At 38.3% G+C, this 144179-nt stretch overlaps 1 long non-coding RNA gene across 1 annotated transcript; it reads right to left on the reverse strand.

Annotated features, from left to right (window-relative positions):
- Positions 1–5394: 5394 nt before the first annotated feature.
- On the reverse strand, positions 5395–75424 carry LOC121012195 (uncharacterized). Its single transcript, XR_005782012.1, has 2 exons — positions 75320–75424; positions 5395–5928 (listed from the first exon to the last, which is right to left on the reverse strand). It is a non-coding gene; the product is annotated as an uncharacterized LOC121012195 (long non-coding RNA).
- Between the last annotated feature and the right edge of the window lie 68755 nt (positions 75425–144179).

Below are 144179 nucleotides of genomic sequence, written 5' to 3' on the forward strand. Positions count from 1 at the left end.
CTCTTATGTGGATCCTGAGAAACTTAACAAGAACCCATGGGGGAGGGGAAGGAAAAAAAAAAAAAAGAGGTTAGAGTGGAAGAGAGCCAAAGCATAAGAGACTGTTGAGAACTGAGAGCAAACTGAGGGTTGATGGGGGGTGGGAGGGAGGAGAGGGTGGGTGATGGGTATTGAGGAGGGCACCTTTTGGGATGAGCACTGGGTGTTGTATGGAAACCAATTTGACAATAAATTTCATATATAAATAAAAAAAATAAAAATAAATAAATAAACTACATGGCAGTGTATAGTAATAAAAATGTTAACCCTATATTGCTGTTGTAGGATCAAATAAGGTGTAATAATGTGTTTATTTCAGTGCCGGTCATAAAATGGGTTCTTAATAAAAGTCTCTTTGAAACTGGAAAAAAAAAAATAAATAAAATAAAATAAAATAAAATAAAATAAAATAAAATAAAATAAAATAAAATAAATGTAAAAAAAAAAAAAGAACTGGGGACGTGTTATGCTCCTTGTACTTTTTATATGCGAATCCTATGGACATAAAGCATCTGGGAATTCTTTATTGATACAACCAGACCAACAACCAGAATAGGACTGCAGAGTCTGTCCCTCACACCCATCCCCCAGACTTCTCAATGAGAGCCATGGAATCTTTTAACTTAGGTGTGTGGGGCAGGGGCAGAGAATAATGGATTTTCTCCATTTACACACAGGAAAGAAGCTGCCACCTCTATGTCCTTCCCCAAATAAAAGATGAAAAGAAAGAAATTTAAAAACTTCTGATCCTTTGAGAATGGAAAGGATGCTGGGTTCTCACTCTATTTGGATTGTAAATAAAATCTCTCCAGGAGTCAAAAAGCCTGGTGTGTTCCAACCTAGAGAGGTCCTGGTTTTTCATCTCTTTTTATACATAAATTCCTAGGAGCTCATCTAAGTGCCTATCTCAGGATGTTTGGATTTGGAGGAGATAAGAGAAGTTGTATTATCCTTTCAGATCAGAACAATTAGCTACATCATTAGAAAAACAAATGGCTACAGATCTAATCCTTATGGCATGTGAAAATGCATCCAGGGGAAGTGAAAGCCAGTATTCTCTATCTTTGTATCTTTCACATTTCTCTGTCTCAGGCGACTGGAGCTTTTTGCAGGAGCACTGAGGAATCCAGAGAAGTTTCATTTCCCCACAATGATATAACAGCGGTTTCCTGACATATAGAATGTTATAAAAACACTTGCTAGTCTAGGGGTACAAGTGGAAGTTGAAAAGTCACACATATTTAGAAGTGGCAAGACTAGGATATATATGGTGTCCAAGTTGATCATTTTTATTGCTTTTAGCTACAAGTACAAGTGACATAATCACAATGACTTACGTAAGTAGGGGATTATTTTTCCCCTCTAACAAGAAGTTTGAAGGTAAGTAATTCATCAACCTTCCAGACTTCTGCTGGCATCCGATTGCCATGTTAGCCTATGGCTGGTCAGTTACAAGGTGAGTACTCTACCTCCTGTCATCATGGATGCACTTCAATAATTAAGAAGGAGAAAAGTCAAAGGTACATATCAGCTTTTTAAGTTTTTTTAAGTCCTAGAAACAATACCTTCGGAGAGGCCTATCCAGTTATATCCATTTATATCTTTTTTCCCCATTTATACCTTATTGCCCATCCCTAGTGAAAGGGAACTTGAAAAGGTGAATATTGACACTAACCACATTGGTATCCTGAACAAAACTGGGTTTCTTTTAGCAAGAAAGACAAGATGAAAAGCTATCAGAACAGCAACAAGCAATGTTTCCCATCCCCTGGGCCTCAGGCTAAGGAAGGAACATAAGACTACAAAAATCCCCGGTAACTTGGGAGTAGGCTGAACATAGAGAAGGTTTCTACTCCACTTGCTGTCTGGATCTGTGAAAGGAGACTTCCTCTCAATGTGCTGGCATTGTCACAGGGTGGATGGAGTGGAGTAGGAAGGCAGGGGTGGTATCTTTAAGCAGGGAAACAACCTAAGAACAATATGGTGGTTATCCAGAAGTTCATGCATCCTTTATATGGCACTGAGAAGGGCCAGAAGGGACAGAGGAATAAAAGAAGTCCCAGTCAGGGGCATCTGGGTGGCTCAGTCAGTTGAGCGTCCAACTTCAGGTCAGGTCATGATCTCACAGCTCCTGGGTTCGAGCCCCACATCAGGCTCTGTGCTGACAGCCTGCTTCGGATTCTGTGTCTCCCTCTGTCTCTGTCCCTCCCATGCTTGTGCTCTCTCTCTGTGTCTCAAAAATGAATAAATGTAAAAAAAAAAAAAAAAATTTTAAAAGAAGTCCCAGTCAGGGTGAGAAGGATGCAGAAGACATGGATCCCCTCACCAGAGGCTCTGGCAGGGACAATAAACATCAGAATCATATTTCTGTCCAAGATCCCCAACCAGATACATCAGCAACAGATAGAGTGCTTCAGAGGTAGATCCCTAAAAAGCCAATGGCAGCTGCTGAAGAGCTGAGGCTGGCCCGTAGACCAGACATGCTACCCCGACATAACAGTACAGACTGGAGAATGGAAGGAAAGGTTACAAACTTTGAATTGTGTGCCTCTAAATCCTGAATTGAATATAATTAACTGAGAGGCTAAATTTTCAACTGAATGTGACTAAATTACGTCCAATCTGCAAAATCAAGATCATCCATCTTTCCCTCTACAGTGAGTGGGGATAGCATAGAGTCCCGAGTTAGTTTAATTAAATCATGGAAATGTAAAAAAGTTGCACTTATAAAAGTTACACTTAAGTTACACTTACGTCATATATAAATTTAAAATCTATGGTCATAGGTAGAGTTATGATTATGGTATAAAAATTACTGAAAATTAGAAATTGTGTTTGGCCATTTCTGATAGCAAAGTGTAATTGATTAAGCTAATTCCTGTATTCAAGGCACAAACAATAACTGAGTCTTCTTTGAAGAGATGTAGTGCTTCATGCTGGTGGCTTGATTTTAACCACCACAGTGGAGGCACAGACTGTCTCTGGGGCTCTCTGAGCATGAGACAGGAGGCTCTGCAAAGGTGAGTGAAGCAATATTCAGGTTCTGAGTAGGCAGTCCCTTGTGGGGTGTGAGTCAGGCTGAGGAAATCTCAGCAGTTTGGGGTAAGTTTGGGAGATAGTCCACCCGAAGACAAAAGAAGAAATAGAATGTTTCTCAGAGCTTGGTCATCACTGGGGAATTTGTAAGAAATTCTCAGAAGGAAGTATTAGGAGAGGGAGATGATAAGATAATAATAGTAGTAATAATAATCACAAATACTTATAACCGCTATTATTGGCTATGAATTTCTACTCTTTGGGAAACATGAAAAATAGTTATCTTCAATTCTCACAACAATTCTTGCAAGGTAAGTATTTTTATCCCCAATTTTGCATATAAGGAAACAGACTCAGAGAGATCAAGGCACTTTCCTAGGATTACACAGTCAGTAATAGGGTTGAAACCCAGGTCAGCAGCCCAACACCAAAGCACTGCTCTTTTCACTGTGTTGTGCCTACTGCACACAACCAGGGAAACAGTCTTTGGCCATTTACCTAAACCCTCCCATTCTGAAAATGGGGAGAGGTTGTTCAAGACAAGCAGTGGGGTTTTGCCCCTTGTCCTGAGATATCCTACCTCCCATTCCTGCCAAAAAGGGAGCGGCTGAAGGTCCCCATGCTTACATCTGAGTTTCAAATCAACAAAATCTGGGTGTGTAAGTAGGAGGAATAGGATCTTCAACAGTTTCATGTTCAACAAAAGACTCCTGATTCCTAAAAGATGCAGTCTTCCAGGGTAAACACAGTGAACTTTCTGGAATTCATAACCAATTACATATGAATTTGGGATTTTTCCATTACATTCTTTGAGCTACTCCCTCTTAACTTCATAACAAGTGATGTCACCCCTGGGGGGCCACCAGGAAGCAGAGGGATTTCATGTGTCTTAAATGTGTATCTAGACTGCAATGGTGTAACTAAGTCACATTACAGTATTTGCAAATATTCAACTCATTGTTTTCTTTGGATCACTGAAGCACAGCATTAAAATAATCCAAATTTCATTTTTTGGTTTATTTCCCAGAATAGAACTCATTATGTCCAGAGCCTTATGGGTTTCTTTAGGAAGACAAGGGCAGATCTCATTCTCCTCACCACAAAAGAAAACAACAATTGAAGATAACCTGTGGCTTGCATCTCTTATATCTAACTTCTTCCTTTGGTCCAAATTTCTAAGGGTTCCCTAGGGTGAAAAGATAGGGGAGCTTGGACGAAAAGGAGAGAATGACAGTTCAGGATGAGAAAGTTTGTCACTAGTTGACCCTATGCAAGAGGATCCAATGCTTGTGAACTGATCTTCCAAATATTCTATGCTTTTCATATAGAATGAAAATAGAAAATATGTGATATTTATTGACATGTTTCAGCAATTAAATTTAAAACTTTGTGTCAAGAGGCTCTTAACTCAAGTTATATATAACTTAGCCCACACTTACATGTCCAATGACATGGATTTATGATGGGATAATGTCATCTCTTGTGTTGCCCACAAGATCCTTAAAGGTGATCCTGCAAGAAGTGGGGACTAAGCCCAAAATGTCAGAATCAAGGTTGGGCATGATTTCACAATAGGACAAGGTACAGAGTTTTAGGGGGTGAGCACACCTGGCCTTGATCTGAATTGGATCTGGCAGATGAGGTTTACAGAAAGAATTTCTGGAGGAGACTAAGGCAAATTAGGCTTGCTAGGCCAAGATCCTAGCCAAGTGTTGGAATACAGCATGGGGTGGCCACAAGGAACAGATTCCACTCCCCTGGAAAAGAGAATGAAAATAACTAGGTGGGGCTTGGGTTAGGGTTCTCGTACAGTAGGACAGAATACATTCAGAAACCAAAGCAAAAGCCAAGGTATAAATTATATAAGCACACTATCAGGTGACATCTGTAGCTGGGTAAGTCCAAGAATGCCTGGAGGTTTCCCCTAGGTACCACAGGTCATGCCACAGGCAGGAAGGGGGCATTTAATAGGTTCATGAAGTTGATTCATGGATGGTGAACAACAAGGCTGCCTCATTCCACAACTTTCATGGGGCATGTGAAGGGCCTCGCCTGGCTAACTATCCAGTGGCCAGGACTCAAAGACAGTACAAATGGTATCCACTGGAGTGTTCCATGCAGTGGCCGAGTGTCAAATATTTACTCTGCACATTTATGGTCTTTAGAACTGTTAGCATGGTATACAGAGAGAACAGAAGATACTGACCACAAATTTCTATTTACTTGTGCATATCTTAGACTGATTTAGAAATAATTCTAAAATATCTTGCTCTAAGTTGAACAGAGCATATTGCTGAATGTGAAGAGCCAGAGAAACAATTCAGTTGAAGCAAAATTTACTGGTTAGAGGTAAGGACCAAAGATTTTTTGAACCACAGATTTTTGAATACCAAAGTGCTTTGACTATGATAGTTAGATTTATTTGTACAAGTTGCTCACATGAATCTTTTAACAAGGGAGAAATTTTTAACAAGGGAGATGAACAAGAGCTAAGCTGTGAAGCTAAGGAGGCTGAAATTTGAACCCACAACATTTCCTTGTCAGAGACCACAACATCTGGCTAGTGGAGCACATTTATATCCCTCCATTGCTGTGTCTTCAGGGTATGCCTGTCCATAACTCCACTCTACATTTTTTTATGTTTTATTTTTTTATGTGAGTTCAAACTCACCCCCACTCAGACTAGAATATGATAAATGACAACCTGAAGAATTGTAAAGATATGCCCCAAAAATAATTCTCACTCAGATTTTTTTCTGGCATCTTGTTTGGTCCAGTGTCTGAAGCTGTGATTGATGAAAGCTGGGCGCAATGGCACAAAGCTGGAGTCGTGACCACTCAATGTTCCTTCACCTGAGAAAATAAATCAAGAGGAATAGCACCATGTAGCAGGGAAGTGAGGTATCCTAGAGCTATTTCTGTGGCAGGCGGGGGGAACAAGTCATAGTCTCCCACAGAGCTTGAGTCTCTCAACTTCATTTCCATAATCAGGTTAGCTACTTTTCAAAGATGCACTATGACACTCATATGGAGGGAAAGCTCATGTTTCTTGGCTCAGCCTAATATGCTGACAGTGAAAAGGTGAGGAAGGCACTTCCCCTCTTTTTTTCCCTTAGTGAATTGAAAGGCACTTTGAAAATATATTTAGTGTCTCTGAACATTTCTGGGCTCACTGCTGGTAGCATTTACAGAAGCCACCTGGTGATACAGAAGCCTCACTCTCAAAAGCAAGCTTGAGATGAGTGAAAATAATGATCTAAATATTCTCTCCTAACTTGGGTGAGAAGGGAGCTGAGATGACAGGGGATCCCAGTTACCTAGCACTCCTTCTGATGCCTTCCTCTCCCTCTGTACCCTTCCAATCTATCACCTAGCCCTACCGAGGTTTCCTTCTAAATATCTCTTGAACCCATCTGTTATTTCCATCTCCACCACTAATACCTGGTCTTCAGTTCTTATCGGGACACACACACACACACACACACACACACACACACACACACACTGCACTAATCTATGGTCTCCTTCCTCCAGTTTTGTGCTCTCACAGTCCATTCCCCACACGGTAACCAGAGGTGTTATTACAACATCAATCACTTATGCCACTCTCCTGAATCAAACTCTTTTATTGGCTTCCTTTCACACTCCAAATAAAATCCAAGTTCCTCTAACCACAGTTTTAGGCCCTCAGTTATTTGACTTCTGCATCTTTCTCCATTTTCATTTCCTACAACTTTCTCATCATTCATAGTGCTCCAAACACACTGACCTTCATCCAGTTCCTCCTACCTTGCACTTTCTTCTTACTCTTTCTAGAATGTGCTTCCTCCTGATCTTGGTTCTTCGGTACCACTTGGATAATCAGATTAAACATGGATGCTATACAGAGTTATTTCTGACAACTAATAGATTTTCACTCCCTGCCAAATCTGTAATGTTTTGTAGGTTACTGAATCATTTACCCATTTATTGTTAACCTCCAACAGACTATAGGATCCATGAGAACAGGTATCTCACCCTTGCACCTAGTAGTAACTGGCAGGTGGTTACACACTCAATAAGTATTTATTAAGTGGAATGGACTGAATAAATGAAGGAATGACATTCTGGCTGTAACCCCTAACTCCCAGTTGCTGAGTCATTGTTCCAGCTAATTGGCTGGCCTGCTGCCCAATATTATATTATCTTGCTTTCCTCTGGTTTATAGGCACCCCAAGAGACACTTTGATATATCAGTCACCTTTTGACCAATTGTGCTTTGACTGATTCTGCTTGTCTCAGTGAGCTATGCCTATGTATGGGCTCTGACAATGAATACCAATGACCCTAATGTAGTTTCACTAGCTAACAGGGATAAAGGATGGTATGATGGATTAAAGATTGGCACAAATTCACTGACCTTCCTCCCTGGTATATGTTCAGGAATGTATGTCTACTCCCCTTGAATCTGGTGTGTTCTGTGACTGCTTTGACTGATAGGATGGGTTGGAAGTGGTGCCGTGCCAGTATGGGGTCCAGGCCTTATGAGACTGGTAGCTCATACTTCCTGACTCTAGGAACACACTCTCTTAGGGTCTTGAGTCACCATGTAAGAAGTTCAATTACCCTGTAGAGAAACCATGTAGACAGCCCTCAAACTATAAAAAAAGGGAGAGGGGCCTGGCTGAGCCCAGACATCAGTCAATACAAATAAGGCAACAGACACATGAATTAATCCTTCTTGGACTTTCCAAATCTAAACAACCACTAGCTGAATACAACTGAGTGACCCTAATCAGGGCTCCATGAGGCAGAAGAGTTGCTTACCTGAACACTGTCCAAATTCCTAGACTACAGATTTTGAACTTAATGAAATGACTATTGTTACAAGGCATCATAGGTTTTTTTTTTTTGGTTTATTTATTTATTTGAGAAAGAGAGAGAGAGAGAGAGAGTATGTGTATGTGAGCAGGGGAGGGGCAGAGAGAGAGGGAGAGAGAGAAATCCCAAGCAGGCTCCGCACCGTCAGCCCAGAGCCTAATGCCAGACTTGATCTCACAAATCATGAGTTCATGACCTGAGACGAAATCAAGAGTAGGACTCTCAACTGACTGAGCCACCCAGGCACCCCTATTGTAAGGCATCATGTTTTAGGTGGTTTATTAAGTGAGAGGATGGGTGACAGGACAAGCAAGTAGACTGAGTTTTATCCTTCAAAGAAGGCATGATCCTCTACTCCTTTGAAAAAGATGCTTGTTATCAGTCAGTAATATGGAACAAATTAATCATAATCAATATTTGGGAGGGAGTGTGATGTGTGATGACTTCTCAGGTTCAGAAGAAGATTCCTGTGTGTTTTCTAGGATGCAAATCTAAACCACAGCAATATCAAGACTATCTTATCAGGACAACTGATAAATGAAAAAAAAAACTCATAATATTCAATTTAATTCTAACTCAATTTTCCTCCAGGCCTATCTGATGAGTCTACCCAAATAGGATGTGATATAGTAATTATAGGTGCACTTTAGCATATTCTGACACAGGATTTGATTGCAATTTCTAGATTGAGGATATACAGCACTCTCAGAAATGAATCTAAAAACCTTCCAGCACTCTCTACCAACTATCTACTAACCCCATTAACAGCAGATAAGAGAGTATATCCAACAATTTTTCTTGCAGATTCCAGACTTTCTTAAGATTGTCTGAATCTGATATGCACTAGATTACAGTTTCTGTCTGTTTTAATCACTGATGTATCTCCAGCATGTAAAACAGGGACTGAGACATTGTAGGAGTTCAATAAATACTATTAATAAAATAAATCATTGAATTAGAAAAAAAATCAAAGAGGCAATTCTGAGCTGAGGTGGTCACTCCATAAAAGTATCAGATTGGGACACCTGGGTAGTTCAGTTGGTTAAGCATCCAACTCTGTTTTGGTTCAGGTCATGATTTCATGGTTCGTGAGTTCAAGCTCCACATGGGGCTCTGTGCTGACAGTGTGGAGCCTGCTTCGAATTGTCTCTATCCGCTTCTCTCTCTCTCTCAAAATAAATAAATAAACTTAAAAAAAATTTAATAATAAAAAAATAAATAAAAGTATCAGATCACCAGCATTTCTTTAGGACCTCAAGCATGCCCAAGTGCTATTCAGAAGATTATGACACCAAAATATTTCATTATAAAAGCTTTACAGTATATTTTATAATATTTAAGACAGAAAAAAGAGGAATGAAGAATAACATAACTGAAATTCATGTACTACTCCCACCCAGCTTTAGAGACAATTATATTATCAAAATTGTTCCAATTCACCTAGGATGGCCCTTTGTAGGTGCCTTCTCCACCCTGCCCTGCAATATTACCACTATACTTAATTTGGTGTTCATCAAACTCTTTATACATGTATATATGTACACAGAATCTAAAGCAGGCTCCAGGCTCTGAGCCATCAGCACAGAGCCTGATGCAGGGCTCGAACTTACGAACCACAAGATCATGACGTGAACCAAAGTCATACGCTTAACTGACTGAGCCACCCAGGCACCCCTCTTTTTACATATTTTATACATAGGCACACACACATATGTAATATATATACATATGTGTGTATATATATATACATATATATGTAATATACATACGTATATATATACATATATATTACATATATATAATCTCTCATATATATAATCTCTTTATAATAATGGTATTATGTAGATAAGTATCTTTAAGTGCTAATAGATAGTATTGTTCCATGTCTTAAATTGTGTTACCTAACTATATGAATCCTTCTGCAATTTGTGTAAGTCTATGTTTAAGAGTTCATCCTTCTAGAAGTTCTGCACATTTACATAGCACAGATACAGACAGACATACCATATATGCTACTTTGTGACCTTGTTTTTTTCTTTATGGTCTTTCATTCTAAAATAATTCACAAAACAAAAATATAACAAACTGAGGTGGCCATACCCCAAGAGGTAAAAAACACTGCACATATACTAGAAGTGTCCTTTTTTCAGTGCATTCGCTTCCTTCACTCTCCCTCTTATCCTCCTCCCACAGGCAGAATTTGGTCTTTATATTTATATCTCCCTCCCCCAAATATCTAATACAAGTTTTTATTTTTAAAAACTTTATCTATCATCCTCTTCTAGAAAGAAAAAGAGAAATACTGACTTTTTGAGGGTCTGGACTTCATGTAGGTGTGTGAGTTCCAGCTCCCCACGTGGAAAGGGTCCTGTGCCTAGTCTTAGATCCCCACACAGCCTCTCCTCTCTTGATTTTTCAAGACTTGAGATGCCCCAGGGTGGCCTGTGGACATCACTACCCAGGGGCTTCTCTCTCTCCATTTTTGACACTTGTAGATTTCTACTGTTTTATTGTGAGCTCATGTATACAGTTTAAAGATGTATATTTGACCTTATGCAGCATTTCAAGGTGCTTATAGCAGGAGAGTTTTTCAGAACATCGAATCTGCCAAATTTCTGGAAGTAAAAGTTATGAAAGTAATTCCTCAATATTCTAAATATATTGTAGGCAGCACAAGCATACAGTCATTTCCCATAAGACTGTCACAATTTAAATAGCTGACAAATATTTACAAAACACATGCTAGATTTTTAAAGTTTATTTATTTATTTTGCAAGAGAGGGAGACAGAGAGAGAGAGAATGAGAGCGTGCATGCACATGAGTGAGCAGGGGAGGGGTAGAGAGAGGGAGGGAGAGAGAGAATCCCAAGCAGATTCTGTACTGTCAGTGTGGAGCCCAAAGTGGGGCTCAATCCCATGAACTATGAGATCAAATTGGACACTTAGCTGACTTAGCCACCCAGGTTCCCCACTTACTAGATTTTTTAAAGACATGTATCAATTTCATCTAAATAACTCACTTTGTTTCAATGTGAATATCTTATATGATCATTTTTGTTTACAAAAACATATTTTTATTTTTCTTAAATAGAAAATAACTACACATGCCTAATAGGTTAAAAAAAACTAACCAATTTTTCCTTCATTAGTATAAAAACAAAGGGAAATATTTCAGAGGCAATAAGTAGTTAAAAAGCAAAAGAAGAGAAGAATCTCCAAAGTGGTTAGGCCAGGCTTAGTGAGAGGGAACATTCGTGAACTGGGTCGACTAACACAGATAGAAGGAGGGGTCCGATGCCTGGAAAGGGGGGGGTTAGTGACGACAACATAAGCAAGTGTAACTCTTAGTCAATGCTAATGGAAAAAAGAACTCTGCAATACCTGGGAAGTCTTGTTCTGGAACTGCATATAGCACATCAAGTAGACTATTATTCTATCCGAAGTTATGATTATGATTGCTTTTTATTGGTTGTATAAGGTGGTTTTTATTTTGCTTTGATACTCTTTCTGTATTTAAAAATTCTTCCTGAGTTGGTAAATATCCTAGCTATCTTCCATTTGTCCCTTTGTCATTATCTAGCCTTCTCTGCCCTGTTCTGGAGGGTCCCTGGAGGCTGATGCATGGTCACAATGATCTCTTTTGGGCCCTTGACTTTCGGTTGAGTTTAACCAATGAGAGGCACCAGGACGGGGCTAGAGGGTAGAAAGAGAATGAGTCACATTACTTGCTCCACCAGCACGTTCCCTGACAGGTAGTCATGGATTATCTGTCTCCTTCTAACCAAAGCCACATATTTCTACACAGTTACTATCTCCTTATAACGGTGACTCTTCCCCTACCTGCCCCATCAGACATCAGGTGGTCCCAGTATCATTACTACTAGCCCCATGAGCCATTAACACTGCCTATAACTTTATTAACCTCTCTTCAAATTATCCAACTTGATTTTATCATCTAATTTATGAAGGAACTTTGCATGATATCCAGGGATAATTTTGGTGTGACGTGAGACTGAAGAGATAGGTAGGGAAACTAATATGATCAGATTTTTTTTTTGAAAGATTTCTCTGGGAGAAGGCTGGGAAGATGGTGGAGTAGTAGGGCCCTAAACTTACCTCATACCACAGATATAACTAGATAACACTCACATCACCATAAATAACCCCAAAAATGACCCAAAGATTGGCAGAACCAACTCTACAACTAAAAAAAGGAGAGAAGAGGCCACATTAAAGAATGTAGTAAAAGGCAGAGATGTGGCTTGAGAGCTAAACAGACTATCTGTGGTCAGGAGGGAGTTGGTGGCGCAGAGAAGGGTGAGAAAATTTTAACTCATCATTTCCCCATTTTATCATTCAGTCTTTTTGTGGTAGCATTGTTTAGATATAATATGCCACAGAGTATTTTTGGGGAAAGACACTATAATTTTTAAAGAGGAAAACATTTTTTTCCTTAGCCTTTTTGAGGTAAATGGGTGTTAAAGGGATAAAATGACTATCACACCAGCAAGCCCACAAAGAGAAGACAGATTCCCATAACACTTTATTTTGAAAGTGAGAGAGACCGAATTTCATGAGTTCTTAAAACCAGTGGGACCTAGACCCTGGAATTTTAAAAATCAGTGGCCCAACTCTTGGAGAGCCCAGAGGATGTTAGGAAGCTGATAAACCAGATGGGTGGTTCTTTAAAATTTTTTTTCATGCACATTACAATATGATGAGGCACATATTCATTCCTTCATTCATTCCTTCATTCCACAAATGCTTATGATTAATATTTATGATCATCCACTATATGGCAGGCAGAGCTCTAGATAGTGGAGATATAAGCAAGAGTAGAGAAAACCTTGCCCTCGTGGAAGTATCATTCTAGTGTGAGAATGTAGCATTGAACTTGAGCTTTTAACACATCTTGAAAGGTGTTTGTAAAATAAACCTCCAGATGTGAGTTATAAGCTCCTACCAGTGTATGTTAACTCTTGACCTCATGGACTTGGTTTTGAATCCCCAGCTCTGTAAGCCCTTCCTTCCACTCTTTTCTCAATGTACTTGAACCTTAGCTTTCCGCCATGGAATTATCACTCTGGATGTCAACATTTTGAGGTAGCTTTAGCAGAGCAATCTGCTGTAGCTCTTGACTGACAGCACCTATCTCTGACATCTCAGATGGATGCACCCTAGATCTTCAGAGGGCAGGGTGGGGGTGAGCTGGTAGTGCTGAAGCAAGTATTCAGAAAGAATGAGTCCTACACAGCAGCAACAGTTAACAGCACATTGTGAGGATCTAAAAAATATTCATTGTATTAGTGTTATCAGCTACTTCCAACAAAATAAAGACATTAAATTGTTAATTGAGGGGTTGGATCAGCTGCAAAGGATGAGGGGACCCTGGCAAACTAGGGTCAGTGGAGAGGAAGGAGTAAGCTGGGAACACACAGAGGTTGTGCTTGCTTGCCTGACAACCAAGAATGGTCTCCCAGCTCTACAACTTATTGAAGTTACCTCTCTAAAATTTCTCATACATAAAACAGACATGATAATGGCACCTAACTTATAGTGTTGTTGTGAAGATTAGCATAAATACATATAAAGCACTTAGAATAGCACCCTGGCATACAGTAAAAACTCAATAAACATTAGCTATAATTATTTTTTAAGTCATAGGCTGTGTTGAAGAGGGAGTGTACTACAGTTGTAGTTTGGTCAGAAGTACAAGCATCACCAAGTGATGGCAGATGACTCTCCATATTGTTACTGCCTCCTACTGGAATGGATTCCAAATGGGGTGGAACTGCATGTAAGGACAATTGTTTGAAGTAACTCATGGGAGAGAAGAAAAACAAACAAGGAAATGAGTTACTGCCTGAAAAAGATAATTTGATACCTTTCCCAATAATTAATCCTAAAATTGTTATGATGCCATAGTTTAATATTTCTCTGGCTAATTCTCCATGTGGTATTAATAACTGTCTTCCAACTTGTCTTAAATTATCCTTGGAAGCTATATTGCTTCTAGAAACTGCACTAGGCATTACAACCATCTGGAGTAATTATAAAACACACTGATGCCTAGGAGTTGGTTCAGTTATTTTCTCATAGGATCTGGACATCTGCATTTTTTTTTTTAAGTGGCTCAGACGATTTCAGTGTGCAGCTAGGGCTAAGAACTTCTATCTTAGAAGATAGTTCCAGAATCAAACCAGTGGTTATCAAAAACTTTTTTCTCACAACTGCTAGCTCTGAGCACTTCAGCATGATGAATAATTACTGGGACTGGCCCTTTTTCTAACATTCTACTAATTTCTAATTTCCCTTTCTTCCACTGAACAAAAGGAGAAAGGAAAAAGAAAAACTTCATTCAACCAAAGTTTGTATCTTCATTCAACCAATATTTATTGGGCATTTGCTACAGAACAAGCATTTGTTGGGTTCTAAGGATCTAGTGATGAATAGTGTAGATTTCACAGACTGGTAAAGGACTGTGTGGTCAAGTACATTGCTTAGCCAATAGCCTCACATCTTACGTATGTGAAGTTCAAAGTGCAACCCTTATCTTGTTAAAATTAATCTGGGAATTCTTCATATAGATTTATATATTAAAAAAAGATTTTTTTAATCCTTATTTATTTTTGAGAGAGAGAGAATGAGCAGGAGAGGGGAAGAGATGGTGACACAGAATCCACAACAAGCTCCAGGCTCTGAGCCCTCAGCACAGAGCCCGACGCAGGGCTTGAACTCACAGACCATGAGATCCTGACCTGAGCTGAAGTCAGATGCTTAACTGACTGAGCCACCCAGTCACCCCTATGAATCTTTTTTCTTTAATTTTTTATTGTGGTAAAATACACATATCATAAAATGCTACCATCATAACCATTTTTAAGGGCACGATTCAGTAGTATTAAGTATTATAATATTAATAGTGTCATATTGCCGCGTACCCATCACCACCATCCATATCCGACTCTTTCAATCTTGCAAAATTGAAACTCAATCCCCATTAAACAATAACTTCCTAACTTTCATCCCTCTAGCTGCTCACAACCACCATTCTACTTTCTGTCTCTGTGATTACGGCCATCTGATACCTCATATAAGTGGGTTCATATGGTATTTGTCTTTTTGTGACTGCCTTATTTCACTTAGCATAATGTCTTCAAGTTCCATTCATATTATAGCACATCAGAATCTCCTTCCTTTTTAAGGTTGAATAATATTCCATTATATGTGTATTCCACATTTTGCTTCTCTACTGATCTGTCAATGAACACGTGGGTTTCTTCCATGTCTTAGCTATTGTGAATAATGTTTCTAGGAACACAGATATACAAATGTCTCTTTGAGATCCTACTTACAATTATTTTTTGTATACACCCAGATGTGGGATTGCTGGATTGTATGGCAATTCTATCTTTAATTTCTAGAGGAACCACTTTACTGCTTTCCACAGTGGTTGCATTGTTTTACATTCCCACCAACAGTGTGCAAGTGTTCCAATTTCTCCGCATTCTCACCAACACTGTTATTTTAAGGTTTTGTTTTGTTTGTTATAGTAGTCATCCCAGTAACAGATGTGAAGTGGTATCTCAGTGTAGTCTTGATTTGCATTTCCCTGATGATTAGTGATATTAAGGATCTTTTCATGGGCTTCTTGCCCACTCCTATATCTTTTGTGGAGAAATGTCTATTCAAGGCCTTTTTAAAATCTGATTGTTTGTTCTTTGTTGCTGTTGTTGAGCTTTAGGAGTTCTCCATATATTCTCAATACTGATCCCTTATCAGATGCATGATGTGCAAATATTTTGTTTCATTCAGCAGGTTGCTTTCCACTCTGTTGATCGTGTCCAATGATGTACAGGTTTTTAATTTTGATGAAGTGCAACCTATTTTTTCTTTTGGGGCCTATACCTTTGGTGTCATATCCAAGACCTCATTGCCAAATCCAGTGTCGTGAAGATTTTTCCCCATGTTTTTTTTTCCTAAGAGTTTTATAGTTTTAGCTTTTACATTTAGGCTTTTGGTCCATTTAAAATTAATTTTTGCATATGCTGTAAGGCAAGGGTCCAACTTCATTGTTTTGCATGTGGATATCCAGTTTTCCCAGCACCATTTGTTGAAAAGACTACTGAATAAATAGTCTTGCCATTCCTGTCAAAAATAATTGGATTATATTTGCAAAAATTTATTTCTGAGCTTTATATTCTATTCCATTGGTCTATAAGTCTGTCTTTATGCCTGTTCTTCAGATGAAATTTTAATAAGGGAAAGATAACGATACTTTCTGTAAAAAATCAAAGGAGGCATCAGAGCTATAGAAATATGGGCCAATATTTTATTTTTAGCCTGGCAACACTCAAGCCAGATATACCTATTATAACCCAGCTTCTAGCCACCTCCAGCCAACCTTGTGTTGGTTTCTTTAGAAGGAACAGAAGCAACAGAAATAGCAGCATATAACCTTTGATGATCTCTTCTCATTGTCCCTCTTCCTGCATGCTTATGTGGTCCCTGCTTTGCTCTGTCTTCCCCCAATTCCAACAGACAGGCTGAGATGAAGGACAGACTTTTATTTCCAGGTTTTGAACTTACTTTATGTGAAGTAAATTAACAAACCTGGTTGTCAGTCATTTATACTTCAGTGTAAAATACAGAATGCTGATACTCTGGGATACTTAGAGACCAATGAAATGTAGAAACATCTTAGCTGACATGTACTTCATTGTAGAGTCAGAACTATAAAACCTAGATATCCATTTAGTGTTTTCTTCACCCTTGCCTCTTCATGGTGGAGACAAGAGTGGGTGTTTTTGTAGAAGTGGGGTCAAGGATCCTCAATGATTTAGGCTGAGTTCTGAATACTAACAGTGTGGGTACAAACAAGGAAGACAGGGATGAAAAGCATTGCCTGCTTTTGTACTGTGCTGAGATCTAGCTCTTGATCAAATTTGACTAAGAGATATTTTAGTCAAATTTTGGATATTTTGAAATACTGAACTCGCCTCAAAAAAAGCTGATGTGTGCCCCTTCCTAGTGAAGTTTTGCAAGATACTCTAAGCTCTTCAAAGCACATATACAGAGCACATATCTGAATATCCACAGTGAGGATAATACTAATCTTGTCCTGGGGTTGAAAAGAGGATTTCTCGCTCATGATATCACATTCTGCTTGTTACAAAAAAAGAGAGGTGAAATTGTCTCACAGCTGGCAAAGCTCTTTCCTAATCTATAAAAATTCTTCTATGCATTATGGCTTCTAGCTATTCTCTTAATCTCTGTAGCCTTGATTTTCTGATTTCTTCATTTTTACAGGGAAGTCTTATTATACAAAGGACATCACCCATGATGGGAGTTTAAAATATTGCTATGCAAGAAAGGAGTCTTTGGTGTGTTTGATATGTAAAGCAAGCAAGAAAAAAAAAAAAACCTAAATTTACAAAGTTGATACATTTTCTCCATGATTCCCCAGGGGCTCAGCCAAAGCCAAAAATCAAAATGATCAAATTTAGTCTGGAACACACTGTACTGCTACAGATTACTTGTACTTCCTGCGGTTGGAGCTTTTCTGTTCCTCATTTGCGATTTTCATGGGCTACCAAGCTGATATAAATTTGGGCATTTCTAAAATCCGATTGGGTGTGAAGATTTCTTATTAAAAATTAAGTTAAAATGGGAAGACAAAACATAATTGAACCAATCTGAGATTATGGTTGGATTGTATTTGTTCAAAGAGTTCGGTTATCAGTCTTAACAGCCATTAGTAATGGTTTGAGGTCAAACTTCATGCATGCCTTTTAAAATCAAGATATTTTAAAGAGGCCTTTTTGACGCTGTGTGTTCAGCCTTGAAATTATTTGCTTGGATGTTGCTGCCACAGGCTCTCAGTGATGTACTTGAAGAGAAGTTTCAATGGACAATCATTTAGAACATTTAGAATACTCAGAGGAAATGAGCATTTGAATGAATCATTGACCCAAACAAGAAAAGCTTCTATGTTATTTAAAATGCTTCAGAAATCCTAAAATAATTAGTAGCAAATCTGAGTACAGTGGAACATCCCTAAATCTTGCTCCAAGAGCAAGTGATGAATCACTCTTCTGGGGCCCATCTAAAATTAATATTCTTCAAGCCAATCTCTATTGTACTTACTGTAGGGATGTTTTACTTAATCAGAAAAGAATATGAGTAGGCTGGTATTAAAATGTGCAATGTAGCCAGAAAAAAAATCATTATTCCTCACAATTTTCTGTTTTATAAAATACACCATGTTGATAACACTATCCAAACAATTCCACTAAATAATGAAAATTAAAATGTTAATTGTCGATAGTCTCTAATCTGTCCAAAATGGTTTATCTGTTTGACTTATTTTGGCATTTTTTCTTGGAATTAACATGTCCATGAATGCTGAAAATGTTGTATTTCTTGATCTGGATGGTAGGTACATGAGTATCTTCACTTTTCTTTTAAAAAATCACTACTTTAAGTATGTTTTGTGTGTGTGCTATACCTCAATAAATTGTTTAATACTTGCTGTAAAAACGTCTACAGTAATACACTTGGAAAAAATATTCTCAGTTTATATCAAAGACCAAGGGTTAATTTTCCTAATTATATATAAACCTTCTAAAATAAAAAAAAAAAGGAGGGGCACCTGGGTGGCTCAGTGGGTTAAGCGCCTGACTTCGGCTCAGATCATGACCTTACTGTTTGTGGGTGTGAGCCCTGGGTGGGGCTGTGTACTGATAGTTTGGAGCCCGGAGCCTGCTTTGGATTCTGCATCTCCCTCTCTCTCTGCCCCCGCCCCCCCCCCTTCTCACTCTGTCTTTCTATCTCTCAAAATTGAATAAACATTTAAAAAATAAAAAAATAAAATAAAATAAAATAAAATAAAATAGGGAAAGATCCAAAACCCAAGGAAAAAGGTTGTGCAAAGGATATGAACTTAGTGTTCACAGAAAAAAAAGAAATACAAGTGGATCTTAAACATATAAGATAATGTTAAATCTCATTTAGAACAAGAGAAATGCAAATAAGACTTTATTGAAACAGCACTTTGTGTTTACTAGCTTGTCAAAAGTCAGAAAAGGCTGGGGTGCCTGGGTGGATCAGTTGGTTAAGCATCCAAATTTGGCTCAGGTCATGATCTCACAGTTCGTGAGCTGGAGACCAGCTTCAGGCTCCACACTGACAGTGCAAAGCCTGCGTGGGATTCTCTCTCTCTTTCTCTCTCTCTGCCCCTTGCTCACATGTGACTCTAAGAAAGGAAAGGAGGAAGGGAAGGAGAGAGTGAGGGAGAGAAAAAGAGAGAGAGAGAGAGAAAAAGAAAGAAAGAAAGAAAGAAAGAAAGAAAGAAAGAAAGAGAAAGAAAGAAAGAAAGGAAGAGTTATCCTAAAAATGAAAAAAAAAAAAAGGTTGATCACACTATGTGGTAAGATCAAGGAGATCAACAGACATACTTCTCTACTGTAGAGAAATGCAAACTGGTAACATTTTCATAGAGGACAATTTGATGGTATCTGTCATATTTACAAATGGATTTTTTTGCCATAGCAACTCCACTTCTAAATATTTAACCTACAGTTCTGTTTAAGCATGTGCAAAGTGACACATATACAAGAATATTAATGGCAGCATTGCTTACAAGAGCAGAAGATGGAAAGCAACCTAAACGTCTCTCAGTAGACTGGAGGTACAGTCACACAATGAAATACTCTCAACCCCAGAAAAGAATGGGAATGTTCTTTGTGAGTTGATATAGAAGGATCTCCAAGAACTACTGTGGGTAAAATAAAAAGTTGTGGATAGTGTGTACAGTACACTATCATTCACCCACGAGAGAGACAGTATGTATTAATATTTTCATGTATATTCACAAAATATGCTTGGAAAGATATACAAGAAAGTCCCACCATTGCTCAGAGAGGGGAACTGGGTGGTTTGGGAACAGAAACTCAAGGAGGACATTCACTACATGGCCTTTTACATCTTCCGAACATTGAACTAAGTGAACGTATTGTTTCAAAAATACATTTTTTATTTTAAACAAGGATACATTTTTTAAAAATATGCCCATGAATTTCTTCCTTTAAGCATTACTAAATGCCTTAAAGATTGGAATAGATAAGAAGCACTATAGGTGCACAAACTGATCTCATCCTGCTTTAAAGGATCAGTGGGAGATGTAATTAATGTATGGGGCACAATTATGTGAAAATTCCAGAGATTCTGTTTTGTTTTGTACTGTATGCTGATTTTTAGAGACTGTTCAGACTTCTAATGAGGTGTTTCTCATCAGTCAAATTACCAAAAGACTACTAAATAGGTAAAAATTGTGGTAGGGAATTATGTAGTCTCTTTCAATATTAGTTTCATTAGTCTAAGAAATCCGAGAAATCAGTTAAAGAATGTAGATGCTCTAATTCAATATTCTAACTCAATCCAGTATTATTCTAATTTGAATTCTAATTTGAATTCTAATTGAATATTCTAATTCAATCTTATATTTATTAAAATATTGCGTATCTTTCTGAAGAATGCCCTTTACAGAATGCCCTAAATAGAAGCCATAAGACACAAGAAAAGACAGTCTTGGCATTAAGACAACCAGCTTGCTGGGTTAGTGTCGTGCCTTATTTTGTGTTCAGCAGGTATCTAACACTCTGAAAATAATCAAAACTGGTTTTGGAAGTTAACTATCAAATGGTGGGGCTATACAGTCGATCTGAGTGACTGTGCCAACATCATTTATTAAAGTAGTTAGAAAAAAATCAAAGCACATGTTGCAATGGCCTTGACTGCTCTATGGTGGTAAGATAAATGCTTAGCAAAATTATTTAAATTTTTCATACCATTAGGGTAGAGAGATCACTTTATAGTGACTATATTTGGTTTTCTACATGGAAAAAAAAAACTAAACAGATAATTATCAGTTGGTGTTCCTGCTGTCGAAGACGAGGCATTTATTGAAGGCCTCTCTGCACCAGGCACTTAAGTTTGGATGAGTAATTTTTATAGCTACATGAGGTAGGTTTAGTTATCTACCTTTTGAGACAAGGAAGCAAAGACACAGAGATTGTACATTTAGGAGTGATGGACCTAGCATTAAAACCAATCTCTGGCCAACAGGATGGACCAATATTCTTCTACCACAGTACTTTTATGTAAAAACTACTTACTGCCCATATTTCAATTTTGCCAGCTGACCTGTATAGCACTTTCCCTTTCTCTAGCACAGGACTGAGTCTAGAGCTGGGAAACTGCATGTAATCACCATGCCTCTTTAGCCTCTTTTAATCTAAAACATCTCCACAGCCTTTCTCTCGTTTACAACATTGACATTTTTATTTTTAAAAATTTTAAACGTTTATTTATTTTTGAGATGGAGAGACACAGGGTGTGAGCAGGGGAGGGGTAGAGAGAGAGGGAGAAACAGAATCTGAAGCAGGATCCAGGCTCCAAGCTGTCAGCACAGAGCCTGATGCAGGGCTCAAACTCACAAACCGTGAGATCATGACCCGAGCTGATATTGGACTTAATTGGCTGAGCCACCCAGGCACCCCAACAGCATTGGCATATTTAAAGAATACTGTTGCTCTGTATACTTTTCTTTTTACATAGAAAGTTTCTCTTTCTGTGTTTGTCTGATGTTCCCTATTGATCAGATTAAGGTTTTGTACTCTTGGGTGGAGTACTACACAGGACAGCGATGTTGTATTCTTAGAGCATATCACTGGGATGCACACAATGTGCATCTGTCCCTCACTGATTATCTTAATTTGATCACCTGGTCAAGGTGTTGTCCAATTTTCCCACTCTGTAATTACTGGATTTTTTCCTCAGTTGCAACCAATAAGTGGTCTGTGGGGAGATACTTTAAGACTATGCAAATATCCTGCTTTTCACTAAACTTTCCTCCTAAGTTTAACATGCATTGATGATTCTTATATGATTTAGTCTTTACCATTATGGTTGCAAGTGATAATTTCCTAAATCCAACATTCAGTCTACATTTACCAGTAAGGCCCAGTCATTCTACTTGAAGTAAGAGAAGTCATCTATCTACCTACCTATCAATCATCAGTAAGAATTCATAAGTTCATATTTTTTCAGTCATTGATGACTTATTTTACTTAATTATATGTTCAAATGGTCACAGATTCCGTGGTAGATCCTTGTGACATTTCCCTATCATGTGTTTTAGTATTTCTTTACTTTCTGGAGTAACAAAAGATGTTCTTGTATCATCTTGTACCTACTTGCTCCAATTCCAGAATCAGCTATTTATCTAAGAAGCTCTAGTTGTTTTTATTGACAATAATGTTAGAGACCAAAATCTGGATGCTAGGTATGCTGACTGCTACTGGCATGCCTTTACTTCTTAGCTCCTTCAGTAGACAGAGCTAGGAAATATATGTATGTGTATTCACATATACATACACATACATACAAACAAATAGACATACAGATATATACACATATTTTATGATACCCAGCTTCCAAGATGGCCCCCAACAATCCCTATCTCTAAGTTTCGTGAGAAGTTTGGTCTGAGTGACCAACAGGACATGGCAGAATTGATGATATGTCACTTCTGAGATCAGGTTATTAAAGACACTGTGGCTTCCATTTTGATTTTCCTCTCTCCCTCTTCCTCTCTTTACTGTCTCTGAGAAAAGTCTGATGCACTGTAAGCAGCATATGGAGAAGCCCACAGAGTGAACAACTGAAGCTTTCTGCCAACAATCCTATGAGTAGGCCTGGAAGTGGATCCCCTAGCCTTAATCAGCCTTGAAGAGGACTGCAGCCTCATGAAAGACAATGAGTCAGAACCACCCAGGTAAGTTATTCCTGCATTCCTAACCCACAGAAACTATAAACAATGATTGTTGTCTTAAGCTGCTAAACTTTAGGATAGTTGTAGGGCTATAGATTAATATATGCATACACACATACACACATACATATCATGAGTATATACGGGTATTTCCAATTCCAATCCCTTCTCACATTCCACAGTTGTGTGTCCCTTCTTCCTCATCAAGAACTCTTGCTTCTGCAATCCCTATCAAAATAACACCAGCATTATTCACAGAGCTAGAACAAACATCCTAAAATTTGTATAGAACCACAAAAGACCCTGAATAGCCAAAGCAATCTTGAAAAAGAAAACCAAAGCAGGAGGCATCACAATCCTGGACTTCAAGCTGTATTACAAAGCTGTAATCATAAACACAGTATGGCACTGGTGCAAAAACAGACACTCAAATCAATGGAAGGAATAGAAAACCCAGAAATGGATCCACAAACGTATGGCCAACTGATCTTTGACAAAGCAGGAAAGAATATCCAATGGAATAAAGACAGTCTCTTCAGCAAATGGTGCTGGGAAAACTGGACAGCGACATGCAGAAAAACAAACCTGGACAACTTTCTTACACCCTACACAAAAATAAACTCAAAATGGATGAAACACCTAAATGTGAGACAGGAAGCCATCAAAATCCTCAAGGAGAAAGCAGGCAAAAACCTTTTGAACCTCAGCTGCAGTAACTTCTTACTCAACACGTCCGCAGAGGCAAGGGAAACAAAAGCAAAAATGAACTATTGGGACCTCATCAAAATAAAAACCTTCTGCACAGCGAAGGAAACAATTAGCAAAACTAAAAGGCCACAGACGGAATGGGAGAAGATACTTGCAAATGACATATCAGATAAAGGATTACTATCCCAAATCTATAAAGAACTTACCAAACTCAATACCCAAAAAACAAATAATCCAGTGAAGAAATGGGCAAAAGACATGAATAGACTCTTTTCCAAAGAAGACATTCAGATGACCAACAGACACATGAAAAGATGCTCAACATCAGTCATCATGAGGGAAATATAAATCAAAACCACAATGAGATACCACCTTACACCTGTCAGAGTGGCTAACATTAGCAACTCAGGAAACAACAGATGCTGGTGAGGATGCAGAGAAAGAGGCACTCTTTTGCACTGCTGGTAGGAATGCAAACTGGTGGAGCCACTCTGGAAAAACAATATGCAGTTTCCTCAAAAAATTAAAAATAGAACTACCCTACAACTCAGCAACTGCATTACTAGGTATTTATCCTTGGGATACAGGCATGCTGTTTTGAAGGGGCACATGCACCCCCATGTTTATAGCAGCACTATCAACAATAGCCAAAGTATGGAAAGAGCCCAAATGTCCATTGACAGATGAATGGACAAATACACACACACACACACACACACACACACACACACACACAATGGAGTATTACTCAGCAATCAAAAAGAATGAAATCTTGCCATTTGCAACTATGTGGATGGAACAAGAGGGTATTATGCTAAGCAAAATTAGTCAGAGAAAGACAAATATATGACTTCACTCATATCAGGACTTTAAGATACAAAACAGATGAACATAAGGGAAGGACGCAAAAATAATATACAAACAGGGAGGGGCACAAAACATAAGAGACTCTTAGATATAGGGAACAAATAGAGGGTTGCTGGAGGGATCGTGGGAGGGGGGATGGGCTAAATGGGTAAGTGGCATTAAGGAATCTACTCCTGAAACCATTGTTGCACTATATGCTAACTTGGATGTAAATTAAAAAATTAAAAATTAAAAAATTAAAAAAAGAACTCTTGCTTCCAACATCAACATATTTACTCATTAGCTTAATCCTATTAGGCATCCAAAGTCCTCTCAGAACTTTTTGCCATACCATGACATAAATACACCTACTTTTTTTTTTTTATTAAAAATTTTTTTTTCAACGTTTATTTATTTTGGGGACAGAGAGAGACAGAGCATGAACGGGGGAGGGGCAGAGAGAGAGGGAGACACAGAATTGGAAACAGGCTCCAGGCTCTGAGCCATCAGCCCAGAGCCCGATGCGGGGCTCGAACTCAAGGACCGCGAGATCGTGACCTGGCTGAAGTCGGACGCTTAACCGACTGCGCCACCCAGGCGCCCCTAAATACACCTACTTAAAAGTGATCATAGGGGTGCCTGGATGGCTCTGTCAGAAGAACACGTGACTCCTGATTTTGCAGCTGTGAGTTGAGCCCCACGTTGGGTGTAAACATTCATTACTTAAAAATAAAAAGTCTTAAAAAAAGAAGTGATCATGGCCTGTTTGCAATTCTTCCCCTTTTCCAGCCTTTCCCTACTCCAAACTGAGGGTATACAGGGAAATTCCATGTGCATAAGTTATTTGTATCACTTCTTTTTTGATTTCTTTGTTTTCTCTTCCTGAGTATGGTTCTGGTATTTATTTGAGGTAAAATCAGAATAAGTTCTTTCAGTTTTAAGGTTTTGTCCCTGTTCTCATACTTACTGATTTAGTTTTACTTTTGAATATATAAGATATTAACATGTCTTGGAAAGCCAAAACTATATAAAAAGTTACACTCAGAGAAGTATTACTCTCACATGTATCCTTTCCACACTGTGCCCCCACACCCGCACCTTATGGGTCACCATTAAAAAAAATTGGTTTCTTGTTTATCATTTCTGATCTTTGTTACTTTGTAATAACAAGATGCAAGTATGATTTTTTATTGTCTTTTCTTTTGCACATACCTATATAATTTCATAGAGATTGTTCTCATTCTTTTTACAGTTGTATAGTGCCCCCATTTTATGTACCATAGTTTGTGTTGGAATATTTAGGCAGTTTCCAATATTGTGTAATTATAAATAATGTTGAAGTAAATAACCTATGCATACATATTTTTATTTATTTATTTATTTATTTATTTTATTATTTTTTTTTTAATTTTTTTTTCAACGTTTATTTTTTATTTTTGGGACAGAGAGAGACAGAGCATGAACAGGGGAGGGGCAGAGAGAGAGGAAGACACAGAATCGGAAACAGGCTCCAGGCTCTGAGCCATCAGCCCAGAGCCTGAAGCGGGGCTCGAACTCACGGACCGCCAGATCGTGACCTGGCTGAAGTCGGACGCTCAACCGACTGCGCCACCCAGGCGCCCCAATATTTTTATTTTTTAATTTAAATATAATTTATTGTCAAGTTAGCTAACATATAGGGTATATAGTGTGTGTGCTTTTGGCTGCAGGAGTAGATTCTCATGATTCATTGCTTGCATACAACACCCAGTGCTTATCCCAACAAGTGCCCTCCTCAATGCCCATCACCCATTTTCCCCTCTCTCCCACCACCCCACCCCCATCAATCCTCAGCTTGTTCTCTGTATTTAAGAGTCTCTTATGGTTTGCCTCCCTCTCTGAAACTATTTTTTTCTCCTTCCCTTCCCTCATAGTCTTCTGTTAAGTTTCTCAAATTCCACATGAGTGAAAACATAGTCTTTTCTGACTGACTTATATCACTTAGCATAATACTCTCCAGTTCCATCCACATTTTTGCAAATGACAAGATTTCATTTCTCATTGCAAAGTACTATTTCATTGTATATATAAACCACATCTTTATCCATTCATCAGTTGATGGACATTTGGGCTCTTCCCATAATTTGGCTATTGTTGAAAGTGCTGCTATAAACATTGGGGTACATGTGCCCCTGTGAATCAGCACTTCTGTATCCTTTGGATAAATTCCTACTAGTGCTATTCTTCAGTCGTAGAGCAATTCTATTCTTAATTTTTTGAGGAACCTCCACACTGTTTTCCAGAGTGCCTGCACCAGTTTGCATTCCCACCAACAGTGCTACAGGGTTCCTGTTTCTCCACATCCTCACCAACATCTGTTGTTTCCTGAGTTGTTAATGTTGTAGTGACACCTGTCACTCCGACAGGTGTGAGGTGGTATCTCAATGTGGTTTTGATTTGTATTTCCCTGATGATGACTGATGTTGAGAATATTTTTATGTGTCTGTTGGCCATCTGGATGTCTTCTCTGGAAAAGTGTCTTTTCATGTATTTTGCCCATTTCGTCACTGGAATTTGTTTTTCAGGAGTTGAGTTTGGTAAGTTCTTTATAGATTTGGGATAGTAATCCTTTATTTGATATGTCATTTGCAAGTATCTTCTTCCATTCTGTCTATTGTCTTTTAGTTTTGTTGATTGTTTCCTCTGCTGTGCAGAAGCTTTTTATCTTGATGAGGTCCCAAAAGTTCATTTTTGCTTTTGCTTCCCTTACCTCCGGAATTGTGTTGAGTAAGAAGTTGCTGCAGCTGAGCTCAAAGTGGTTGTTGCCTATTTTCTCCTCTATGGTTTTGATGGTTTCCTGTCTCACATTCAGGTGTTTCATCCATTTTGAGTTTGTTTTTGTGTAGCATTTAAGAAAGTGGTCCAGTTTCATTTTTCTGCATGTTGCTATCCAGTTCTCCCAGCACCATTTGCTAAAGAGAATGTCTTTTTTCCATTGGATATTATTTCCTGCTTTGTCAAAGATTAGTTGGCCATACATTTGTGGGTCCAATTCTTGGTTCTCTATTCTATTCCACTGGTCTATGTGTCTGTTTTTGTGCCAGTACCATACCGTCTTGATGATTACATCTTTGTAGTAGAGGCAAAAGTCCAGGATTGTGATGCCTCCTGCTTTGGTTTTCTTTTTCAGGATTTCTTTGGCTATTCGGGGTCTTTTGTGGTTCCATACAAATTTTAGGGTGGTTTGTTCTAGTTCTGAGAAGAATGCCAGTGCAATTTTGATTGGGATTGCATTGAATGTATAGACTGCTTTGGGTAGTATTGACATTTTAACAATATTTGTCCTTCCAATCCATGAGCATGGTATGTTTTTCCATTCTTTTCTGTCTTCTTCAATTGCTTTCATAAGTTTTCTATAGTTTTCAGCATAGAGATTTTTTACATCTTTTTTTTTTAATTTTTTTTTTCAACGTTTATTTATTTTTGGGACAGAGAGAGACAGAGCATGAACGGGGGAGGGGCAGAGAGAGAGGGAGACACAGAATTGGAAACAGGCTCCAGGCTCTGAGCCATCAGCCCAGAGCCTGACGCGGGGCTCGAACTCACGGACCGCGAGATCGTGACCTGGCTGAAGTCGGAGGCTCAACCGACTGCGCCACCCAGGCGTCCCTTTACATCTTTAGTTAGGTTTATTCCTAGGTATTTTATGGTTCTTGGTGCAATTGTAAATGGGATCGGTTTCTCGATTTCTTTTCCTGTTGCTTCATTATTGGTGTATAGAAATGCAACTGATTTCTGTACATTAATTTTATAGCCTGTGACTGTAGCTGAATTCATGTATCAGTTCCAGCAGCTTTTGGCTGCAGTCTTTCAGGTTTTCTTTTTCTTTTTTTTTTTTTAACGTTTTATTTATTTTTTTGAGACAGGGAGAGACAGAGCATGAACAGGGGAGGGTCAGAGAAAGAGGGAGACACAGAATCTGAAACAGGCTCCAGGCTCTGAACTGTCAGCACAGAGCCCGACGCAGGCTCGAACTCAAGGACCTCGAGATCATGACCTGAGCCGAAGTCGGCAGCTTAACCGACTGAGCCACCCAGGCGCCCCAGTCTTTTAGGTTTTCCATGTAGAGTATCATGTTATCTGCAAAAAGTGAAAGTTTAACTTCTTTGCCAATTTGGATGTCTTTTTATTTCATTTTGTCGTCTGACTGCTAAGACTAGTACTTCCAACAGTATGTTAAACAACAGTGGTGACGGTGGACATCCCTGTCATGTTCCTGATCTCAGGGGGAAAGCTCTCAGTTTTTTCTCATTGAGGATGATATTAAATGTGGGCTTTTCATATATGGCTTTAATGATATTAAGGTATGTTCCTTCTATCCCAACTTTCTTGAAGGTTTTCATTAATAAAGTATGCTATATTTTGTCAAATGCTTTTTCTGATCTATTGACAGGATCATATGGTTCTTATCCTTTCTCCTATTAATGTGATGTATCACACTGATTAATTTGTGAATATTGAACCAGCCCTGCATCCCAGGAATGAATCCCACTTGATCATGGTGAATAATTCTTTTAATATACTGTTGAAGTCGATTTGCCAGTATCTTGTTGAGAATTTGTGCATCCATGTTCATCAGGGATATTGGCCTGTAATTCTTTTTTGTGGGATCTCTGTCTTGTTTAGGAATCAAGGTAATGCTGGCTTCATAGAATGAGTCTGAAGCTTTCCTTCCATCTCTATTTTCTGGAATAGCTTGAGAAGGATAGATACTTACTCTGCTTTAAATGTCTGGTAGAATTCCCCTGGAAAGCCATCTGGCCCAGGACCCTTATTTGTCAGGAGATTTTTGATAACTGATACAATTTCTTCACTGGTTATGGGTCTATTCAAATTTTTTATTTCTTCCCCTTTGAGGTTTGATAGTGTGTGGGTGTCTAGGAATTTGTCCCATTCTACCAGGTTGTCCAGTTGGCATATAATTTTTCATAGTATTCTCTAATACTTGTTTGTATTTCTGTGGTGTTGGTTGTGATCTCTCCTCTTTCATTCGTGATTTTATCTATTTGGGTTCTCTCTCTTTTCTCTTTAAAAAGTCTGGTTAGGGGTTTATCATTTTTGGTTATTCTTTCAAAAAACGAGCTCTTATATTCATTGATCTCTTTTACTGTTTTTTTTTTTTTTAATTCTGTAGTGTTTATTTCTGCTCTAATCCTTATTATTTCTCTTCTCCTGCTGGCTTTGGGGTTTCTTGCTGTTCTGCTTCTACTTTCTTTAGGTGTGAGGTTAGGTTTTGTATTTGGGATTTTTCTTGTTTCTTGAGATAGGCCTGGATTGCAAAGTATTTTCCTCTTAGGACTGCCTTTGTTGCATCCCAAAGGGTCTGGACTGTCATATTTTCATTTTCATTTGCTCTCAAATATTTTTTAATTTTTCTTTTGTTTAATTGCCTGGTTGACCCATTCATTCTTTAGTAGGATGCTCTTTAACCTCCATGCATTTGGAGGCTTTCCAAATATTTTCTTATGGTTGATTTCAAGTTTCATAGTGTTGTGATCTGAAAATTATGCATACATATTTTTAAATTGTTGGAGGTGTATCTTTAGGAGAGATTCCTAGAAGTGAGATTTCTAGTCCAAGGATAAATGAATACGTGATTTTGTTTGACATTGCCAAACTCACTTCCATTTTGAATTCCAATCACAAATATATGAAAGTGCCTATTTTCCCACAGACTTATCAACAGAAAGTACCATCCAACTTTTGAATTTTAGCCATTCTGTTGAGAAATGCTGTCTCAGTGTAGCTTTATTTTGTATTTATCTGATTATGAGTGATTTGAACATCTTTATAAATATTAAAGAGCCAGTTTTATATCTATCTTTATAAATTGTCTGTTTACTTTTTTTTTTAATTTTTTAAGTGTTTATTTTTGAGAGAGATAGAGAGAGACAGAGTTTGAGCTGGGGAAGAGGCAAAGAGAGGGAGACACAGAATCCAAAGCAGGCTCCAGACTCTGATCTGCCAGCACAGAGTCTAACACAAGGCTTGAACTCACAAGCCTTGAGATCATGACCTGAGCCAAAGTCTGATGCCTAACTGACTGAGTCACCCAGACACCCCATGAATTGTCTGTTTACTTCTTTTGCTCAATTTTATCTATCAAGTCCTTTATCTTTTTTTCTTAATTTTTAAAAGTTCTTTATATATTAAGGATATTAGCCCTTCACCTGTGGTATATATTGCAATTTTTTCCCCACAATTTGATAACTGTCTTTTGAATTTGCTTATAGTGTGTTTTGCCATGCAGTTTTTAAATTTTATGTCATCCAGTCTATCAATGTTTTCTTTTTATTGCCTCTGGACTTAAATTCCACTTAACTTTCCTCCACAGAGCAATTCACCTTTTGTTTTAATACCTGTATTATTTTTTTACATTCACATCTCTGATCTATTTTTTTTTATTTATTTTTGAAGGAGAGAGAGACAGAGCATGAGTGGGGGAGGAGCAGAGAGAGAGGGAGACACAGAATTTGAAGTAGGCTCCAGGCTCTAAGCTGTCAGCACACAGCCTGATTCAGGACTCGAACTCACGAACTATGAGATCATGACCTGAGCCAAAGTCGGACGCTTAATCGACTGAGACACCCAGGCACCCCAGATCTCTGATCTATTTAAAAGTTTATATATATATATATATATATATATATATATATATATATATATATATATATGTTTGACTCAGTGATCTGAGATACCACCTTAATCATACACTATTATTTTTATATATTTGGTTCTATTTCTGGACTTTTTATCTACCCCACTGACCTCTTTATCCTTGTACCAATACCACACTGTTTTGATTATAAAAGCTTTTGGAGTATGTTTTAATTGCTGGTAGTGCTTGTCCCCTCTCAGAAATGTTATTTTCAGTATTTTTCAAACTATTCTTTTGTGTTCATTTTTCCACATAAATCTTGCAACAAACTTATTTGGCTTCACTTAAAAAAAAAAAACTTGCTGGATCATGATGGGCTCTGTGCTGACAGCATGGAGCTTGCTTGGATTATCTCTCTCTACTTCTCACTCTGCCCCTTCCGTGCACATTCTCTCTCTCTCTCTCTGTCTCAAAATAAATAAATAAACTTAAAAAAACTTGCTGGAATTTTTGTTGGGGTAATACAACACATATATGTTAATTTAGTGGAGAACTGATATCTTGATAATGTTTAGAAGTTCTAACCAAGAACAAGGGATTTTTTTTTAATGTTCACATCTACTTTTTGTTTCTCAGCAGTGTTTTATAATTTTTTTCATGTAAGTTGCAGTAGGCATAAAAACGGCCTCCCAAAGATGCCTACATCCTAATCTTCAGAACTTGTGAAGATTTTACATTAAATGACAAAAGGAGAATTAAGATAGCATATGAAATTAAGGTTACTAATCAGCTGATCTTAAAATAGGGAGATTATCCTGAATTATCTGGATGGGCACAACATAATCACACCAGAGGGAGAAAGAGAGAGGGAGGGAGGGAAGGAAAGAGGGAGAGATTCTGAAGTGCACAAATGTGGAAGGGAGAGGCAGAAGGGTCAATGTCAGAGTGACATGGTATGAAAAAGAATCAACCAATGGCTGGCTTTGAAGGTGGAAGTTGGCTATGAGCCAAGGTATGCAAGCAGCATCAAAAACTTAAAAAAGGCAAGAATCGGGGCGCCTGGGTGGCTCTGTCAGTTAAGCGGCCGACTTCGGCTCAGGTCATGATCTCATGGTCCGTGAGTTCGAGCCCCACATCAGGCTCTGTGCTGACAGCTCAGAGCCTGGAGCCTGTTTCAGATTCTGTGTCTCCCTCTCTCTGACCCTCCCCCATTCATGCTCTGTCTCTCTCTGTCTCAAAAATAAATAAACGTTAAAAAAAATTAAAAAACAAAAAAAAAAGGCAAGAACCATTCTCCCAAAGCCTCTCCAGAAATCAATTCAGCTCTGTAGATACCTTGATTATAGTCCATTTCTCACTGTTTTGGACTCTGAACTTACAGATCTGTGAAATAATAAATATGTAATTCTTACACCACTTAATTTATTATAATTTGCCACGGCAGCAATAGGAAACTAATACATAAATTCTTAACATTTCTTGTTAGGTTTACTCCTAAATATTGTCTATTTTTTGCTATTATTGTGGATAAGGCTTTTCTGATTTATCCTGTAACTTCTTATGCCTGTTTATAAGTTCTATTTATTTTTGCATGTTAATTGTATATGTCACTTCCTTTTCATGCTCTTTGTTTGTTGGTTTCATCATGAATCTCAAGAATTTTTCAGGTATACTACCATGTAACCTGAAAACAGAGATAGTTTTCTTTTTCTTTTTGTACTTATACCTCTAATTATTTTCTCCGGTCTAATTATATTGGCTAATGCCTCCAGAATAATGCTAAATAGTGCAGTGTTATACACGGAATGTTTGTGTCCCTCTAAAATTCGCATGTTGAAACTCTAAACCCCAAATATAATGACATTTGGAGATGGGGCTTTAGGAAGGTAATTAGAATTAAATGAGGTCATGAGAGTGGACCCCCCCCCCATGAATGGGATTAGTGCCCTTATGAGAATCATGAATCATAACGTTGAACCTTTGAAAAGTAAATATGTAGTTAAGACAAACTCTTGTTTAAAAACTCAGGATGGGGGCACCTGGTTGGCTCAGTCAGAAGAGCATCTGACTCTTGATCTTGGGGTCAAGAGTCTCAGCCCACGTTGGGTATAGAGATTACTTAAATAAATAAAACTTCAAAAAATAAAATAAGTAGTACATAAATATAAATAAATAAAAATAAAAACTCAGGATTTTTAATCTCTCAGATCCTCATCTTAAGTCACTATGTTCTCTTTTTACCTTTTTACATCTTTTTTGTCTTTTTATCTTACAGTAAAATTGAACTTTTATTCATGTGGTATATAGTTCTATGGCTTCTAACTTATGGATAGATTTGGGTAACCACCATCATTATCAGAATATAGAGCAGTTTCATCACCCAAAAAACTCTTTGATGCTAACCCTTTATACTCATTACTTTCTATTTATTTATTTATTTTTATTTATTTATTTTTTTTCTAAAGTAATCTCTATGTTCAATGTGGGACTTAAACTCTTGAGCCTAAGATCAAGAGTCACTTGCTCTTCTTGACTGAGCCAGCCAGGCACCCAATTACTTTCTTTTTAAATGAAATAAATATCTACATAAAGATTCAATTTTTTACCCTATACCTTCATTTACAAATATGTATCCTTTTAATTATTCCTTCATAGATAATATATCAGTGTTCTATTGCTACATAACAAAATACCACAAAAATTAATAATTTAAAGCAATAGCCTTTTATTATCTCAGTTTCTTTGGAGCTGGACTCTGGGTATGAATTACCTAGATTTTCTACTCAGGGTCTCACCAGAATGAAATTAAGATGTCAGCAAGAGGGGCGCCTGGGTGGCGCAGTCGGTTAAGCGTCCGACTTCAGCCAGGTCACGATCTCTGGGCTGATGGCTCGGAGCCTGGAGCCTGTTTCCGATGCTGTGTCTCCCTCTCTCTCTGCCCCTCCCCCGTTCATGCTCTGTTTCTCTCTGTCCCAAAAATAAATAAAAAACATTGAAAAAAAAATTAAAAAAAAAAAAGATGTCAGCAAGAAATGGGGTCTCATGTAATGTCTGGGTCCTCTTCCCAACGTCATTCAGGTTGATAGCAGAATTAAGTTTCTTGCAGCTGTGGGATCAAGGACCTCAGCTACTAGAAGACCACCTTTCACTATGGGCAGTTGACAACATGACTGTTTTCTTCTTCCTTGAGATTAACAGCAAGGAATCTGCTGTTGCTTCTTGTCTCTTTCAGGGCCCACTTGACTAGGTCTGGCCCACCTATGATAATCTCCCTTTTGATTAAGTCACAGTCAAACTTTAAGGAACTTAATTGCATCTATAATATCTCTTTTGCCAGATAACATAATCACAACAGTGACATCTATCATTTTTACAGGTTCAGACCACACTCAAGAGAGAAAATTATACAGAGTTTGCTCACCAGGGTGTAGGAATCTTAAGGTCATCTTAGAATTCTACCATAGATACCACAGATATATATATATATATATATATATATATATATAGATATAGATATAGATATAGATATAGATATATATATATTTTTTTAACTTAAAATAGTCTATTTTTCTGTTGTTGTAGTACACTGAAGTGACTACAGAAGCTGGGAAGGTGACATAAATGAGTAACCTGTTATGATGTTTCAAAGGGACACATGCACCCCAATGTTTATAGCAGCACTATCAACAATAGCCAAATATGGAAGGAGCCCAAATGTCCATCAATGGATAAATGGATAAAGAAGATGTGGTATATATAAACAATGGAGTATTACTCGGCAATTAAAAGAATGAAATCTTGCCATTTGCAACTACGTGGATGGAACTAGAGGGTATTATGCTAAGCAAAATTAGTCAGAGAAAGACAAATATCATATGACTTCATTCATATGACTTTAAGAGACAAAACAGATGAACATAATGGAAGGGAAGCAAAAATAATTTAAAAACAGGGAGGGGCATGAAACATAAGAGACTCTTAAATATGGAGAAAAAACAGAGGGTTACTGGAGGGGTTGTGGGAGGGGAGATGGACTAAATGGGTAACGGGCATTAACGAATCTACTCCTGAAATCATTGTTGCACTATATGATAACTTGAATGTAAATTAAAAAAATAATAATAAAAAAAAAACGAGTAACCTGTTATGACAAATGATACAGCCATGCTCTGCTGAGCTGGGGGTGGAAAGGGAGGGAGTAGGTAGCTATTTACTCCCAAGCAAATGTCAGTCAAGCACATAGATAACTACTGCCAGATCACCTTTTTCAAGAGATGTCACAAATTTGAATTTGTACACATGATCTGCCATTTTAAAAAATTTAGGACACTAGATCAAATTTTAAAAGAAATATTGTGTGGGATGAACAACTCCTAATTAGGAATGCATTCAGACTATTAGTTTATAGAACTATGTTATAGTGACTTCATGATCATATAAGTAAAATAACTGAGGTTAAGAGACCTGCCCAAACATCACTAAAGTACTTAATGTCAGGGTTTAAATTAGAACTCAATTCTTGTGGGCCCTAGCACTCCCTTTATCTTAAGTAATCATTGAACTTGTTCCACTGTTATGTATTCAAATAACCCACTTGAAATTCACAGTGCTTTGAAGAGGCTGATCACTTCTCAAGACATTCACCTTTCAAACTAAACATTTCTAATAATTTTCCTTTCCTTTTATCTCAAAATCAAATACCAAAAGGAAGATTTTTATTCATGGTTCCTCTATTAAGACAAGGTATAATTTATCAAGTATTTGTAACACTTTGAGTATTGCTTTTGGAAAAAACATCTGCCAAGAGATAAATGATGTGATATCTGGATAAACAGTTGCCTGCAACTTGAGAAGCAAAGATTCTTCTCAATTAATTTATATCACATTAGACATTTGTGTCAAGTGGGTGCTTCATGGAATTTGACATCAGGACAAATATTATTAATAATAAATCTATCTTTCAGGTATATTGTAAAGTATAATTAGCTACTATCTAAAGAGTACTTTGTATGCAGAAATTGCTTTATAAATCCCAGGTATGGTTTCTCATTAATAACCTTGAATGCATTTAACATTAGTCAAATGTGAATTAATTTGACATGGAAATTGCCTATGACCCATGAGTGGTTATAAATGATATAATTATACAATACAGTATTATTAACTACCATTGCCATGCTGTAAACATGCTAAAAGAGTAAATCTTAAAAGTTCTTATCACAGGAAAAAACAAATCTGTAATGACATACAGTAATGGATATTAACTAGACTTATTGTGGTGATCATTTCATAATATATACAAATATCGAATTATTATGTTGTATCTCTGAAACTAATATAATGATGTGCATCAATTATACCTCAATAAAAAATTTAAAAAATAAATGACATATTGTGAAACTCAATAATTCTAACCAAGTAAGAAAGAATAAATAGTGGAAATAAATATAAGTTTTTGGGAAATAGCTAAACACTATACCAAAAACAATTTTGAAAACTCAAGGAAAATTGTTGCACAGAACAATAAAAAAAATTGTGGGGGGAAACAGTAACATTTAGCTATTTGACTATTACTTTTGATTAAAATGAGATTCTCTTCTTTTTTAGAATTAATCATTTGACTTCATGTGAAAACCCCAAAGGAATCAAAGACTCATAAAAACATCCCAGGTATTACAGACAGGCATTTTTTATTACTGGGCTGAAGAAGAGCTCCTTTCTGAACCATTGCCCAGTAGCTATGAATTGAAATTACTGCTGTTAGAATTTATATGACTCAATAATAAAAAGATAAATAAGCCAATTTAAAAATGGGCAAAAGATCTACATAGACATTTCTCCAAAGGAGACATTCTGGTGGCCAATAAGCACACGAAAAGATGATCAATATCATTAAGTCATTAAGGAAATGCAAAATTTTTTCAATTTTTTTTTTTTTTAAGTAATCTCTACAACCCAACGTGGGGCTTAAACCCACAACCTCACTATCAAGAGCTGCATGCTTCACTGAGTGAGCCAGCCAGGTGCCCCCAAGGAAATGCAAATTTAAATCACAATGAGATACCCACTAGGATGGCTAGAATCAAATCATCAGGTAATAACAAGTGTTGGCAAGATATGGAGAAATTGAAACCTTCATACACTGCTGGTGGGAATGTAAACTGATGTAGCCACTTTGGAAAATAGTCTGATGTTTTCCCCAAAAGTTAGATATAGAACACACTTCATACCTACTAGGATGGCTATAATTTTTTAAATGATAATAACAGGTGTGGGTGAAGGGTAATCATAAATCACAGACAGGAATATAAAATGGTACAGCCACTATGGAAAACAGGTTGGTGATTCTTCAAAAAGTTAGACATAAAATTATCGTATGAACCAGTAACTTCACTCCCAGATGTTTACTCAAAAGCATTGAAAGGGACACCTGGGTGGCTCAGTCAGTTAAGTGGCCAACTTGGTTTCAGCTCAGGTCATGATCTCATGGTTTCTTGTGTTTGAGCTCCGTGTTGGGCTTTGAGCTGACAGCACCGAGTCTGCTCGGGATTCTCTCTCCCCATCTCTCTGCCCCTCTCCCATTTGCACTGTCTCTGTCTCTCTCAAAATAAATAAACATCTTTTTAAGCACTGAAAGAAGGAACTCAAATACTCATGTACCGATTTAAAAAAAATTTTTTTAATGTTTATTACTCTTTGACAGAGACAGAGACAGAGTCCGAGTGGGGAAGGTCAGAGAGAGAGGGACCTACAGACTCTGAACCAGGCTCCAGACTCAGAGCTGTCAGCACAGAACCTGACATGGGGCTCAAACTCCCAAACCGGGAGATCATGACCTGAGCCAAGGTCACACCTTTAACCTACTGACCCACCCAGGCAGCCCTCCTACCAATGTTTATTGCAGCATTGTTCACAATAGCCAAAGGTGGGAATGACCCAAGTATCCATCAGCAGATGAACTGATAAGCAAAATGAGGTATGTATACTCACAATAAAATATTAGTCAGTTATAAAAATGAAGTTCTGATATATGCTTCAACATTAATAAATTTTGAACACATTATCTAAGCCAGGCATACAAAGACAAATACTATATGATTCCAAATATATGAGGTACCTAGAATAGGCAAATTCATAGAGACAGAAATTAGAATAGAGGTTATCAGGGGATGGGGAGGGGAACTGGGAATTATTACTTAACAGAGTTTCAATTTAAGGTGATGAAAAGTTCTTGTGGTGATGGTTGCCTAACACTGTATTAATGTATGAATGTAATTATGTCACTGAATCCTATAAAAATCATTAAAATGGCAAATTTTATGGTTTACATATGTATATTATGGTGTGTGTGTGTGTGTATGTATGTATATATATATATATATGACCACAATTTTTAAAAATTGATAATGTAACATACCAAAAACTTGGCTTGTATATTTTAAATGGATGAATTTGTGTCATATGAATAATATTCCAACAAATCTATTTTTAAAACCTATTGCTGGGGCACCTGGGTGCCTCAGTCGGTTAAGTGGCCATCTTGGTTTTGACTCAGGTCATGATCTCATGGTTAATGGGTTCAAGCCCTACATAGGGCTCTGTGCTGACAGCTCAGAGCCTGAAGCCTGCTTCGGATTCTGGGTCTCCCTCTCTGCTTCTCCCCTGCTCATGCTTTGTCTCCCTCTCTCAGAAATAAATAATTTTTTTAAAAGTAAAACTGCTTAAGCCCCAAATACTCCTCAAATATCATTTACACACATGCACCCCAAAAAATATATTTGCATATTGTACCCATGATCCCAAGCAAGCTTTCCTGAACACTGTTTGTCCATTCAGAGTTAATTCCATGCTTTTCCTTCATAGTGCTTATCACAGTTGACATTTGTTCCACTACTAGATTCCTAGCTCCATGAGAGTAGGGATCAAGTTTGTTTGCAATTCACTACTGCTTTATAGTGGCTAACACATAATTGGTGTTGAAAAAATGAATGACTGGGTTTGCATGAATAGCTGTGGGTCTTATCAGTTGATAAAGTAACCTTGCAAAATCTATGAGTTGACAGCACACAAAAAAAGTTTATATAAGGCAGTGAATAGCACATTTCTTCAAAACTGCCTTAGGAGTGCACCCCAAGACACCTATCTACAAGCACACTAAAAACATGTGCGTCTAGTAAAGGAAGGTTTACCCAACTGTGATTTGAAAGGTGGTGCAAGGGTTTCACTACCAAATGGTTAGGGTTCTGTTTTATATTTGGATAAAAGATTCATTTATACATTTATGTGAAAACTGAATTTGGCAGATCGAATATTAAGAGAAACTTTAAATTCTAGAAATAAACAAAAACAGTTGCTAGTATGAGAAGAAAGCTACCAAAAAGAAGTCAAGAGATCTGATTTATTTAGATTAAAGAAATGACATTTCAGGTAGCAAAACACTTAAAAAGAGGGACTTGAGAGGAAAACAGACTTTAGAGTGAAGAGGTCTGAAGAACAGTAAAGCAAGAGCAAAGGGCAGACTCAAACTGAAATTGGGAAAATATTCCTGGAGCTAATTATGGTCAGAAAGTAGAACCATTTTCCTAAAGAGGTAATTATAGCAAACCCAATAGCAACATTCAAATGGAAATTAAATGTTTATGGAAAATGTGGTATTCATTTTTCTGATACAAGAAGTTCTACTAGCTGACTCATGAATTCATTACCCTCTTCCATATTCTTTCATGCTTTTGCTTCCTAAGAAGTTTTCCATTTTATCTGAGCTTGGGTCTGATGAGTGTTTTACAATTGTGTGCTTAGTCAGCATTTTATATTTTACAGGAGGTACTTCTCGGAATGCCATATTTTAAATTTCATCTAAAGGCTAGGCCAGTGAAGTTCATACAGTATGATTTTCTCAGCTTGGGTTCAGTGCAAGAAGCTCTATTTTAGGCCAAAATCTCTCAATCTAAGTGACATTGTCAATGAGTAAAACACTTAAATCTCTTATTCAAACATTTAACATTCTATAGAAATATGATACACGGGGCGCCTGGGTGGTGCAGTCGGTTAAGCGTCCGACTTCAGCCAGGTCACGATCTCGCGGTCCGTGAGTTCGAGCCCCGCGTCGGGCTCTGGGCTGATGGCTCAGAGCCTGGAGCCTGTTTCCGATTCTGTGTCTCCCTCTCTCTCTCTGCCCCTCCCCCGTTCATGCTCTGTCTCTCTCTGTCCCAAAAATAAATAAATGTTGAAAAAAAAATTAAAAAAAAAAAGAAATATGATACACATATATTTCAAGATACAAATTGGGATTTCCTGTTCAATAGCAAATTTAGAACAAGTGCTTTTCTCCTCTCTTTCCCTAGACCCCAATAATATAGTAAAGGAATAAACCTAGTGAAAGATGATAACTACACTTATTATGGTAAGCACTACACAATGTATGGAATTGTCAGATCACTATGTTGAACATAATATAACAATGTATGCCAACTATACTTCACTTTTTAAAAAGGAAGAAATCCCTATCACATCAAGGGAGGAGAGATTTTGAGAAATTTCTGGAAGATAAAAAGAGGGACACAGATAATATGGGAAGGTAGGAACCAAAAAGAGAGGGGTTGATAGACCAGCTCTCTCCTGAACAGCTCCACCTGGCAGTCTCCTTCCCCTGCTCTCCACCTTTCTGTCCAGGTTACTCAGAAGTTATTCCCAGGCAAAATCACGGGGACCTTCTCTTAAGAATTTAGTGAACTGCCTGAGGAGAATTAGAGTTATTAGGGTAGCTTAATAACTGCAGCCATTACTTTTTTGACATTTGGGGCCAACACGGCCTTATGGCCAGCTCCCTCCTAGCCTCTACCCACCATGTCTACACAACTCCCGGTCAGCCATTCTGATGAGGCTACAGAACAGATGGAAAAACAGCACAGGCACTCTAAGCCAGTTATCTGGAACAATCAACACAGTCAAACATCACAGACATAGGAAGAAAACCATCAGCATGGAGGATATAGAAAAAAGAAACTGTATAAACAAAACAAAAATCCTATGAAAATGGAACCAACCATTACAAGAAATGTCTTTGAGCAAAACTGAACAGACTCAAGACAGTAAACAGCAAAAGGGGAAGAGACGATGTTTGTGACATGATAAAAAAAAAAAGTTTCCTCCTTCAAGAAGAAAAAATTATAAACTTCAAAAAAAAAACAAACTATAAAATTCATGGTCCAAATAAGCAAACTAAATTATGGCTAGATTTAATGTAAAATATTAAAAGAGAATTCATGTAGGAATATTTTTTACAGGAATATTAGTCTTTGAGTGACCCAGAGGTCATGACATTAGGACCCAGCACACTCCTTTTCTATTCAATGGACCATATTTTACACAATGAAAAATGTAAATATTCTCATCTAATATAGTAGGAGTCAAGAAAAACTTTATTTTTAAAAAGTTTTTAAGAAAAATTTTAAATAAATATTCTAAAAGAAACACAGGGGGAAATATTTAAATAAATATTTAAATATTCAAATGTAACCAAAAGAACTAAAGTAATAATTATCAAAAATTGGAATAAGTAGAAAATAAGCTAAGGAAAAGAACTTATCTAAGTCCTTATCTTTCAAGGCAGGCAGTACAGACAATCATGTAACTGACAAATAAGAATGAGTATTATGGGTATATTTAGTGGCATGGAAACAATTACGGAGTTGGGGGCAGAGAGAGGACATTTAATTGGTTGCTTCTTTGGAAACAAATAGGCTTAGGTATCGTTACTTTTCATTATAAACCTTTATACAACTTTTCTTTTTTGGTGTTCTCGTTGCTACTGCTTAGATAAAAATTAAACCTGAGGGGAGGGGCCAAGATGGTGGAAGAGCATGGAAGTTTTTTGTGTGTCTTATGTCCATGAAATATAGCCAGACCAACACTAAACCATCCTGCACACCCAGAAAACTGATCTGAGGATTAACACAACAATCTGCACAACCCGAACCACAGAATTTAGCAGGTATGTGGTGCAGAGAGGTGAACTGGGGGAGAGAGAAGCCACGGAGGCCAGGGAGCGACTTTTGCATGCAGAGAGAGGGCGGGGACGGGGGGGGGGGGGGGGGAGAATACGGAAAGGCACCCCCCTCAAGAGCAGCTGGAGAGAAAGTGGAAAAGTGGAAACAGCCCCAGGGACTGAACTAAAAAGGGAGATAGGAGAAAGGAGAAAGGAGAGGGTTTAAATTCCATTAAGACTATAAAAAGGGTGAGCACAGAGTCTGAAACTCTGCAGCTCAATACCTGGCGGTGCTCTGGTGGGAAGGGCGAATCCCCAGGAGCAGAGTGGAGTCTGGGGTTCTTCAGGCCACATGGAGACAGGCAGTTCCCCTGCTGGAGGACACCTGGTAGAGGCTGTGTGGGTGCCCCAAAGGCAAGGCCCCAGTGGACCCGGGAGAACAACCACATTTACTGGTGCTGGAACAAGGTTGTTAAGGGTGAAACCTGGTTCCAGATATGTGTTGTGATTTTCCATATTCCTGAAACACTTTGCTACACTATCTCGCGAACTTTTTCTGGGGTGGGCTAGCACCCAGCTGCAGTCTCTAGGCATCAGCAGCAGCACAGTCCCGCAAACGTTCCTGGGTGCAGCCAGCACCTGGACATTGCTCAGTGAGACCCTCCTGCAGGGGAGGGCAGAATGGGTAAAAGCTGCGGTCCCTCAGCAGTGGGGGTCGGGAAGAACAGCCTCGTCTGGGACAGAACTCAGGAGGGAGGTGCTGCCTGGGTTATGGTCACGGATTGTGTAAAAGCAGGGAGTGGATGGAGGTTAAAGACAAAGGATGGGTGCGCAATTGCTGACCGGGGAGAACAGAGTTCTGATTAACTAGAGACTGGGAAGCTGGGTGATGCCATTTTCACTGCTCCTGCACATGTGCAAATGCACCTATGAGGGCCACAGCAATCAACCCCAGGAAGCTAAGCAGTGCCATCTAGTGGAGAATGGAGCCATTACACTAAGCCCTGCCCAAATGGGCCAACTTCGCTCTTCAGGAACACAAGTCTCTCCGCTTGGTTAGTTTATGGACTACAAAGTGCTTCATAGTTTGACTTCAGGGTAAAACGAAGTAATTTCAGTCATATTTCAGTCTGTTCACAGGTCCATCTTTTCAATTTTCTTTCTTTTCCTTTTTCCTTTTCTCTTTTTTCTCTTTTTCATTTCTTTTTCTTCAATACAGAAAGAGAAAAAATTCATTTTTTTAAATTTTATTAAAAATATTCTTTAATTTTTTTCTACTATATTTTTTATTTTTGTGTAAATTTTTTCAAATTCTATTTTACTTCCATCATTTCATTTTAGTCTACCTCAGTGTATTCATGTTTTCAAATTTTCAAACTATTTCCTTTTTTTTTTTCTTTTCCCTTTTTTCTCTAATCTATCAATCCCCTTTCAACATCCAGACCAAAACATACCTGGGATCTAACATCATTTATTCAATTTTTTTGGTATGTGTTTGTTTTTAATTTTTTCATTTTAATATTTTTTAATTTTATTTTTTTACTTTAATTTTTTTACCTCATTAATTCCTTTTCTCCCTTCAAAATGAGGAAACGAAGGAATTCACCCCAAAAGAAAGAACAGGAAGAAATGACAGCCAGGGACTTAACCAACACAGATACAAGCAAGATGTTTGAACCAGAATTTAGAATCACCATAATAAGAATATTAGCTGGAGTCAAAAATAGATTAGAATCCATTTCTGTGGAGATAAAAGAAGTAAAGGCTCCTCAGGATGAAATGAAAAATGCTATAACTGAGCTGCAACCTCAAATGGATGCCACAGCAGCAAGGATGGATAAGGCACAGAGAATCAACGATATAGAGGACAAACTTATGGAGAATAATGAAGCAGAAAAAAGAGGGAGATTAAGGCAAAAAATAATTTAAGAATTAGAGAAATCAGTGACTCACTAAAAAGGAACAACATCAGAATCATAGGGGTCCCAGAAGAGGAAGAGAGAGAAATAGGGGTAGAAGGGTTATGTGAGCAAATCATAGAGGAAAATTTTCTTAACCTGGGGAAAAACACAAGCATCAAAATTCAGGAAGCACAAAAAAAGGACTCGCATTAGATTCAACAAAAACTGACCATCAACAAAGCATATCATAGTCAAATTCACAAAATACTCAGACAAGGAGAGAATCATGAAAGCGGCAAGGGAAAAAAAGTCCTTAACCTGCAAGGGAAGACAGATCACATTTGCAGCAGACCTATCCACAGCAACTTGGCAGGCCAGCAGTGGTAGGATATATTCAATGTACTGAATCAGAAACATATGCAGCCAAGAATTCTTTATCCAGCAAGGCTGTAATTCAAAATAGAAGGACAGATAAAAAGTTTCCCAAACAAAAATTAAAGGAGTTTGTGACCACTAAACCAGCCCTGCAAGAAATTTTAAGGGGGACTCTCTGAGGGGAGAAGAGATGAAAAAAAACAACACAACAACAGGAAATAAATAAAGACCAAAAGCAGCAAAGACTAGAAAGGACCAGAGAACACCACCAGAAACTCCATTCTACAAGCAACATAATGGCAATAAATCCATATCTTTCAGTACTCACTCTAAACATCACTGGACTAAATACTCCAATCAAAAGACATAGGGTAACAGAACGCATAAGAAAACAAGATCCGTCTATATGCTGTTTACAAGAGACCCACTTTAGACCTAAAGACACCTTCAGATTGAAAGTAAGGGGATGGAAAACCATCTATCATGCTAATGGTCAACAAAAGAAAGCTGGAGTAGCCATACTTATATCAGACAATCTAGACATTAAAATAAAGACTGTATCAAGAGATGAAGAAGGACATTATATCATAATTAAAGGGTCTATCCACCAAGAAGACCGAACAATTGTAAACATTTATGCACCAAATGTGAGAGCATCCAAATATATAAATCAATTAATCACAAGCATAAAGAAAGTCCTTGGTAGTAATACCATAATAGTAGGAGACTTCAACACCCCACTCACAACAATGGACAGATAATGTAATCAAAAAATCAACAAGGAAACAATGGCTTTGAATGACACATTGGACCAGATGGACTTAACAGATATATTCAGAACATTTCATCCTAAAGCATTAGAATATACATTCTTCTCCAGTGCACATGAAACGTTCTCCAGAATAGACCACATACTGGGACACAAATATGTCCTGAACAAGTACAAAAAGATCAAGATCATACCATGCATATTTTCAGACCATAACACTATGAAACTCAAAATCAACCACAAGAAAAAGTTGGGAAAGGTAACAGTTACTTGGAGACTAAAGAACATCCTACTAAAGAATGAATGGGCTAACCAAGAAGTTAAAGAGGAAATTAAAAAGTTCATGGAAGCCTATGAAAATGATAACAACACAACCCAAAACCTCTGGGATGCAGGAAAGGCGGTGATAAGAGATATCTAGAAATCCAGGCCTTCCTACAGAAGGAAGAAAGATCTCAGATACACAACCTAACCTTACGCCTTAAAGAGCTGGAAAAAGAACAGCAAATAAAACCCAAAACCAGCAGAAGACAGGAAATAATAAAGATTAGAACAGAAATTAGTGCTATTGAAACCAAAAAAAACCAGTAGAACAGATCAATGAAAACAGATGCTAGTTCTTTGAAAGAATTAACAAAATTGGTAAACCACTAGCCAGTTTGATCAAAAAGAAAAAGGAAAGGACCTAAATAAATAAAATAAAAAATGAAAGAGGAGAGATCACAACCAACACAGCAGAAATTACAAACAATAATAAGAGAATATTATGAGCAATTATATGCCAACAAAATGGGCAATCTGGAAGAAATGGACAAATTCCTAGAAACATATACACCAACAAAACTGAAACAGGAAGAAATAGAAACTTTGAACAGACCCATAACCAGTAAGGAAATTGAATTAGTAATCAAAAATCTGCCAAAAAACAAGAGTCCAGGGCCAGATGGCTTTCCAGGGGAATTCTATCAAATATTTAAGGAAGAGTTAACACCTACTCTCTTGAAGCTGTCCCAAAACATAGAAATGGAAGGAAAACTTCCAAACTCTTTCTATGAAGCCAGCATTACCTTGATTCCAAAACCAGACAGAGAGCCCACTAAAAAGGAGAACTACAGACCAAGTTCCCTGATGAACATGGATGCAAAAATCCTCAACAAGATATTAGCCAACCGCATCCAACAATACATTAAAAAAATTATTCACCACGACCAAGTGGGATTTATACTTGGGATGCAGGGCTGGGTCAACATCTGCAAAACAATCAATGTGATTCATCACATCAATAAAGGAAAGGACAAGAACCATATGATCCTCTCCATAGATGCAGAGAAAACACTTGACAAAATACAGCATCTTTTCTTCATAAAAACCCTCAATAAAGTAGGGATAGAAGGATCATACCTTGAGATCATAAAAGCCATATACAAAAGACCCAACGCTAATATCTTCCTCAATGGGGAAAACTGAGAGCTTTCGCCCTAAGGTTAGGAACAAGACAGGGGTGTTCACTCTCGCCACTGTTATTCAACATAGTATTGGAAGTCTTAGCCTCTGCAATCAGACAACACAAAGAAATAAAAGGCATCCAAATCAGCCAGGAGGAGGTCAAACTTTCACTCTTCGCAGATTAACATGATACTCTATATGGAAAACCCTAAAGATTCCACCAAAAAACTGCTAGAACTGATTCATGAATTCAGCCAAGTTGCAGGATATAAAATTGACACACAGAAATCGATTGCATTCCTATACACCAACAATGAAGCAGCAGAAAGAGAAACCAAGGAATCGATTCCATTTACAAGTGCACCAAAACCATAAAATACCTAGGAATAAATCTAACCAAAGAGGTGAAAAATCTAGACACTGAAAACTATAGAAAGCTTATGAAAAAAAGTTGAGGATGACACACAATAAAGGAAAAAGATTCTATGCTCCTGGATAGGAAGAACAAATATTGTTAAAATGTTGATACTACCCAAAGCAATCTACATATTCAATGCAATCCCTATCAAAATAACACCAGCATTCTTCACAGAGCTAGAACAAATAATCCTAAAATTTGTATGGAACCAGAAAAGACCCCAAATCGCCAAAGCAATCTTGAAAAAGAAAACCAAAGGAGGTATCACAATCCCGGACTTTAAGCCATACTACAAACCTGTAATCATTAAAACAGTATGGTACTGGCACAAGAACAGACAGATCAATGGAACAGAACAGAAAACCCAGAAATGGACCCACAAACGTATGGCCAATGAATCTTTGACAAAGCAGGAAAGAATATCCAATGGAATAAGGACAGTCTCTTCAGCAAGTGGTGCTGGGAAAACTGGACAGCGACATGCAGAAGAATGACCCTGGACCACTTTCTTACACCATACACAAACATAAACTCAAAATGGATGAAAGACCTAAATGTAAGACAGGAAGCCATCAAAACCTCGAGGAGAAAGCAGGCAAAAACCTCTTTGATCTTGTCCGCAGCAACTTCTTACTCAACACGTCTCTGGAGGCAAGGGAAACAAAAGCAAAAATGAACTACTGGGATCTCATCAAAATAAAAAGCTTCTGCACAGAGAAGGAAACAATCAGCAGAACTAAAAGGCAACCAGAAGAATGGGAGAAGATATTTGCAAACGACATATCAGATAAAGGGTTAATATCCAAAATCTATAAAGAACTTATCAAACTCAACACCCCAAAAACAAATGATCGAATGAAGAAATGGGGAAAAGAGATGAACAGACACTTCTCCAAAGAAGACATCCAGATGGCCAACCAACACGTGAAAAGATGCTCAAGTTCACTCATCATCAGGGAAATACAAATCAAAACCACAATGAGATACCCTCTTACACCTGTCAGAATGGCTAACATTAACAACTCAGGCAACAACAGATGTTGGCGAGGATGCAAAAAAAGAGGATCTCTTTTGCACTGTTGGTAGGAATGCAAACTGGTGCAGCCACTCTGGAAAACAGTGTGGAGGTTCCTCAATAAATTAAAAATAGAGCTACCCTATGACCCAGCAATTGCCCTACTAAGTATTTATCCAAGGGATACAGGTATGCTATTTCGAAGGGGCATATGCACCCCCATGTTTATAGCAGCACTATCAATAATAATCAAAGTATGGAAAGAGCCCAAATGTCCACCGATGGATGAATGGATAAAGAAAATGTGGTATATATACACAATGGAGTATTATTCAGCAATGAAAAACAATGAAATCTTGCCATTTGCAACTATGTGGATGGAACTAGAGGGTATTATGCTAAGCAAAATCAGTTAGAGAAAGACAAATATCATATGACTTCACTCATATGAGGACTTTAAGATACAGAACAGATAAACATAAGGGAAGGGAAGCAAAAGTAATATAAAAACAGGGAGGGGGGCAAAACATAAGAGACTTTTATTATGGAGAACAAACAGAGGGTACTGGAGGGGTTGTGGGAGGGGAGATGGGCTAAATGGTAAGGGGCATTAAGGAATCTACTCCTGAAATCATTGTTGCACTATACGCTAATTTGGATGTAAATTAAAAAAAATAAAATTAAAACAAATAGCAAAAGGTTGTTGACCAAAATGGAAAAAAAAATAAATCCGAAATTGTTTTTCTGAAATTCAGGAAGGAAATAGATTTGAACCATCATGTTCTTATTCATGGCAATGTTAAGTGTTCCAGTTACCTGGGGAAAATGAAATAACCTAACACATTTATTAGGGCTTTCTAGGGTTAACCCTTAGAAAGATCAAACATGTCCTTAGTACTTGAAAAAATGTTAAAAAACAACCAAAGAAAATCATCCCAGGACAACTATGATATCTGGAAAAAGATATAGCTACTGCTTCAGTACAAGATGAGGCCACTGCTAGAGCAGAAGAAACCTGGGAAGGTAATGGCCATTGTGGATGGAAGGGATACCAGGAAACCATCAGGTGGGATTGTCTATCCTAAGGCAACAGAGGCCAGAGAAGGCAGGGACCTCACACTGTATAACAAAGAGCAATGGGACTGCTCTTTTACACAACTTGATCAGGAAGCTCCCTCACATAAGTTAACATTTGAACAAAGACCTGATCAAAATGAGGGAGCAAGTCATAAAGATACCTAAAGGAAGGAGGTTTCAGACAGGGAAATCAGCAAGGGTAAAGGCCCTGGGTTGGAAATCTCATTTAATGCAAAACTTCTCCTTCAATATCTCAAAGGTGTTTCTAACTTAGTATATTCCAAACTAGACTACTTTTTCCCTCAAACTAGTCCTCTTCCTGCACTTGAAACCTTGGTAAACAGCACAAACATATAGCCACTAGTGCAAAACAGGAACCTAGCAAACATCACAGATAAGGGTTTCTTCCTGTCCACAACATCTAATACATCTAGTGCATCTGGTGGACAACCTTGCTAGTCCACAGCATTCTCACCATTAGCAAGGACTCTTGCAGCAGCTTCCCCATGGTCTCCATCCTGTGTGATCTGACTCTGGTGACCTCTCCATTTGCATCTAGCACATCCTCACCTTTGCTCTCTGCACTCCATTCACAATGGCTTTCTTTCAGATCTGGGAACACTATTTCTTCTGCCTCAGGTCTTTGGCATCGGTTAACTACCACCTCCTGTGGCCATCCCTTCAGTGACCTGTATTTTATCAAATCTTTAGATTTTATTTCAAATGTCACTTCCTCAAGAAGAACTTTCCTGATTGGGTCAGGCCCTGATTCTATCAATTCTTATGCTTTTCCTTCCTCATCAATCTCTTAAATTCTCCGATGGAAGGAAGAGTGTTTATTTTGCTTATATCCTCAGCACTTACAATAGTGCCTGGCATATAAGAGGTCTTTGGTAAAGTTGACCTTTCTTTTTCAAGCCCCTGGCTCTACATCACTTCCTGGCACTTCCCTCGGAACCTCTAACTTCCTCTTAAACCAAAGGGACAGGACAGGCCACACCAGACTTCTCCCTAGTCAGTGAGAAGGTCACCATTTCTAAAATGGAGGTAAAGGGCAGAAACATGTTTGCCTCCCCTGTGTCAGCCAAACAGGATCTTGCACTGCCCACCCATTCTTTGATCACCCTCTGCACCACTGTTCTGCAGACCCGAGGTGGTAAGCATGGGCCAAAGAGAAGACAGTTCTCTCTGGTAAGCAAACCCCAAACAATGGTGCCTGACAGCCCTGGTTCACTGATAGAAGACCACTACTGAGGCAAAACTTTCAGCTCCAAAGACAAAGCTCCCATGCCCTGTAGAATTGGGGATAACAGGTACAAGAGGCCATTCAGAAGTTTTTTAAATAACTGCAACAATACTTAATATTTATTGGGCATTTGGCATGAGATAGGCACTGAGATAAGCATTTTAAACATATTACCTTATTTAATCCTGTCAACAGCCTAGGAGCTAGGAACTACTATTTTAACCATTTTACAAATTAGAAACACACTGAGTAAAGTCCAGCAATTTGCCTTAATCTCACAGCTAAACAATTGGTGGAACCAACTTTCCAGGAAAAACAACTGTGTTATACAGCATGGTTAGCAACATGGACCTTCTAATGGTAAAAGTGGTGTAAACGACTACAATTTGCCAAAGCCTGGATGTTAACTAGGCAGTCAAGAGAAACTATTAGGCAATTTTCTAGCAAACATAGTCTCATGCTACCTTCTTTTTAAGTCACAAACTCAGTATCTTTGCCTTAGATATATTTGTGGTTGTATTTATTCCAAAATTACATATATGATCATAATATACATGATTTTATACATGCTAGAGGCTTCTGTAAGAATTATTCCATGTCACAGAAGCTGTAAATGTGTTAGAGAGGACATGGATTCTAATACGTTCCATTACTGAAGAGTTTCTGTCTTACAGTCTTCAGGTCAACTAGCCCTACAGTTGCATCAATACTGGACCATTTTGATTGGGTTGGTTTCAAGCATCGTATCCGTGTACTACAATTGCTAAAATTCCCAACTGTGGGTGTGTGCAACATGGTGGAAAATGTCTCCCTACCCCCCAACTATGAAATGGCCCCATAGCTAGTCCCTGCCACTCAGAGGTTTCAGTAGTTTTCAGTCAATGTGGTCCTGGGCAGCACAGAGAAGTAGAAGAGTCCCCACAGGGGATTCTACAGAACAGAATTTAACCTTTCGCTTCTCTATTTTTTTCTAGTTTTGTGTTCCATATATGCTCTACCTTCAAGTAACAAGGGAGGTCTGCCCCGTGCCTTTAACTTTATAATAGACGGTGCCCTCTCCTGGCTGCCAAGGGTATGACATATAGAGCTAAATCACTTCTTAACTCTACCCCCAAAATGCCCAAAGGATTTAGAGAACTAGCTGACAAATCAATAGAATTACAGTTGGCCCATGAACAACACAGCATTTGGGGCACTAACATGCCCCCTCCTTGTGCAGACAAAAATCCATTTTGACTTCTCCCAAATTGACTTACCTGCTAATAGCCTACTGTTGACACAAAGCCTTACCAAAAGCATAACTGATTAACACATATTTTGTATGTTATATGTAATATATACTGTATTCTTACAATAAAGTAAGCTAAAAAAAAAAAAAGAAAATATTATTAAGAAAACCATGGGGGGGTGCCTGGGTGGCTCAGTTGGTTAAGTGTCCTATTCTTGATTTTGGCTCAGGTCATGGTCTCAGTTCCAGAGTTTAAGCCCTGTGTTGGGCTCTGTGCTGTCAGCAAAGAGCCTGCTTGGGATACTCCTCCCTCTAACTCTGCTCCTCCCCCATGCACATTTGTGCATACATGTGCACATTGTCCCTCAAAATAAATAAACTTTTTTTAAAAAGCTTCCTTAAAAGAAAGGAAATCATAGGAAAATAAATTTATAGTGATGTACTGTATTTATCAAAAAAATCCATATGTAAGTGGATCCACACAGTTCATAAAGGGTCAACTGTATTTACTGGTTGCAAGGAATTACACTAGGATTGGCATACCATACAATGCAATAAAAATACTTTTAAAAAATCTGAAAGCTTCCTGCCACGTGGTTTGTGAGTACAAACTATTATTGTGAAAATAGTTCACCTTTGCTCTATAAATGAGAGAGTAAAAACTCCAAACCATTTGTATCAAACAAGGATCTGACAATTAAGTCTTTGTCAGACCAAAAAAATGAAAATGCATTTCATAGGCTCTGGAGCCAGCCAGCAGGTTGGGGTCTGAACCTGGCTCTGTCATTTATCATCTGAGTGACTTTGGGCAAGTTACTTTACCTGTATGAGGTTCAAATTCCATAGGGATCACATACACTACCTACCTACCTCACAGAGTTTATTGTACAGGTTAGATTTAAGAACATAGTGACATAAAGGACTTAATACAGTCCCTAGCACTTATTAAATGCTCAACAAATGGCAGCAATTATTATGATATTGACAATGATATAAAGCAATGATCTCCAAATATCTTTGATTATTCACTTCTATCAGAAAAAAAAGTTTGAATAGTATATCTCCAACATATATATATATATATATATATATCTTTATAAATTATATCCACATACACCAATGTGTTAAAATAGAACTGTCTGAAGGATGCAACACAGTATTTCTATTTATAGACACAATTATAAATAAAAGTTCTATTTTCTTTCCACATCCCAGTGAACTGTGTTGTGACACTCCTAGTGTGTGTGCACCCTACTGGAGACTACTGATCTAAAGGCCCAAAATAAAAGGCTTTTCCCAGAGCATCTAGGTCCAAGTTCAAGATCATATTTCTCCTCCATAACCTCTTACCACCCCTCTCTCTAAATTTATCTTCCACAAAATATAAGTCCTATAGACCATGTGGGAGCTTGCTTTCTGCCTCTCCCGTAAGCCACATTCACTGTACTTGATGACTCAGCTCACGTCCAACCTATACCCCAACGCCTGGCTTAGTAGTCCGTCCTGTCTATTGTTAGTCCCAGATGAATATGTGTACTATCTTGATCTCTACTTGGTTTATATTTCTACACATCTTATCTCTCCAGCAATAAGACCTGAAGACAGGAACCATGTCCTAGGCTTCTGGTGATCTCTGATGCCGGTGAATATATCTTCAAAATACATACCTGTTGAAACATTGACATGCAACTTACTTTTATTTTTTAAAAATATTACATTGGCTTCCTTGTCTAAAAGTGTGTTCTACCACATAAACTAATTATAAAAATTAAAGTTTCTTGCTACATGTTATTCAAACCTACTTCTTAAAATTAAACTATCTTAGAGGTGAAAAGAACTATCTTATTTTTCAAATGTGAAAACCAAGACTTGGAGATTAAGTGAACTCATTTTTTAAAGACATTTTTCAAAGGAAATTTTCAGAGTTCAAGATAGTTCTTAGTTCATCAGAATAAAAATATTTGGAGTGGATGGGGAGAGAATTTAGACATTCCTTTTATAGTTTGGTTCAAATGAGATCCTTTAGGACAGGAGAGCCTCTTTCTGTCTTCCTTGTCTCTGCACCTCAATTGTCTACAGCTTTAGGTTTTTTTTTTTTTTTTTTATGTTGTACAAAAGCACGAGGCTTTTAAAATCTGTCAAAAAAAAAAAAAAGTGGCCCTTGTTACAGAAGGTACCCTGAGAATTGAACATAAGCAGTACTAGGCAGTTAGATGACCTAACTATAAGATGATGACTATCGAATAGAGAAAATCAATTGCCTTTTTTTCCCTGCTCAGAAAGTGCCCTGTAGGGGATAGATAAGTGCAGGCTGTAAATAGTTTATTACTCCGGAGTTCTTCCTAATGGCAGGCAGCACTGAAGCTGACAAGGTAACAAGTAGTCACTCAGCCAAAGGTCACTTTCCGTAGCCCAGCAGCCTTCCCACTTGGAAATGCAATCTGGATCTAATGTTGATTTGAAAGGAGAGGTCATTATACCACCCAGCTCCAGGCATCAACTTTCTAAAGGTTTTTAAATTGTGCTTCTTTTAAAAATGAACTCAAGCCTGTGATATTTGTGCTTTATTGCTAGTGAAAAGACCTGATTACCGTGGTCAGCTTAACTGCTCTTATTGAGAAGTGGAAGCCAAGGAGTGGAAAATAAATCTTGTGGCTCTGTGTAGGAAGTCTGAAATAAAATTCATCACTCCAGTTAGCTTTCAGAAATAAGAGGGATGAGGATGGGGCTCTGGTTTCTTTTGATTACAACTGTCTGTACAAGTGGATTGGGAGACTGTTTGGGGTCTGAAGGCTGCTGCCCTGGAGAAGGTCACTGGGATCCCTGAGCAGAAGGGAAGGACCTCCAGACAACACTGACTCTTGCACAGTAGCAAAAAATCAGTTCTGAGTCACCCTGTACTGGGCAGGAAGACTAGAATATACAGACAAGTAGATCTACATTTTTTAAAGCCTCCCTGCCCCACTCACTCCTCAAATATGCCTACCCTTGAGGGTAACCTAAGTAATTCTACTGGGAAAGGGAAGTAGAATCTACATTTAAGGATGTAATTTTTATTTCCATTCAGGGACACATTCTTTCACCTCTAGCTTTACTGGCATTAGTGGTGCTGCCACAGCCAGTTCAATTTCAGTCATTTGACAATGATTTGGGTTTGGCTGTTTGGGACCAACTAGCTCCAAGTTGAATAATGCTGATTATTACATATGATATGTTTTCTCTAATATTCCCTGTTTAATCTCTTATACTATCTATATTCACAAATTGTGTAACACCTACTTGAATATATCTCCCATACCTGTGTAGTCACAGCTACTCTTTTAAAAAAAATTTTTTTTTTATGTTTATTATTTATTTTTGGGACACAGAGCGTGACTGGAGGAGGTGCAGAGAGAGAGGGAGACACAGAATCCAAAGCAGGCTCCAGGCTCCAAGCTGTCAGCACAGAGCCCGACACCAGGCTTGAGCCCTCGAACTGTGAGATCATGACCTGAGCTGAAGTCAGATGCTTAACCAATTGAGCCACCCAGATGCTCCTTCACAGCTACTCTTTTTTTTTTTTCAATATATGAAGTTTATTGTCAAATTGGTTTCCATACAACACCCAATGCTCATCCCAACAGGTGCCCTCCTCAATACCCATCACCCACCCTCCCCTCCCTCCCACCCCCCATGAACCCCTCAGTTTGTTCTCAGTTTTTAAGAGTCTTTTATGCTTTGGCTCTCTCCCACTCTAACCTCTTTTTTTTTTTTCCTTCCCCTCCCCCATGGGTTCCTGTTAAGTTTCTCAGGATCCACATAAGAGTGAAAACATGGTCTCTGTCTTTCTCTGCATGACTTCTTTCACTTAGCATAACACTCTCCAGTTCCATCCACGTTGCTACAAAATGCCATATTTAATTCTTTCTCATTGCCACGTAGTATTCCATTGTGTATATAAACCATAATTTCTTTACCCATTCATCAGTTGATGGACATTTAGGCTCTTTCCATAATTTGGCTATTGTTGAGAGTGCTTCTATAAACATTGCAGTTCAAGTGCCCCTATGCATCAGTACTCCTGTATCTCTTGGGTAAATTCCTAGCAGTGCTACTACTGGGTCATAGGATAGGTCTATTTTTAATTTTCTGAGGAACCTCCACACTGTTTTCCAGACACAGCTACTCTTAAAACAGAGGTGGACTGGAGTGCCCGAGTGACTCATTCAGTTAAGTGTCTGACTCTTGATTTTGGCTTAGGTCATGATTTTGGTTTTGGTCATGAGCTTGAGCCCTGTGTGGGGCTCTGTGCTGACAGCACAGAGCCTGTTTGTGATTCTGTCTCTCTCCCTCTCTCCCTGCCCCTCCTCTGCTCTCTCTCTCAAAAATATATAAACTTAAAAAAAAAATCAGGGTTGGGCTAACTGCTTATTTCATAATTCAGCCCATACTACCTGAGGGAGGAAAATGGCTCAACCTCAAAATACATGCATTTCCATGGTTTACATTCTGAAACTTAACTGGGCAGATTATTCAGCATATCCAATAACTTCTTTTGGAATTTTTCTGATTATGTGAATACACTTCAGAGGTAAGTTATATGAACTAGCTTGGATTTGCGTGCTGATCTTGTAATAACCCCATTGGCCAAAATACACCGGCCATAATTATTTCAGGTGGCCAGCCCCTACTTGTCCCTTGCTGTAGCAACACAGCTTTGTCTTGAGGACATCACTATCATCTCCACTCCTCAGAAGTGCACCGTTACAGGCCATTTTGAAGTGCATCAAGTTGAAATCAGAGCTGCAGTTTCTAGGTCTCCATGAAGAAAATGCATTCCTCAGTTTTAAGCTGACTAAAATGAACACAGAATTGGTTTTGTTTCGAGGAGAGTGAATGTATTCACAGCAACTTATGGATTAATAAAACCATAGGTTTTATTATGGGAGAAATAAATAAATTTCTTTGGGAGTTTTCTTTGGGAGAAACTGCCACAAAAATGACAGCAGCTTTATATGGGTGTTATAAAAAGTGATACGCCTCAATAAGAAAATCAGAAAGGCTCTAATAACTGAAGTATCAAATGCATGGAAGGACAACCCTCAAAAGAGTAAATTTAGCCAGTAAGCAAACCTGGAGAAATGTTCACTCCTCCCAGTAACCCAATGAATGCAAATTTGGAAAAGAAGATATTGTTTTCATCGCTTAAATCAGCAAAAAAATTAAATTAAATTAAAATAACCAATGCTGCTGAAGTGGCAATCTGTCACTCTGATGCAAGCGACCACATTTTAATTGGCTCATCCCTTTAAAGAACATTTGACAATAAGCAGTGAGAATGTTAAAACTACCTATTTTTGGTTCAATAGTTCCTAAGAAGATAATCTAAAATGAATAAAAGAATCTCATGCATAAAGACATTCATTTCAAAATTATTTATGTTACCAAAAATTTGAAATAACCTCAGCAGTCAAAAATAGGAAAATGTTAAACAAATGGCATATTAGATAGCCATAAATTAATGCTATCACGAATATTTATTCACACCTAAAAAATGTTTATGGCCTTCTGGTCAGTATGACAGTTTTAAGCTTGTGAAATATTTCTCCTCTGCTTCAAATACATTAAAATTTCACTTAAAAAAATTTTAATATATAAATAATCTCAATTAAAAAGACTTTTAAAGCCTCAATACACAAGCTGAACAGCAAACTAAATACATTCTAAAAAGAAGTAATGAATTGGGAGACAGATCCAGGAATCCCACTGAGAATTCAAAAGCAACATAAAGAGATGGAAAAATACGAAAGAAATAATAAGAGATGTGGGGAACAGAAAGATCAGTCCATTATCTAACTGAAGTTTCAGGATAAAGAATAGAGAGAATGGGGAGAGGCAATATTTAAATTTAAAAAATGGTTTAGATTCTCCCAACTGTAAAAAGACATGAGGTCACAAAAGGGGCACCCTGCGTCCTGAGGACAGTAAAACCAATGCACATCTAACCACATCATAATGAAGTTGAGAATATTAAAATCACAGAGAAAATCCTAAAAACTACCAGAGATAAGTCAGATTATCTACAAAAGAACAATAATGGGCTTGGGTAACTCGCCTCTGAAGTGTCTCCACATAATAAAGAAAAAATCCCAAAAATGTTACCAGAAATGCTAAAGCCCTTCACCCATAGTTGGGTTTTGCAACATTGCTTATCTGTATCTATTTCTATTTCTATAGAAATATTATTATATTTCTATATAATTTTATACCCTGCTGCCTTACTGTATCCTGTCAGTGTTGTTATAGTTTTTTATTTGTTTCTTTGGTGTTTTCTAGGTATAAAATGTATATAGTGATGTACATATGATACTGTAATGTTTACAATTATATCACCAGAAATGACAATGCTTTTACGTCCTTTTTACCAATGCTCATTCATTTGGTTTCTTGGTCTTACCTAAGTGCATTGACCAGAATTTCTGGAACAATATTAATAGGGACATCCTTGTCTTGCTTGTCACTTTATTGACTACTTCCAGTATACAATCTTCAATTAACATGATGTCACTTGAGGGTAGAGATGAATTCTTCCTTAACATGATAAAACATATCTATTGATTCCCACTTTACTTATTATTTAATAAAGAATTGATGTTGAGTATTATTAAATATATTTTCAGCATCTATAAAGATGATCACATAAGTTTACATTTTGAGTAATATGATAAATATTATTAGTTTTTTCTGATGTTAAATTATTCTTATACTTCTAGATAAAATGCCATTTGGTCATGATTTATTATCCTTTTAATGTGCTGCTGAGTTTTGTTTATTAATGTTTTATTTAATGTATTACATAGTCATAAGACTGATCTGTCATTTTCTTTTCTGTTGTTGTGGGTTTTTTGCTGTCATATTTGGATTCTGGTATCAATGTTTTCTCATTTTATAAAAAGGATCTGGAAGCTTTAGTCCTTCTTCTATGTTCTGTAACAATTTAGACAGCATTGGAACTCTGACTTTTAGGAGCTAAATAAAATGCGCCTGTGAGAACATTTGGACCTAATGATGTTTTGGGGTTGCTTTCTGACAACTTTCCATACTTCTTCTCCGCTAATTCCTGTTTGCATTTTCAAATCTCTTCTAAGATCAGTTTTGCTAGTTTAATTTTTTCTATGAAATTAAACATCTTATGTTTTGATATTAATTGATATCACTGATATTAATATCAACATTATATATATTACATATATAAATAAAATCTCAAACTTACAAAACACTTACAAATATAAAGTGTTTATCTTTTCCATAAACCCTTTGAGTGTAACCTGTTGGCATGATACATCATTATCCCAAATATTAGTGTCATTTTCCTACAAACAAGGAAAGTCCCCATTCTAACCAAAATGCAAGCATCAAATTCAGGAAACTAACACTGATATATTACCACCATCTTATCATCAAACTTCATTTAGGTTTCACCCATTGTACCCAAAATGTCCTTTACAGCCAAATGATCTAGCCCAGAATCATGTGTTCCATTTAGTTATCACATCCCTTTGGTGTGGAAAGAGACTCATTCTTTCAGTGACTTTCATGATCTTGTTGCTTTAAAACATTACAGACCAGTTATTTTGTAAAATGCCCCTCAATTTAGGTCTAATGTTTCCTTATGATTAAATTAGGGTTAAGTGCCTTTGGTAGGAATAGCACAGAAGTGATGAGGAAAAAATATTGATTTTGGGATCAAATTTATCACTTTTTTATTGTCTCTAGATTTTGAATAATTAGAAAGCTTTCCCCATACTAAGATTAAAGATGTATTCACCCATGTTTTCTTTGTACTTAAATTGTTAGAATATTACACTTAGATCTCTGATGAACTTGAAGCTTATTCTTGGGTATATTGTGATATTTCATTCTATCTTTTCCCAGATGGCTACCCAAGTCCATCTTTGACCCAGTGATTTGAGATATACCTTTACCATATACTGGATTTGTGTAGGAACGTGGATCTCTGTCTGGGCTTTCTATTCTGTTCTACTTCTCTGTCTATTCATATACCAGTATGACATTGCTTTAATTATAGGAACTTTGTATTATGTTTTAATGCTTGGTAAGAGTCCTTACTCATTTAGTGGGTTTTTTTTTTTTTGGTTGTTTGTTTTGTTTTTTGGTCCTGGCAACTCTTATATGTTGGTTTTCCACAGAAACTTTAGGATCAACTTTTCTACCCCTATATTAAAGACTGGTGGTGTTTTTATTGGAGTTGCATCATATTAATAAATTCATGTAGTGAGACTGTCTTAAGTTTTCCTATTCAAGAATAGAGGATATATTTTGCATTTCTTCAAGTCCATGTTTGTGTCTTTCAGAAGTGTTTTAAAGTTTACTTCACATAGGTTTTGAACGTTTCTTTATTTTTGGTTTGTTTTGTTTAGAGAGAAAGAGAGAGCATGAGCCAGGAAGAGGGGCAGAGAGACAGAGAGAGAGAGAGAGAGAGAGAGAGAGAGAGAGAGAGAGAATCTTAAGCAGGCTCCATGCTTAAGAGCCCAATGTGGGGCCTGATCCCACAACCCTGGAATCATGACCTGAGATGAAATCAAGAGTTGGATGTTCAACTGACTGAGCACCACCCAGGTGCCCCAAGATTTTAGATACTTCTAAACTTTATTCTTAAATATCTGCTGCTATTATAAAGGGGTTGTTCTCTATTATTATGAAGACCTCTTTATTTTGAAACAAGACAAAACTGCTTCACCTTTACAGTTCCCTTTCCTTCTTCTCCTACCTAATATAAATTGCGTACTCCATAAGTCATCCCTCCTAGGCACAGGGACATCACATCTGGTCTATGTAGGTGGTGCACTAGCTGTCTCCAGAGCATAGCAGGCACCTGTAATCTATGGCCATATACCAAGGCCTTGCCAAGAAGCCAACAATATTACCTATGATATCCATATAGAAAAGATATAGTAAGGTCTGTAGAATATGACTTGTCACAGAATTACATCTGACAATGTCTAAAACATTAGTCACTTTTGTTCTCTGAAAAGCTAATCTAAACAGTTATAATTAATTATTTCATTATATGTCCATCTACCTTTGATCTGAATCCCTCTTTGAGAGGCATAATGCTTTAGTTATTTATGAATTAACAGTACGTGGCACATAACACTAGTTACTCAATAAATGTTTATAGACCCAATAAATGAATGAGTAAATTATGTCTATCATAAACACACCTTACCCTCTTTAAGACATAGATGTTGCCTCTTTCCATGGTTTTATTTTCTCTCCCATGCAAATTTAAAATTGGGAACTTTTTTCCTCAGAGTAAGAGGAGAATATAGCATTTTATCTTACTACATTATAAAATGTGATTATTTCTCCCGAAAGTAGGTCTCAGAGTGTGTTAGGTCCTCCCAGTGCTTCTCCTCAGTAGTCATCTGAGTGTATCAGAGCCACATGATCCCTTACAAGCACTTCACATGTTTTCAGACATCATGGTTTGTAGATTTGCTGTCACTATCAAAACTCCTCAAGCTAGGCAAGAAGGATTCCTCTCTAGGTATAAAGGCCAAGGACATTAAGCAAGAGTCCTTACTGAGGACTGAAACCCACTGAACTGAGCACAACCAAATCTCTCACTCTAGTTTTGACCCCATCTAAAATCTGAAATTGAACTCACAGAGATTTTTTAAAGCTTCAGAAGAATACACTGCTTTCTGACATTTTCCTGGTTTTCTTCTCCAGGCAAGGTTGTTCTATCTTAATCTAAAAGCCATTCGATTTGGTAAATCTCTTCACAAATAGAAAAAAAAAATCCCATACCTTTTATAAGCACATAGCAGTTTTCTTCCAAGAATCTTCAAGTAGTAAGCAAACAAAAGCAATATTAGAAATGATGATAAGAGGAAGTAGATGTTACCACTGAATTGCTTCTCCAGTTGAGAAAGTATTACATGAGAAGCTAAAGCAAAAAATATCAAAGACAAAGGAAAGAACTTCAGAATCTGATCAAAGTCTCTCAAGTATGTGCCATCAATCTTTCAGAATCAATATCCTAATGGTCATTTGTCTCGATGGGCTTCAGTTTTCAAAGTGTAGGAGTGGGAAACATGGGGGTGGGGAGGGATTGATTGTGTTATGACTAAGGCCAGCTTGCTGAGGAGGGGCCAAGCAGGTGGTAGATCTTCAACTCTTCTGATTAGTTGGGGAAAGCCAGTGCTTCTCATGAAGCATGAGGAAGGGACATTACCACAATAACCCTTGAGACAGAAAGGAGAGGAGAGCATTCCACTTTGTGCTATGAGAAAATGCACTTGAAATGGCAAGATAGGACACACCTACAAAAAACAGTAGAAGATATGCCACTAGTGGCTAGATCCAGACTGAGGGCAACTAAACAGCAGCCTCTTTGTCATTCTTGTCCCTGAAAATACATTGTTATCTCCTGTCTTCTATCAAAAGGGTTTTTAAGAAATGTCAATTGAAAGAGTTGGTAGGAATGAATCTTCATCCTTATAATTTGGGAGAGAATATTACATTTTAGATTTCCTAAATCAATATTATCTTTGTTCATATTTTTTTAATGTTTATTTATTTGAGAGACAGAGTGCATACACAGAGTGAGAGGGAGAGAGAGAATCCAAAGCAGGCTCTGTGCTTCAGCACACAGCCCAAGGCAGGGCTCAATCCCACAAACGTGGGAGATCATCACCCTAGCCAAAATCAAGAGTTGGATGCTTTACCAGCTGAGCCACCCAGGCAGTTCATATTAAATACAATTAAATCACTGAAATTATCTCCAAATATTAGGGTGTAGGTTTCCTGTTATTTCAGAAAACAAAAAAGCAAAAAACGGTAGACAAGTTAACAGGTGATCTGAGCAGAGACATGCATTTGGGTATATAATTAATTCTACAACCACTATTGGATCTAAATATACCTTCTTAGTTCAAAAATGCATAAAGCAAAGTTAAAAAAAATCATTTTCTGCAATCTGTGTTAAATCTTCCCATGTTTCAAAATGTAGAACCTAAAACTTTTCTTCGGATCCAGGCCACGTGTCTTTTTGAGAGATACGTGGGACTAATTTTATTGGGACTCATTTTACTCTGACGGAGGTTTACACAGTCTGTGATCACTAGAGGCTTAAAGGCATTTAAACTTATTATTTTCTAATTGCCTGAGAATCTAATTAAGTCTTGATCATATGATTAAAGGTTATCATCACCTCAATACTAAAATCAGGATTTTGAATGTTATAGTTCTATTCATATGTCTTAGTTAACTGAAAAATAATTTCATCCAGTTGTCTTCTAAATTATTGCAGCCATTCTTTTGACTTTCCCTATAGCAATAGAACTCAGGATATCACAGGGAGAATGGCCATTTTCTCTGCTTTGATTAACTTTATTTTTAGGAGTGCAAAACAATAAGTAACTGAGTCTACTTTAACATACATAAAAGTACCACGAGTTTTCAAATAAGCTTTATAAGGGCTCCATACCTACTTCTCCCTAACTTGAAAACAAGCAGAAAACAAACAAGAAAGCCAAAAAAAATCTGGATTTAAAAGCCCTGTGGCAACTGGGAATCAGCAAAAATTGAACACATTATCTATGGCTAAATTCATATTATGATTATTATGGTCAACAACTCACATTAAATTGTTTCTATTTACCATTATATAGCTCATATTCTTAGCTGTAGGGAAACAGCCAAACCACCTTTGCCAACTTTAGAGACTTGTGACTTAGGTTCAGTTTCACTGTATGGTATAGCCAGAGCTCCTATGATCAACAGCAATAACAAGAATGTTCTCTTGTAATAAATATTAGCAAAGGGTGTGTATATTTCTGCTCTTCAGATGACTGTGTCAATTTAATCTAATTTTAGTTCAAAGAGTCATTCATCTCTGGTTCTGCATCAGAGAAAAAATTACTTTATTTGATTAACTGTGAGGACTGGGAAGAAGTCTTCCATATATCTTAATATTCAATTCTAATGCATTCATTAGGAAGAAACAATTCCATAACCTCAAGTAAATCGTCTCAAATTGGAATGGTCAAAACAAAAATGCTAATAACCAAATAGAATTTAGTGTGTTACATAAGCATGTGCAATCATCTAAATTAAAACTAATCACTTTGTATCAGAAGCAGTAATAAAAGCCAAGTTCTGCCTCATTGTTCTCCAGCGAAGCATGAATAATTCATGACTCAGGTAAGCTTCCCACCTCTTCTGTGTCTTCCACAAGATTTTACCAGTTTTATTATTCAGACTGTGTCTCTTTAGAGCACTTTAGCCCTGTCAGAATTGAAATGATACTAGGCATCACACCTTCTGATGTTACTATTTGTAGATCTGTTCTTAGGCCTTGATCCAAAGCCGAGTTTGACCAGGTCTTCCTGGACAAAGCAAAATCCCAGAATTTAGCCTTGCTTCAGGACTTCCCACTCTCCCTGAACCTGCCCTGATTCCTCTCCATAGTCTCCAACACTCTCCCTGAATTAAAAATCTTTTCTGGTATCCGGTCCCACCGTGTCTTTCCAGGAAGCTGCTTATAGTGGAAAATTTAAATTATCCTGTTTTATAGCCAAAAACTCTTAATAGCACTTTTTACTTCACAATAAATGCACCCACCAATAGTGTCACCACCTTTGCACATCACATTTATGCATTCAGCAAACATTTACTGAGTTCCTACTGTGGGTGATATGCTAAAGTCAGAAAAAGACTCAAGCTCTGCCTCCATGGGGGAACAAATATGGTGGACCAAATGTTAAAACAGCGGTGCTAAGAGGTACTAACTCACATGAACAGGAGACGTAGAGAAGGATTCCCAGAGAAAGACACTTCCACCTATTCTTAAAGGATGAGCAGGAGTACCTAGGTGGTTGCAGAGGAGGGAGAATAAGGGAAAGAACTCCAGCAGGAAGAGATGAACACCTACAAAGGTGGAAAGTTGAGGACAAGAAACAGATTCCAGGGGGTTCCAACGTCAGTTCCAAAGTCAGGTCCCAAAGTCAGTCTGGATGAGCAAAGCTGGCTCAGGGCAGAGCAGCAAAAGCTGGGAGGCAGTGAGCTGACTGGAGAATGCAGGCCACTTCGAAGGCACCAGCCTACAGTGGCCATGTGGGATTGCAGGCCCAGAGAGGCCAGAGGCAGCCAGGAATCTGGATGTTTATGTAATATCTTAAACTTTTTCACTGTCAGCAACTTTTTTTTTAATACCACTCAGTAGGTGAAATCAAACATATTATGTATTTTGTGGTAGGCTGACTAATGGCCCCTAAGATATTCAGATGCTAATCCCTGGAACCTTAAATATGTTACCTTATGTGGCAAGAGGGACTCTGCAGATGTGATTAAATTAAGGACCTTGAGATGTGGAGATCATCCTGGATTCTTTGAGCGGACCCTAAATGTAGTATCAAGTGTCCTTAGAACAGGGAGAAATGGGGAGATTTGGATTACAGATGAGAAGTAGGAGAGGAGATGATGGAAGCATGAAGCAGGAGTGATGTGAGGAAGGGGTCAGGAGCCAAAGAATGCAGGCAGTCTCAGAAGCTAGAAAAGGCAAGAAAATGGATTCTCTCCCAAAGCCTCCAGAAGGAACCAACCTTGTAACACCTTAAATTTATCCCAGTGAAACTGATCTCAAATGTGTGGACTCTAGAACCAGAAAATAATTAATCTGTGTTATTTTAAGCCACCAAGTTCATAGCAGTTTGCTACAACAGCCACAGGAAAATAATAGATCTTCCAACCTGATTCAGCTCTTTGAGTTGTCAGTGGCATGTGTGTTTGTGTGCCCAGCTTGACATTAGACTATAGAGGTGGCCTGGTCCAAGCTCTTGGTATTCTACCTGCTACCCCATTTGGAAACATTTGTTTATGTGTCATTCTACCCTATTAGATACTGTGAATTCACCAGAGACAGGGACTGCCTCTCACTCTCTCTGTGTTTCCATTGCCTAGCAGAGCGCTTGGCACATATTCTTTGCTTCTCAATAAATAAAAGGCAAGGTAGAAAGGGAGGCTGGAGCCAAATCACCAAGGTCTCATTTTTACCATGCCAAGAAATTTGAATTTTATATTGAAGGAGATGGGGAACAAATAAAATATTTTAAGCATAGGAAGGACATGATGGTTTTGCTTCTTAGAAACTGACAATACCTTAAGGACAATTTAGAAAAGCACAACTGAAAACAGGAGATTGGTTAGAAAGCTGTTGCAGTAACACAGGAATCCTGTAAAGCAAGACTAAGTTAGTAGCAGTAGGGATATAAAGAAAATTGATCATATATTGGGGTTTAAATTGATGGGACTTAAAGACTGGTTCAGGGCCGCCTGGCTGACTTAGTCAATAGAGCATGTGACCCCTGATCTCAGGGTCATGAGTTCAAGTCCCACACTGGCCACAGAGCTTACTTAAAAAATTTTTTTGTTGCGGGGCACCTGGGTGGCTCAGTCGGTTAAGCGTCCGACTTCGGCTCAGGTCATGATCTCACGGTCCGTGAGTTCGAGCCCCGCGTCAGGCTCTGTGCTGACAACTCAGAGCCTGGAGCCTGTTTCAGATTCTGTGTCTCCCTCTCTCTCTGCCCCTCCCCTGTTCATGCTCTGTCTCTCTCTGTCTCAAAAATAAATAAACGTTAAAAAAATTAAAAGAAAAATTTTTTTGTTAATAAAAAATAAAGACTGGTTCAATATTGTAAGACAGAAAAGGAGAAGTCTTAATTGACTCTCAGGTTTGTAGTAGCAAAAGTAAGGTGGAAAAGGAGAAGTATAGGAAATAAAATGAAATCAGCTTTGACAGGTTGAGATTATAGTGCCCATGGGACATCAAAATGGAACTATTCAGTTGATTATATTTTCTTGAGTTTACAAGGGCAGTTTGAGGTTGAGATAGAGATTCTATCTATCAACAATAGTTGAAGCTATGAGTTGTGATGACATGACTTACAGGATGTGCATACATCAAGAGAAAAAGAGAGGAGGATAGAAGAGAAAGGAGAAGGGGTGAAGCTCAAGACTAGTGGCATTTAAGAGAAAAATACAGAAGAGTATCTCTTAAAGTAAATAAAGGACAAATAATCAGAGAAAGGAAGAAAAGTCCAAAGAAAGACAAGTTATTGAAACCAAGGCTATGAAAAGACCAAAAACAGCGATGTGGTTATCAGGGTCAAACACAGAGAATAACTGAGATTTTAAGACAAATTTGTTTAAGAAATTTAGCAACTACAAGAATATAAATTTCCTTAGCAAAAGAAATTTCAGTGGTATGACAAGATGAGGGCATCAGGCAGAATCAGACTGCAGTGGACCAACTAGTAAATGAAAAGGCAGGAATATGAATACAGTGAGCAGAGATGGCGAGATCAGCTCTAGATACACACTGCAATTAAACTGGTAGGTTTCTTGGGGAAAACTGAAGAGGTTTCTGCCTTATTAATTCTATTTTGTCTGTAAAGTGGGAGTCAAGATCCTTTCTTGAGAGCAATGATGAGTTAGAAGATATGAAGGGAAGGGCGCCTGGGTGGCTCAGTCGGTTAAGCGTCCAACTTCAGCTCAGGTCACGATCTCGCGGTCCATGAGTTCAAGCCCCGCGTCGGGCTCTGGGCTGATGGCTCAGAGCCTGGAGCCTGCTTCCGATTCTGTGTCTCCCTCTCTCTCTGCCCCTCCCCTATTCATGCTCTGTCTCTCTCTGTCTCAAAGATAAATGTTAAAAAAAAAAAAAAAAAAAAGATATGAAGGGAGTAATGAAGGCTTGAAATAGTCACCAAAATGATGGCGAAAGAGCTGAATACATTCCAGGCAGCAAGGAAGATTAGCATACACTGGAGACCATCAATCCATGAAGGTTCCATACCAAACCAGTTGTGTGGTTCTTCTCCATGGCTGGTACAGTGAAAACAAGGACCAAAGAGTTAAGAGTATCTGTAGATCATGGATCTCTGCCAGAAGGAAGAAGTGGACCCAGAACCAAGCTGATGGCCTGAGAAACAATGAAGGGATTAAGAGACAGGATATTAGGGGATAAGGCAGTAAGAGAACGAAAATGATAGGATGTCCTAGTCATATAAGAACACTTAGGGGTCTAATGTTTATTTCATTTTATTTTTTAATTTTTTTTTCAACGTTTATTTATTTTTGGGACAGAGAGAGACAGAGCATGAACGGGGGAGGGGCAGAGAGAGAGGGAGACACAGAATCGGAAACAGGCTCCAGGCTCCGAGCCATCAGCCCATAGCCTGACGCGGGGCTCGAACTCCCGGACCGCGAGATCGTGACCTGGCTGAAGTCGGACGCTTAACCGACTGCGCCACCCAGGCGCCCCAGTGGTCTAATGTTTTTTTGTTTTTTTGTTTTGTTTGTTTGTTTTTTTTTTATTTATTTATATACGAAATTTATTGCCAAATTGGTTTCCATACAACACCCAGTGCTCATCCCAAAAGGTGCCCTCCTCAATACCCACCACCCACCCTCTCCTCCCTCCCACCCCCCATCAACCCTCAGTTTGCTCTCAGTTCTCAACAGTCTCTTATGCTTTGGCTCTCTCCCACTCTAACCTCTTTTTTTTTTTTTCCCCTTCCCCTCCCCCATGGGTTCTCGCTAAGTTTCTCAGGATCCACATAAGAGTGAAACCATATGGTATCTGTCTTTCTCTGTATGGCTTATTTCACTCAGCATCACACTCTCCAGATCCATCCACGTTGCTACAAAAGGCCATATTTCATTTTTTCTCATCCAAGGGATACAGGAGTACTGATGCATAGGGGCACTTGTACCCCAATGTTCATAGCAGCACTCTCAACAATAGCCAAATTATGGAAAGAGCCTAAATGTCCATCAACTGATGAATGGATAAAGAAATTGTGGTTCATATACACAATGGAGTACTACGTGGCAGTGGTCTAATGTTTAAGTGGGGTCCAATCTAGTTCAAGGATCAGCCATGGAGCAGGTGACTAAGTGGGAGGTGGCAAAAGTTCTTAGAGCCACAGAGGGTAGGAATCCTAAGGCAAACATAATGCTAATAGAATAGATAGATACTGATGTCACACAGAATGACTTCAGGTAAGGAATAATGCAACCATTTGATGAAGTAATATAAAGCCCCACTCTGCCTCAGGTACTGCATTAAGTGATGGGTCAGACCCTACATGAACTAAAAGAGTGTACAATATTGTTCAGAGTAAAAGTGGTAAATAAATATATCCCATTTAATATGTGATAAGTAGTAACTGATATGGAATACCCACCTAACTGTAGTGGGCATACAAAGGAGAAGGTGTAGTCAACAACTTGGCAAGTTCAGAGAAGACTTCACCAAGAATGTAATACTTGCCAGAGTTACTAGAAAAAGTTACATTAGGAAGTAAATAGCTGACAATGATAAAGAGGAGTAAAGGGCAGCCAGTCCTAATGACATGCAAGTCAAGAGCTGCAGGCACCAAAAGTCTGCAACACAGAAATGACATCTCCCCTCCATATCTCTGGCTGCCCTAAGTGCCACCTAAACTATTCAGCACACCACTGCCACACCTACTGGCCTCAAATACTACTTTCAAGACTTCGGTTTCCTTCTTACATCTTTCCATTTCTTTCCAGTTCCTTCACCAGTTCCTTTTTAAAGTGAACAGTCTCAATTCTTATATCACAGAGAAACAAACGTGAAAAACATTTGTTTTACTTGCCCAACATCCCCAACCCAACAGTATTTCCCACTACTTACCTATCAAGTACTTCTGCAATGTGTCACCTGCTTCCCATCTTTCTCATTCATGAATGCTCATGCTCATCCCATGTTCTCCACGTGTGTTCCCTGTCTGTAATATTTCTCCCAGTTTTCCCATCTAAATTAGTTCATTTCTCCTGGCCTAGATGAAGTTCCATGACTCCCATGATGCCTTTCCTTGACCATCTCTGAATTAGTTTACTATGTATTATAGCCTTTAGAACTGTGCTGTCTCCTCATATTCTCTAACAGTTCACATGTGCTAGACCTATCTTTTCAAATAAGGTTCCTGAGGACAGAGACCTTGCTTTATACCCCTAGTGGTTTGTAGAGTGTTGGACACACATCAGTACCAAACTAATATGGTAGTAAGTACCTGAGTCAGATCTCATTTTTTAATTCAAGATTTGTTCCTCATACTGAATTCTTTTTATTTGTGAAATGAAGAACCTGTACCCTAATCGCTCAGATCCCTTTCACCTGCTGCAATCTGAGTCTAACAAATGCTAATTATTTTATTTGATCAGAAGCTGTGACAGTACACATCAAGAATATCACATGGGCGCCTGGGTAGCTCAGACAGTTAAACGTCTGACTTTGGCTCAGGTCATGATCTCATGGTTCATGAGTTCGAGCCCCATGTTGGGCTCTGTGCTGACAGCTCAGAGCCTGGAGCCTGCTTCAGATTCTGTGTCTCCCTCTCTCTCTGCCCCTTCCCTGCTCATGCTCCATCTCTCTGTCTCTGAAAAATGAATGTTAAAAAAATTTTTAAAAAAAGAATATCACATTGCTTTGATTCTAAGATTCTATCACATAGCATGCACCATATTTAAAAGGAAAGTAAATATATTTCAATGTACACTTTAATTCTAAGAGTCAAGTTTAATAAATAATTATTAAATTCATTCAGCAAATATTTATTGAGTACCCATTACATGTCAGGCATAATTCTAGGCTCTATAGGACCTTGTAGTATATAAAGCAGACAAGGTCTTTGCTCTCTTGGAGCTTATATTCTAGTAGAAACAGACACTAAATAAACATATAATATCAGGTATGCTATGTCATTTACATGTCACTCAGTGCTATGGAGAAAAATAAAGCCTAGAAAAAGGATACAGAGACATGGGGTTTGTTATAGATGAGGTAGTCATCTTAATTTTAACATCACACAGTAAAGATATGGGTATTCTTGTAGACATGGACACAGGTATGTATAGCTATAAACAGATACAGCTATGGATACATAGATAAGTACAGATGTCCGTGTTCTAGACACAGCACTATGTGCCATGTAATGAGCTTAAGTGTATCATGCTCACAAGCTTATTTAATCTTTCCAACAATCCTTTGAAATGTACTCTCCCATTTTACAAATGAAAAAAAAAAAAAAAAACACCTCATATTCAGAGAGTAACATGTCCAAAGTCACTCAGAAAGTGTCAGTACTGGAAACCATACTGAATTTGCAACATACTGATTTTCTTGCACAAAAATATTTTAAATTAGAATGGGAAGAAAAACTATCATGTATTCTGATTGCCAGGAAAAGAAATGTATTCTCGTTTTAGGGACACCTGGGTGGCTCAGTTGGTTTAGTGTCTCACTCTTGATTTCGGCTCAGGTCATGATCTCACAGTTCATGAGTTCAGGCCCCCATTGGGGTCTGCGTTAGGAGGGCGGAGCCTGCTTGAGATCCTCTTTCTCCCTTCTCTCTGCCCCTCCCCAGTTCATGCTCTCTTTCACTCTCTCTCAGAATAAATAAACTTTAAATAATGTATTTTTGTTTTAAATATGTCTTTGGCTTTGTTGGTTAATCATCTGACTTCGGCTCAGGTCATGATCTCACAGTTCGTGTGTTTGAGCCCCACATTAGGGGCTCTACCATCAGTGCAGAGCCCACTTCAGATCTTCTGTCTCCTCTTTCTCTGCTCCTCCCCTGCTTGCACACTCTCTCTCTCTCAAAAGTAAATAAAATTTTTTTAAATACATAAATATGCCTTAAAAGGTCAGAGGTCTTTTGTGTATTTAAGAATTGTGATGGATTATATCACCATAAAAGCCAATAACATAGCTGAAAATGAAGAAAACTCCAAGTTACATGGTTATACAAAAAACAAAGTTGTAAAAATGTAATATATCATGCTGCCATTTATACATAAAAGTGGACCATTTTCCTTATTTGTGTACATATGCACAATATATCTCCCAAGATCAAAAAAAAAAAAAAATGTTGGTAACAGTGGTTACCCTAGACATGAGTAAGGGGACTTCCTTTTTACTAGTATATAACTCTTAAAAGTTTTTCATGTGCATGTGTTGCTTATTTACAAATAAAGCTTTAAATTTTTAAATGGGATAATTGATGTCAATAGGACACCCAAAATTGCAGATAGAATAATCTTGTACAAAGAGATTCTTTTCTTAACAAAACATAAAAATTTTCCACAAAAGAGCTTTCATTAATGTGTAGCCACACTAAAAATTGATGTTATGATAAGCTTGGCCTACTGTATGATTGTTGAACCACATTCCTCTATAAGCAACGAATAAATGAACAATTGGAAAATAGCCAGAAAGTAGAAAGTGACAACATAAACAATCTAAGCACTGTAAAGTTGTTTTCCATCAGACATCTAAAGAGTGATAAGAGCTCAAAAGGTACTTGTAAGTATTCGATAATAAAAATTTAGATTATTTTTCAAACCTTTCCTCCTATATAACATTTTCCCTTGCAACTTCCAAATATCCACCAAGATTACAAAGGAACAAGTCTTTCACAAGAAAGTCATGGGAAATAAAAATGAGAATATCAGGGTTCTCTTTGTATAAAATTACAAGAATGCCAAATGCCAGCATTATCTGGTTACTTAATGTATTTTAAATGTAAAATAAGTTTACACTAATCCTTTGCCCTTTTCAGTCATGAAATGTAAGTTTTTAGCTATAACAGGTATAGCAAAACTTTTTACCTAATTCAAATTCATGCCTCTGCATTGAAAAAGGAGGCGGAGTCCAGGGTACCTCAGTATAATCTATTGGGAATTTAGACCTGTAATTAGCTACCTTTGGTATCATCACTTGCTGTTCAATATCACTGCAACTGAGAAAGCATTTATCTGGCAATAAAAAGCTTTTTATATGTTATATGTGTCAGCTTTGTGTAGTTAGTCAGATCTGTAATTAACTCTCCTTTATAAGCTTTGTAGAAGAATGTAGGAGTACGGGTAGTGAAATCGTGGCAGGTTGATGCCCTGTGTCATTTTGTGGACTAGTTATGGTGCCAAAAAAAGAAAGGGGCCGAGTCAACACCAACTGGAACACAGCATCACAGAGATCTTTAATTTCTAGGATTATTTAGAAATAGATAATGATGGTATGACATACACTGACCCTGAATCTCTAGAATTGTGGGCACTTTGCTTCAAAATTTTATTCGCAGTGGTGAGGTTGCCACTCAAGTTTTCTTCCTTCCTGACAGGGCAGGTGGATCACTGAGATGGCTGCCTACACTGAAAAAACAGTGTACATGTTTAAAGCAGAAATTTCATCAGCATAAAACTAACTGGGCAGAAATGAGGCTCTTTTGACCTTACCATCATTAGCATCTTGTAACCAAACAACTCAGATACCTTTGAATCCTTTGCTGGGTCCCATGAATTATTAAGTGGAGAGTCTGATGGCTTGCCCAATTAATGATATACATTTTATTTCCAGGAAGCATTTATTCATCTCTAATAAGTGTTTACCATGTTGTGAGATTAAAAAAATAATAAAACACTTGGAATTTGGGTCAAGAAAACCTACAGGATTTATGTGACTCATTAATAAGTAGAGTAAAATAACCTTCATCTTGAATGTAAAAAAATAAGTACAGCAAATTTTCCATTAGAGTTGTTTCAAAATGGAGAAGAAACATAATGGAAAAGATTCCCTTTGACAAAATATAAACATTGAGATGGGAATAACAATTACAAAAATTACCTATATAACTAGATATATAAAGGGTCCATGACAAGAGAGTGTTTCAGTCATATATGTGAACCATATACTGGAGACAAGAAATCCTCTCATTTGAAAAAAGTGCCAGAAACCATCCAATGTCTACAAGTGGACCTGGTGTCTCACCTTCTGTGCATGCAACCAGATTTTTCGAACCCGTTTCCTTTAAAGCCTTGCACACATATACATGAGTGATTAAGTAATCATTTTTTCCCATCCATTCTGATGTAGCAAGACAACATTCAGACTCCTCTACACAAAGAAGGCTTGTGCCAGGAGAAGTAAAGATATATACAAAGAAGGGCAAACAATTTTGCTCAAATCACTAGCCTTCCTGTGTTGCTCCATCATCCCTGACTGAATAGACGTACCAGACGTAAGACAAGATAATGGGAAGAATATAAAAGAGATAATAATATTCTTTCCTTCTGAAGAATCTTCCTACTGAAGAAGGAACATACATTTGTTCAGAGCAGATAAGAGCATACTCAAAGACAGTATTTGACCAGCTTCCCAATGGGAAAAACTATGCAGTTACAGGCAACTAAAAGGATGAGAAGGTAGGAAAATTTGCCTTAACTCAAACCAACAGTTTAAATATTACGTATAGGTAAAAGCAAGCAAGGGATATCCAGGAAACAATGAAGCCATGTCACAGATAGGTAGAGAAGGGAAAGGGGTCAATTTAGAAGAATAAGACATACAAAATAGAGACTCTAGATATGTTCCTTTTGACATTAAATACTCTCTTGACATTAAATACTTGGAAGGTTTGAGCAAGGTAATAACCAAGTGAAAATAACTTATGTACAAGTATAGAGCTTAACTATATAAAAAGTCCCTAAAATTTTTGTTTTTTAATTTATTTATTCTTTTTTTTTTAATTTTTTTTCCAATGTTTATTTATTTTTGGGACAGAGAGAGACAGAGCATGAACGGGGGAGGGGCAGAGAGAGAGGGAGACACAGCATCGGAAACAGGCTCCAGGCTCCGAGCCATCAGCCCAGAGCCTGACGCGGGGCTCGAACTCACGGACCGCGAGATCGTGACCTGGCTGAAGTCGGACGCTTAACCGACTGCGCCACCCAGGCGCCCCTATTTATTCTTTTTAAGTAGGCTCCAGGCTCAATGTGGAGCTCCAATTCAAGATTCTGAGATCAAGAGTCACATGGTCCTCCAAATGAGCTAGCCTGATGTCCCTGAAATTTTTAATTTGTTATAAAAGCATATTACTTAACCAAAAGTTACATCCTCATCTGGACATGGCTGAGAACATTCGAAGTAAGTAACAGGAGCCTTTAAATATCCAGGGGGTACAAATCACAAACCAATACACTAAGGTTACCCCATTCACCATTGGAAAACTGACTTTCACTCAGAGCTTGTTCACTCTTATTTTAGAAAGGATCTAACTCCCCTCCCCATTGCAGATTAGAAGCAAGAAATTAAAAGGGGTAGCTTCTAGATTCGGGCATTCTCACAGTTGTAATAATTGATGGTTGGCAGTGAGACAATGAAGGAAGCAGAAAAAGTATTAAAAATAGTTATTAATTGAGAGATGTGGGTATTTACTGAGGTCAATTACCTCAGTAAAACAAAAATCTTCATTAAATCATTTGAATGCTTTATTTTCATTCTCTAATAATTTTGTTCCTGTAACAACATGAAGCAGTTCAAGCCAACCAATAATGATCTAAAAATGTACCAAAAAGCCAACCTTTCTCTGACTTTCTGACCAATTTTAAATGTTACATCCTTTTATTTAGTTTCCCATTATAACATGTGACTGCACTCACACTAGACATTTACAATATTTGCTCAAAGAGAGCTGAAAGAAGGCTACTGTCCAATTGCAATATCTTCCTTGTAATGCTGTAATCACGTTTTTGCAAGGAAATAACAAATTTTTAAATAACAGTGTTTAAAGGCATACATGGTCTAAGAAAATGTCTCTTTTTTACCAGGCAGAGTTCTTGCCAACACAGCTCTCTTCTCATTGATTTCATATCATACAAACTGGTGTAAGTGAACATATAAAAATGGAAATTGCTTCAAGGCTGAATGCAACCATGATAAAGCAGTCATACTTTGTTGCATTTCTATATTAACCATTAACCCACAAGAAACTGAAAACATGCTAAAGTGTAGCCCAGGGTCTCTCTTTGTACCTTGGGCTGCCAGACTCCTGTCCAAACGTGTCAGGAAACACAGATGAGGATGGAATCATCGTGTACAAATCCAGAGTTCCTTTCTGGCACCACATGTTGTAATGCCTAAAAACAAGGGGGGAATAATAATCATAGCAATGTATTTTGACTACTTATTATGCCCAGGTACTGTTCTAAGCTTGTTCCTTAAATTAACCCATTTACTTTTTTTTAAAAAGCACTATTAGACAGGATTATTAGATCTAAGTACAAGGCAAATGTGGCTGAGAGATTAAGTAACTTGACCATGATCACAAAGCTGGAAAGCAGAGCCTAAATTCCAAAGCATGTCTATCACATGGAAACTCTTAGATACCTCAACTGAAATTTCCTCTTCTACTGATTAATTACTATACCTTTCAACCAAATACTAAGATTTGTTTTATGATTATAGAGTTGACAAGATGACACAGCACCAATATTTCCCTAATTATTGCTATCTGTCACTCCAGTTTTACAAATAGGGTAAAGGACAGCAAAGCAGAATTCTAAAACACAACATGAGCAACCTAGAGTACACTTCTTGCTCTACAGGAAAATGTCAACAACTCACTTTGTGGCCCCCTCCTCAATATTAACAGAAGTCTTCATTATAACTGTTTGCATCCTTGTTAAGGCAAATATAGGCATATCATGCTCTTGAGATTTGGTGTATGGTTTCACCATTGCGTTATTCAGGATTCTTTCAATTGCAAAAGGCAAAAACCAACTCAACTAACCTAAGCTACCATAATATTAAGGGTTCACTACTGGCTTCACATGAAGCTAGATCTAGGTACTCAAGCGGTGTAGTTTGTATATCCTCCATCCACCCCCCAGCTTGGCCTACCCCATGCTGCCTTCATTTTCAGGCTGGCCTCAAGTAGTGGCAAAATGGCCGTAAGAAGGTATAGGCTTAGCAACCCCAAAAAACAAAAGAGAGTTTCTCTTTACCACTGGTTCCAGCAGAAAGTCTCAAACTGATATTTACAACGGTGACTGGCCTGCCTGGATCACATAAACTGCCTCTGAACTAGTCTCTAGGCCACGGCATATACTGCTCTCAACTTCCATGCACCAACCACTGGCTCTAGAGGCAGGTTCAACTCCAGCTGAACCAAAGGCCTCAACTGAATCAATGAAAGAGGATAGTTCCCTATAGGAGAATATTTTTACCCCGATATAGAGAAACAGATGCTGAGTACAGATAAGCCACAAATGTCCATTATTTCTTTACTGGCACGCCAGAATAAGTTGCCATCTTGTCATCACTTTAAGCAGATTTTGAGTTCAAAATGACTTCCTTATAATGGACTAACTTGTACTGAGTCAAACAAGAGCAAGCTGAAGAACATTAACAAGGTTTCACTGAATCATATCAATGCAGATGTGTAGACACAGCAGTAGCAGCAGAAAACTTAGGCAACTATAGCAGTCATAGATGGCGGGGCTAATTTGGGCAAAGGCAACCTTTAGCAGAGAGGGCAAAGAGGCACTGCTAGTAAAGTACTTTGCCACATCACAGTCAACAGGTCAAACTCACATGATAATGTTTACTGTGAAAGTAACTGCAAATAATATATGCATCAGACTTTGTAGTTTTGCAAATAGGCAGAGAACAATGTTGTCAGCAGTAATATCTTTAATGCCGAGAATGCTATTTGGAAGTAAGATAGGAAAGAACTTCAATATTCTCCTGCACACAAAAGTTACCCTAATTTAATCCAATTTGTCATGCTACACAGGTTTCCATTCATTGCTGTTACCCAATTTAAATAGTTCTCTTCTTATAAATATATTGTGTTAAGAAGTTTCATTTGGAAGAAGAAGGAGAAGAAGGAGAAGAGGAAGAAGTGGAAGAACTTGTTTCATTTGTAAGTCAGTGTTTTTAAAATTTGAGTCCATTTTCCCATTGAAAATGTATAAGAAATGGAGACTGGGTTCCAAGGCTACACCATTAGTATCAATCAAGTAATCTGTATGTGCTTAATATAGAGCCTAGCACACTGCAAACACTTCACAGATTATAGATGTTATTATTTGTTATAATATGGTAAGCATGAACAAAACAATCAAAATGGTTTTTTTAAATACTAAGAGTTAAGCTAATGAGTATTTACAAAAATGACAGGAACACTCAGTTACTATGAAAAAACAAGCCATTTGTTTTAATTCCCAATTCCATTTCATATAAGAAGGTATTTAGGGGTGCCTGGGTGGCTCAGTCAGTTAAGCATTCAACTCTTGATTTCAGCTCAGATCATGATCTCAAGGTTCATGGGATCAAGCCCCTCTCTGAGCTAACTGTGCAAAGCCTGCTTGGGATTCTCAATCTCTCTCTCTCTCTCTCTCAAAATAAATAAATAAACATTTTTTTAAAAAGATGGCATTTAATATATTTCAGCTTAATGAATGTTTATTATTGCAAAAAAAAAAGAATTAGGGAATTATCTTAATATGTTTCAGAACAGAATACTATTTAAATTATGATATAATTAAATTTTGGGATTCTATGTAGCTGCAAAACTGAATTAAATATTTTGAGTACAACTAGATCCATACAGCTGGGAATATTTAATGAATTGCTTTTTATTTACCAAGAACTTTTTATAATTTCTCCTTCCACATGCTTACATCCGATGAAATTCCATTTATAAATTGAGGACACGGTATATTGCTATTACCAAAAAAAGAACTGTAATAGGGACACAGCCATAATTGAATTTACATCTTAATTATTTACACTCTTCTCTTTGCAGCCTGAATATTCTATGCCTCAGAGCTGTTTTGCAGACAAAATATCATCCAGGATTAGTAACGCAGATACTCTTTTGACATAAGTGACAAGTTCTTTTGGGTAACTCACATAATGTCTCAGTAAAATTTACTTCATTTAAGAATTAATTCCACAGATCTATTATAGAAAAATCTGATGCTAATTTTGACATTTTTTAAATTACTTAAATGCTAAAGATACCTAAGTGCTATCATTTATCTGACCATTTTTGTTTTAGGACGATTTGGGAGAGAATTTTTTCAATCAGAAGTCCTTAAGAAAAAAAATAAATGTAGATAACCATGGGTGCCTAAAAAAATTTAATGAGTTAGTGTCAATAAGACTGCCTCACTAGGGTTTAGACTTCTACTTTCCAAGTATCTGGCTTACTGCTACCTATAAAAGAGATAAAATAGAGATACCAGATTGATTGAACTTTGCTTCATTTTTTTTCATTCACTCAGTAACTAGTTCTGGAGCACCTATTATGTGTCAGGCATATTTCTAGGTTCTAAAAGGAGACAGGAGTAAATAAGACAAAGTTCCAATCCTCCAAGGAACTTAATTCTGCTTGAGAAAGACAAAAAATAAATTATTAGGTAGTATTATTCCTCCAATGAAGAAAAATAAAGAGGATAAGGACAAGGTTGGGGAGAGAAGGATAGTGATCAGGGAAGTCCTTTCTGAAGAACTGACACTTGAAACTCAAATAAGAAAGTAAGCCATGCAAAAATTAGAGAGCAAAGGCCCTGAGATGCACAAATCTCACTGTGTTACAGAACAGCAAGACCATGGTAGCTAGAACAAAGTGAAAAGGTCAGAGGGAAAATGATAAAAGATGAAGTCACAGAAGTGGGAAAAGCCAGACCCTACAGAGCATGCAGGTCACAGTAAGGAGTTTGCGCTTACTTTAATTGCAATGGGAAGCCATAGGATGGTTGGGAATAAGACAGTGACAGGACAGGAAGTCCGGAAAAGAGGCAAGGAGACCATTTCAATCTGGGCAAGGTATGACACTATTGCACTATTAAAATATTGACTCTATACTGCCTAATATCCAAGATGAAAATAAAATTGTTTCTGTGCAAGTGCCATGTTGGGAACAGAAAAATCAGCCATTTAGCTGAAGCGGAACAGATGCAGCTAGAATAAAATACCTGTTTCTATAATGACTATAGAGAAACTGCTCACCTGAAGGCTTACCTGAAGTACCAATTTACAGAGGTTCTTTGTGGATGGATGCTAAATTAGAGAAGAGTGTAAAAGGTCAGAATATTCTGAAGTACATATAACACCTTATCTCCCACCCCCTCCTCCTGTGACAACCTGGCTTCTGGGTGTTGTTATGAATAGAAAAGCACGATGGGCACTACAGGCAATAAACGGCTTCTTCCAAAGTAAAATGCTGCCATCTTGAGGTTTCCAGAGAACAAAAATAATGTGAAAAACCAAACAAAAAAACCCTGTGTCTATTTGTTGTTTCTATATACAAGGTATTCGATTTGGGGGAAAAAAAATCATAAAGGCCATTAATTTAAAAGAAGCAACAAGTCATCTAACCAGTCTCATGCTCTTGCTTGCTTGATTCAACCTGTGCTCTATAGTGGGCCTTAAATTCATTGTAGGTAGAGGGTATGTTTGGATTTTTTTCTCCTCTGTAGCAGCTAACACTAGCCCTAGTGATAAATGATAAATCTTTTCAAATGATAAATCTTCTGCATCCCTTTCATGATCTGGACCTATTCAGGTTTTTTATTTATTCAATTTTGGTAATTTATATTCTTCTACAAAAACATCAATTTCCCAGATTTTTAAATTGTCATAGAGTTGTACATAATATTCTTCCATAAAAGTTTGAGTCTCTCGTCTACCCATGGTTATGTATTATTTTTAATCATTAGTGTTACATCTTTTTTACTTTCTCATTTATTGTAGAATTTTGAGCAGAAAAAAAATGACGAACTTGGGACCATTTAGGAAATAGCTATCTCATCTCTAATTAGTAATAACTGGAATCTGAACCAAAGAAAACCAGATTTAAAGGATCCTGCAAAACAAATCAGCAGGAAATGGTGACTACTGATATCTGTTTATAAGAGAAAGGAAAAGGTTAACATGATGTTGGAGTTTCTAGCCTAGGATGATAACCAAAGGGGGAGAATAATGATTTCCCCTGAGGACATCTGAATTTCAGGTGATGGAAGGATAGCTTTGTGAAAAAGTCCAATCAGTTTGGAGCTGTAAATACAAATCAAAGCTAGGGATTATAGCTGAAGTTGTGACAATGCATAGATCAGATGGAAAAAATTATACAGGGAGAGAAAAAAGTGAGTGTTTTAAAATGTCAATAATTAAGAGTTTTTTCTAAAGACTTACACTTTTGGGCAGCTGAATAAAATCAGAGAGCATATTAGAGAAGCCAAAAAGGTCAAGAATTTTAAGGAAGAGGTTTAAAAAAAGCACAGCACAAAAGATGCAACACACTAAAATGATAAAGATTTGACTACACAGAAAGAAAAACTTTAATGTGGAACAAAGTACCATCAATAACCAAATTAAAATTTTGTTTTTATATTAAAAAAAACTATTTCTAACATGCCTGACCAGTCATAGGACTAATTTCCCTAATACATGAGCACTTAAAAATCAATAAGAAAGCCATAAAAGAATAAACTGATAAACTGAACTTTAACAAAAACTAAAACATTTGCTCTGTGAAAGGATCTATTAAGAAGATGAGGGGGCACCACTGGCGACTAAGTGTCTGACTCTTAATATCCCTTCAGGTCATGATCTCAAGTTCACAGGATCAAGCCCCACTTGGGACTCTGTGGTGACAGTGAGGAGACTACTTGGGATTCTCTCTCGCCCTCTCTCTTTGGCCCTCTCCTGCTTTCCTTCTCTCTCTGTCCACATGCAAGTGCACACACGCACACTCTCTCTCAAAATACATAAGTAAACTTTTTTTTTTTTTTTTTTAAAGGTGAGAGGCACCTAGGTGGCTCAGTCAGCTAAGCATCTGACTCTTGATTTCAGCTCAGGTCATGATCTCACAATTGTGAGATTGAGCCCCACGTTGGGCTTTGTGCTGACAGTGCAGAGCCTGCTTGAGATTCTCTCTCCTGCTCTCTCTGCCCCTCCCCCACTTGCTCACGTGCTCCCCCACAAGATAAATAAATAAACAAACAAAACAAAAAAAGAAGATGAAAAAACAAGCTGCAGACAAGAGAAAAATAGTTGCAAACAACCTACCTGACAGGGAATTTCATCTGGAATTTATAAAGAATTCTCAGATCTCAATAGCAAAAACAAATAAACAACTCAATAAGAATGAACAACTCTAAAAGACATGGGTAAACAGATATTTTACCCAAGATGAGTTATGAATGGTAACTAAGAAAGATGAAAAGATGTTCAGCATTATTAACTGTTAGGGAAATGCAAATTAAAACCACAATGAGGTATCATTATACACCTATCAGAATGTCTAAAATAAAAATTATTGATAACACCAAATACTGGCAAGTATGCAGAGAAACTACATTAGTCATACTTTACTGGTGACATGTAAAATGGTACAGCCACTCTGAAAAATAACTTGGCAGTTTCTTATAAAACTAAATATGCATCTGCTATACTACTACCCAGTAGTCACACTCGTAGAAAATTATCCCAGAGAAATGAAAACTTACATTCACACAAACACCTGTGCATGAATGTTCATATCAACTTCATTCACAACTGTCAAAACTGGAAACAACCCAAATGTCCTTCAGTGGATGGATGGTTACACAAACCTTGGTATATCCATATAATGGAATTCTAGTCAGCAGTAAAAAGGATAAACTATTGATGCAAACAACTTGGATGGACCTCAGGGTCATTATGCTTAGTAAAAATGCCAATCTCAAATGGTTACATACTGTACGTTTGTGCTTGTATACATTCTTAAAATGATGAAACTATAGAGATGGAGAACAGATCAGTGGTTGCTAGGGGACAAGGATGAGTGTGGGAACAACTACAAATTGGAAAGTCCTTTTCTATCTTGATTATGGTTGTGGTTACACAAATCTACATATGAGATAAAACCGCATAATACTTTACATGCACAGAGGAATAAAAATGGAATAAAGTCTGTAATCAAGTTAACAATTTTGTGCCAGTATCAGTTTCCTGGTTTTCATATTGCACTACAGCTATATAAAATGTGATCAATGGGATAAATTGGGTGAGGGGTTCACAGGGCTTTGTGTGCTGTTTTAGCAATTTTGTAGGAGTCTATAATTGTTTTTAAACAAAGATTTTTTTAAGTTATGAGGAAATATGTTATTGCCTAGAATGAAGGACTTCTAAATATGGAAAAATTGCTTTTAACCTTAGTTAGATGGTATATGCAACTGTTTTTGCAATGTTTCATTATTTAATATGTGAAAATAAATTAAAAGAGGAAAAATATCACTATGAAAGTGACACGTCAATAGGAAAATAAGCAAAGAACTAGAACAGACCTTTCAGCAAAAGACATACAAAATGGTCAAAAAAACATGTGAAAAATGATCAAGCCCATTCCTTATCAAAGAAATACTAGTTAAAATCAGACATCATTTTTGCCTTTCACATTAGCAAAAATGTTAAAGGAATCTGTGTGACTATAGGGAAATAGGGATCTACGTCCTTGGAACATTTTTGGAAGGCAATCTGGAAATATTTACTAAATTTTTAAGAGTTTTTTTTTAACCTAATAAACTTTTTAAAAGTTTATTCATTTACTTAGAGAGAGAGGGAGAGAGAGCATGCACAAGTGGGGGAGGGACAGAGAGGGAGACAGAATCCCAAGCAGGCTCTCCACTGTCAGCACAGAGCCCAACACAGGACTAGAGATCCTACCAGCCGTGAGATCATGACTTGAGCTCAAACCGAAGAGTCTGTATGCTTACCCAACTGAGTCATCCAGACAGCCCTGTGGTCATTTTTTTGTAATGCTACTATTCTTCTCAAGAATTTATCTAACAGGGGTGCCTGGGTGGCTCAGTTGGTTAAGCATCCAACTCTTAATTTCGGCTCAGGTCATGATCTCAGAATTGTGAGATCCAGTGCTGCCTCTGGCTTGGTACTGGGTATGGAAGCAACTTAAAAATCTCCCTCTTCCTCTGCCCCTCTCCCACTCATATACACCACACAGGCATGCTCTCTCTCTCTCAAAAAAAAAAAAAAAAAAAGAATTTACCTAATAGAAACAGAGACTGTTCAAAGATCTATGTACACGGATGATCATTGTAATGTTTATCACAGAAGATTTTTACAAACATTTACAAACATAAATATCCAACAATAAGGGATTGTTTGAAAGTTAAGATATGGTCATACAATGAAATATAATAGGGCATTCAATTAATGCTATTTACCAATAACCTATTATTTGTTCTAGTTGCTTTATAGATATTAACTCAGATAACTATCACAGCATCCCTATAAGGTCGATACTATCATATCTCCATTTTCCAGGTGGAAAAAAATGAACTATAAACAGTTGAAATATCTCACCCAAGATACTCAGCTAGATGTAAGTAGTCCTGGCTTTACACAGTAATGTAGGATCATACAATGACCATAATCAATAAGAAAATAATTGATATAAAGTTTTTTAATCAAAATATTAAAAATACTCATGCTGTCTATTATAAATGCACAGAAAATAATACAAATAATACTTAATACACTCCAATTTATTTTTTAATTTTTTAATGTTTATTTATATTTGAGAGAGAGAGAGAGAGAGAGAGAGAGAGACAGCACGAGAGGGGGCAGGGTGGAGAGAAGGAGACAGAATCCACAGCAGGCTCCAGGCTCTAAACTGTCAGCACAGAGTCCAACTCCGGGCTCAAACTCATGAACTGTGAGATCATGACCTGAGTGGAAGTCAGACGCTTAACCAACTGAGCCACCGAGGCATCCGTGTAACGTCATTTTTTAAGTTTGGATAACTTCCCAATATTTTATCCTTAATGCTTTCAATATTGTGAAATATTTCTCATGGTTTCTCTGCTGTGAAGTTTTTGTAAGTGTCACTTCTTCTGGGATATCTTCCTCCCTTCCTTCACAAGCACTTTCTTCATTTATGTCAATGCACCCTCACTGAGTTCCTTGGCTGCATATCTAGGGTCTCTCACATAGCCGCAATGTTAACATTCCCCTGGTCAGTCATTCCTTCTAGAAATCTACTCGAATTTCACTTTCAGCACTATTACTTTTTGTTTCTTTGCTGCCCTTTCATCTTTTTTAGCCAATTCTCTCTTTTTTGTACCCATTTTTCCAAAATGTCACATAGGTTTATCAATGGGAAACATGGAAGCAAAAAAACTATGTTTTATTGGGGTACCTGGGTGGCTCAGTTTGTTAAGCATCCCACTTCAGTTCAGGTCATGATCTCATGGTTCATGAGTTCACGCCATGTGTCAGGCTCTGTGCTGACAGCTCAGAGCCTGGAGCCTGCTTCTCTCTCTATTCCTGTGTGTCTATTCCTCCCCTGCTTATACTCTCTCTTTCTCTCTCTCAAAAATAAATATTAAAAAAAATATGTGCTTTATTGTCTGTGTGTGAATCAGTAACAGATGTACAATGACCAATCATCAACAGATTTTGAAAGAAGTGATGTGATTGGTGACTGATCATAATATATATCTATTTTTACATACAGATGTGTGGTTTGAAGAGCTAGCAGCAACATTTTGTTCTTTATGCAATTATTCACATGGTAAGTGAAATATGAATTGTGTTGTTGAGTCTGGTTTTTTTTTAACAAAACCATAGCAACTGAAATTCACGCAAAGAAAGAACTGACTGCAATAGCTTAGCCAGAATTTGAAGACTAGCAGTATGACACCAGAACATTTTCTCTTAACCACTAGGCAATAATACCTCTTAGAAAAGAAATGGTAGGTATATTAAAACTTTGAAATATGTCATTACAGTAGAAAAGAATTGCTAACATATAATATGATCTGGTATTTGAAAAAATAAGTTGCAAAAATAGTCATTTGTGTGTGTATTAACATATTTAAAAAATCTGTAGAAATATTTACCAAACTGTTGATAGCAGTAATTATCTCAAGGTTGGGGTGCAGAGTCTGAGAACTTTATCTTTTATATTATATATTCTCTCTACACAGAGCCAGCATGAAATACGAAGACAATGAAAGGGAGAAGGACAAAAGAGGAAGTGATGGAGGAGGAGACTGCTGTCAATATTGGGGACTGCGCAATGCAAGTTAAGACCAGGCTTGTGACACTGAGAAATTGCCCTCATAAATCCTCTCGTCTCTCCTCCTCTTTCAGTCTCTCTCCTGTCTAATATGCTCAGGTATCTCTCGTCTTCGTTAAAAATTAAAAAATCCCTTTACCCTGTGGATTCCTCGAGTTCCCATTCTTGTTTTTGTTTGTTTCTATTCTTTTCATGGCCCACGTCTCAGATGCACATACTTTTTCTTCCCTATTCCCTCTTGCCCAGCACTTCCCATCATGTCATAACCCCATTCCCAGAACAATATCAATGTTGAATTGTTCTCTCAAAGGTCAGCAAGGGGAGCAAAACAACCTCCTTTCCACTGCCACCCCAACCAAACCTGGTGCAGACATGGCCCGAGCAACCTTCGGGAACACGGAACTAAGTACGCTGCGCTCTGCGAGCTGTTCTGGTGAGACCAACCCTCCAGGCAGAGGCCGCCAGTCACCGGGGAACAAGCAAGTCCCCGTCTCTACACCGGAAACAGGAACTCTGAAGGGGACAGAGAGGCGGCAGCGGTTGCACAAACTGAGGAGTCGGGTCTGCGCAGAGGACTTGGGCGTTGCTGCAGGACCCGGATGCTGTAAACGGCTGGTGTGCGTGCAGGAGCGAGATGGCCCACTGCAAGCTAAAAAGGGGGATACCCCCCGCTTCTGTCCTCCACCACAGTCATTGCAGGATGGGATGTAATTTTATAAAGAAGTCAGCAATGTTTCCTTAGAAAATGACGCCTTTATTACCAAATTCAGTGGACTATTCTTACCCTCTTTCCCAACATACATTATTAACCACGAGGTAATCACAATACCTGTGTAATGCCCCAGAATTTACACAGGTGAGAACCTGACTCACCTTCCCCTCTGATGGAAGGAATAAAGGAAAAACCTGGTATCCGAAAACCCCTTTGCTCTGGCTTCACGTGCTTTTCTGCCTCATCCAAAGCAGCCCAGAGTGGCAGCCTCATGGGGCTGTGGCCAACAGAAAGGGAGAGAGAAAGTCCCAGTAGCTGCAGCCACGGATTCTCCCCTCTTCCACACCAGTCGTCTGTCCTTTGATCAGGGGTGGGCGTGAGGCCCTCCTGGCTGTGCAGGACGGAAAAGGATAGATCCACAGAAGGGGCTTAGATCTCAGCAAAGGCAATTTACCACAGAGCCAAGGATTCAGGCCGTGATCTTGGGGAGGCCAGGTACCCCAAACCTAACCCAAAGTCCTGTGGTGCCTGGTCCCAAAGCAATAAATCCCATGCTGCTCTGCGGACCCCCTTCCTTCTCAGTGGACATAGAGCACATTCCAGAACCAGGAGTGGTGTCACAGCCAAATATATTTGAACTCTGTGGGGTGGGGGAACAACTCTGGAAGAGAATTAAATGTCACTAGGACCCTGGGATGGTAGTGAGAGAAGAGCTTCATGGGAATGGGATTTTCCCCTCATCTCTTTACATACCTGGCTCCTTCCTCTCAGGCCTCAGCTCATAAGTCACCTCCTCACTGAGGCCCTCCAAGCGCACCCAGACAAGGCCCACTCTCCTCTAACTCCTCAATAGTCCTGGTTATTACCTTCTTTAGGTTCTGACAATAATAAGAATAAAATTTCTTTCACTTTTTTATTGCCCTCTCTCCCAAGTCATAAGTTCCACAAGAAGGGATCGTGTCTGCCCTTTTCCCTGTCTTAGTGTGGTTTACCCTCAAAATTGAAAAATATTTAGTGATGGGGAGGTAAGCCCAGGCAACACTGGAAGGGAGGGAACAGGGAAGAGAGACAGGGAAGGGAGGAAAACCAATAAAGAAAGCCTCCATGAGCAGGTCAACACTGGGAGGCAAAATGGGCCTCATTTACCAAACATCTGCTGGGACCCACTGGTGAAGGAGCCTGTCAGAGATGTTATCACATCTCTGAGCACATGCACAGGCCCGGCAAACACACTTAGCAGAGAGACTTAAGCAGCCATCAGCCTCTGTAGGAACTTGTGTGCCAGCAGCCTCCAGAGAGCACTGGGTAGACACGGGCCAGGCAACAACAGTGTAGACTAGGTCTGTTCCCAGATAGCCTCAGTTCCCAGATCAGGCTCTGGCACCTGGTGTGTGCTCCATAAATTACAGCTGAATAAACAGAAGACTGATACATGAATGACTAAAAATGAGGATGAATGGGATTCCAGTAATGATAATGTCAGGACTGTTTTCTTTTTTTTTTTTTTTCTTTCTTGGTGTTGGCCTTAATTTTGACCCAATTCCTAGATCTTTACATTCTCCTTCTGCCAGGTTGAGAAGGATTTATCAGATTTCTCCTGCCATGTGCATTTTCCTTCTCTTCCTCCTCGCCTTCCTGGTCAGTGATTCATACACCTTCCTCAGAGGTGTTTTCTTATGCTCATTCCACTGTCAGAAAAAAAGCACTTTTTGATTGACTTCATTCCTGCTCACTTTTCAATGAGAAAAATATTACTAGGTTTCTTGGAAATAAATATAACATTACTTTATTGATCCAGTTTTCCTGGTATGTAAGCTATTGCCTATAAATTAGTTGGCCTACTTTTAGAAGTTGCATTAATTCTTTTGGGCCAATTGAGTACACTTTAGTGCACAAACAGCAAGAAAAGTTAAATTTACAACATTGCACACTGCAACTATTAATCTAGATCAACACATACTAGGGACCACTTTTTCCTTTCCCTCTTTTTATATCGTTTTCGTCTGCACTATGAATAGGACATCTTGTCCTGGGCAAAGAAATATTATATCTTCAGGTTTTCAAATACTTGATTAAAATCTTTTAATTTGATTTAAATCTTTATATTTAAATCAAGATAAAATAAATCTTGATATTTAAATCAAGATAAAATCTTGATAGTAAAAATCTTTTAAGCTTAAATTGCTGATGTACACATTCTTTTTGTTTTTCTCCCACAGCTCTTGGTTTACATGAGCTTGGCTTAATTCTTTTATGTAACAAACGCTCTGTGAGAGTGAACTTTCTTTATATAAGCAGTAACAATGAATTTGAAGTTATCAAACACATTTGATTATGTTTCTAATTGTTTTCTGTAGGGCCTCTCTCTTATTTGTCATAATCAATTGTTTTTTTCTTGCTTCATGGCGACTTGCTATAATACTGAATAATAAATGCAACTTTCCTGGCCAAGGTCATCTAAATAATACTACATGAACTTAAAATTAGTAAATAAACTCACATCTCTTTATTGTTCCTCTTATGGTTGATTTTATGTGTTAAATTGGCTTGATCATGGTACCCTTGTTTTTGATCAAGCGCCAATCCAGATATTATGATTAGCATTTAAATCAACAGACTCTGAGTAAAGCAGATTACCTTCTGTAACAAGTTCCATCCAATGAGTTGAAGGCCTTAAAGAAAAAAGTAAGGGCCCCAAGAAGAAGGAATTCTGCTAGTATATTGCCTTGAGATGTGGGACTGCAGCATCAACTCAATCCCTGGGTCTCCAGCCTGCCATTCCATCCTGCAGATTTCAAACTTGCCAGAACCCACAACTTTATAAGCCAATTCCTTAAAGAAAATCTCTCTCCCTCTCTACATATATATATTTATATATATATATGTACATATATATATATGTATGTGTGTATGTGTGTGTATATATCTACATAAATATATAAATACATAAATATATATGTATGTGTGTGTGTGTGTGTGTGTGTATATATATATATATATATATATATATATATATATGCAGTTCCTAAATTGCAAAAAAAGTAAATCTTCAGAGGAAAGTCCTATATGAATTTTTGTATGTTTGGAAGAATTGTTTCCTTGTTTCACCTCCATCCTTCCAGTCATCATGTTGAGTATTAAGGGCACAAAGAAGAAAAGTCATGGGCACTGTTCTGAAGTTACAATATGATATGATGATAGCAGAGATAGATATAAGGGATGCACAGACATATTCAAGGAGATAAGCACTACCCAATGCCAGGAGAAGCTGAGGAGGCTTGACAGAAATGTTTCAGTTAAGCTGGATCTTGAGAGATTAGTAGGAGTTGACTAACTGGTATAGGAAAAAGATCTTCTAGACAGGTTTAATATTTGATTCAAAAATATGACAGCTACCTGTTATATTCATTAATTCACTCAGCAAATATTTATTGACTGTATGTTTTATGCTAGAGATGGTTTTTGTCCTCAATTTTAACTCCTATTTTTACATCTCCCTTTCCAGGCTAGGAAAAACCCATCATATTTATCCTGCTAGATGGCTGTCTCTCATAGTTCAGCTCCCATCATATCCTATAGCAGATGTTGGCAATAAAATGTTGAGCAAAAACAAGCAAATAAAAAAGGAATGCTTAGGATTCACTTTAACAAGCAATGACAGAAATCCCCAAATAACAATGACGTTAGCATGATAGAATTTTATTTTTCTCTCATCAAAATGTCTAGATCTATGATCTAGGGTTGGAATGATAGCATTAGGCTTCTTCTACCTCACTACTCTGTCAACCTCATCATGCAGCTATCGCTTAATTCAAAATGGCTGCCCTAGCTCCAATTGTCTTGTCTACATTAAACCAATAGGAAGGAGAAAAGGAAGAAGAGATGAGCACTAATCTTCTCTTTACAGACACTTCTGGAAGTCACATATATCACTTCTACCAAAATCCTATTTCCCAGAACTTAGTTATACAACTACAACTAGTCTTCATTAGTGGCAGCCGTATACCCAGATAAAAATTGAAGAAGGAAATGAAAAAAAAAAAAAAGAGGTTAGAGTGGGAGAGAGCCACAGCATAAGAGACTCTTAAAAACTGAGAACAAACTGAGGGTTGATGGGGGGGTGGGAGGGAGGGGAGGGTGGGTGATGGGTATTGAGGAGGGCACCTTTTGGGATGAGCACTGGGTGTTGTATGGAAACCAATTAGACAATAAATTTCATATATTGAAAAAAAAATTGAAGAACGAAAGATAAATATTCAGAGACGATGGACTGTGTTGCAGAACGGAGAGAATCAGAATGAATATTATTCTGAACACTACACCCTTAGGCTGAAAAACAGAGTTGATAAACAGAAGTTAATTGTTTTAATGTCTTTTAAAATCTCCACTATATTAGGGTGCCTGGATGGCTGAGTTGGTCAAGCATGTGACTTAGGCTCAGGTCATGATCTCACAGTTCATTGGTTCAAGCCCCACATCCAGTTCTGTGCTGACAGCTCAGAGTCTAGAGCCTGTTTCCAATTCTGTCTCTCCCTCTCTCTCTGCCCCTCCCCTGCTTGCAGCCTGCCTCTCTCCCTCTCTCAAAAATAAATAAACATTTAAAAAATTTTAATCTCCACTATATAATTTCATTGTTTTAATGATAGTCATTTAAAGCTAGTTTGGGGCACCTGGGTGGCGCAGTCGGTTAAGCGTCCGACTTCAGCCAGGTCACGATCTCGCGATCCGGGAGTTCGAGCCCTGCGTCGGGCTCTGGGCTGATGGCTCAGAGCCTGGAGCCTGTTTCCGATTCTGTGTCTCCCTCTCTCTCTGCCCCTCCCCCGTTCATGCTCTGTCTCTCTCTGTCCCAAAAATAAATAAACGTTGAAAAAAAAAAAGCTAGTTGTTTAGAAGAAAAATGTACTTGAATTTCTCCAAAAATCAGGAAACGAATTTACAATTTCTGCGTGAGTTAATTGATCAGTGGATAAGATAATTGGTTTTGTAAAGGTGAGTCCCTACCCAAAAGGTATATCCTCTTTCTTTTTTTTTTTTATTTAAAAAAAAAATTTTTTTTTCAACGTTTATTTATTTTTGGGACAGAGAGAGACAGAGTGTGAACGGGGGAGGGGCAGAGAGAGAGGGAGACACAGAATCGGAAACAGGCTCCAGGTTCTGAGCCATCAGCCCAGAGCCTGACGCGGGGCTGGAACTCACGGACCGCGAGATCGTGACCTGGCTGAAGTCAGACGCTTAACCGACTGCGCCACCCAGGCGCCCCTATATCCTCTTTCTTATTTTGAATCCTTTATATGATACATGGGAGAGGAAATCACAAACACTGAAAACTCAAAATAGAAGTCAACAGCATGGTTTCTCACTAATAGCAAAAGTCTGAAAGATTTTTAATTACTGTATTAAACATATCTATGTGGCTGCCATGGAGGCACACTGTCCATTCTTACCTTTCAGAGAACCTGCCATGAGGAGCATTATTGATGGACACACCTCTGGATTCTTGGTTCAAGACCAGATAGCCTCTGACTGTTCCTAGCCAATGGCTGAACACAGTGAAAGTATGAGAATGTAACCTGTGAATTTCCAATCCTGGTCCTCAAGGATCCCTTCAGTTTCTGCTCTCAGTTTTCACATGCCAACAACACATGAAGAAGCCAAGGCATTCTCCTTGAAAATGAGAGACTATATGAAGAGAGCAGCTCAGTCAGTAGCTGACACTAACTGCCAGACTTATAAGGACATCTTGAACCATCTAGTGACAAATTGCCATGTGACTTGCAACTACATGACTAATTCCAGGCAAGACCTGCAGAAAAACTGCCTTTGAGTCCAACACACATTGCTGACCCACAGGAACATGCGCAAATATAACGGTTGCTCTAATAAGCTACTAAATTTTGGAGCAGTATGTTAAGGATCAAGAGGTAACTGATACAAACCTAAAATATAAGGTATACGGTGGCTGAGGATTAAATATATCTATACGTACATATACATACACATATATAAGGCAAATACTAACAAGATTCAAGTCCGACTTTCTACATTAAACAAATTAGATTTCAAGACAAAAGCCATTATCAGAGTTAAAGAGCGTCAACATAATTCTAAATTGTATACACCTAGTAAAATGGTCTCAAAGTATATAAAACAGAAAAAAAGCAAAAAATGGAACTACAAGAAGAAACAGATACGTCTATAATCGACACAACTGCCATCAGTGATTAAAATAGATCAAGAGGACCAAAAAAAATGAGATTTGAGGAGATTGGAATGCACGGTTAAAAAGCTGGATTTAATTAACACATAAAGACCCTTATGCTCTGCGGTAGGAAGAATTTTAGCTTGTGCAGGGCCCGTGGATATGATGGGATAGTTACATCCTTGATTACACTATGTTATACAGGACTCCATCTTTTCAGACTGGAAAGAGATTCTCCTCCTGGCTTTAAAAAATGTAATGTCCTGTGTGTGAAAGGACCACATGGCTAGAACCAGAGGGGGCTCCAGGAGCTGAGAGCCACCCCTGGCCAACAGCCAACAAAAAATATGAGGGCCTGTTTTATAACAACAAGGACTCGAAGACTACCAACAATCTGAATGCATTTGGAAGAAGATCCTGGGCTGCAGATGAAATCATTGCTGATAGATACTTTGATTTCAGTCTTGTGACACCCTGAGCAAAGAACCCATGCTCAGACTTGTGACTTACAGAAACTGCGCAATAATAAAAATGGATGTCATTTTAAGTCTCTAAGATTGTATTAATCTTAGCTAATATACACTCAACCATTAGAAAAGCATATTCTTCTCAACCTCACATGCAGTATTTATTAAAATTGATCACAAACAAGATCTCAGGGATAGTTTCTGCAAGTTTTTTTTTTTTAATTTTTTTTTTAACGTTTTATTTATTTTTGAGACAGGGAGAGACAGAGCATGAACAGGGAGGGTCAGAGAGAGGGAGACACAGAATCTGAAACAGGCTCCAGGCTCTGAGCTGTCAGCACAGAGCCCAACGTGGGGCTCGAACTCACGGACCGCGAGATCATGACCTGAGCCGAAGTCAGCCGCTTAATCGACTGAGCCACCCAGGCGCCCCAGTTTCTGCAAGTTTTAAATAACTAATGTCACATGAACTATATTCTTTGATCCCAGTATAATTAAAACAACAATCTGTTCATGAATTTCAGGGAATCCAGAAGGTTTCAGTGTCCAAATATAGCCTAAAAGTGCTAAGAGGGCTGGCTATACATGAGCAGGTCAGGAGAAAGAGGCCACCATGAATGGAAATGTTGGATGCAAGGACAAATGATTGTGATGGTGGACTCTGCAGTGGTCCCTGTGCCCAAATAGCTCACAAGAAGCTAAGGACTAGCTTCCCTTCTGTAGTCGCTGGTCTGGGGCAGCAGAGTAGACACTTGGCAGTAAGACCATCAATGACTCTGAGGATGCTTTCCTCCCTACCATTCAAAGTCAAGAAAGCCTGCCAAACACCTAACATTATCTGGAAAGAAGCAGGTGAGAAGGAAGAGAAATCAAACACTGAGCACTAAGCCTCAAGAGGGCGTGCCTGGCTGGCTCAGTTGGTTGAGTGTCCCACTTGGGCTCCAGTCATGATCTTGCTGCTGGTGGGTTTGAGCCCTGCATCTGGCTCTGTGCTGACAGCTCAGAGCCTGGAGCACACTCTAAGATTCTAGACGGATTCTGTCTCCTCTCTCTGCCCCTTCCCCGCTCAAGTTCTGTCCCCCCTCCCCCTCAAATATAAATAAAGCATTAAAAAAAAAGCCCAAAGAGAATAAACATCCTCAAAAGACAATTAAAATGGAAACAGATACTACTGAGATACTATCGATCGATAAGTTTAAAATTTATTTTCCCTGCTATCAGCACAGACGACTAGTGAGGTATTTTTTTTCATTCCTGAGAGGAGTATAATTAAGAATTTTTTAGGGGTGCGTGGGTGACTCAGTTGAGTGTATGACTCTTGGTTTGGCTCAGGTAATGGTCTCACAGTTCATGGGTATGAGCCCCACTACTTGGGATTCTTTCTCTCCCTCTCTCTGTCTCTCCCCCGCTCTCTCTTTCTCTCTCTCTCAAAATAAATAAACTTTTTTTAAAAAGATTTTTTTAAACACAACTCACAAAATTTTCTTTAAAACTCATTTAAGGGGCATCTGGGTGGCTCAGTCGGTTAAGCGTCTGACTTCAGCTTGGGTGAAGTCTCGCGGTTCGTGAGTTCAAGCCCCATGTTGGGCTCTGTGCTGACAGCTCGGAGCCTGGAGCCTGCTTCGGATTCTGTGTCTCCCTCTCTCTCTCTGCTCTTCCCCCACTCATGCTCTGTCTCTCTCCCCTTGAAAAATAAATAAACATTAAAAAAACTCATTTAAAAGATCAGTATTTAAATTATAATATATCATCTCCCAGCAGGTGTCTGTTAGACCTATCTCCATACTAGGATCTCAAACTCAAGTGCTTAACAAGGACCAGGCATATAACATAAATGAATGAAGCAGACTAAGTTTACAAGAATAGGATATGGTGGAGTCTTTGGTAACCTGAAGAACACGTACCCCAAGTCAAAGGATCTCAGATTCTGTGGCTTGGTTCTTGGCAGTGGGCCATCATTTTGTCTATTCCATAATATGCAATATGCATGCATATTTGTTATCTCTAATACATCGTGATCAAACTAGATCATAGTTAAATATTTTTATATCTGTTTCCCCTATAGTGAGACATTCCAAATGCTAGAACAGTTTCCTATTAATCTTTAAATCCCCAGGGTATACCTTTAGCATACAGTAAGCCTGCAATAAATACTTGTGGTAGAAATCATGAATGAATAAATAAATGACCAGGGGCTCATAGCAGCAAATCATCCAGATCAATGCATTAAATGAATGATGGCAAGAGTAATCAAATCACAGACATGAACATGAGGCACCTCACAAAGTTCTGCCTCTCTGTGGTGTGACATGCAAACAGCTGACAGCTCTCTGCTTAATGACAGTCTGCAACCTGAGATTCTAGAAGCTCAGTGTTTGGAAAGGCACTAATTTCTTTCATTTTTAATTAGGTGACCAGTGATTAGATTATTATTGCTAGAGACAAGCTGATTAAGAAGTCACTGACAAGTCATTTGTCCTCCTCCAACGGCTGTCACAAGGATACATTTACATAATGACAGCTTCCCAGATGGGAGCTCTACTCTCAGCTAGTGTCACTTCTGGCAATAAATGCCAGTCCCTCACTATTTGGGACTTCAGTAAATTTTTCCAAGCAGGCAGTTTTCTAGAGGAAATTCTTACGGAAAAAAGTTAGGAATGGAAATGTACTGAAAGAGGATTTGCTAAAGCTTGTAGGTTTCTCTCTCTAGGTCTCTTTTTCCTAGAAACTAAGTTTCTTAAGGTGGTGATGATAGGGTGGTGGAGGAAGGGGAGGGATCATCAGTTCTGTCTTAGGAAGAACACTTTGGGGAATTAGTTAAAAGAGTATCACCTTAAAGGGGCAGGGAGGTGTAGGGGAGTGAGTGGTGTGTGTGTGTGTGTGTGTGTGTGTGTGTGTGTGTGTGTGTGGCTGGGGTAGGAGTTGGAGAGTCGGAGAGCAGGGAGTGAGTAGAAGGTTCTCTCTTAAATATTGTTGTATTTGAAAAGCAGAGGGGTGCCTGGGTGGCTCAGTTTGTTGAGCATCCAACTCTTGATTTCAGTTCAGGTCATGATCCCAGGGTTGTGGGATTGAGCCCCATGTTGGGCTCCACACTGAGCATGAAGCCTGCTTAGGATTATCTCTCTCTCTCACACACACACACACACACACACACTCTCTCTCTCTCTCTCTCTCTCTCTCTCTCTCTCTCTCTCTCAAAAATAAAATAAATAAATAAAAAGAAAAGCCAAAAAACTTCACTTGATAAATTTTTCAAACTAGAGCAGCCCAAAGCCTCTATCTAGGTTGCTTTGTTACTTTTTTTTCTTCTCATTTTCAAAAGCCTTTCAAGGCTTATTGTGTTTCTCCATTTTTACATAAACAGTTGATTACATTCATTAAATGAAACATTCAATGGGATAAGACAAAGAGAGGGAGAGAGAGCAAGAGAGAGAGAATTCCACCTCTGATTATTTCAGATTAGTGAAGCCTCAGTTAATTTCTAAATGGAATGCCATTAATCAAGTCCCTAAGTTGAATCTCAAAAAAGACAAACAGAAAAACTGAACTTCAAATGCAACCTTCAAAATGGCTGAAAATGTAGGAGAAACTAGCTTGTTTGGAGTAATGTTCCAAATTAAAGAAAATTGTAATTATGTAAAATAAAGCAAATTGTTTTTTCAGTGTTGCCAGCCAGGGATTGCTCTGAACTACTTAATGATATTCTACCCCTGCGTCTGAAATTTTCTGAAATAGGTGAAACATTTTTCATGCATTTTTTTTTACATTATTAACTTGTTTGGTAAATTTATTTTTTCCCGTAAGAGATGATGATGCTCAGTAGAGTGCCCAAATTGTGGCAGTACATCAAGATAAAAAAGGGTACATTCCAAAAACATAAGGAGTTCAATATCAGAAAATCTAACGCAGTTCACCATCTTAACAGATTAAAAGGAAAAAAAACATAACACCAATAATTTTTTGCTCATGGACTTGTAATTTGGGCTGGATTTGGTAGATATGCTTCACTTCTGCTTCATACAACTTTTGTTGGGGTGGCTGGACTGAGGCTAGCAATTCAGCTTCCAGGTGAGCTCATTATAGGGCCAGCAAGTTGGTACTTGCTATTGTCTGGAAGGCTAGTTGTAATTTTTAGGGGAGCCTCAGTTCCTTTCCACAGGGCTGCTTGAGCTCTCCACCATGAGCTGGATTCCACAAGCAAGTGTTCTAAAAGACCTGGGTGGAAGCGGCAAGGCTTCTTAGGACTTAGCCTTGGACATCCCAGAATGTCATGCCAACTGCATTCTATTCTTCAAGCAAGTCTCTTAGGCAAGCCTAGCTAGATGCAAGGGGAGGGGACTACATAGTCTGGTTTGGAGGTGCCAGCTTTTATAGGAGTTGTATGAGAACTAGCTGCTTGCAGCTGGGCATAATGGGGACTGTGGAAAGGCATAGGGCCCCCTATTCCAGGGGACAGAAGTCACTGATCCCATGGGAAGCTGAACCTGGGTGCAGTCACTCCAGTTGGCAGAGAAAGTAAGCTGGATTCCAGTTAGCTTGTTGACCAGATGACTCACAGTTAGTACCACAGTGAGAATTTTAGCTATTCCTCCCACTGCCCTTCCGTCTATCTGCCTATTTGCATCCATTGTTCTGGACACTTCTTGGTCCCCTTCAATCAGAAAGCTCACATTCTTCAGTTTTTTACTGATTCAGTTCTGTTTTCTCTTCTTGAAGTTCCTATTATTTGGACATTGGATTCCCTAGACTATTCCTCTAATTTTCTTATCTTTTCATTTCTATTTTTCATCTCTTTATATATTTGTTATGCTTACAGAGAGATTGCCTCAATTTCATCTCCTAATGTTCTACTTTTTTCCCACTGCTATAATGTTTTTAATTTCAAATATTCTTTCTTTTTTTGTTCTTTATAAAAATTTTAGCATCATATTGTTGTTTCATAGTTACAACATTCTATCTCCCTAAGAATATTAAAAAAATAGTTTTGGTTTGGGGTTTGGTTTAGTTTCGTTTTGTTTTTAAGTTTTTTTCTACCTAGATAGCTTCTGTTTCTTCCAATTTGCTGTTTTGTTTTCTGTTTTGTCCTTATTTTCTTTGTTAGCTTTCCTCATATGCCTGGAAATCCTTGGCAGCCTGCCCTTCATTAAGAATAGGAAACTAATAAAAATGAACTATTGGGACCTAATCATAATAAAAAGCTTCTGCACAGCAAAGGAAACAATCAGCAAAACTAAAAGGCAACGAGAAGAATGGGAGAAGATATTTGCAAACTACATAAGAGATAAAGAATTAGTATCCAAAATCTATAAAGAACTTATCACACTGAACACCTAACAAATAATCCAGTGAAGAAATGGACAAAAGACATGAATAGACACTTCTCCAAAGAAGACATCCAGATGGCCAACTGACACATCAAAAAATGCTCAACATCACTCATCATCAGGGAAATACAAATCAAAATCACAATGAGATACCACCTCACACCTGTCAGAATGGCTAACATTAACAACTCAGGTAACAACAGATGTTGGCGAGGATGCGGATAAAGAGGATCTCTTTTGTACTGTTGGTGGCAATGCAAACTGGTGCAGCCACTCTGGAAAACAGTATGGAGGTTCCTCAAAAAATTAAAAATAATGGGTATTGAGGAGGGCACCTTTTGGGATGAGCACTGGGTGTTGTATGGAAACCAATTTGACAATAAACTTCATATGTTGGAAAAAAATTAAAAAAAAAAAACGTAAAAAAAAATTAAAAACAGAGCTACCCTATGACCCAGCAATTGCACTACTAGGTATTTATCCAAGGGATACAGGTATGCTATTTCGAAGGGGCACATGCACCCCAATGTTTCTGGCAGCACTATCAACAATAGCCAAAGTATGGAAGGAGCCCAAATGTCCATCGATGGATGAATGGATAAAGAAGATGTGGTATATGTATACAATGGAGTATTATTCAGCAATCAAAAAGAATGAAATCTTGCCGTTTGCAACTATATGGATGGAACTAGAGAGTATTATGCTAAACAAAAGTAGTCTGTCAGAGAAAGACAAATATCATATGACTTCACTCATATGAGGACTTTAAGATACAAAACAGATGAACACAAGGGAAGGGAAGCAAAAATAATATAAAAACAGGGAGGGGGACAAAACAAAGAGACTCATAAATATGGAAAACAAACAGAGAGTTGCTGGAGGGGTTGTGGGAGGGGGGATGGGTAAGGGGCATTAAGGAATCTACTCCTGAAATCATTTTTGCACTATATGCTAACTTGGATGTAAATGAAAAAAATAAATTAAATAAAATGGTAAAACACACACACACACACACACACACACACACACACACACACAAGAATGCTGAAGAATGATTCTGCTAATGACAGATATGTTAAAAAAAGAAGACTATTCAATTGAAAAAAAAGAATAGGAAACTAAAAAGAGGTTTTGGGCATGTGAATGAGACCTATCAACTATGGGCTTCTCTTTATCTGGACAGGCCATTTGTTAGGAAAGCCCTGGTGTTGATATATTTAGATATTTCCTCTTTGCCTAGTCATATTTCTAAGAATATTTTGACACTGACTGGAGAATGAGAGTCTAGCTGACTCTTCTGGAGGTCACATAAGGGATGATGGCTAGAGGGTTCTGCATTCAACATTAGGCATATGGCCACCCATTCTCCTTGTTTTTAGTATTGTAGCCATGTTCCCTCAACTGTGTTTAAAATGCCCCTTCCCATCACCTCCAGGGCACTGATCCTGTTTTACACTTTCCAGAATTAAACCTCTAATCCTCTACCTGGATGGACAATGGACTCTGTTACCCAGAGTGACAGAGAGAAGGAGGAAATTTTAAAATCCAACCATTTCTCGAACAGCATTCACCCATATTTGTTATTATAGCATGACTCCAATACACACATACCCATAAATGGATACACTTCACATCCAGCTCCAAATGTACCTGGCACTAACAGTTCCTGAACTTCTTCAAGACTCTGGAGTAAATTGTGAATTGTATTTATTCATAGCCTCTAGGCTGTTAGCTTGAGATCTGGTCTTCTAGTTAATTTGCCCTCAACCAGTAGCTTTCCACCTTACAAAATTCTGTTGTCACCACATTGAGGGGCTTTGATTATTGAAAATATACCTTGTGTGTAGTTTTAATATGGTTTCGGTAAGGAATTAAATTAGATGCACCATCTTATCCCAGTCAGTATTTTTTGTGGTTGTTTGTTTTGAGTATAGTTGACACACAGTGTTGGATTAGTTTCAGGTGTACATCAAAGTGATTCAATAAATTTATTATGCTGTGTTGACCACAAGGTTAGCTACCATCTGTCCCCATACATCTCTGTGACAATATCATTGTCGTATTCTTTTCGGCATCTTAACCTAGCGGTGTTAATAGTTTTAATAGCAAATTTTATATTTTTTTTCTTCTAGCTGCTGAGCAGTGTTTAAGTGTGTTCCCTACTAGAACAAGTGAGTAGGCAAGACTGACACAAAAACAGTCAAGCCTGTAAGCTGAGGTGTAAAGCTTTCTAATGTATAACCACACTTGTAAGAGAACTCTAAAATGGCTAGCTACTCTATATTCTATAGTGTCCTAACATCTACAAATTTTTTAAAGTTGATTGGTGTATAAAAGTTTACTGGATGGCATAGCAATAGGTCCCAGAGTCAGACTTCAGAAGAGTTTAAAAATCAGACCTTGAAGAGTTAATGGAATTTTCTAAGACTCAGTTTGTTCAACTCTAAAAAAGAAATGATGAGTGTGGACCTTAAAGGTTTATTGAGAGAATTAAAGGAGTGAAAACATAAAAATGGCTTTGAATAGTGCCTGGTATCCAATGATTACACAATAAATGTCGGGAATTAGAATTGAAATGCAATTTAATATATTGACATTAATTTGTTTTTAAATGTGCAGATCCTTAAGATAACTTTTGTATAACATTTATGAAATTAAATACTCCTACATAACATTGAAAAGAGTGATCTTCAAAAAGTTAACACTTGGTATTTCCTTAACAGGAAAATTCAAGACATTTATAAGAATTTCCAGTTTGTACTTAATCATTTCTGCCAAAACTTAGGAGAAAATGATACTTTAAATTTCCACCATAACTGTGCTAGCATAAATTAAAACTAGGAAGCAGCCACTGTACATGTCAATTTAATAAAACCAGTATATAATTAACAACAAGCTAAGTTCCATGAGATAATTTCTTCATTCCTTAGCTGACACATGTTTTAAAGAATTACCTCCTTCCTTTGATAATTAAAGCCAATCAGGAAAGGATTCTTTTTGTTTTGTCTTTCTAGTACCAAAATGAATTCCCTTTTATGGCTTATTGCTTAATTAGAGGATATAAGGCTTCTCTGCTGATAAAAATATTTCACCACTCGAAAACCAGCATTGCAGTTAACTTTTCTGTATAGGCACTAGTTGAAATATGGCATGGAGCAAGACTGACACCTGGTGGTCATATGAGTTCATCACACTTAATTATTCCTTGGAGTTATTTCATTTAAGGCCTCTTTTTATTAAAAAATAATAGGGCGAGGGGTGCCTGGGTGGCGCAGTCGGTTAAGCGTCCGACTTCAGCCAGGTCACGATCTCGCGGTCCGGGAGTTCGAGCCCCGCGTTGGGCTCTGGGCTGATGGCTCAGAGCCTGGAGCCTGTTTCCGATTCTGTGTCTCCCTCTCTCTCTGCCCCTCCCCCGTTCATGCTCTGTCTCTCTCTGTCCCATAAATAAATAAATAAATAAATAAAACCTTTAAAAAAAAAAATAATAGGGCGGAACAGCATTGAAGCTTTTTGTGTGTCTCGCATCCGTGAAGTACAGCCAGACCAACACTAAACCATCCTACACACCTAGAAAACCGATTGGAAGATTAACACAACAGTCTGCACAACCTGAACCACAGAATTCAGTAGGTACGCGACACTAAGAGCTGAACTTGGGGAGCAAGAAGCCCCGAAAGGAATGGAACCCCTTTTGTGGGCGGAGAGAGGACGGAAACTGGGGAGGGGGGGAGCATACAGGAAAAGCACCCTTCCCCAAAAGCGGCTGGAGAGAAAGTGGAAAATTGGAAACAGCTGCAGGGACCAAACTAAAAACGGAGAAATGAGAAAGGAGAGGGTTTAAATTCCGTTAAGACTGTAAACAAGGGGAGCGCAAAGGCTGCAACTCCACAGCTCCATACCTGGCGGTGCTCTGATGGGAAAGGTGAATCCCCAGGAACAGAGTGGGGTCCGGGAGGTTCTCGGGCCACACGGGGAAAAGCGGTTCCACTTCTGGAAGGACACTTGGTAGAGACTGTTGAAGCCACCTGGTCCCAGCAGACCCTGGAAGGCAGCCACATTCGCTGGTGCTGGGGCAAGGTTGTTGAGGGTGAAGCCTGGTGCCAGATGCGTGTTGCAATTTTCCATGGTCCCTGAAACGCTGAGGCTACACTGTCTCACGATTTTTTGGGGGGACAGGCTGGCACCTGGCTGCAGTCTTGGGGCACCAGCAACAGCAGGATCCAGCAGGCATTCCTGGGTGCAGCCGACATTCGGCTATTGCTCATTCGGCCATCGCTGGGTGAGACCCTCCCGCAGAGGGGCGGAGGGGGTCAAAGTCACAGTCCTTTGGAAGTAAGGGGCTGGGGAAAACAGCTGCATCTGAGACAAAACTTGGGAGACAGGTACTGCCTGGGGCCTGGCCACAGAGAGTGGAAAAGCGGGGAGTGGACGAGAGCTGAAGACAGAGGACCGGTGTGCGACTGCTGATCCAGGAGAACAGACTGGGTGGCTGAGTGGCGCCATTTTTCAACCCTCCCGTGCATACGTATGCGCACCGAAGAGCACCGCAACAATTCATCCCAGTAGGCCAACAGCGCCATCTAGGGGAGAGCAGAGCTGTTACACCGAGCCCTGCCCAACTGGGCCAACTTCACTCCACAAGAACACAAACCTCACTGCCGGCTAATGTGGACTATAAAGAGCTACACGGACTGACCTCTAGGGGAAAACAAAGCAATTTCAGTCCTTCTTCAATCTGTTAGCAGGTTCATCTCTTCAATTTTTTTCTTTCTCTTTCTCTTTTACAATTCTTTTCTTTTTCTTGAATATAGAAAGAGAAAAAACTCATTTTTATTTACAATTTTTATTAAAAATATCTGTCTTTAATTTTTATTACTGTATTTTTTACTTTTGTGTAAATTTTTTCAAATTCTACTTCCATCATTTTATTTTAGTCTACTTCAATGTAGTCACCTTTTAAAATTTTCAAACAATTTCCTTTTTTTCTTTTTCTTTTTTTCTCTTTTTCATTTCTTTTCTTTTTCTTGAATGCAGAAAGAGAAAAACTTCATTTTTACTTTCAATTTCTTTTAAAAATATTTTTATTTAATTTTTATTACTATATTTTTTGCTTTTATGTAATTTTTTTCAAATTCTATCTTACTCCCATCACTTTATTTCAGTCTACTACAGTGTATTCACTTTTTCAAATTTTCAAATGATTTTTTTGTCTTTTCCTTTTTTCTTTTTTCTATCTTTTTTCTCTTTTTCATTTCTTTTCTTTTTTTCTGAAATACAGAAAATGAAAAAATTCATATTTCTTTTTAATTTTTATTACAAATATTTTTCTATAATTTTTTTCTACTATATTCTCTACTTTTCGTGTATTTTAGTCTACTTTAGTGTATTCATTTTTCCAAATTCTCAAACGATTTCCTTTTTTTTCCTCTCCCCCCCCTTTTTTTTTTTGTTTGCTTGCTTGTTTGTTTCTCTAATCTGTCAAACCACTTTCTACACCCAGACTAAAACACACCTAGGATCTAGCATCATCTATTCGATTTTTGTGTGGGTGTGTTTTTAATTTTTAATTTTAATATTTTTTAATTTTAATTTTTTTAATTTCAATTTTTCGACCTCATTAATTCCTTTTCTCCCTTCAAAATGACAAAACGAAGGATTTCACCCCAAAAGAAAGAGCATGAAGAAACGACAGCCAGGGATTTAACCAACACAGACACAAGCAAGATGTCTGAACCAGAATTTAGAATCATGATAATAAGAATACTAGCTGGAGGGGCGCCTGGGTGGCGCAGTCGGTTGAGCGTCCAACTTCAGCCAGGTCACGATCTTGCGGTCCGTGAGTTCGAGCCCCGCGTCAGGCTCTGGGCTGATGGCTCAGAGCCTGGAGCCTGTTTCCGATTCTGTGTCTCCCTCTCTCTCTGCCCCTCCCCCGTTCATGCTCTGTCTCTCTCTGTCCCAAAAATAAATAAATGTTAAAAAAAAAAAAAAAAGAAAAAGAAAAAGAATACTAGCTGGAGTCAAAAATAAATTAGAATCCCTTTCTGCAGAGATAAAAGAAGTAAAAAATAGCCAGAATGAAATTAAAAATGTTATAACTGTGCTGCAATCACGGATGGATGCAGTGGTGGCAAGGATGGACAAGGCAGAACAGAGAATCAGCGATATAGAGGAAAAACTTATAGAGAATAACAAAGCAGAGAAAAAGAGAGAGATTAAGGCAAAAGAGCACAATTTAAGAATTAGAGAAATCAGTAACTCATTAAAAAGGAACAACATCTGAATCATAGGGGTCCCAGAGGAGGAAGAGAGAGAAATACGGGTACAAGGGTTATGTGAGCAAATCATAGCAGAAAACTTTCCTAACCTGGGGAAAAACACAGACATCAAAATCCAGGAAGCACAGAGGACTCCCATTAGAGTCAACAAAAACCGACCATCAACAAGGCATATCATGGTCAAATTCACAAAATACTCAGACAAGGAGAGAATCATGAAAGCAGCAAGGGAAAAAAAGTCCCTAACCTACAAGGGAAGACAGATAAGGTTTGCAGCAAACCTATCCACAGAAACTTGGCAGGTCAGAAAGGAGTGGCGGGATATAGTCAGTGTGCTGAATCAGAAAAATATGCAGCCAAGAATTCTTTATCCAGCAAGGCTGTCATTCAAAATGGAAAGAGAGATAAAAAGTTTCCCAAACAAACAAAAATTAAAGGAGTTTGTGACCACTAAACCAGTCCTGCAAGAAATATTAAGGGGAACTCTCTGAGGGGAGAAAAGATGAAAATATAAATAAATAAATAAATAAATAAATAAATAAATAAATAAATAAATAATAAATACCAAAAACAACAAAAGATTAAAAAGGACCAGAGACCACCAGAAACTCCAACTCTACAAGCATCATAATGGCAATAAATTCATATCTTTCAGTACTCACTCTAAACGTCAATGGACTCAGTGCTCCAATCAAAGGACATAGGGTAACAGAACGGATAAGAAAACAAGACCCACCTATATGCTGTTTACAAGAGACCCACTTTAGACCTAAAGACACCTACAGATTGAAAATAAGGGGATGGAGAACCATCTATCATGCTAATGGTCAACAAAATAAAACTGGAGTAACCATACTTATATCAGACAATCTAGACTTTAAAATAAAGACTGTATCAAGAGATGCAGAAGGGCATTACATCATAATCAATGCGTCTATCCACCACAAAGACCTAACAATTGTAAAGATTTATGCACCAAATATGAGAGCACCCAAATATATAAATAAATTAATCACAAACATCAAGAAACTAATAGATAGTAATACCACAATAGTAGGAGACTTCAACACCCCACTCACAGCAATGGACAGATCATCTAATCAAAAAATCAGCAAGGAAACAATGGCTTTGAATGACACATTGGACCAGATGGACTTAACAGATATATTCAGAACATTTCACCCTAAAGCAGCAGAATATACATTCTTCTCCAGTGCACTTGGAACGTTCTCCAGAATAGACCATATACTGGGACACAAATCAGCCCTAAGTAAGTACAAAAAAGATCGAGATCATACCGTACATATTTTCAGACCACAATGCTATTAAACTCGAAATCAACCACAAGAAGAAATTTGGAAAGGTAACAAATACTTGGAGACTGAAGAACATCCTACTAAAGAATGAATGGGCTAACCAAGCAGTTAAAGAAGAAATTAAAAAGTATATGGAAGTCAATGAAAATGATAGCACCGCAACCCAAAACCTCTGGGATGCAGAAAAGGCGGTCATAAGAGGAAAGTATATAGCAATCCAGGCCTTCCTAAAGAAGGAAGAAAGATCTCAGATACACAACCTAACCTAACGCCTTAAAGAGCTGGAAAAAGAACAGCAAATAAAACCCCAAACCAGCAGAAGACAGGAAATAATAAAGATTAGAGCAAAAATTAATGCTATCAAAACCAAAAAGACAGTAGAACAGATCAATGAAACCAGAAGCTGGTTCTTTGAAAGAATTAACAAAATTGATAAACCACTAGCCAGTTTGATCAAGAAGAAAAAGGAAAGGACCCAAATAAGTAAAATCAAGAATGAAAGAGAAGAAATCACAACCAACACAACAGAAATAAAAACAATAATAAGAGAATATTATGAGCAATTATATGCCAATAAAATGGACAATCTGGAAGAAATGGACAAATTTCTAGAAACATATACACTACCAAAACTGAAACAGGAAGAAATAGAAACTTTGAACAAACCCATAACCAGTAAAGAAATTGAATTAGTAATCAAAAATCTGCCAAAAAACAAGAGTCCAGGGCCAGATGGCTTTCCAGGGGAATTCTACCAAATATTTAAGGAAGAGTTAACATCTATTCTCTTGAAACTGTTTCAAAAAATAGAAATGGAAGGAAAACTCCCAAACTCTTTCTATGAAGCCAGCATCACCCTGATTCCAAAACCAGACAGAGACCCCACTAAAAAGGACAACTATAGACCAATTTCCCTGATGAACATGTATGCAAAAATCCTCAACAAGATATTAGCCAACCACAGCCAACAATACATTAAAAAAATTATTCACCACGACCAAGTAGGATTTATACCTGGGATGCAAGGCTGGTTCAATATCCACAAAACAATTAACGTGATTCATCACATCAATAAAAGAAAGGACAAGAACCATATGATCCTCTCAATAGATGCAGAGAAAGCATTTGACAAAATACAGCATCCTTTCTTGATAAAAACCCTCAAGAAAGTAGGGATAGAAGGATCATACCTCGAGATGATAAAAGTCATATATGAGTGACCCAATGCTAATATCATCCTCAATGGGGAAAAACTGAGAGCTTTCCCCCTAAGGTCAGGAACGAGACAGGGATGTCCACTCTCACCACTGTTATTCGACATAGTATTAGAAGTCTTAGTGTCTGCAATCGGACAACACAAAGAAATAAAAGGCATCCAAATCAGCCAAGAAGAGGTCAAACTTTCACTCTTGCAGATGACATGATACTCTATATGGAAAACCCTAAAGATTCCACCAAAAAACTGCTAGAACTGATTCATGAATTCAGCAAAGTTGCAGGATATAAAATCAATGCACGGAAATTGGTTGCATTCTTATACACCAACAATGAAGCAACAGAAAAGGAAATCAAGGAATCGATCCCATTGATACTTGTACCAAAAACCATAAAATACCTAGGAATAAATCTAACCAAAGAGGTGAAAAATCTATACACTGAAAACTATAGAAAGCTGATGAAAGAAATTGAAAAAGACACAAAGAAACGGAAAAACATTCCATGCTCCTGGATAGGAAGAACAAATATATTGTTAAAATGTCGATACTACCCAAAGCAGTCTACATATTCAACGCGATCCCTATCAAAGTAACACCAGCATTCTTCACAGAGCTAGAACAAATAATCCTAAAATTTGTATGGAACCAGAAAAGACCCCGAAGAGCCAAAGCAATCTTGAAAAAGAAAACCAAAGCAGGAGACATCACAATCCCAGACTTCAAGCTATACTACAAAGCTGTAATCATCAAGACAGTATGGTACTGGCACAAAAACAGACACTCAGATCAATGGAACGGAATAGAAAACCTGGAAATGGACTCACAGACATATGACCAACTAATCTATGACAAAGCAGGAAAGAATATCCAATGGAATAAAGACAGTCTCTTCAGCAAATGGTGCTGGGAAAACTGGACAGCGACATGCAGAAGAATGAACCTGGACCACTTTCTTACACCATACACAAAAATAAACTCAAAGTGGGTGAAAGACCTCAATGTAAGACAGGAAGTCATTAAAATCCTTGAGGAGAAAGCAGGCAAAAACCTCTTTGATCTTGCCTGCAGCAATTTCTTACTCAACACGTCTCCGGAGGCAAGGGAAACAAAAGCAAAAATGAACTACTGGGACCTCATCAAAATAAAAAGCTTCTGCACAGCGAAGGAAACAATCAGCAAAACTAAAAGACAACCGACAGAATGGGAGAAGGTATTTGCAAATGACATATCAGATAAAGGGTTAGTATCCAAAATGTACAAAGAACTTATCAAACTCAACACCAAAAAACAAATAATCCAGTGAAGAAATGGGCAAAAGACATGAATAGACACTTCTCCAAAGAAGACATCCAGATGGCCAACTGACACATCAAAAAATGCTCAACATCACTCATCATCAGGGAAATACAAATAAAAACCACAATGAGATACCACCTCACACCTGTCAGAATGGCTAACATTAACAACTCAGGTAACAACAGATGTTGGTGAGGATATGGAGAAAGAGGATCTCTTTTGCATTGTTGGTGGCAATGCAAGCTGGTGCAGCCACTCTGGAAAACAGTATGGAGGTTCCTCAAAAAACTAAAAATAGAACTACCCTACAACCCAGCAATTGCACTACCAGGCATTTATCCACGGGATACAGCTGTGCTGTTTCGAAGGGACACATGCACCCCCATGTTTATAGCAGCACTATCAACAATAGCCAAAGTATGGAAAGAGTCCAAATGTCTATCGATGGATGAATGGATAAAGAAGATGTGATATATATATATATATATACATATATATATATATATATATATATATACACACACACACACACACACACACACACACATACACACACAATGGAGTATTACTCGGCAATCAAAAAGAATGAAATCTTGCCATTTGCAACTACGTGGATGGAACTGGAGGGTATTATGCTAAGTGAAATTCGTCAGAGAAGGACAAAAATCATATGACTTCATTCATATGAGGACTTTAGGAGACAAAACAGATGAACATAAGGGAAGGGAAACAAAAATAATATAAAAACAGGGAGGGGGACAAAACAAAGAGACTCATAAATATGGAGAACAAACAGAGGGTTGATGGAGGGGTTGTGGGAGGGGGAATGGGCTAAATGGATAAGGAGCATTAAGGAATCTACTGAAATCATAGCTTCACTATATACTAACTAATTTGGATGTAAATTTTAAAAAATAAAAAATAAAGTGAAATCAAAAATAAATAAAATAAAATTTAAAAATATATAATAATAATAATAATAATAATAATAATAATAATAATAACTGGGGCACCTGGGTGGCTCAGTTGGTTAAGCATCTGACTTAGGCTCAGGTCATGATCTCGCGGTTTATGAGTTTGAGCCCCGCATCAGGCTCTGTGCTGACAGCTCAGAGCCTGGAGCCTGCTTCAGATTCTGTGTCTCCCCTCTCTCTGCCCCTTCCATGCTCATGCTCTGTCTCTCTCTCAATAATAAATAAATGTTAAAAAAAAAAAAAAGGTAAAACATGTAAAAGATTATGAAAGTAGTAAGAGATTTGCTGTACAATGAAAATCAGCTAGGGAATATTTTGAACTTCAAAAGCACAAAAAATGGCAATTAGATACATCTTGTTTCATTGGTAGGAGAGGTGAAACTTGCTTTTTATGCTACAAAAAGCATATTGATTCTTCTGAAACTATATGGGGATTTTACAGAAGATTCCTCCCATAAATGAATTTAAAAGAATTCAAAACAAAAAATCCAACAACAAATAAAAGCAAAGTTTAAAGACAATATCATCAATACTAAACAAAGGTAACATATCTGATCTTGTCTACAAACTTCGTGTGTCATCAATAATGAATAATTCAATTTAGAGCACAGTAAATGTAAATACCAAAGTCAAAGAGGGCTTCCTTTGTGGGAAGGTCAAGATGGTAGTGTAGGATATTGTAAAACAAACAAACAAACAAAGAAACAAACAAACAAACAAAAACTTCTGTCCAGTTCAGGAATACCAGAACTGAGGACAGTAGCATACTAAGAAAAAGATACAGACTATGTTCTGTGAAGTCCTCTAGCCAACCTTCCAACATAGAAGCTAGAAGAGAAACCAAACAAGAGAGGCTTTCCCGTAGATACACCACAAAGTGGGAGAGAGATGGGGTAATTCCCAGGGACCACTATCTCGAAATTGAGTGATAGTGGCAAATAAAGGCAGATAAGTGCAGGGATATAGGTACAGCCACTCTCTCTCTCTCTCTCTCTCTCTCTCTCTCTCTCTCTCTCTCACACACACACACACACACACACACACACACACACGACAAAAAATATTGTAACTGTTCACCAAAGTGGTTCACTCTCCTGAAGAGAAGAGCAAAACCCTGAAGGTAACATACCCTCATACTTGGTTAGGAAATATCACTATCTCAACTCAGCTAGCCTTGGGTGCAGGAATTTCAACAGAATTATGAGGAAAGAGAGAGCAGAAATATATTTCCCCGAATGCGATTGACTATAGATGTAGCTTCCTCCCCATCCATCTCATACAGCTGCATAATTGAACAGATAATACAAACCAACATATCTAGTCTTCTGGCTGCAGGAGAAGACTCAAAAATAGTACCCAAAGAAGAAAGAAAGTCAAAAGGAAGCCATTTATGGTATTAGGAGGTTAAATCATAATCCTGAATAAACTACTCTGATTCAAAGTTGAGAATAAAATAGATAATCTTTAATGATGCAAAGTGCTATGCTATGCAAAGTGTAGCAAAAGGAAAAAAGAGAGTACTAGCATCCAAAGAGCATACTCTTGAAGAAGCTTATTCCAATAAATAGAAAAAAATAGAAAACAATGCTTAATAATGTCAGAGAAAATTTGACATCAAAGAATAAAATAGTGGCACCTGGATGGCTCAGTCAGTTAAGAGTCCAACACTTCGTTTCTGCTCAGGTCATGATCTCACAGTTCATGGGCTCAAGCCCTGTGTTGGGCTCTGCACTGACAGTGCAGAGCCTGCTTGGGATTCTCTCTCCCTCTCTCTTTGCTCCACCCCCCTCTCAAAGTAAATAATAAAGTAAACTTTAAAAAAGTTTTTTTAAAAAGAATAAAATAAAAATACCGTGCAGTGTTTTAGGAGGAAAATGATGGCATTACAGGACGTCCAATTCATTAGGAGTAGATATTCCCTTACAGTAAAGTGAACCAATGACATTGAGACACATTTAAGATATCCACACAAAGCAGAGGAAAAAGACAAAAAGAGGAATCCCTTTTTTAAGGAAAGAAAAAGAGATACAAAAAAATACAACAGAAAGGTACAAAAGAAAGACAGTAGAAAGTCAAATATAGGGGCACCTGGGTGGCTCAGTTGGTTAAGCATCAGACTCTTGCTTTTGGCTCAGGTCATGATCTCACAGTTCATGAGTTCAAGCTGGGCATAGGACTCTCTGCTGTCCAAGGAGGAGCCCGCTTGGGATCCTTTGTCCCCGTGTCTCTCTGCCCTTCCCTGCTTGTGCTCTCTCTGTCTCTCTCAAAATACATAAACTTTATAAATCAATCAATCAGTCAATAAAATATTTAAAAAGAAATCCACTGACTCCAGACACAGATTTTTGTAGGGGCATATTGTCCCTTGAAAGGGAATGAGTGATCCCTCCCCTCAATGCTATCCCAGCCAAGTTTGTCCCCTCATTGGGCGCCTTGGAGAGGAATTTTTGTGCTCAGCTCTTTTCATTTTTCATACACAGACCTCTCCCAGGGTTTATCTTAGGCCAGTGATACTGAGGTGGGACCAGGTTCTGGTTTTGGTCTCTTCATAATGTCAGAACCATGTCTGCCTTTCACTATATGGAACAATCCACAAGGTAAGCAGCATTTTTATTTTTAATTCTTAAAACACGAAAGGTCTGATTATTAATTACCCTTTCCCTAAGCCATCCTCCCGCCATCCTCCTGCTACTTTTGTCACTCTGTATGCAGCAAGGATGGTCGGTCCCCATCCCCCGTCCCCTCAGCCCCATGTGTTTACTTGCATCTGCTGTGAACAGCTTCCAGCATGGCAGGGTGCCCACCTCCAGTGCCTGGGCTCACTTCTCTGCCTGAGAGCTTTGTATGGCACAGAAAGAGCTTACTCCTGGCCAACAGGTGTAACTGGCAGTACAGGGGAGATGCAGCCCCTGAGGGGCAAAGCAGAGAGGAAGGAAGTGGATGATTAAATGCTCCATCCTTCCTCCCTCCAGACTAAAACTCAGTGGTATTTTCCAAGCATTTTCTCAGAAGGCTCTGCCAGGCCTGAGCCCCAGTTCTCCTGGTGGTGGCAGGCTCCTTAATGCACTCTTAATGACTGTCCACTTTTACTCTTCTCACTGTCACCCTGTCTCGCGTTTACCACTTTCTGGCTTGTGCTTCTTGAGATCACCTTCCAAATAAAACCACTTGCACCCAAACTGTCACAGAGTTATATTTATTGATATAGAAACATGTTCTCAAGTTATTCTGAACTGAAAAGAAAGCATATTAGAAAGCAGTAGCACCAGTTCCTAGCAATCATGGGCTGTGGTGTCTTCCCCTACAAATGTGGTGCTGAAGCTATAGGGAGAGGTTGGTTTGTCCCAGTGCTAACCTCCAAGTTGTGGGAAGCACATTGGTCATGGAGAATGTGCCTGGAGGGGATGCCTTTGTGGAAGAGAGGGGAATGTGTAGGTTAGAGGAGATGAAGGCCAGATGCCAGGAACAAGCATGGGCCGGAGAGGGCTTCCTTATTTCCTCCCTTTTTTCTCCCCACATTTCCCAGACAAGCCCAATGGATATTGCAACGCATTGTGTAGCAGCCCCATCCAAGTGCCAGCCAGGGGTGTTGGGTCACTTTGGCTTGTGCAAGAACTCAGCTACAGGCCAGAGCTGATAAGGGTCATGCAGGCTTGTATTCTCCCATCTCACCCCCTTTCTATGTCATCATAGAAATAGGTATCCACCTCCACCCTCTCTACCCCCAACAACTATGGGCTAGGCAGTTATAATAAAGGGAGGCAGCTTCTCTTCTCTGAGCAGTAGTCCTAGGAGATAAATGAGTGGTCGAGCCCAGATTGCTTTATTCCTCAACACAGCACCACATCTAACTAATCTAGGATGGCACAAACTAGGGCCTACATTTGTACCTCTCCCCAGCTAAACATTTTCAGTGAAGGGAATCAGGCCCCAAGGAATATAAAATACTAAGAGGGGAGCTCTGAAAAGTGCAAACACTATAAACAAGATTACTTTCATAATTTAAAAATTTAGAAAAAGGTGGGGCGCCTGGGTGGCGCAGTCGGTTAAGCGTCCGACTTCAGCCGGGTCATGATCTCGCGGTCCGTGAGTTCGAGCCCCGCGTCAGGCTCTGGGCTGATGGCTCAGAGCCTGGAGCTTGTTTCCGATTCTGTGTCTTCCTCTCTCTCTGCCCCTCCCCTGTTCATGCTCTGTCTCTCTCTGTCCCCAAAATAAATAAACGTTGAAAAAAAAATTAAAAAAAAAATTTAGAAAAAGGAATTATAAGACCCACTTCACATATTATTATGACGAAGTCAAAATGCGTGGCGAGGACTGCCCAGGTATAAAGTTCTGTGCCAGCATAACAAGAGGGGTACAGAGCACAGTGGAGGTGGAGTTTGAATGTTTGGAAGGGGGAAGATAAGGGAGGTTCCCTAATTGCTTCCATTTTCTTTATGAAGTGAGGGATGAGGTCATTACTTAGAGCAAAGAGGAAGGTTTTGGGGGTTTGAGCGGATGCAGAGGGGAACCAGGTAGGTTGGAAGTTTAGAAATAGCCTCATAGAGCAAGACAGTGAACTGCCCTGACAAATAAATCCAGCAGGTTTGAGGCCAATAATCACGAGTTTGTAGTGGTTATAATCTCTGTTGTGTGACTTCTGTCATCAACTTTCAGTTGTACTTTTGCAGACATGAACAGAGTGGGTAGTTAGGTTTATCCAAGACAAAGGTTTTGCCAGACATGGGATGAAAAGATAAAAGGACATAGTTTAGAGAATGGCAAAAGGCAAGGCATTATTAAAACAATAAACCACTGAAGTTAAGCTGGATAAAAGGAAATGTAGAAAAACAGCTGGCCAAGAGGGAGATGTGGAGAGGCTAGGACTACGTTTATCTTTATGCATTTCCATCTTTACAGATTTCCTACAACTCGCTGAATGAATCATTCTTCTTTTAAGAAAGTGAGGCTTTTATTTTATTCTTTATACTTTACACGTTATATACTCTTGTTGATGTTTAATTTTTTTAATGTCTATTTAGTTTTGAGAGCCAGACAGCGCACACACAAGCAGGGGAGCGGCAGAGAGAGAGAGAGAGAGAGAGAGAGAGAGAGAGAGAGGCAGACAGACAGAGGATCTGAAGAGGGCTCTGCACTGACAGCAGAGAGCCAGACACGGGCTCGAACTCACTAACTATGACATCATGACCTGAACCGAAGGTGGATGCTTAACTGAGCCAACCAGGTGCCCCAACGTTTAATTTTAACTGCCAAATATTTTATAAAAAGAAAATGCAGAGGCAAATTACAAGATTTCTCTAGTAAATCTCTTCACAAGGGAGATTATGTAGTTAAACCTTTTGCTTTACAACTGATGACACCCATGCTTTGTTTCTTAAATGAAGGTTTTCCTTTTCTTCTGAAGACAATAATCATCCTTAGTTGATAATAGATTAGAAATTCTGTATCTTCAGGTGCCAGTTCTTAAGTAGCTTCCAGTTGGGGCAAGAATTTAGTTGCAGGTAAAATGGACAAAATGACTGTGATATTCCTTTTGAGAGCCTTGCAGATCACACGGTCACCATTTTCTAGGGTCTTTTCTTCACCGTGCCAAGTACAACCTGAATCACGCCAACAAACTCTCCCACTGCTGTGGTCTGTCCAGCAAGGCCAGGTGGAGTCACATGACTGTCCAGGTGATGTCAAAATATAAATGACAACTTGGCATAACCCTGGGGCCACAGGGGAAAACTTCATAGACATTTGCCAAACCCCATGTGGATAACTTCAACTTCAGCCAACACAGCATCTGTGAAGACAGCCAACCAAATCTGGGGCTGCATGTGATTCTGCAGATTAACAACACATTGGAGTCTAATCAGTGTCTTACTGTCATCTAGTGACCGTTAATGGAAATGCAGACCCTAAAACTCCCTGAAAGCCTGCAGAACATGGGATGGCTCTGGGTTGGAGTTGGCCAAAAGAGAAATAGGAAAGAGATCTAGAAAGCAGAAGTGATGCAGCAGCCATTGCTCTCTGAAGGTCACTGTGGTTAGAGACCATGTGAGAGACGGACATAGAGGTGGGATCCAGTTTGTACTCATTCTTTCTGGCCCCAGTTCCCAGTCTTGCCCTACAGCTGGCAGTTCTGACCAATAGCAGAAGTTCACTAATTGTTTACTGTGAACTCAGAGATGTCAGCCAAGAAGAGGGAAGAGCTTTCCAGGGACTTCAATACCAGCTTTTCAGGGGCTCATATTAGCAACTGCATGTGCCTGGCTTCCCATAAGCTCTGACTTGTCCACCTGTGCCAGTGCTTCAGAACCACTGTCCTTTTCCCTGATCTTCCAGTGTTGGGGACATCTTTACTGGCACAGCCCTTCTCCTAATTGTGTACTGTCCAACTCCTATAATAAATCCTTATTTCGTATACTCATAGTGGTTCTGCTTCCCTGAATGAACTTCATTGAAACACTCCCTTTCCAATAATCCATGACAAGCAGAAAAGATGTCCTGTACCCCACCTGTTTCCCAGCAAAATTCAGCCTCAAATGCGAATCCCAGAAGGTTACATCCGATTGGTAGAATCTCATTCATGTTTGCATTCAAGCAAACAAGGAAATCGGGACATGTGTGGTTTTGTCTTGCTTTTAAGTATTAAAATGTGGAGATAGTGTTTGTCAGGGGCCTGTTTGAAGAAGATGACACCCTTAAACAGGGTAATATGACAACACTTTAAGACATGGGTAGGATTTAAGGAAAGTGGGTAGAGGTTGGCAATCATTGCCCTGAGAAATTAGTAAAGGGAGCAGATAAAACAAGCAGGAGGGAAATGGAAGGGGCATCTGACAGAAGCTGGAGCCTTCCACAGAGGCACACAGCTAACCACATCCACCTACCAAGGACAAAGATGCTGACCACTTTCTCTTCCTGCCCTCTAGACCTCCTCTGGGGTCTGTATGATTACCGCAAGTGCCTTTGCTCATGCTATTGCCTACACTTCTCTGTATAGTTAATTTCTGAACACCCTTTTGACTTTACAACATCTATTACTTCCATCACGAAGAAAAAGTACTTTGCTCTTTCTGCTAGAAAAAGACTTTTCTATATTTTCAGCAAAATCTTTAAAATCCATGTTGAAAATATTTAAGGCCTTTATAATAGTGATTCTTGATTTTGAGATTTCACTTTATTGTAGACCAATAGGTTGGTAAATTAAAAAGCAATTAATTAGAAAAAGAAATAAAAATAAAAGCAAATAAAATACAAGCCAAAATATTTTACCATTAAATTCTATAGCACAAAAGTATTCTGTCAAATTGGCCATAACAGTTTCTTAATACATATCCTCCATTCTGTGCTACCATTGGTCCTCTACCTCTGCTATGTCCACGAGAATAATTTGAAAGAATCGCCTCTGAATATTTTTTTTAAATAGTGTAAATTCTCTATACCAGACCAACTAAATCAAAATCTCTGGAAGGTGAGTACTGGCATATACATTTTGTTTTTAATTCCCCTATGTGATTCTAATATGAGACTATGGTTGGGAATCAATTACCCAGACTGATAAGTTAGCTAAAAAGAGAAACTGAATCTTCTTTGTATTTGCATAGTATAAAGCCTAGGATGCGTTTTTTTTTAATACCATATTAATTTATTTACAAAACATTTACATTAAAAACCCTCTCCTCTAAGTGTATAGCTTTAAATACTACACTACATTTAGAAAACCTGTCATTTTGCAAAAATAGTTTCTTCAATACTCTTTTTTCTTACTCCAGTATTTTCCCCCTCTGAAGTAGTTTATCTTAATTATTGAAGGCGCTGGGGAATTAATTATTTAGGAAATCTTGAACAATGGCTTTTCTTCTTTCTCTTCTTTTTCTTTCTTTTTTCTTTTTTTTTTGGGAAAAATTTTTTAAAATAATTACTTCTGTGAACTTTTCATCCAACGCTGATGCCTCTTATCTTTCTAGCAGCCTGGCCTAAAAATGTCAGGTTGGTATAATCCATATCCTCAAACATCTCAGTAGATTTTAACATGAATTTACTCATTTTTTCCCACTAAATGTATTCTCTTTGTGTTGTCCTCTCTTTATTTTGCACCTGGGCTTTTTTCTTTTCTTTTCTTGGAAGTTTTCATGGAGCTTGTCTATTTTCCCTACAAATATTCTTACTTACTCATAGTCTTAAAAGACCTAAGACTGTATGTTTTTAAGCAAGTTCTACCATTTTCTTCATTTGAGTTGTAAAAGGAGATTTTAAAGTGGAGCAAACAAGCCTAACTAAAAAAGTCTTTTTTTAAAACTAGGTTAAGGAGGCCATAAGGGAGGTGGAATTTATTCAAGTCCTCACCAGGGAAACCATGAACTTAAAAAAACAACTTTTCAGCCAGCTGTAGGTCCTCAGCCCGGACTTAACTTCCTCCTCATCAAGACACCTTAGTGATCTGCATTCTTCCCTTCAAAAGAAACCAGTGCCAGTGTTTTAAGAAGTTTCAGTCTCTCATTTGCATATTAATCCAACCAATCCCAGTTAACCTGGTTTTAATCCCTGATCATAGAGGGCCTGAATGAGGACTATACTAGTAGTCTTTTACCTGTATAACTCTGCCCCCTCCTTTTCTTCCCCGGAACATGATCCAGGTTTCTACCTGAATCTCTGTCTCCCAAATTGCAATTCTAATTGCCCAAATAAATGCCTATTTGCTTAAATTTTCAGTGAATTCTTTCTTGATCAATGGAGCTTTAAACATTCTGAAGAGTCTTTGTGAAAGCTTTAGGGGTTCTGGAAAATTAGGAGAATTTTTAAAAGACGTTCCTCTTTCTTTGCCAAATTTATATTCTTAAAGACCTTGGTAGATTTTTCTAAATGAGAGGCTTCAGAGTAATTTGATTTTTTTTTCTTTCTCAGTATTTTCTTTCTTGTCTGCCTGACCATAAGGACGTAAATTGAAAATTCCAAAGGAGGCCCTGGAGAATACTTTAGGAGGCTGTCCCGGAAACTACTTCTTTCTCTTCTACTTAATAGAAGTTTTTTTCCTTCCTCTGAGCTAGAAAGAGGTTTTTTAATGAAGGGTTTTCCCCTCCTAGTAGCCTAGTTTAAAAAGTGAGGGTGCATTTCTTAAACATGAAAATTTTCTGGGTCTCACAGCTTCTTTTTCACTTTTAACAGTTACTGGCTTCTTGTGAGAGATCTGCTTTAGTAAATCTCAAAGGCACTAGGGAATTAATTATTGAAGAAGTTTTGCATGAAGCTGTAGTCTTCGTTTCCACTTCAAATACCCTGTTCTTTCTCCAAGCCTTAAGACATGAGGTGGTGTTCTCTGATGAAGAACGACATCATGTAATGAGAATTGACTCAACCTGGTGCTGCCTTGTGGTTGTGAAATTGAGGGATAGATGAAAGAACACAGGTTTTAGAGTCAGAATACAGAGTTCAAGTTTTTTGTCACTACCCCGTTAACTGTGTATTTGTAATTGATTTGCTTGGTTTCTCTCAACCTTATTTCCTTTATCTGCTGAAGAGGGGATTATATCTACTCCCTCAAGAGATGTCGGGAGAATTAAATTTGATGATATACATAAAAGTGCCAAACACTGGACTTGGCATCTAGGAACGTGTCCAGAGGAGAAGTAATCAGATCCTGATACCGAAGAGAGTTGATCAGGTAGCTGGGGTATTGATTGGTGGGAACAATCCAGTTCCTTTGACTACTTTCATGCCTATAAAAGTCTTGTTACATGTTTTCTCCAACATGGTGGTTTTCATTCCTGGCTACCCATAAGAATCACTTAAGGAACTTGAAAAAAACAATTGGTGGGGGGGCGGGGGGTGCAGTGAAAAATGAAATCAGAACTTTGGAGGCGGCAGGCAAAGATATTTGTTGTTCAGGTGGTTTTAATGTGTGAGTCAGGATTAAGAATCAATGAACTAAGTAATTTTATACTAAGGAAAGATATAGTGAATTCAATAATAATTGTCTAATTGGAGTGCTTGGATGGCTCAGTTGGTTAAGTGTCCAACTCCTGATTTTGGCTCAGGTCATGATCTCATGGGTCATGAGATTGAGCATCACATGGGCTCTGCACTTACGGTGTGGAGGCTGCTTGGGATTCTCTCTCTCTTTCGCTCTCTCCTAGAATAAATAAACTTTAAAAAAAAATAATTGTCGGGGCGCCTGGGTGGCGCAGTCGTTAAGCGTCCGACTTCAGCCAGGTCACGATCTTGCGGTCCGTGAGTTCGAGCCCCGCGTCGGGCTCTGGGCTGATGGCTCAGAGCCTGGAGCCTGTTTCCGATTCTGTGTCTCCCTCTCTCTCTGCCCCTCCCCCGTTCATGCTCTGTCTCTCTCTGTCCCAAAAATAAATAAACGTTGAAAAAAAAAATTTAAAAAAAAAAAAAATTAAAAAAAAAAAAATTGTCTAATCATTAACAAAAAGACATGTCAAAGACTGGGAGAAAGTATTTGCACAACACAAATCTGTGTTTATCCAGAATTTACAAAGAACTCTTACCACTGAGTAGTAAGAAGACAAACAACTCAATTAAGAAGTGAGCAAAAGAGGGTGCCTGGGTGGCTCAGTTGGTTAAGCATCCGACTTCGGCTCAGGTCATGATCTCGCGGTCCATGAGTTCGAGCCCCGCGTCGGGCTCTGTGCTGACAGCTCAGAGCCTGGAGCCTGCTTCAGATTCTGTGTCTCCCTCTCTCTCTGACCCTCCCCCGTTCATGCTCTGTCTCTCCCTGTCTCAAAAATAAATAAATTTTTTTTTATTTTTTTTTCAACATTTATTTATTTTTGGGACAGAGAGAGACAGAGCATGAACGGGGGAGGGGCAGAGAGAGAGGGAGACACAGAATCGGAAACAGGCTCCAGGCTCTGAGCCATCAGCCCAGAGCCTGACGCGGGGCTCGAACTCACGGACCGCGAGATCGTGACCTGGCTGAAGTCGGACGCTCAACCGACTGCGCCACCCAGGCGCCCCAAAAATAAATAAATGTTAAAAAAAAATTAAAGAAGTGAGCAAAAGATATGAGCAAATAACTTGATTAATCATTTTTTAAAACTTTTCTCTATTTTGTGATGTTTTGACATCTTACAAAGCTTGCTAGCGTGGGAGAGACTGACCCTCCCAGGACTAGCCAATTCTTTCAGAGGGCAAAGACTGGGCTGGGAGCACATCTTCTTATGCACACCAGTCACTCCCAAATCAGTAGTCCCAACCAGCTCCTTGTCTAACTCTCACACCCCAAGCCAATGTTTTCCCTGCCTTAAACTATCCCAGGGCCAGGTACAGACAACCAGAGACCACCTCTATAGATCTGGGGCTGCAATTATTCAAACTAGCCAATCCTAAACTGTTACTCTGCCCAAGAAAACCCCAATAAAGCTGATTTCCACTTGCCTTCTGTTTTGCCCAATCTCAAATGGAGGGGCAGGAAGGGGGTAGATTTAGTAGATGGCATTAGGGCCGCTCTGTGGGAAAATTGCAAAATAGATGTGTGTGTTTGGGTTCTTCAGCAACCTCTTTGTGCTGTCTCCAAATTTCCCAAGGTCTCCCCCTCTCCCAGTCTTCCTGCTCTCCTGGCAGTGACCAAGTGCCCCTCCCAGTTCTCTAGGCCAATTGTTTTCAAAAGTTTTGAAATAAATATGGAAATCTGTGTACCCTCTTGCCAATTTTTAAGTTAACAGCTAAAATGTTATCATACATTTAAATGTTTGTTGCTTGTTAATGGAAGATACCGAATATTAAATATTTTATTTATTTATTTAAAAAATGTTTTTTATGTTTATTTATTTCTGAGACAGAGAGAGACAGAGCATGAGTGGGGGAGGGACAGAGAGAGAGGGAGACACAGAATCTGAAGCAGACTCCAGGCTCTGAGCTGTCAGCACAGAGCCCAACACGGGGCTCGAACTCACAAACTGTGAGATCGTGACCTGAGCCGAAGTTGGTCGCTCAACCAACTGAGTCACCCAGGCGCACCTTAAATATTTTATAAGATTAAATTGATGATTGATTATAATTGGAATCAATGAATGAAGATAAGATTTGATGAAACAGGTCTAAACTACCTTTTTGAATAAGCATATTCCACCTAAAGAAGTGATATTACATTTTTATCTGTGGGTTTTATCCAATATACCTCAAAATTTTGGTAGCTTCACAAAGCATGCCATTTCTGTTTAAAAGAATAAGAATCATTATCCACACTTCCTTTCCTATTGTGAATTCAATGCCTCAACATGGGTCAAACACCCTGTTTCTCAGAACTTCACCTTCTTTTTATTTTTTTTTTATTTTTATTTTTTCAACGTTTATTTATTTTTGGGACAGAGAGAGACAGAGCATGAACGGGCGAGGGGCAGAGAGAGAGGGAGACACAGAATCGGAAACAGGCTCCAGGCTCTGAGCCATCAGCCCAGAGCCTGACGCGGGGCTCGAACTCACGGACCGTGAGATCGTGACCTGGCTGAAGTCGGATGCTTAGCCGACTGCGCCACCCAGGCGCCCCTTCACCTTCTTTTTAAAAAAGATTTTATTTTTAAGTACTCTCTACACCCAATGTGGGGCTTGAATTCACAACTCTGAGATCGAGAGTCACGTGCTCTACTGACTGACCCAGCTAGGGGCCCCTCAGAACTTCACCTTTAACAGAAAGGCATATAAGATACATATGCCTTAATTAATAATTGACAGGGGTTTCCTTGAACAAAAACTTGAATATTTCTTTGTTTGGCTCCTCAGAAGTATTTACATTTCAGAGCCAAGCACTGTAGTAAGATTTGAGATGGAGAGGAAGATAGGCATGCTATCCTTGTATAACAGTGGGGAGTTGGCCATTTCAGGGAGCTCAATTTTGGAAAAACATAAGGATATTGATATCCTGTAAAACTATTCATGTAAATGCACGTACTTGAAAGTTTTCAGCTATAACCATGGTATGCATACCTATTGTTATCTTTCAAAACTTAACTCTATTTTAAACTTTATATTTATGGAATAAAAAGATTCATCTGTTTAAAGAAACTTCAGGTATCATGAATTGATAGTGAAAGTCTTTGGGAGTGTGCTGTTGCTGGGTGAACTGGGGAGTCCCTGAACCCTGGGGCCTTGATGCAGCCAAACTACAAGGAGTCACCCAAGGTTTTTGGTCCACAAGAATGAATTCAAGGAGACAAAACAGAGCAGATGGATGAGTAACACAAGTGGGAAAGTTTATTAAAGCAAAAAGTCCACTCTTGAGATATGAGGAGAGCCGGTGAGTTCTAAAGAAAGAGCTGGGCACCCTGGGGGTTGGGTTTCTATCTTTTATTGACAGTTTTTAACTAGGGTGCAGAATACTTTTTACTTGGGGTGGAAAGCAGGGTTTCCTGCTTTTTCTTCCTAATTTGGTCAAGGGTTTCCTGTCATGGTGTCTGTCATCTTGGGTCTGTCTGGTTAGATCTGACCTCTTCTGGGGTACTGCATGGACAGACCTCTGACTTTCGTGATAGCTGGCCATGACATCCTCCTTGCTGACCTCCAGCTATCTTGTTAGGACCTAATTAACTGCCTACTCTAACAGCACTGAAACTTGTCCATCACCCTGGAAATTACTCAGTGATGGTAGTCATCTATTGCCTAGAGTAAAGTCCACTCTGGCATTAGATTCTTGAGAAAAATCCACATTTACAGCTTTATTTCTGGATATACCCTATGTTTTACTTCTGAGCTATTAAAACATAGGTATCTTTTTCAGATTACTTACGAAATCTATATATGTTTTCCTATTTTATATATAATCTTATATATTTCTGGCCATAAAGACTTAATATTGTATTCACCTAAGAAGACTTCAGTACATTTTCAAGTATGTTTGTCTTAAATATATAAATGCATTACTCAAGAGATTTCAAATGGAATTAATTTTCCTCTTTCTGCCAAATTAATAAAAACCTAATTATTATAATAAGTTATGGTTGAGTCAGAGGTTGGCAAACTATGACCTGTGGGCCAAATCTGGGCCAACACATATTTCCGTATGGCCCATGAGCTAAGAATGGTTTCTACATTTTTAAATGTGTGTGGGAAAAATCAGAAGAAAAACAGCATTTCCTGATACACAAAAATTATATGAAATTCAAATTTCAGTGTCTATGGAGTTTTACTGGTGTTCCGCATCCTTCTATCCACGGGTGCTTATGCACTACAAAAGCAAAGTTGAGTAGTTGCAACAGAAACTACATGGAACTAAATGTCTATAATATTTATTATCTGGTCCTTTACAGAAAATGTTTGCTGATCTCTACATCAGATTATTATCATACAATTAAAAGTCTGCTCCAGGGTAGAAATAAAATGGTGTACAGATTGAGTTGATTTTCAGCATTTGTCCTTTTTTAAAGCAGAGAAATCCACCTGGAAATGGAATTCTGCGTAGTGGTTTTCCACACCATTCAGAATGAAGTCCAAAGTTATTATCATGGTTAAGAAGGTCATTCATGATATTGCTCTTACCTACCACTGTAACTTTTACTATACTCTGCCTTCAGTCACTCTGATTTAGTCATACTGTCTCCTTGCTGTTCTGGGATTCACACCTCGGGGCCTTTGCATTTACTGGACTCTCCATTCCCTCCCACCAACAGATAACAGCATAGCCTATTTACATATTGCATTCCTTGCTCTGTTCAAGTGTTACTTAATCTAGAGACTATCCATAACCACCTTATCTAAAATAGCTCTCAGCCCCCAACATACATACTCTTTTTTCTACAATCTACGTTCCCTGGGAGCAGGTACGTTAAGAAAGTTTTATTCAGCACTATCTTCGAAGTGTTCAATTCTGAGTAGATGCTCAAACTATTTGCTGATTGAACGAATAAATGATCACCCAAACTGTATATATGTGAGTTACTAAGTCAAACAGAGATTCATCTAAAATGCTGCAAGTTCCGTTGAAAATATATATGCATGTGTTTGTGTACTACTCTGCTTGGTTAATCAAAGGATTTAAGGCAGAAAAAAAAAATGAGTAAAATATCTGGGAACTGTGAAGACATTTGAGGATAAAACTCAATGACTGTTGGCCAGACCCCACAAACCTATGATACCGGTAGACCCTCAGAAGCCAGTAAGAGAAGATCCATGGTGTGCCACAGAAGAGACAGTTTCCAGCTGGGCTGGAGAAGAACACGGTGATTAAGAACCTGCAGACCTTGTGTTAGGTAAGGCCTCTCACTCTTAATTGCTCATTAACCTTTTAAAATGTCTGTGGTGCAGACCTTTTTACAGATAAGGAAATTGACTCCAGGAGAAGTAACCTGCCTTAACTTTCTCCTACTTTCTTATGCACAGAAATTAGTGGGTTTATAAATGGTAGGATTACCAAACAGAAAAACAAAAACAAACAAACAAACAAAAAACAAGTACATTGGTGAAATGTACTTTGGTGAAAATCATATAAAATTTAAGTGAATATATAGTGAAATTTCGCTTTCTTGGAATTCTACCAAGCAGAAAATGTGGATAAAGGGGACTAAGGACTGACGTTTTAATTTTCCTAATGATTCACCATAAAAGACAGGGAAATGGGTGGGATTTGCTGAAAACTGATAGCTGGCCTGGAGGAAGGAAGCGAATGGAGGAGATAAATGAGAAGTGTGAAGAGTTCATTTCTTAAGGATTAGTGGTAGTATCCGTCTTACTTAGCATCTTTATAAATGATCTGGTGGAGGCTCTATCAGAGAATTAATGGATTTAAATAGACTTTTCCTTTGCATAGCAGGAAAGGTATAGATTAGAGATAGCCATCATTGAGATGTTAATGAATCCTATCTCCATCTGAGGGATTTGGATAGCTGCCTTTAAACCAATTAAATGCACTATTACCATCCCAAAGAGGATGTGTGTGTGTGTGTGTGTTGGGGGTAGTAGGGGAAGTACCCACTGACTGAAGTACTGATTAACTGACTGAAGGTAGAATCAAAATGGAAAAATTTTGGAAAGCAAGGGGCCAGAGTGAGTTTTGGGTTACACAAACTATTAGTATTTTTCTAAGAAATAACTGAAACCTCTCCTAGGAAATCCTGACACTATCACCACCAACCACAAGAACAAAACTTCTTTTCCTACTCTTACGTAAAACTGTGGGGTTGATATAGGTGGAAGATTGTGTACTTTTTATAATTGTTAATTGTGAGAAATAGGATTTTTGAAGGGTCACTAAATTCACTGAAAAGCTGTGGGTAGTTGTGTGATAGCAGCTGAGAGAGCATAAAAATACTAACCTGGGAAGAGTAGAGTAATCAGGATATCGAGTGAGGAGAACAGTGACTTTTGTCTGGCAGGTTATGCCAGTCAAGATCTGCTAAGGTTTGCCTATCTATTGCTGATTCCTTAGGTGTAATTCCAGATTTTACATAACCTGGATTTAAATTACCTTTCCCAGGTTATCTTTCATTCCAGCCTTACACCACCAATAGGCAGCATTGATGTGCGTCTAACAAATGTTGATTGTTGTCATTATCAGTATCATCCTTTAAAACCCCTTCAGCTACCCTATCTGAAGAAGTCTTTTCAAAAGATCTCTCTCATTCCCTCATTGGGATTAGTTGATCCTTTTTTTTCCGGCCTTCCGAAAGACTTGTTTTACTCCTCATCCTCAGTATTCCTTTTATTCTGTCTCTTTCCTAGCTAATTGTTTATTCCTGGCTGCTCCCACTTGTTAGTTCTTCAAATGAGGGAATCTTGTCATATTCAACTTCAAAATTTGCCATGTATATCCTTAAGATTTCTACCAGATGTATAAAAAGAGAAAACCTATTTTAGTGTCTTTCAAAGATACAATTGATATCTTACAAGCTTTGAGGATCATTTAAAAGATTTGGGCAATGGTGGATATTGTTTATGACTTTTTGACACAGCTGGGGTGAGTCATTAACTCCTGTCAGAGGCAAATGAGAGCAAATGAGAAAAATTTGTTAATGCTATGGCTTTGACATATACCTTTGGCACTTCCTCAAAATATTCTTAGAAATTCCGTTTGGAGAAAGGAAAGTGATGAGAGCTAGAAATGAATTCTAGCTGTCTGAAGATAGCAGATCATAAAATTAGGGATTGAAAAGATGGTAAAATGAATACTAATCTTTATTGATTGCTTTCTCTCAAAAATGACAATAATGAGAATCTTTTCTAAGATACCACCAGTCCTCACTTCTTTCTTTTCTTGTGTTTCCTTAATTAATGAAAATCAAATACATAAATTTCCTCACAGAATTTCTCTCTCAACCTTTGTTAAAGAAAATAAAAATCAGTAACACTTGTTAAAGATGGTAAGGCAGACTTTATTCAGGACCATCAAGTTAGGTGTAGGGGCCACTGCAATGGGATCTTATAGTGAGCAACGGAGAGCTTGGGCTCCACTCCAAATACAGCACAGGCCGGTGGCGATTTATAGCTGGGAGGCAGAACGGAGGTCCATGAATGAAGAATTACTAAGGAAACATCAGAGGTGAGGGTGATTCTGGCTAAACCAACCTAACGGGATTCTTGCTGAAGACAGGCCAGGGTGATCAGATCCCGGGGGGGGGGCGGGGGGAGTAGGTACAGGATGGTGAACTTGATCAGATATCAGGGGCGATCAGATACGCAGAGTAAGGGGTTCTTGTTAAACTAATGGAGTTCTTGCTACAACTAGATTTTACAAGGAAGTACACAGATAGGCCTAGGAAAAGGTTCAGGAGCCTGACTAAAGTTTAGTGAAGAAGCTGTGTTGCCACAATTGGCAGGAGAAAATTTTCCAATAGCTTAAAAATAGACATACAGGGCCGCCTGGGTGGCGCAGTCGGTTAAGCGTCCGACTTCAGCCAGGTCACGATCTCGCGGTCCGTGAGTTCGAGCCCTGCGTGGGGCTCTGGGCTGATGGCTCAGAGCCTGGAGCCTGTTTCCGATTCTGTGTCTCCCTCTCTCTCTGTCTCTCCCCCGCTCATGCTCTGTCTCTCTCTGTCCCAAAAATAAATAAACGTTGAAAAAAAAAATAAAAAAAAATAGACATACATAGTAAGTTTCAATAAACTCCAAAATGTTAAAAATGCCAGGAGATGAAACAATGTGAAAATAAAAATAATATTAAATACTGTAACATTGAATTTTTAATTATTTTAAAGATTTTTTAGATGTTTATTTGTTTTTGAGAGACAGAGAGTGAGACAGAACACGAGAAGGGGGGGAGCAGAGAGAGAAGGAAACACAGAATTGGAAGCAGGCTCCAGGCTCTGAGCAAGCATTCAGCACACAGCCCAACATGGGGCTCAAACCCATGAACCTTGAGACTGTGACCTGAGCCGAAGTCAGAAGCTTAACTGACTGAGCCACCCAGGTGTCCAAAGTTTTAATTATTTTAACCCTTTTTTAAACTAAAAATAAAAAATATTACAAAATTAATCTAAATCACCACCTTAAAGTATCTACTTTTGTTTTAAGTAGATAAAAAACTTCATGACAATTCCCCTACCTTCTACAGAATGGGAAACATACCACCGTAGCATTTTGTCACCACAAGATGACTTGCACCATGACTTAGTCATTTACCTAGTGATCACTGTCCCCTTCAAAGAACACACAATTCCAGGTTTCTAAACATGCCTTTTACCTAAGACCCACCAATATACCTGGGCTGCTGCTGACCTCGCCTTTACTTCCCTGACCACTAGAGATCATGTAACCTTTGCTGTGAACTTGTCTGTGAAGCCAGAAATTCTGAAGGTCGAGAACAGTCCGGTTTGGACTGCCTATGTGTTTGCCCCACATCAAAAACTTATTCCCTATAAACCATCTGAAGAATTTTCACTTCATTTTGCTACCCATTAAAAAAGAGTTTGAATTAGAGATTTCACAGAGGACAAGCATCATTACTATTGTTTCTTTTAACATATCTGCACTTTGGGGCAGGCAAGGTGTATAGATAGGGTTAAGAGCTTCTTGTAAAGTATTTCGTTTCTAGTGGTTTTTCCAAAAGTTAACAGAGACAAAGTAGATGGAGCCAAAGGAATGGGACTGATGTTAAGGGAGGAGAAGGATGGAGAAAGGAAAGGGTAGATCTCACTGAGCTGACTCTATGAGGATACTGGGGAAGAGGCATGCTGAGAGGTGGGAGAAAATCTGTCAGGAAAGAGTACAGAAGACTTGGAAAAGAGGCGTAAGAGATTACTGGGGGTTATATGGAATGCTGGGTGTTTTCTAGCCTAATCTTCCTTGTTATCTACATCTTTTGTTGTCTCAGAGCTATCTTATTGCTCTGTTAGTTGTAGTAAGCAGATAATAATATGATGGGGTTCAGAACACACTAGCCCTAAACGTGGCCACTTGCATATTGAAAATTTTAAGCTCAGTTTGAGGAAACAGTGGAAGCAGAAATGTATCTTTGACTTTCCCTTCCATGGCCTCTCTCACTGAAGTAGGTCATAAGACCCTCTTTTGAGAAGTGCCCTCCCTATACCCAGAAGAAAGGAATTATCCTTCTCTCCAAGACAGAGGGACACCAAGAGGAATCTAAACAAGCAGGCCTTGCTTGGTTTCCCATATATGACACCTACCATTTATTACTCTCTGTACTAGGTTATTTCTCCATGACTGTTCACTTTTCATCAGATCTAGCATACAAACACTCAGGCTTAACCACTTCTTTAGGTCTTCATTTCCTTAAGAAGCCTCCCTTGTCATGTAAATCTAATAGTAAATTAACTCACGATTTTTTCCTGCTAATCTGTCTTTGTCAGTTTAATTTTCAGACCCAGTCAGGCACCTAAACTTGTAGAAGGAAACTCCTTTCCTCTTCGAAAAAAACAAATAATTCTTCTTTATAGAAACACAAGTGAAGTTTTGCTACTGGTAATGTGATTGATTATTGCCCTGTGAATGTTACCCAGTCTTGATCTCTTACCAAATTCATTTCAGTGTATCTGATTGTCTATACATTTGGCTGCTCTCTGATTTCTCCTTTGACTTTTTTTTAACACCGTCCTGATTCTCTCATTGATTAATGGGTTGTAGAAAATCTTTGACACGTGTTCATGTTACATTTGATTGACAACTGTGATTTTCCTTGTACAAAATTTTAAAGTTCAAAAGTTTAAGAGCTCATCCTCCAAGATGCCCGATGGCTTTACCTGGCAGAGCCAGGGAACACGCACCATGGAGAAGCGTATCTCAAAAGCAGCCCCAGCAAAATGCTGTGGCTCCCATAGGTGAATACCAAACAACCACAAAACTGACTTTGCTGACTTTTTCCCTCATTGGGGTATACAGACGGATCAGGGCACTTATGGGAAAAATGAATGGTTTTTGGAAAGATAAATCAGCAATAGACAGGAGAAAAACTTCTCTGTTAAATGGTAATGTAGAGGTTCCTCATCTTTGGTGATAAGAGTCAGTCTTACCTGTTTGCTTTCAGGGATGGAATTTATGACAATTGGGTTCCCTTAAGTTTCAGAGAGATTCTGCTTTTAGGTAGATAAGGAATTCAGAAACTCAAATGCCTTCTGCTCAAAGTAATTTTTATGCCACATTTTTATGCCCTTTATGTACATTTTATTTTACTTGGATTTGTTTTTTTCCTAAGCTACAGTTTCATTAATCAAATAAGCTGACATCACTTCCACATGATTAGAATTTTTTTATTTTATTTATTTATTTATTTATTTATTTATGTATTTTAATTTTTTTTTCAACGTTTACTTATTTTTGGGACAGAGAGAGACAGAGCATGAACGGGGGAGGGGCAGAGAGACAGGGAGACACAGAATCGGAAACAGGCTCCAGGCTCTGAGCCATCAGCCCAGAGCCCTACACGGGGCTCGAACTCATGGACTGTGAGATCGTGACCTGGCTGAAGTCGGACGCTTAACCGACTGCGCCACCCAGGCGCCCCGATTAAAATTTTTTTTTTAATTTTTTTAATGTTTATTTTATTTTTGAGACAGAGAGAGACAGAGCATGAACGGGGGAGGGGCAGAGAGAGAGGGGGACACAGAATCGGAAGCAGGCTCCAGGCTCTAAGCCATCAGCCCAGAGCCCGATGCGGGGCTCGAACTCACGGACCTTCAGATGGTGACCTGAGCTGAAGTCGGACGCTTAACCGACTGAGCCACCCAGGCGCCCCCGATTAGAATTTTTTAAATGTAAATATTGTTTAACTAAGTTAAGTCCTTATTCTGACAAACTTTTAATTTCAACAGTAATTTTGTATTCCAGTATGTCACCTTCAAGATAATTTCCAAGATCTTAAGGTAACTTAAAACCTTGGACTCTTATTAAAGTTTATTTATTTTGAGAGAGGGAGGGAGAGAGAGAGAGAGAGAGGGAGAGAGAGGGAGAGAGAGAGAGAGAGAGAGAGAGAGAGAGAGAGAGAGAGAGTGCATGAGTGGGGGAGGATCAGAGAAAAAGGGAGAGATAAAATCCAAACAGGCTCCATGCTTCTAGCGCAGAGCCCTATGTGGAGCTTGAACTCATGAACCTGAGATCATGCATGACCTGAGCCGATATTAAGAGTCAGATGCTTAATGACTGAGCCACCCAAGCGCCCCACTGGGAGGTATTTTGTAGACGTGATTAACACGTGATTTTAAACAACTGAGCCACCCAGGTGCCCCTAAATTGAGTTAATTAATAGATAAGCATCATTCAACACCAGGACAATTTCTAGATAAACCAGAATACTGAATCATTGATTATGAAGCAAAATTTGAACTTTATCTACTTCTCATCCTAGGTCATATGCTACAAAGAGGCTATATCTTTCATTCATGTTAATGAAGTGTTCCTTTTTGCATCTTAACAAGGTATAAAGGACATGTATGTTGTTGTAGAAGTTGTGTTATATGTGTTCACATGCTAGTTGCTCAAATGATGGTGTATGACAGACAGTTAAACAATTGATCCCTGTTGGGAGAGAAACTTTTCCTGTACTCACTAATGCTCATTTCATAGGGACATGCAAATTAACTAAAAATAGACAAACAGGAGAAAAGACAAAGTTTATTTACATACTCTCACAGAAGTCACCAGTAATGAATAACTCACTGAATAGCCAGAGGTAACTGTTTATATACCAGCTTCACAAAGAGATAGGTTTAGGGCTTCAACTGGAAACCATGGAAGGTTCTATTGGTCTTTATTATGCTAATGAACAGATAATTTTGCACTTCCCAGTGGTAAGGACCAATCTTCTTCCAAATGGGAAAATCTCTCAGAGAGGTCAATGGCAGCTATATTTAGGGGAGAACAGTAAAACCTTGGTTTGTGAGCATAATTCATTACAGAAACATGCTTGTAATCCACAGCACTTGTATATCAAAGCGAATTTCAAGAACCTTTGGCTCAGTTGTAATCATGTGATGTTCATGTACTACTTGTATTGCAAGACATCATTCATTTATCAAGTCAAAATCTATTAGAAATGTTTGCTCATCTTGTAGAACACTCAATGGAACAAGTTATTCGCAATCCAAGGTTTTACTGTTTCTGCTTCAGTTTAAATGTTTCCTTCTGTGGCTGCTGATTGGTCAGATGTTTGAAACTTAATTTTAATCGCTTCACCCCATACCATCATTTTTCTCTTTGAAATAAAAGCCAATTTCTTTTTTTTTAAGTTACAATTTTTTTTATTAAATTTTTTTAATGTTTATTTTTTGAGAGAGACAGAGACAGGGTGTGAGCAGGAGAGGGGCAGAGAGAGAGAGCAGGAGACACAGAATCCAAAGCAGGCTCCAGGCTCTGAGCTGTCAGCACAGAGCCTGATGCGGGGCTTGAACTCACAAGCTATGAGATCACGACCTGAGCCAAAGTCAGGCACTTAACTGACTGAGCCACCCAAGCACCCCTAAAGTTATAATTACTAGGAGTGGTTGAGACCATAACAGGGGCAAGAATGACAGAGAAATAAAATTATGTGTTTTTGTTTTTCAAAGAAAAAGAGTAGGGTTTTTTCCCTTAAGAAAGGTAATTTTGGGGACATCTAGGTGGCTCAGTCATTTAAGTGTCTGACTTTTGATTTTGGTTCAGGTCATGATCTTATAGTTGAGGGATCAAGCCCTGTGTTAGGCTCCCCGCTGGGAGTGTAGCCTGCTTACGATCTTCTCTCTCCTCTCCCTCTGCTCCTGCTTCAGTCTCTCTCTAAAATAAATAAAAATAAATAAAATCTTTTTAAAACAAGGCAATTTTTAAAAAATCTCAATATTCCTTTACACTTAAGAAGTATTGAGGACTCCAGAGCTTTTGTTTATGTGAGAAATGTAAAAAATATTTATATTTTGAATCTTTGGAAAACAGCAATATCATATGAACCTATTGCATGTTAAAATAAATAACATTTTAATAAAAAATAACTTTTCTAAAACCAAAAAATTCAAGAGGAATGGCATTGTTTTACATCATTGGGAACTTCTTAAATGTCTGACTTACTAGAAAATAGCTGGATTCTCATACCTGCTACTGCATTTAATCTGCTGTGATATCACACTCTGTACTGTACAGTTGTGAGAGAATAAGAATGAAAGGGCCAAATAATAGCTTAATATTATTATGAAAATAGTCTTGACTTGGTGCATCCTCTAAAAGAGTTTTAGGAACCAGGGTGCCTGGGTGCCTCAGTCAGTTAGTCATTTGACTCTTGATTTCGGCTCACATCATGGTCTCATGGGTTGTTGGTTTGAGCCCTGCATCGGGTTCTGCGCTGGCAGCTCAGAGCCTGCTTGGAATTCTCTTTCCCTCTTTTTCTGCCCCTCCCCCAGCTTGTTCCCTCTTTCTCTATCTGTCTCTCTCAAAATAAATAAACTTAAACAGTTTTAGGGACCCTACGGGTCCTGAGACCATACTCTGCCCTAGCCACGGACTTAATGTTTGTGTCCTCCCAAAGTTCGTAAGTTGAAACCTAATCCCCAATGTGATGGTATTAGGAGGTGAGGCTTTTTGGAAGTGATTGGGCCATAAAGGTGAAGCTTTCATGAATGGGTTTAGTGCTCTCATAAAATGGACCCCAGAAAGCTCTCTAACCCCTTCCAGCCATGTAATGACACTACAGTTAGCTGTCTATGAACCAAGAAGAGGGTTGTCACCAGACACTAAATCTGCCAGTGCCTTTATCTTGGACTTCCTAGCCTCCAGAGTTGTGACAAATACATGTTTGTTATTTAAGCTGCTCAGGCCATGGTTCTTTGTTACAACGGCCCAAATGAACTAAGATAATCCTTAAGAAAAGGGTCAATTTATTCTAGAATATAAAATAAAATAATAGAGAAGACTCATACAGGGAATTTTATTTTCTTTGGTTTTATAATACTTCAGTCTGAAACAGGCTATAAAATATGTTAAATTTTAGCAAAGATAATTCAGTTTTAATAGCTTACTTCCTTGGTTGACTGATTAATAACTATCATTTATAAGATGAAAGCTCACTCTTTATCTTTTATGTTATCTGACTACATAGGGAAGATTCTGTGGCTTATCAGAATAATTTTATTTGTGCTTTAAAGTTGATTTTGTGTTCGTGATTAAGAAAAGAAAAAAGAACAGTCTTTCCACTTTTGAAAGAACTAAAGTTCTTTTTTTTTTTTTTTAATTTATTTTGGGAGAGAGAGCATGCATACCCACACATGGAGGGGCAAAGAGGGAGGGAGAAAGAGAATCCCAAGCAGGCTCTACAGTGGTTGTTAACTCAGAGCTCAGTGCAGAGCTCCTACCCATGAACGGTGAGATCTTGAGCAGAAACGAAGAGTCGGAATCTTACCTGAGTCACCAAGGAACCCCTGAAAGAGCTAAAGTTCTTTACAATCATATTAACCTTCTAGGTTTACCTTAAAAATCTTTTATTGTCACTTTGATTAAATAAGTAACAAAGTATTGTTCTTCAGTAACCCTTGATCCTACCTTAAGAATCTACAGATCCTCTGACAACTGTTTTGAAATTGCCTTCCCCAGGGGTGCCTGGGTGGCTCAGTTGGTTTGGCGTCAGACTTGGGCTCAGATCACGATCTCGTGGTTCGTGAGTTCAAGCTCTGCATCAGGCTCTTTGCTGTCAGGGTGGAGCCTAGTTGGGATCCTCTGTCTCCCTCTCGCTGTCCCTTCCCCAGGCTCTCCCTTACTCTCTCAGAAATAAACATTAAAAATAAACAGCCTTCCTCAAAGCAGAACCCTAATTTCATAAATAAGTAAACAAACAAGTAAATAAACATTTCAGGATAACTTTTATACCTGTATCTTTGAGATTTTCAAAGGATCCCAAGAAAAATATCACAAAGACTTGCTTTCTTATTTTATAAAAAGAGAGATGCTACAAATAATTAGGTTTGTTTGAAATGTTCCTATTGTGAGAAGTGGATGGGAAGAGTTGTCAGATCAGAAGAGATGTTCATCTTCTCTAGCATAGATTTGTATAGACAAATGTTATTATATGTTTTCAGAGCTTGCATGCTTTATGGGACATCCCCAGAGGTTTGTTAGTGTCCTTGCTGTATATAATATTTTTAGTTTCGGGGGAAATCGGAATACAATTCATGAAATAGTTATGCAGTGCACCCCAATAGAGAATTTTACTTTCTTCCATTCTGAAATTATTGGGTGCAGTAATAAATGAACCATAGCCATTGAGGCTCTGTAATCTACACATAGGTTTCATTTGTGTAGCTTTGAAGCTTGCCTGAGGGCCAATTGCCTGGAATTTATGATTTGGGAAGGGTACTTTTTAAATGAGCGAGGATAGGTCATTTTAATGGAAAACAAAAGTTGACAAATGATAAGAATAAGTTCACTTACTGGGAGGCCAGAAACCTTAGCCTATTTTGGGGACCTCAGAAATGAGGAAATCACTGAATGTATAAGCACTACAGAATAAATCTTGTGGAGGGAGGTTTTGAGATTTGATTTCTTTTTTTTAATGTTTATTTTTGAGATGGAGAGAGAGAGAGAGAGAGACCATGAGCAGGATAGGGACAGAGAGAGGGAGAGAGAGAAACCCAAGCAGGCTCTGTGCTGTTGGTGCAGAGCCTGATGCCGGGCTTGAACCCATGAACCGTGATCGTGACCTGAGCTGAAATCCATAGTCGGACACCAAACCCACTGAGTCACCCAGGTGCCCCTTGACACTTGATTTCTTATCCTTAGGATAGTCAATAATAGGAGCTTTTAAAATTCCAATCTAAGATTCCTTATGAAATCTCCCAATCAGAAGTTTATTTTGTGGTCTTAAAGCTTAGTGCTTAAGTTGGAATAGCAGCCTCAAGGCAGGTTATATAGTTGGTTAATAACTGTTGTTTATAAACTTTTCTCAGTAGTCAGTAAGAAATAATTTAAGCCTTCAATAGGGCTAGGATCAGGGTGAGGCAAGTGAGACGTAGCAGTGTTTTGCCAAGCCATATTGGAACCTGAGGCAAATGGGAAAATCAGTAATACCCATCCTGTCTTTGTTTAAAATTTTGACATTTGGGTGGTTTTTTTTTTTTTTTTTGCATTCCTTTTGATTTTTAAAAATATTGCATCAAAGTATAATTCATTCATTGTTCATTACTAGGTTTTTTTTTTAGGTTTATTTATTTTTTTTATTAATCTCTACACCCAACATGAGGCTCAAACTCGTGACTCCAAGATCAAGAGTTGCATGCCTTTCTGACTAAGCCATCCAGGTGCTTCTTTTCATTACTTAGTTCTTGGTGCCCCCTTAAATCTCATGCCCAAGGCACCTCAATTGTTTCATCCTAGCTCTGGCCTTGTTTTGTGGACCTGTGACAACTTTTCAGCTCTGCCATTACCTAGAGAAAGCAGCCACAAACAATATGTAGATGAATGAGCACAGTTGTATTCCAATAAATCGTTAATTATGAAGACTGAAATTTGATTTTCACATGATTTTCATGTATCACAAAAAAGTTATGTATCTTTTGATGCTATTCAACCCTTTAAAAATGTAAAAATTATCTTTAGCTCCAGGAGGTACAAAAACAGGCTTTAGGCTGAAATCAGCCCACAGGTTGTAGCTTGCTGTGTTAAAAAAAACAAAAAATTTCAAGTGAGTACATTTGAAGATCAAATTGGCTTTATTCAACAATTCATGAATCAGGCAGCATCCCATCTAGCAAACAGAAAGCAGCTCTGAACAGCTGAACAGAATGGAAGACTTTCACAGGCAGAAAGAGGCAGGGACAAGAAAATAGCAGATTACCTCATCTTTCTTTGGGGGACAGGGGTCTATATGGTGGATTACCTCATTGATGTTGACCAGGAAATTCCAGATATGCTGGTTTAAGATAACATTCCTAGGAGAAGTTGAAATTGCAGTTAAGTTAGGTATAAGTCTCCCATCGGTGATGTGGGTTTAGCATTCCATTTTGGGTTTGCTGTGTTTTTTTTTTTTTTTAACAGCTAACTCCTGCCTTTGCTTCAACTATGTAAACAATGAAGCCAAACCTAATAAAACCAATCTTTTTGTGTGATTAAGAGTAATCTTTGAAATTATCATTCTCAGAAGAAGAGACTGTCCAGAAAGATTGTGAAAGACTTTGAAATGACAAAAGAAAAAGTATCTTTGAGTGTCCTATGAAATGCCAGGTGTTGTCTAGCCCACTCTTCCTCATTATTTGTATCTTTCATTGTGTCTGAGTCTTTACCACTGTTAGTTATAGTAAATTAGTTCACTATTTCCCTGTGAATTTTGATCTTTTTTTCATGTATTAACAAATTCATTTTAGCACTCCTGAATGCCTCTATTTGCATCTTGCCTTCCTCTTTTTGAGCTGGCCTTTTATACTTTTCTAGTTTCCTCAATAACTTAGTTAAAACATTTTTTAACACATGCCTATTTTATTTTTGTACAACATATTCATGATATTATCTTTAAAGAAAAAGTATCCTTTAGCAACAGGTTAAGACAAACATAACTTACTATTAAAGTCCAGTTCCATACCCAGGTAAAGTGAGATAGCTCTTGGATATTCTATTCATTCAACACTTACTGATTGGCAGAATGTTGGGGATATAAACATGAATAAGGAAATCCAGTTCCTTCCTCTTAGAGTTCACAATCTAGTGAACCTGCTTGTCCTTCCTATTGAGTTATTCATTCACTCACTCTCTCATACTGTAGATATTTACTGAAGCCTTCTGTTAGCATTATAGCTCCATCATACTTGGCATTCATATCTTACCAACGTACTTAACAACGTTGCTATGGGGGAAATGTTATGTGTTGTACATTCCAAGCAACTTCTGTTGATTAAATAAAAACATTGGTAACATTTCTACGGCTTTCTCAAACAGAAGAGGAAAAGGTCCTACTTTCATAATTTTGTCTCACTACAAGATTAGTAACAATTTACAAATGAATTTTCAACTACTCTGTTGCATTGGATATTGCCTATATCATTCATGGATTGCATATCCTTTTCCAATGATACCGTTATTCCTGAAAAGATTTCTCGAAATTCTTCTTTAAGATTGCTTTGAAATGTAGAAGTGCTCTCTTATGAGTACTTAAATGTAGATATTCATTGATTTTAGGAGGATTTGGTTTTACAAAGAGTCAAAAGTCTTTTGGAAAGAATTATAATCTCATTGTACAGATGTGAAATTAAGGATCAAAAATAAGGTTTTAGATGACTTCCTCTCTACCTCCTTTCCACCTTGAGTCTTTTACCACAAGAAAAGTAGAGATCACCTAAAAGCCTTTCAGCATTTTAAAGTGTATAAAGTGTTAAGTATAGAGTACTAAATAAAATTTCTACTTGGGTACTTCCAATTTCTGCTTCTTCATCTCATTTACCAGTAGGTACCTCTACCTACATTATCATGTGTATCAACACCAAATTATTTAGGAACTTATAAAGATAGATCTATATACACTAATCACACACATATTTTTTAAACCTACAATCGTGCAATATATATTTTTCTAGAATTTTCCTTTTAATCATAACCACTGTGGACATTTGGTATAAAATAATGGCAATATTTTATTTTATTTTATTTTATTTTATTTTAAGCAGTCTCTACACCCAACTTGGGGCTTGAATTTACAACTTTGAGATTAAGGATTGCATGCTCTACTGACTGGGCCAGACAGGCGCCCCAATAATGGTAGTATTTTAGATCAGACTGTTATCACTAAGAAGACATTTTTCTGATAAGCACAACTCAGGTCAACAGATTCCTCACCTAGTTTTGAAAATGATCAGTATTTGGGGTGCCTGGGTGGCTCAGCTGGTTAAGCCTTTGACTATAGCTTAGATCATGATCTCACGGTTTGTGAGTTCGAGGGCCATGTTGGGCTCTGTGCTGACAGGTCAGAGCCTGAAGCCTGCTTAAGATTCTGTGTCTACCTCTCTCTGCTCCTCCCCTGCTCGTGCTCTGTCTCTCTCTCAAAAAATAAACAAACATTAAAAAAAAAAAAAAAGATCAGCATTTGTCATGTCTCCCTTCCCCCTTTTTTATAATACCATTTGAAAGTAAGTTATAAATATCATATTTTACCTTAAATATTTTAGTATGAGTCTCTTAACAAAAAAGACATTCTTCTATAAAATCATATTCTTTTAATGCCTAAGAAAATTAACAATAATTATATAATATCATCTAAAACCCAGTCTATATTCAAATATTCCATATGTACAAAGATAATTTTCTTAGTTGTTTTGTTACATTATTTTAAACCAGAATCCATTCTAGGTTCATATATTTCATTTGGAATTTTTCTTTCTTCAATCTATTTAAATATAGTTCAGATACCCTACTTTTTGTTTTTATAATATTGAATTTTTGAAGAGTCTAGGTTAGATGTCTCACAAATTAATGTCCTATGTTCCTCATTTTAAAGTTAAGTTTAATGAGATATAATTTATGCAGTGTAAATTTCATCCTTTTTAGTGGTTAGTTCTGTGAGTTTTGACAAATGCTTTTAGTCCTGTAAGCACCACCACAATCAAGTTATAGAATACTGCTAACTCCCCCCAAAGTTCCATTCTAGTAACCATGGCTCTATTTTCTGTCCCTACAGTTTTGCCTTTTTGGGAAAGTAATATAAATGGAATCGTATGCTATGTAGCATTTCGAGTCTAACTTCTTTCACTTAGCAAGATGTGTTTGAGATTTATCCATTGTTGTGGATATAACACAATGTATCCATTCAGCAGTGGAAAAATGAGTTGTGTGCAGATTTTAACAACTATAAATAAAGCTACTATAAATATTTGCATATAGGCTTTTGTGTAAACATACATTTTTATTTCTCTTTGGTAAATACCTAGGACTAAGATTGCTAGATCATATGGTAACTGTGTGTTTAATTTTATAAGAAACTGGCAGCATGTTTTCCAAAGTGGCTACCATTTTGCATTTCTACCATCAGTACATGAAAGTTTTACATTTTCCCCATCTTTGCCAACACTTGCTAGATCAATCTTTTTAATTTTAGCCATTCTAGTAGTAGGTGTGTGTGATGATACCTCATTATGAGTTCAATTTAAATTACTTTAATGATTTTGAGGTCTATGTCTCAGGGACAGGAATTGATAGTTTCTGGACTGCGTGCCATTAGAAAGACCCCACCAAAATGTTAAAGTCATTTCTCTATTGTCTTTTTTGTTTTCTCCTTTCAAGTTTTCTCTCTTTTGGCTGAGATTAAAAACCCAGCCCCAAAGCCTATCTCAGTCAAGTCATAAGGCTGCAAGAATTTTTCCAACCCTGAAAACTCTTACTTGCTTATATGTATCAGTTTCTCTACAAAATGAAGAGACTGAGTTAACGTTAGAAATTGTTTGGTATTTCTTGAAAATTACTTTTGATGGTAGCATAATACACAAGGAGAAGCTTTGTCTCTCTTTCTCGCTTTTTCACACATATACCTCCAGTAGTCTAAAAACTGATGGCTTCCCAGAAACTGATGGCTTCCCAGGCTCATATTTTATTTTATTTAATTTTTTTAAAGTTTTTATTTATTTTAGTAATCTCTACAAAATTTGGGATTCAAACTCATAATCCCGAGACGAAGAGTTACATGCTCCCATTACTAAGCCAACCAGGTACCCCCCTATTTTAGAAACCATTATTCCTACATTAACCCACTCTTCAAAATTTCCATTCAGAGTAATCATTATCCAACTTGATCTTAGCAAATATTTCCTATAATGTGCCTGAAAAGGATTGTTAATTTTCTTCATAGACTCTTCTCCAAAACTACATCTCTAAGAAGAGACTATGAAGCAAATCTCAATATTGTTGAGGTATAGTCTGGAATAGCAAGGCATAGTCAGAAATGAGACAGACATTTCAGGGGTGATGGGAGGCTGGTTGTTAATGAAAGTAGATGAAACAGCATGAAATAGGCAATACAATTTAAACTAGGTCTTAGGGTTAATTTCCCTTAGAATTAGAGTTTCTTCTGAAATAACAAACTTTCTTGTAATTCTTTATAGATTCTAGTCACTTTCTACTGGCTATGTGTTTCACATACCTTTTTGGTGAAGATCCTAACACATTTTGGTGGCCCTAAGACTTCTAAAGTAAATTTTCTTCTTCTTCTTTTTTTTTTAATTTATAAGAATGTGTACAGGGTTGGTGACTGAGGAACTATTGTCCTTTCAAAATTGACATGGAAAGTGACTATCTTAATTTTAGAAATAGTTCCTCTAGGTCTACAGCCCTTAAAAATGGCATCTATCTCTATCTGCACTTGTTACCTGTCAGTAGGCCAGCAGTGAAACACCTTTGATGTACAGTCTAATAAAGATTCAAATTATTCAAGCTAGACCTAATTCATTTATGTTTAGGGCTGTCAATTTTTACAAACATGGAAGAAAACAGAGTAAATATGTTGATATATCAGGGAAAATCACTGGGAAAACAATAGGAACTGGGAAGAAGCCCTGACTTCCCAACACACACACACACACACACACACACACACACACACACACTCTTCCAGAAAATAATATACAAGGTGAAATTAATATACAAGGTGATGGGGAGAGGAAAAGAAGTCACAAAGGACAGTACGCTTCCTAAAAGAGTGGTTCTCAAGCTTTTGGGACCAGTTCTCTTGGCGGTGACAAAAGACCCTGACATCCACATTTTACACACACCCATTTTTCAGATGGGGGTAGGGGAGGGGACTCAAAAGTAAGCGTTACTGACCAAGCACATCTAAAGAAGATTATGTTTATGTTTGCTTTAACAACTGCGTTATAGACAACATAATTTTTAGTCCCTCTACTTGGATCTTAACATGTAATTAGTAGAAAATAATGGACCCCAAACTGGACTGATGCATTTGCATTATCACATACTGTGAGCATAATGGACAAAGACACTAAACTAACAAACTAAATTTAAAATGATTAAAAAATGTAATATATAATTAAAAAGCAAGTAGAACAGAAGTGAAACCCAATGCTACTTAATATAACAAAGGTGATATATTGATGAAGTGTCCTTCCAGAAAGTTGAGGGAATTTATGTAATTTATGAGGTTAAAGAGATTTCCAAATCATTCTTCCATTGCTTTCATACATGGGTATGACCCTAACTGTCTATTTTTAGAGAAGAAAAATAACTTAAAAAAATACTTTCATCCTGGGGCACCTAAGTGGCTCAGTTGTTTAAGTGGCCTACTCCTGATCTCAGCTCAGGTCTTGATCTCAAAATCGTGAGTTCAAGCCCTGTGTTGGGCTCTGTTTAATTAACACCTACTTAAAAAAAAAAGTACTTTTATCCCTTTCTATATCCAAGGCATATTATTCATTCCCTGAGACAAAGAACAATGTCTCAACACTTGGCTAAGGAGGCAACATAAACTTCCCCCAATCCAGGGATTAATACAGCCAGCAGTATGGGAATATCAGTGGAGAGGTGAGTTTGACCCCCACATCACCACTCCTGCCACCCTTCCTGTCCTCAACCTGTGCCAGGAAGGCATTACACATGTAACATGAATGTTTTTTTTAGTCCCTTCAGTTTGTGGATGCTGGTTATGAATGGGAATGGGCTAGGAAGAGGCAACCTGCGACAAATAATCAGACTTGGAAGTGAAGGAAACAAGGCCAGAGCACTGACATTCAGTTGATTGTTGTACTGATGCCTACAAATTGTTAACATGTGGAATTGTGGCTTGCCATTTCTGAGTAATTAAAAGTAATTTTAATTATCTGGCCTTTCTTTGTTTATTGTGAGCAAGTAGGTAACTATTTTAAAATTATATAATAAGAACTTTTAAACTTAAGAGGATAAATATAAAATTTGTTAGGGAAACACATGTAACTCAATTGTTTTATCTAAAGTTCCTGTCTTGGCAGTAGAAAATGAGAAAATATCAATTACAATATAGAATGTAGCTGGACACAGAATTGAGGAAGTATAAATGGAAGAACATCTTTGTGGTGTATTAAGTAGAAGATAAATATGTGATTCTTAAGCAAAAGAGAGAAAGAAAACTAAAGCCCCAGCTTTGCCTCAATTATTACTTTAATTCGTATAAAGGTGGGAGAACAAGGAATTGACTCTATTAAGTCCTGGTTGGTTGCTTTCATGACCCTGAATGAATCTTTGAAGAGGTATGAATTATTTGCTTTCTCCTGGTAGACTATCTTAAGTCTTGGTTTCCAGAGGACTATGTTTGTTGGCTGAATACATTTCCTATTCCCACAACAACAAGTTACCACAAATGGAGTATTTAAGACAGCACTTGTTTATTATTTCATAGTTACGTACATCAGAAGTTTTGGCAAGGGGCCAACTGGATTCTCTGCTCAGGTTCTTACAAGGCTGAAATCAAGGTGTCAGTGGGCCTGTGTTCCTTCTGCGGCTCAGGATCTTCTTCTAAACTTACGTATTTGTTGGCATAATTCAGGATTCTACAGGACTAAGGCCTGGCCTTCTTGCTGGCCATCAACCAGGGCTACTTAGTTCCTCGGGGCCACATAGTCCTCTCCACAACATGGGAGTTGGGTTCTTCAAGGCCAATAGTAAAGCGTCTGTTGCTGCTTAGAATCTCTCTGACTTCTCCTTGACTCTGAATTCTAGACTTACTTTTAAAGAGTTTACCTGATTACACCATACCTACTCAAAATACTCTCTCTTTAAAATGCAACTGATGGGGCGCCTGGGTGGCTCAGTCGGTTAAGTGTCCGACTTCAGCTCAGGTCACGATCTTGCGGTCCGTGAGTTCGAGCCCCGCGTCGGGCTCTGGGCTGATGGCTCAGAGCCTGGAGCCTGCTTCCGATTCTGTGTCTCCCTCTCTCTCTGCCCCTCCCCCGTTCATGCTCTGTCTCTCTCCGTCTCAAAAAAATAAATAAAAAACGTTAAAAAAAATTAAAAAAAAATGCAACTGATTAGCAACTGTAGGTGCTGGCGACTCAGGAGTAAACTTAATTTGGGAGTAGGGCTTAATTCTATGTAGGCAACAGTCAACCAATGCTGAAACACTGCAACTGCAGACTGCGGTAGCTGCTGTGAGGGAAATGAACAATGTACTGTGACAGAGCAACTAGGGAAGAGCTCTTGTGACAGGTGATATCTGGGCTGAGACCCAGAAGATGAGCATCAATCAGTCATGAGATGAGCTGAGGGAAGAACAGTGCAGGCAGCAGCTGAACTTTTTTTTTTTTAAATAAGCTCTATGCCCAACATGGGGCTTCAGTCATGACCCTGAGATCAAGAGTGGTATGCTCTACTGACTGCACCAGCCAGGCGCCCCAGCAGCAGCTGAACTTTTATATCATGTCTGAAACAAACTATGGAAGAGTACAGATTGTCCTCCTGGGAGTTCTCCAAAAGCTTGTTTTCTCTATTATCTTTGGCTTTGAGTATTTGAAAAGCCGATCTGTGTATTATCTTTGGTTTTGAGTATTTCAAAAAGAAGGCCAATAAGGAATTAAATTTATTGAACGCTTGGGGTGCTGTATGCTTTTTCCACGCATAAAACAAGGTGTTCTCCTAAAGAGTGTTCTTTTAGGTCATCTGTTGAACATACCACAATCAGTGGGATCAATAGCATGTTACTTGTGTTCTACTTGTATCCCTGGA

Source organism: Herpailurus yagouaroundi, unplaced genomic scaffold (assembly GCF_014898765.1).
Source record: "Herpailurus yagouaroundi ecotype Mexico unplaced genomic scaffold, PumYag 29, whole genome shotgun sequence".
NCBI classification, from domain to species: Eukaryota; Metazoa; Chordata; class Mammalia; order Carnivora; family Felidae; genus Herpailurus; species Herpailurus yagouaroundi.